Source organism: Arachis ipaensis, chromosome B9 (assembly GCF_059453495.1).
Source record: "Arachis ipaensis isolate K30076 ecotype BB chromosome B9, ASM5945349v1, whole genome shotgun sequence".
In the NCBI taxonomy this organism is placed as follows: Eukaryota; Viridiplantae; Streptophyta; class Magnoliopsida; order Fabales; family Fabaceae; genus Arachis; species Arachis ipaensis.
Window position 1 is genome coordinate 10,344,059 of NC_142444.1, and position 144,179 is coordinate 10,488,237.

Genomic DNA, 144,179 nt, shown 5'->3' on the forward strand with positions numbered 1-144,179 from the left:
CTGGACGCCAGCTACTCCCTTCTGAGCGTTGGACGCCAGGAATGGGGCTGGTGGTTGGTGTTAAACGCCAATTTTTGGCCTTCATTTTTAAAACAAAGTATAGACTATTGTATATTTCTAGAAAGCTCTGGATATTAGCTTTCCATAACCGTTGAGAGCGCACTATTTGGACTTCTGTAGCTCCAGAAATGCTCCTTCGAGTGCATGGAGGTCAGAATCTGACAACATCTGCAGTCCTTTCTCTGTTTCTGAATCAGACTTTGTCAAAACTCCTCAAATTCAGACAGAAAATACCTGAAATCATTATAAAATACAACAACTCAAAGTAGAATCCAAAAATATAAAATTTGCACCATGGTTGTCTTCATTGGAATTCTTGCCTTAAATTTTCTCAGAATGTGATCTTATTATTTCTTGACCAAACCTTATTGTCCCTAGAGCTGGAAGTGAGTCAAGCCAGCTCATGAGCCAGCTCGAGCTCGACTCGTTAATAGCTCGATAAGCTAAGCTCGTGAGCTCGTGAGCCAAGCTTGAGTCTGAAATTGAGCTCATAAATTAAATGAGGCAAACTTGAGCTTGGATAAGCTCAGCTCATTAGCTCGTGAGCTAGCTCGATTATATATATATATAACAATCTTAATTATTTAATATTTATATTTATTTTTTACATATAATTTTAATATAGGACATAAATAAAAAATTTATAATTTATTGATAGATAAACAATATATAAAATTGATCTTTTCAAATATTTTTAAAAATATATAGTTATAATTTATTGATATAAAATTATAGATTATGTATCTATGTTTTTCTTATTTGAGCCAGCTCGTGAGCTTTTGGTGAGCCGAGCTTGAGCTTAAGAAATAAGCTCGATTGTTAATGAGTCGAACCGTGAGCCAAGCTCAATTTTCGTGAGCCGAGCTTGAGCTTGGTCTAGCTCGACTCAGCTCGGCTCACTTCCAGCCCTAATTGTCCCCATATACCTTTATTTGCCTGCAAACCTAATTGCCTACCTGACCTCTTCCAAACATTATCTTTGATATTCTTGTACTTCTCTTCATGGACCTTATTTTCTTTAGTTTGAGTTTAAATTTATTTCAATATAACAATTTTTGAGGATGAAAATTTTTATAAGGTGGGTGGGATATAACACCCCGAATTTTTGAACATTAAATAATAAGTTAATTATGATTTATTTTTTTTAAAAGTAATTAAATTAAATTTTATGATATTTTAAATTTAAAATTTATTAAGATTTTTAAATAATTTTAATTATAATAAAATATTTCAAAAAATATAAACTATTATTATCATTATTATTGTTACCATCATTATCCTTATTACTATATTATCATTATCTTTGTTCCATTTAATTTATTTGGCCAAAGCCACTAAAAAAATGAAAGAAAAGAAACGAAAGATGTAGCTAGCTTATATACTAATGCATATATATATATATATATATATATAACATTCACTTATTAAATATATAAGCTTACTAATCATTCACCCTTATCACCACCGAAGTATATAGAACAAAAGAAAAAAGAAAGTTGATGGTTCTAGTTGAACTTAAGAAGGGGTTGAATTAAGTTAGCTTAAAATTTAAAGTTTCAAACTCTGTTTTATCAGTAGTTCGAGTTATAAGAGATTATTTGAAATTATCTCATACGCAATTACGCAGAACATAGAAAGAGAAGAGAAGAGGAGAAAGAGGCCATCATGTATCCTGATTCGGATTCTCAATGCCATGAATCCTACGTCTAGTCTCCACCACAAACCATGGTGGAATTTTCACTATAATTCTCAGGTTACATACACCAATACTATTGAATTACTCCCTAATTCAACTAGTATCTACCCCTAAGCTTTCTTCACCAAAGCTTAGCAACTCCAAAGTGCTGTCCCAACTTGAAAGGAAAATCTAAACAGATTCAATCTCACCAAGTGCTAACCCAACTTGGCAAGGAGAACTAATCCTATTTCATAAATCCAAATTACATCAGAAATCAGTGGCTATTTTGTATCACTCTTGCCTTTTCTCTCTTGGCTTTTGAACCTCACATAATTGCCTTTTCAAAACAGAAAATAACGCAAGATAGCCATAACACAAAGATCAAAATTAAGCTTGAGTAGAAGAAAAAGATTCTAGCTCAATGTATGAGATGGTGCTCTGTATGTGTGCTTTCTTTTTCTTAACTTGAAATGGTGGGATGAGGCTTGTTATATATCTTCAACTTGGCTTCATTGTAGCTTCATCTTTTTGCTTGTCCTTGCTGCCCGTTGGGGCTGGCACAGCTAGCAAGCTGTCGTTCTTCATCATGCTCCACTACCCTTGCTGCTGGAGGAGCTCGTCCACCACCTCTGTGGTCCTTTTCCTTGCTTTCTTCCTTGGCATGCTCTTCTTTTGCATTCTGCTCCATTTTTTTGCTGCTGCTGCTGCTGCTGCTGTGTGCTCTTTACTCGTTTGTGTTTTGCTCAACCACGATCCTAGTATTGCTCAGCTGATGTCCTTGGGTTAGTGGTTGTCCTAGTGTCCTTTCTTACTTTTACAGAGCCACACATGTCCTTGCATGATACAGCTGTCCTCCTTTAGCATTTAGCAAAACATATAACCATTTTATTTCTGAACGTTGCTATGAGGATGAGCTTTGGCTCTTTTTCATTGTTGAAGCACTTGCTGGACTTGGACTGAAGCAATATAAACTTGGACATATGGACCTGCATCACTAAACCACACATTAAACAATATTGGGCTTTCAACCCAAATGAATATTTGTCATCATAAATTTACCCAAAATCAAACTAGGCTCAACAATCTTCCCCTTGATGACAAACATGATAAAATAGGGAAATTAAAAACTAACTTGAATGAGTTAAGAACACTTTCCTTTGATGACCTTTGGATTGTGAGTTGCTCCCCCTCACTGCTAGCATTACTCCCCCTTGATCATGGGTTACATCTTTACCTGGACAAAACTTAAAAACAGTCAAGACCAATATTTTCAAACAATATATCACAGTAATGAAAGAACAGAGCAATTAACACTAAGCACAACACAGGATAAAATATAGCACCACAAATCATTGTTCTTAACTATTACTATTAACCCCTAAGCTAAAGCCAACATTCCTTTTCTTTTCTCCCCCTTTTGTCATCAAGGGAAGAAAGGAAAAAAATCTGCACAAAATTTGTTAGTGGCTAGTGCATATAGTGTAAGTAGCAGAGTAGGTAAGGTCTTTACAGTCATCCGAAATAAATAAACAAGTTCAAAAGTAAACTAAGTCATAAGCACAGATGAGATAAAATGAGCTAGGCATCAGAGTTGGATTTATCAGAGGTTCCATCGTCCTCTCCCTCATTGTCAGATGTTGTGAGGCCAACCTCGACATCCTCCACAAAGTCCCTCAGAATGCGAATCCTTCCTTTGGTTTTCTTGAGAGCATTTTCCTCCAAAACTTGGTTCCTTTTGCGCTCAGCACCATGATGGAGAAAAAGGTCTGTCAGATTGATGAATTTTTCAAGCACATTCTTTAGAATGCGGGTCATGACCTTGATCGTAGTGGAGGTGGAAGGGGGATCAGAGGATTCTCATCAACAGAGGGAACATCAGTGCTGTCATCAGTTCGGCGACGCCTGGGAGCTATTTTCTTTACTACACCACCCCCTTTGATATATGAGTTACAATCTTTTGCAATTTCAGCCCCAAAATCAACATTGTAATATTAAAATTTTTTTGTAAGAATCATGCCATAGGGTAATGCATTTTTGGTACTGACACAAGCATACATATGTCTTACAAGAAAGTAAGCAAAAGAAATGGGGATTTTTGAAAGCAGTGTATACAAAACCAGTGTGTCACAAAATGAGACACGTTGAAAAGAGCCGCTCTGAGGTAAGATGATGTGATTTACAATCCGATGCAACTGGGCACGGACTGGACCAAGAGATTTATGAGTAGGAGTGTTACCTTCAAGGAGAGGGATATTGATGCAGACAGTGCTTTGGGCCTCAAAGTAAGAGACATTCAGCGTTTCGTCCCACTTACCAGAGGTGTAGACATCAGGTCCTCGGTCCTGGTAATCTAGGGCTTTGCCTAGGTGATATTTTTCAAGAATGATCACTTTGCCTTTAACAAAAGAAGCGATTCTTCCTTCTTTGTAGGACATGTTGCTATAGAAATGTTTTACCAAATTAGGGTAAATTTTCTCTTTGATGGACAGTATGAGTGTCCAACCTTAACATGCAAATAATGGGGTAAAGTTCAGGCCTTTCCTACGGAGTTTCTCTAGGTTGACAAGCTTAGAGGGACAGAGAGTACGCTTGTAAACATCTTTGCAGAAAAACAAGTAGTTCATGAGAGATTGAAAACGGCGACGATCATAAGACTCTTTAGGAAAATCAGCATAAAAGGACTTGTAAGTAATAGGATTGGAGAGTCTAGGTTCAGCAATAGGACGAAGATAAAAGTCAATGACTGTACCGTGAGTATGGCGAGTCTGAGTGGGGGAATGCTCTTCGTCTTCGTGAAGAGGCCTATTTCCTCTGGAAGAACTGGGTTTGGATGAACTAGGCTGAAAGGTGTTTGGCGGAGGAGGAGGAGAAGGGCGAGGAGCAACGCCAGGGCGGCGAGCAGTGGTCTTAGTGCGGGCCATGTCAGGAGAAGGGTTTGGTGGTGATGGAGGTGAAGAATGAGTAGGTGATTGTGAGGAGAAGAGTGTGTGTGATCAGAACGATGGTGGCCACTATGTGATCCTCTGCAAACTGCTCTTTTCTTTCGTGCCATTTTATAGAGAACTGGTTTGAAGAAGATAAAAGAGTGGAGAGAGTAGTGTGAAAGGATGCATGTAGTAGAAAGTTAATATAGGCTTAAATAATTGTAAAGGTTTCACCTTGAAAAGATGAAAATCCAAACTTTGAAAACGTTTTGAAAGTTACAGCTGTAACCTTCGTACGTTTGAAATAAGGGTGAAAAGCAAGCAAAGGTGGAAGTTAATAAAAGGATGCAAATGAAGTGAAGCCCAATTAAACAAAGTGCAAATGCCAAAAAAATTGAGACTGACAAAAAATTGAAGTTTAAGTAAAAAAAAATTTGAAAGCCCACTTTTAGTCATAAAAAAATTGAAAACGCCTCGAAGTTTTTAATAAGGGAAAGCCCATGGTTCCAGAGACTGCTTCAGCACTTGATGCCCATCATTCATTATGGTCAAAATTGAATCTAGTAGCTTCATAGTGACTTAATGAAGTTTACTCTTCATTTGCCAAAAAAAAAATCACCGCGATTTATGAGACAAAACACAAAAGATCTCATTATCAGAATCATTAAGAAAATAAAGATGAAGCAAAACAGGGTTTTTGGAAATGTTAATAGCACTCATGTTGTCACAAAATAATAGAATATTAGAGAGATTTAGTTTATAGTCATCTAGTTGAGTTTTCAACCATAATAATTGAGAACAACAGGAGGAGGCTGCAAGATACTCAGCTTCGGCTGTTGAAAGTGCCACTGTAGCCTGCTTCTTGCTAGACCAAACAATGAGAGATTTTCCAAGAAAATAGCACATGCCACTTGTGCTTCGTCTATCAATCCTGTTCCCAGCAAAATTTGCATCACAGAAACCCACTAATTGAAATGAATCAGTCTTAGGAAACCATAAACCATAATCAGTGGTACCAAGCACATATCGGATGATCCTCTTGACAGCTGAGAGATGGGACTCCTTAGGTTTTGATTGAAACCTTGAGCAAACTCCAACACTTTGGATGATATCAGGCCTTGAGGAGATTAGATACATCAAAAATCCAATCATCCCTCTATAGCGTGTCTCATCAACATCTCTACCATGTTCATCCTTATCAAGCTTGATATTAGGATGCATGGGGGTTCCCATTGGCTTAGCATAGTCCAGCCCAAATTTCTTGACAAGTTTCTTAGCATATTTTTCTTGATGGATGAATATGCCTTCAGCAGTTTATTTTATTTGCAAGCCTAGAAAGAAGTTGAGCTCTCCCATCATGCTCATATCAAATTCATTGGTCATAAGCTTAGCAAAATCTGCACACAAATTCTCATTAGCCGAACCAAATATAATATCATCAACATAAACTTGCACAAGAATAAAATGATCATGATAATTCCTAATAAATAAAGTGGTGTCAGTGGCTCCTCTTTGAAAATTGTTTTTCAATAAAAATGAGATAAGCCTCTCATACCAAGCTCTAGGAGCTTGTCTCAAACCATATAAGGCCTTAGCTAGTTTGAAAACATGGTTAAGAAAATATTTGTTTTCAAACCCAGATGCTTGAGCCACATAAACCTCTCTATCTATTATGCCATTGAGAAAAGCACACTTTACGTCCATTTGGAATAGCTTGAAGCCACAATGAGCTGCATAAGCAAGTAGCAATCTGATGGCTTCCATTCTAGCTACAGGCGCAAAGGATTCATCGAAGTCAATCCCTTCCTCTTGATCATATCCTTGAACAACCAATCTAGCTTTGTTTCGGACTATGGATCCATCTTCACCCAGTTTGTTTCTGAAAATCCATTTAGTGCCAGTAACTTTCTTTCTATTTGGGTAAGGCACCAATGACCAGACCTGATTTTTCTCAAATTGCTGCAGTTCCTCCTTCATAGCTAACACCCAAGATGGATCAGCAAGAGCTTTTTGGATGTTTTGAGGTTTAATCTTTGATAAAAGAGCGAAGTTGTTGGATTCAGTTCTTTTCAAAGTTGACCTTGTTGAAATACTTTTGGAGGGATCACCAATTATGAATTTCTCAGGATAATTTTTCAGAAACTTTCATTCCCTGGGCCTTCTGATTTGTGTTGAAGATCCAGGTTCCTCTTGATCAACAATAGCCTCTGCATCAGTGTTTTCAGCTGCGACAGGAGATAATTCCAAATTGTCTCCTGCAGAATTGAAATTTTCACAGCTAACAGGTGTAACTTCATGAGAACTTGGATTTTGTGGAACTGGTTCAGTGTTCTGTGGTAATTCAGCTTCAAAACCTGGACTATCATCCACGCAAACACTGAGAACATTGTTAGATTCACAGAAAGTGACATGCATAGTTTTCTCAACAGTTTTGGAGTTTTTGTTATAGACTCTATAGGCCTTGCTATTTGTAGAATAACCTAGAAAAATGCCTTCATGTATTTTAGGATCAAATTTTCCTAAGTTTTCTTTGATATTCAGAATGAAACACTTGCAGCCAAACACATAAAAATAACTAAGATTGGGAGGATGCCCTTTCCAAAGTTCATATGGGGTTTTCTTCAAAAACTTCCTAATGATGGTTCTATTTAAAACATAGCAAGCTGTATTCACAGCTTCAGCCCATAAGAACTTGGGGATTTTATATTCACATAACATAGCTCTAGCCATTTCTTGTAAACTTCTATTTCTTCTCTCAACAACACCATTTTGTTGAGGTGTTCTTGGACAAGAGAAGTTATGTGATATGCTTTGTTCATCACAAAAAGATTCAAAGTATTGATTTTCAAATTCTTTACCATGATCACTTCTAATTGAAACAATTTTTGAACCTTTTTCATTTTGAATCTTTTTGCTGAATTTCTCAAAAATAGAAAAAGCCTCATATTTATGAGCAAGAAAGAACACCCAGCCAAATCTAGTATAGTCATCCACAATTACCATGCCATAACTTTTTCCTCCAAGACTTTGAGTTCTAGTTGGACCAAACAGATCAAGATGCAACAACTCCAATGGTTTCTTAGTAGAGATATCTTCCTTGGATTTGAAAGAGGTTTTAATTTGTTTTCCCATTTGACAAGCATCACAAATGATGTCCTTATCAAATTTTATATTAGGAATACCTCTAACTAAGCATCTCTTTACAAGCTTAGAGATTTAGAACATGCTTGCATGTCCTAACCTCTTATGCCACATCCATTTTTCAGATTCCATTGAAGAGAAACAAGTTACATTTTGAACTTTTAGATCATCTAGAATGATACTATATACATTGTCACTTCTTTTGGCAACAAATAAAACAGCCCCTGTTTTCTCATTTATGACTCTACAATCAGATTTTCTAAAGGTTACAGCATATCCAAGATCACACAATTGACTTATGCTCAATAGATTATGCTTTAACCCATCAACTAAAAAGACACTATCAATGCAAGTTGAAAAATCCTTGCCAACCTTACCAATGGCAATTATTTTACCTTTACCATTATCTCCAAAAGTGACAAATCCTCCATTATACTTGTTGAGTTTAATGAAGAAAATATCCCTTCCGGTCATATACCTTGAACATCCACTATCAAGATACCACATGTCCATTTTCTTCTTGGATGCAAGGCAAACCTGCATGTTCTCCAACTAACCTTATGTATCCAAATCCATTTGGATCCTTTGATGTGAAATCTTCTTGGTTGTCCAAGAGCATTAAAATCATGAACAACTTTATATAATTTATTATCATTACCAAAAGACTTAAGAAAGATGAAACATTGAGGAGGATCATGACCATTTCTATTGCACTTGTAGCATTGATTCTTGCTTACTAATTTTTGAGGATTGATGAATCCTTTTGGTTTGAAAAGCTTGGAAGAGGAGGCTTCAGATTTTTAAAGTTTTGTTTGAAGACAGCCTTATTTTCCTCTATGAATCCAAGTCCAGATTTTTCAGACCCAAACCTTTGACTAGCAAGTAGTTTGTTCAGATTTTGAGACCCTTGAACAAACTTTGCTAAGTCTTCATTCAAATTTTTTATTTGTTCATTCAGCTTTTTATTTTCAGAAATCAAATCAGTGGAAGCGGTAACTTCATGCTTGAGTTTGAATTTTTCTAATTCAGCTCACAAGGCAATGTTTTCTTCTTTTAAAAACTTTTTATTACCAGTTTCATTTACCTTAACCTTTTTCAAAAGAAGATCATTTTCTGTCCTCAAAGCCTCAATTTCTTTCTTACATTTTGCATACTTATCCAGGAGTTTCTTAGAGTTCACAGAAATATCTTTGATAATATAGTGCAATTCATCAATAGATAAGTCAGAAGGATCTACCTCTTCTTCATCATTATGATCTGCTATCAGACATAGTTGAGCTTCTTGGTCTGAGCTCTCTGAGCTGGTGTCATTCTCTAAGTCCTCCCATGTTGCCATCATCACCTTCTTTTTGTCTTTCTTGGATTTTTCGGCTTTCTTAAGTTGAGGACAATTTGACTTGAAGTGACCAGGTTCCTTGCAGTGATGGCATGTGAACTTGACTTGATCTTTTTTGACGTCTTTGGATGAAGAGCTTCCTTTGCCTTTGCTTTTGTATCTCAGTAGTCTTCTCATTTTTCTTGCAAAGAGCACCATTTCTTCATCTGAGAAACTGTCAACATATTCTTCTCCTTGGGCTGTCATTCTTGATTTTAGTGCTATACTTTTCTTTTTGTCATCTTTGTCTTGAGACATATGAGTGGTTTCATAGGCCAGCAGCTTGCCTCTCAGCTCATCATAGGTGATTTTGATCAAATCATTCCTTTTAGAGATGGCTGTGCTTTTTACTTCCCATTTCTTAGTAAGACTTCTCAGAATCTTTCTTACTAGAGTTTCTTCAGAGTAGTTCCTTCCCATGGTGTCCAGATTGTTGATGATTATTGAGAACCTTTCGAACATTTGATCGATGCTCTCATCCTCCTTCATACTGAACATTTCATACTCCTTTATCAGCATGTCAATTCTGGTTTCCCTCACTTGCTTAGTGCCTTCATGATTGAGTTTGAGCTTGTCCCATATTTCTTTAGCCGTTTTGCACCTTGACACCTTTCTGAACTCTTCAAAACTGATTGCGCAGTGCATCAGGTTGATTGTCTTGGCATTGAGTTCAACCTTCTTCTTTTCTTCATCTGTCCATTCATTGTCTTCCTTTGCCACAACTTCTCTATCAGCATTCTGTTTAGTGGGGACGTCTGGTCCGTTGAGAATGATCTTCTAGATATTGTAGTCGATTGGCTGCATGAAGATTCTCATTCTTTCTTTCCAGTAAGAGTAGTTGCTGCCATTGAAGTAGCGAGGTCTATTATTAAACTGCCCTTCAGTGAGAGTGAACGCCACGATGTTGGGACTCATGTTGTTGGCCATGGATCTTTGCTCCAAGCTGTGAAGCTTGACTCCTTGAGACCTTGCTCTTGATACCAATTGATGGTTCTAGTTGAACTTGAGAAGGGAGGTTGAATCAAGTTAGCTTAAAACTTAAAGTTTCAAACTCTGTTTTATCAGTAGCTCAAGTTGCAGGAGATTATTTGAAATTATCTCATACGCAGAACATAGAAAGAGCAGAGAAGAGGAGAAAGAAGCCAGCATGTATCCTGATTCAGATTCTCAGTGCCATGAATCCTACGTCCAGTCTCCACCACAAACCATGGTAGAATTTTCACTATAATTCTCAGGTTACATACACCAATACTATTGAATTACTCCCTAATTCAACTAGTATCTACCCCTAAGCTTTTTTCACCAAAGCTTAGCAACCCCAAAGTGCTGTCCCAATTTGGAAGGGGAATCTAAACAGATTCAATCTCACCAAGTGCTAACCCAACTTGGCAAGGGGAACTAATCCTAGTTCATAAATCCAAATTACATCAGAAATCAGTGACTAATTTGCATCACTCTTGCCTTTTCTCTCTTGGCTTTTGAACCTCACATAATTGCCTTTTCAAAACAGAAAATAATGCAAGACATCCATAACACAAAGATCAGAATTAAGCTTGAGTAGAAGAAAAAGATTCCAGCTCAATGTATGAGATGGTGCTCTGTATGTGTGCTTTCTTTTTCTTAACTTGAAATGGTGGAGTGAAGCTTGTTATATATCTTCAACTTGGCTTTATTGTAGCTTCATTCTTTTGCTTGTCCTTGCTGCCCGTTGGGGCTGGCACAACTAGCAAGCTGTCCTTCTTCATCATGCTCCACTATCCTTGCTGCTGGAGGAGCTCGTCCACCACCTCTGTGGTCCTTTTCTTTGCTTTCTTCTTTGGCATGATCTTCTTTTGCATTCTGCTCTATTTCCTTGCTGCTGCTGCTGCTGTGTGCTCTTTGCTCATTTGTGTTTTGCTCAACTACGATCCTAGTATTGCTCAGCTGATGTCCTTGGGTTAGTGGTTGTCCTAGTGTCCTTTCTTGCTTTTACAGAGCCACACCTGTCCTTGTATGATACAGCTGTCCTCCTTTAGCATTTAGCAAAACATATAACCATTTTATTTCTGAACGTTGCTATGAGGATGAGCTTTGGCTCTTTTTCATTGCTGAAGCGCTTGCTGGACTTGGACTGAAGCAATATAAACTTGGACATATGGGCCTGCATCACTAAACCACACATTAAACAATATTGGGCTTTTAACCCAAATGAATGTTTGTCATCATAAATTTACCCAAAATTAAACTAGGCTTAACAAAAGTGTTAACATAGCTTGCATGTATTCATATATATACATATATACATGACAACTATCCTTCTATTTATTAATTACCATTACCATCCTTAGTTCATTTGGTTTCTTTCATCACCGAAACAAAAATCAAGGAATAAGGGAAAGAAAGAGTGACCGAGCGAGGATGAGGGAGAGAAACCGTAGAACCTCCGAGCTTCCGATTCTGATTTTTTGCGATCTATAACTCCAATAAAAAAAATCTAATCCGGTAAAAGTGTTCGTATATATCTTCCTTCTCTACACGTTGACGTTATTTTTGTCTGGTAGAAGTTGACAGTGACGTAGCTCCTCTTCTCCTTGAGTTTGGCCCATCGGAGTTCTAGGAGGCACAGATGATTTCTGACGTTTTCCTCTTCAGTAGCTCGGTCAGAAAGTTTCTCCAAAATCTTCGTTGATTTTGATTTCGTACGGAGGTAAGGGGTTCGTTTTTAAAATTATAAGTTTTTAATTCATGAATGCTCAAAAGCTTAAAGAATAATTGCAAATAATTTATGACTGTCTGGACTGATTGAATGACGAATTTGTGTTGGATTTTTTATTGCGGAAATAATTGAATTCGATGAATATGTGTTTGGTTTTCTGAATGTTTGAGAATTGTCGAAAATATGGCTGTGAATAAATTATGTGTATGCTTTAGTAAAACGATGTATGAATTGAGTACTGGTTTGGATTGAGATAAGTTAAGGAATGATGGAAGTGAGGGAGCCGTGAGGGTGGTGAAGTCTATTTTTAAGAAGAGATTCTGTCCGAATTCTTGTAAAAATATATGAAAAAGTGATTTTATTTTGGAAACCTGATTTATAAGCTTATCTTGAGAAATAACTCTATGTTAGAAAAATATTTAGTTTACATATTTACTCATAATTGAGAAAAGAGTTTTCGTATTAAAAATTTAATTTATTAGAAGTGATATTTGAGAATTGAAAATGGATTTATAATATTAAATTTGATTTATTTGAATTATTAAGAAGAATTTTAGAGAACTGAAGATGGTTTAGTAGGGACCTTGAAGGGTGGTAAACCCGGATTTTAGAGAAAGTGCTGCAGAAATTTTTATAAAACTCCGAAGCTTTTTTAAAGCATTATTTAAAAGAAAATTTGATTTAAAAATCGTATTAATTGAGTTCGGTTTATTAAGAAGGTGACTTTTATCTTGAATAAAAGTTAAAGAAGTTTGGGTATTTGAAAATTAAAGGTTTTAATGCTAAGACAGAAGGTATACCTATGAGGTGATGTAGAGGTAAGAGTGATTGATTATTTGGTGATGCGGAGGTATGTGTAATTAAGCGGTGATGCGGAGATATGTTTAATAATGTAGGTGATGCAGTGGTGTGTGTATGTAATTGGTGATGTGGAGGCATAATAAAGAGAAAGAAAATGAGAAGGCATGTATGAAAGAGATAACTGAAACGGATAGTGAATCATAAAAAGTGTATGTCGAATGGGCCTTGTGCCAAATTGCTAATGCGAAAGTGCCCGCCTAACTGATAGCCTGAGGTTGCTAATGCGAGAATATTCGCCTAACTGATAGCCTGTTTCTTACCGTGATGCCAAGATATCCTAACTGACATGGGTTCGCCTATGATGATAATTGTGCCTGACTAACACGGTAAAGAAACCATATTCGGGGTTCGCCCCGAATAACGTCGGGTTGCGGGTAGACAACCAACACTTGAGCTCATGGCCTGCTTAGGACAGACATGCATCATATTGTTTACGTATTTGCATTTGGTTATGTTTTGCTTGTTGTATTTTCTCTGTGATTATGCTAGTTGTCTTATTTTGCCTTGTTTGTGTGTTCAATTGGATCTCTGGTACTATTAGTTTATGTTTTAAAGTATTTAAGAATTATTGTTGTAAATGAGTTTTGTTTTAAGTTCAGAAATTTTAATGAAAGCAATTAATTGTCTAAAGTAAAATTAAAAAGTATTTTCAAAGGGTTGATAAAAGAATAGTTCTACTGACTAAAGTCAATTATTCGCATTTCCTTTATTACTTTTACCGCATTCACTTTTCCTACTGAGAACATGCAAGGACGACGTTCTCACCCCCTACAGATTTCCCTTTCAGCAACAGGTTCAGGAAATTTTGGCGCGGAGCCGTGACTGAACATCGGATCTATATGTAAATATGTATCCTTATTTTCTGTAGTTGGTTTAGCCTTACACTTTCCCCTCTCCATTTATTGTCTTTGATTTTTAGAGGGGTAGGACTTGTATTTGAGAATCTTGGAATAAGTCTATGTATATATTGCTAGGTGAGTATATATATTTTTGTGATTAAGAGTTTTAAAGTAAAGACCTTTCGTTTTCTTTATTAAAATTCCGATTCGTATTCGTGAAGGCTCAATATTAAATAAAGACAGTATAAAATAAAAAAAGGTTAGAGGTAAGTAACGTCTAAACTTTTAGTACGATCATGAGATGCTAAAATCTAGGGTATTACAATCCTGGTCGTGAACTGTGCCATGAACTTCCTGAAGATATCGTCAAAGCTGGTGATCAATCCATTCGGGAGAGCGTTGAACTATTTGATTTCCAGGCTGGCTAGGGTCACCGAGAAAGCCCTGCACTGAACCACATCGGCGGCTCCTTCTGGGTTCATCCTAGCCTTGAAGGCCGTTAGGTGTTCTTGGGGGGTCTTTGGTGCCGTCATACTTCAAATCGATTAGTTTGTCAAAACCTTTATGTAACTTAGCCTTTAGGATCCTCTCTGTGAATGGAGTGGCTCCCATTATTACGTGCTCACTCCTTGTTCGTTTGGAATCTCAATGGTGCCTTCTGTCTTCGCCGTCGTGTTAGCACTCTGGTTCCTGGGAAACACTGCGATTTCGACATTTTTCACGACGCCGGTCGGACGATCTTTCAATCCCGATTTCTCATCGTGATCGGCTCTTGGAGGTTACTTGACTTGTGTGTTCCGGGTGGTATCGCTCTTTGGGAGCGACCCAGCCTTCAAGAGTTTGCACTCTTTGGTAGAGCTCTTGGATTATCTAGATTGGTTTCTCTCCTACCCCATTAAGCGTTTGGGCCTTATTAAGGTGGTGGTCGTCCTCTTTTGGTAGTCGCCTATCGGGGGTTGACTGGCGGTGCACGGTGCTGGTAATCCTCCCGAGGGTCGTGGGGCGTTGCTTTGCGGCTCAGGCGTTGGGTTGTTTGGGTCTGACTCACTGTGGTGGCTTGAGGATTGCTCCTCAAAATCATCTGCCATGCTGCCAAGACTTGGCGAATCTCCATAGATGGCGGTAATGTACTAGACATCACTAATACGAGTTGAGATGGGGAAGAGATTGGCCGGCTTTGGCGATGACGGTTCGAATCTCTTGGAGCGGCGGGGATGGTACCTGCAAAGACACTCCGATGCCCAAATTAAAATGGATCTAAGAGGTACAAGTGATGGTTAGGAATGTGTGTAACGTATCTGGGGTAGCCTTTGACTCCCTTATATAGTTTGTGTTGTTATCTTATCTTATTGGTTTAAGATGAGGAAGATATTTAAATTTGAGTGTTCGTTAGGAGTTTTCGACTACCAGGCCGATTTGGCGGCCCAACCTGGATAATCGGGTTCGTATCCACTTCGATTTAGGACAGAAGGATCGAGTTTGGAATAGCTTTCAATTGTGCAAACAACATTATTGGTATGATTATTCGAAGGAAAAAGGAGCAAAGAAAGTTAGAAAGAAATTTAAGGGTTTTGATTAGGAGTGGCAAACGGGCCGAAATCTATCGGATTGACTTGCGTAACTTGTTAAAAAAGGCCAGTCAGATTAGAAATTTGAGACCACTATAATAAAAAAGTCCGCCTAACCCACGCTGTCTAATCTACGGATTTTGGCAGATTTCGGTGAGATGGGGCAGGCTTGTAGCTTTAAGATGATAATTGAATTTGGAATGTTACTTTTGTATTTGTATTTAAAATGTTTGTTCATTTTATTTTAAGTTATAATTTGGACTATGTTTGATTGATTAGTGATTTAGATCATGTTTAATTATACATTTTGGACAATTTTTTTTTTATTTTAGACAATATTAGTTTATTATTTTATTTCAAAAAATTTGGTTAATAATTATGTTTATTAAATATTTAGAATTATAAAATATTTATAAATTTAAAAATTTTAATTTTTTTTAATATTTATAAATTTATTGAAATATTTATAAAATTAATATTTAATAACTTAATATTTCTTTAAGAAAAGAGATCATTAACGGGTTTAATCTGTCAACTCACCAATTTACTATTAAGTAGAACAGGGTAAAAATTTAAAACTATTTTAATAAGCAAAATAGGACGGACTCACAGCCAAATAGCAGAGTTTTAGCAAAACGTAGCCCTCCTGTCACCCCTGATCTGGTTGAGGCCTATGGGGTGTACAAGTCTATAAAATAATAAGTGGTAGAGCACAAAAAAAAGGCTAGTTTTTTTTTATATCCATTAAATATATGTGTAATATATTGTTATTGAAAAATTTAGTGTTTTTTTTTATATGGTATTTTATTCAAATTGGATGGTCCGATTTATTTAAAAAAAAAATTACAAATCGAAAGATCCGATTTATATTTTTTATTTTTTTATTTTTTAAAATAAAAATCAGAAGGTCCGATTTTAACATAAATTTTTTTTATTTTTAAAATCACAAATCGAATTATCTGATTTGTGATTGTTAGTTTAAAAAATAAAACAAATCAAAGACACCAAATTGTTTAAATCATATCAGCGTAAAATTCATCTCTTCTCACATCATTATAAAATACACTCCTCTCTCACTTGAAAAAAAAAAAGCGCATAAAATTGCTTCCATGTCAAAGAATGTCTGACAATTTGAAGAAAGAAAAAAACACAGGCTTTCAAATCCCTGCCAAATCATATTCCAATACATACACATGTGTCCACTTTAAGTGATATGTTGCTTTAATTTTATCAATTAGATGCCCAGCATAATAATTTAGTAATAAGAAAACAAAACTCTAGGTGTTTTTCTTTTTAGGTTGAAATATATATTTAGATATTATAAATTAATATAACAATTAAAGTACGTTTGTCTCATATTGATTTTTAATATAATTTTATATTAAATTAATTCTGCCATTATATATTAGCTCATAAATAGTGTTAGTTCATCATTTAACTAACGATTTAATCAATTGATTCTCAATTATTCTCTACTTTCACTTATTAAGTCTGTCAATACTACTCTATATCCAAATTTTTAGAGATCTCACTAAAAAATGAATTGTGAACTGAAATTATGATTTTTGAAATTTTGGAAGGAATAAATTTGTGTTATTGGGGAGTAATAAAAGTATGTGTTATTAATAAATAAAGATTTATATTATTGATGACTTAACAAAGATATAGCTAGGGCGAAAACTTGTATGCCTATTTTTATTTTTTATTTTATTTGTGTTATTAACACAGAAATTATTTTTAATATGAAAATAGAGATAATATTTTATTGAATATTGACATTTGAAATATATTATAATATTGTAAAAATCATTCAACACATCATCTACGTACTGCAACACACTCCCACGTATTGACTTCTCTCTTACAAAATCCACTCATCTATAATTACACTAAATAATCTCATTTTAAAAAAAAACACCAATATTTTTTCTATATAAAAAAAAATCAGCCTTACAAACACTGTGATACAAATAAATGTTGAAGAAATATTTTACTAATATTCAAATATCATAGGAATACCACATGCTTTCTGTTAGCCTATCCTATCCTTCCATTGTTCTCCACTTTGGTCTCACTTTTTCTTTCTCTTGAAAAGGCCCTTCCAACCCCCTCCACAATATATACCTCATCAGATACCTTGTCTGCACCTGAGATTTAGTTCAAGTGATAAAATTATATATTTTTTAATATGCTGTATTCGGATATAAATTTTAGTGATTGTATTAAGTATTGAATACAAATTTTTTAGTATTGTGTAGATGAAAGTATAATATAGATGTATTATAATATTGTAATATTTAAGATTAAAAGTTGTTCAATCTATTTGACAAAAAATATATATTCTTTCAATATTTTTTGAAAAAATATACAAAAATACATATAAAAAAATGTAGAATAGACAAAAATTTATACAAAAGATTATAAATATTAAAATACACTCAAAAAATTATTTTTAATGAACAAAAATATCGTACCGTTTGTAAATTTATAAAACCTAAAATGTATTTTTGTATTTTGAAATTAATCTATCTTTCAAGTATACTTTCATATTTATAAACTTTAATATATATTTTTATCTATATCAAACTCTTTCATATATACTTTTGTTCATTTTCTCTATTTTTGTACCTTAATGTTAATTCCCTCTTACTCTAACTTTTTAATTTGTGCTCTGACTTATTCTCTTGACTAATAGAAATTACCATTGCTCAAAGGAGCTATCCATAAAGTGAACATGTATATTTATATAAAGAGTTAATAGTCAAAATCGTTCCTGAAAGATACCCAATTTTCATTTTTGTTCCCAAAAGATAAATTTAATCAAAATCGTCCTCAAAAGATTTAAAATTAATCACGTTAGTCCCTCCGTCTATTCTAGCACTAACAATATTAACTTTGCTGACGTGGCACGTTAGTTTTTTTTTTTTGTCTTTTTGGTCATCCAAAAAACAGAAACAAAACACTAATTACCCAGAGCCCGACCCACTCATACCCGCTCCGAAAATTCCTCCTCAACCCATCTGAAATTCTGAGTAGCTTCGACCCTCCATTCCCGTCCCGCTGCAACACAACCCCCGCAATGGTGGTTCTTCAAGCTTCACGCTACGCACCGTCTCCAGTAACCACCACCGTCGTCGCCGGATGTTGCAGAGATACCATGCCTTGCCTAAATTTCAACCTCCGCCACTTATCAAGCGTCTTAGAGCCCCCGCTCCACAGCTGCTGCCAACGCCGCCGCATCAATAGTATAGTGCTCGCTTTCCACCCCCAATCCAATTCGGTGCATGTCAAAATAAACAAAGGAATCAACATAGCACCATCACAATCTCAAAGATGCAAAATAATTAACCAAGAGAAAATGTTCAATTTTAATGTTTAAGCAAAGATAAGACCTCGTTCTATGAACAAAACCAAGCATGCAAAAATGCAACCCAAAGATAAACCAGAAAATTACTAGAATCAAAAACACAAAAACAAAAGCGCATGATCAGTGTACCATGAATGATCACACCACCACACCTGATATGCCCCAAAAAAGGCACAATTTTTGGACACAACAGCTTCAAAAAAATGAAAATTTCACACGATATAAAATAGTAGTAATAAAAGGGAGCTACAACGATGAAACATACCAGTGTGGTGAAGGAGTGAGATATAAGCTTAAGCACCAAGAATATTTGTTAAATAACCCTAACGAAAGCGACAGAGAGAAGAAAAATTGTTTTCACAGAGACGACCTCCAAAATCCAAACTCCAAAGTAAGTCAGATCTCTCTCCAAATGTGAAAGACTTAATCCAAACCGATAATAGAGAGAGGCAGCAGCTGTGGAGCAGGGGCTCTAAGACGCTTGATAGGTGACGGAGGTTGTGTTGCAGCGAGACGGAAATGGAGACTTGAAGCAACTCAGACGGTTGAGGAAGGATTTTAGGAGTGGGTACGAGTGGGTCGGGTTATGGGCTATTTTTGTTTTTTGGGGCTTAACAGCCCATGATAAAAAAAAAAAAACTAACGTGCCACATCAGCAAAGTTAACGTCGTTAGTGACAGAATAGACGGAGGGACTAACGTGATTAATTTTAAATTTTTTAAGGACGATTTTGATTAAATTTATTTTTCGGAGACGAAAATGGAGATCGGAATATTTTTCAGGAACGATTTTGACTATTAACTCTTTATATAAAAGATATCTTTGTCAACCTTAGATTTTTTATACTAAAAAAATAATGCAATTAGTTTATATGTATGTACGCACAGGTACCTCAATTCTTGGGATATTTGAAGAGATATTCAAATAGTTAAATATAGATACTTCAATTTGATACTTCACAAGATATAAAAGGGAAAATAAAAAGAAAAATATCTCAAATTAGTCTGTAATAATTTTTTTTAAAAAAATTTTTTAATTAAAAATTATATATCAATTTGATCTCTGATTTTTTAGAATATTAGATTAATTGTTTTTTATAATAAAATAAAACAACAAATTAGTTCCTAATAATACCTTTAACAAGTGATAAATTAGTCTTCTATTAGTTTTTCAAGTAGTCATTTTCTCTCAAATGTCACTCTTTTAGGTGTCTTCTTTTTTTTCTTTCTCTTCAATTTTTTTTAATTGAAAAATTGAATTTTGCTCCAAAGACAGAGAACATAAAAGAAAATTGGGAAGCAAGAAACATAGCCGCAAAGGAGATGAAGATCCATTATCTAAATAGTGATATGAAATTTGTGGACTATAGTTGCCTTCAACCTTCACCATCTCTTTTGTCAATGCTGATAGAGATTAATAAGAATACTTTAACCCAAAGGAATGTATCATATGAGGAATCTTACGTTTATGACGTAATTGGTCGGTTCGATCCAAACACTTTCTTTTTCTTCTTTTATTTGTTTTCTCCATTATAATACCTTCTCTATTTATTTTGAATATAAATCTTAAATCATAAATTATTTAAAACTAAACACGTTCACATTCTCATTTCATTTTTTTCCTTTTTTTCTTTTCCTTCTAAATAAACATTTAAATAATGATGAATTTTATGATGTAGAAAAAAAGATTCTTCTACATATGTATGTTTGTATTGTTAAAAAGGTAGTGTGACAAGTGTTTAGAAAAAAAGTAATTGAAGAGACAAAATTTGACATGTTGTAAACAAAATATAGTGTATTTTGTCTTATGTAACATGTAAATAATGCATTGATTAAATAGGCTAATTATATTATGTTAATTAATTATTAAAGATAATATTGGGTCTTGTATGATTTTTTTATCTTTGAACTTTTTTAATGTATATTTTCTCTCCAAAAATATTTACTTTACACACAAAAATTTATTAATATTTATTTATTTTAATATATACCTTTTTTCTTTTTTGATAACTTAGATATATTCAGTTTCACAAATATAAAAATGTATCTACATATTTTAACCAACAAAAAAACATATAACTTTACGTATTTACATACATTTAAATTAACGGTATATATATATATATATATATATATATATATATATATATATATATATATGTCAATCTTACTCTGGATACATATAGATATTTATAAAAAAATATTATTCAAACACAACATATTCTTAACATCTTATAAAAATATTTTGTTATTAATTATTTATATATTTAAATTTTTTTAATTAATAAAACAAAAATTTTATTTAATTGTTTAAAAAATATTGATGTTAAAACAGCATTTGTAATACTGCCATTTTTATGGTGTAGAAAGAGAGAATATATATTTTGAGAGAGTTGATTTTTTTTAAGAATGAAAATTGTAATAAGAAACTCTACTTTTTGTTATAAAGGGAAATTAAAAATAAATTTAATTTTAATGCAGTGTTAGTATAAAATAATTTTATATTTACATCTAATGACGTAACACTACAATAACAAAAATAATTATTTTTTATATTGACGGTGTGAATTATCATCCAAAAGATCAAATATAATTACACGACTGTGTAAAACATATTTTACATTGTCAACACATCAAAATTAAACTCACTAAAAATATGTGTACCCAAAATTTGTATAACACCAGACGTATAGAAAAACATGGTAGACATAAAAAAATATAAGAAAACATAGTTATTTTTTGGTATTATGTAGACGCTATCTTGTTATTTTGTTTGTATTAAAATATCTATTTAAAGTTATTTATAAAAAATAATTAAAAGAAAATTTCAAATACTAAAAAAAAATCTTTTAATAATTAATATTTCAAAAAAAAATTGTCTAAAAAAATTAAATACTTTAAGTTATTATTATTAGAACATTTTAAATGCAACCTATTATTTATAATTAAATTATTAATTTTTTACAATGAATAAACTATGTTATTGAGTGAATATTTAATATTTATTATTTTATTAAACGAAAAAAGTATGTCTGAACAGATTTAATAAAATTATATGATTAATTTCTCTTTGAGACGATAGAAATGTGTTAAAGAAAGATGATAATTTTTCTAATATATATTATACATTCATTAATTTAATTTAAAATAAATATTAATAAATTTTTGTGTATAAAAATTAATTTTTCAGATGATATTTATTATGTAAATAAAAATAATTAATTGAATTTTTATTTTTAAGTAACATGAGTTGAAAGAAAAATTATTAATTTAGATTTCTTTTTATATTAACTTTAGCTTAGATTTATTGGTTCAAAAATTTTCTTTTCAGTTGTTACTGTGATTTGGGAGGAGAGAGTGTACATTCAAAAAGTCTAAAAAAAAATCATACAAGATCCAATATTATCTTTAATAATTAATTAACATAAATATAATTAGTCTATTTAATCAATACATCATTTACATGTTACATAAGACAAAATACACTACATTTTACTTGCAACATGTCAAATCTTGTCTCTTCAATTACTCTCTTTCTAAACACTTGTCACACTATCCTTTTGAGTTTTGACAACACAAACATACACATATAGAAGAATCTTTCTTTCTATATCATAAAATTCACCTTAAATAATAGGTATAAATTTGTTTAAGTGTCAAAAGTTTGAATTTTGTCTCATGTATGTAAATTTAATGGCTAACGACCAAAATGAATTTTTGATCTACAACAAATTAGTTTTTGAACTATCAAATTTAAAAAATACTGTGAAAAAAATAACTATAAAAAAATATGGATCAAGATCTTTTAAAATAAATAAATTGATAAAGTTGTAAAATAAAAAACTAATCACTTTTAAATTAATATAATAAGATACACATTTCATAAGAATTATAAATCCAATAATAAATAACTTTTTCTTTATCATTTTATTAACTTTCTCGTTTTATAATATCTAAATTTAAAAAATAGTTCTCCTTAATAAGTGATCATGCTAGGATTCAGGGTTTTAATTTAATTATTGGATTTTACACGTACTCAATCCTTGCTGAGAGATAAGTTTTAGTGGGTAGACTAAAACCTGATAAGTTTATGTATTTTTAAAACAGAGATGTGTAACTATATAACCAAGTTGACTCAAGCCCAAATAAATTTATCCGCTTCCAACGTCACTAAAATAAACGTGACTTTCACGTGCTTCATTATATAAAAACATTCCTTCTTCTTCAAAACGCACGAAATCTATCCTTCTCTTCGAATCTCTCTCAAAATCACTCAAATTTCAGTCACGTTCCCTGCGAAAACTACTACTGCAGAAGAATAGCGAGAAGATTTGGCAACGAACAACCACAAACGAATGAAAACAGCAACAAAGACTACCGAAGGTATGAGAAAATTACTGTTCACTTGAAATCTTGCAATGTCACGTTTCTTCTAGTTGCATTTTAGGTTTACTGAATTGATTTGCTTCGTTTAGAAGATCGAACTATTGTGAATACATTTTTACAGTATAACTAGGGTTTGGAACGAAATTTGTTGTTATTTGCAATCAGTTCAGTGGATAGTGTAATTAGGGATTTGAAATTGGTTGTTATTATGTTCAGTACTTCTTTTACATGGAGAAATATTATTCTTGTTGATTGAAAGTTGATCACCATTTATTCACCACATGTACATTGTTTGGTTCGGTGGCCTTTGAGATTTGGGTTCACCAAGTGATTGTTGTTCAGTTCGGTGGCCTCTTTTTACTATATTCAGTGTTTAAGATTATTGTGGTAGCATACAACAATCATTTCTAGCTCTTTCATTATTTATCATGTTTGATTTTGTGCAAGAATGAGTTTTTTCGTGGCCTGTGACATTTTAATTGACTTGATTAAGATATACATGCTTGTGCTTATCGGTGTGGATAGTTTAACTAGGACTTTGAAATTGGTTGTTATTATGTTCAGTACTTCTTTTGCATAGAGAAATACTATTCTTGATGATTGAAAGTTGATAACGATTTATTCACCAAATGAATGTTGTTCGGTTCGGTTGCCTCCTTTTACTTTGTTCAGGGTTTAAGATTATTGTGATACTATTATTGGTGTATTGAGTGAAGTATTGACCAATTTTTTTATTACAGCAAAACAGAAACAAAACAATGGTGACAAAGACAATAGCAACAGTGTTCAAGAATATGAATCAGGAAAAGAAAGATATAGTTGAAGAAATGGGATTTGGTTCCCTGGCACATGTCCCGGAAATGAACGTCTCTCACGCCCTCTTAAGAGAATTGATTGATTGCTATGATGAGTATCATGGATGCTTGAAAACTCTCCATGAAAAAATATACATAACACCTGTCAAGGTAGCAGCTGCGCTGGGCATAAACCATGGCGGTAATACACTTTCTACTTCTTGCTTATTTTTTGTTCATTGTTCCCTATAATTTCGATTCATTGCTTTCTTTAATTTCGGTTCATTGCTACCTTTAATTTCGGTTCATTGGTATATAAAAAATTAAACTAAACCTTTTTGGCTCATTTGTTGCTATTAAAATATTGTAGGGAATCGTTTTCCTAAAAAGGTTGACTATCGCAAACTGAATGAGGAAGACAAGGCAATATTTGAAGGCCTTAAATGTGTTACGTTGGCCGACTTTGACAAAGTCTGTCCTAAATATGAGTGTTAAAGGGGAGGAGAACCGGCAAAAATTCCGCAGGACTTTTGTCGTCTTCGTACAGAAGTGCTTATTGCTGCGGACGACGGTAAGCATGGTCTTTCGGTTCATTGCTACCTTTAATTTCGGATCATTGGTATATAAAAAATTAAACTAAACTTTTTTGGCTCATTTGTTGCTATTAAAATATTGTAGGGAATCGTTTTCCTAAAAAGGTTGACTATCGCAAACTGAATGAGGAAGACAAGGCAATATTTGAAGGCCTCAAATGTGTTATGTTGGCAACTTTGACAAAGTCTGTCCTAAATATGAGTGTTGAAGGGGAGGAGAACCGGCAAAAATTCCGTAGGACTTTTGTCGTCTTCGTACAGAAGTGCTTATTGCTGCGGGCGACGGTAAGCATGGCCTCCGCGATCCATAAGCCGCCTATCTTTTGTGTGGACAACGCCCGACAGTGGGATTGGGCAAATTATGTGCTTAGCTTCTTGTGGAATGGAATCGAAAACAAGAGAAAGGGGAAGAAACAGTCTGTTGAGGGCTGTGTTTTTGTTTTGATGCTGATATACTTCCACGAAACCAAGTTCCCTCGCTTGGATGGACTTGATGCTCCCCCGGCACCGTGGGTGGCCTATTGGACAGAGAAGATGATGCTCGACCAAATTTTTGAGGAAGCAACGGACACAATGGTAATGTGTTGATTTGAATCATTGTGCATACAAAAATATTTTTCTTGATAATTGAATGTTTATCACGTATTATTCATCACATGAATTGCGTTCGGTTCAATGTTTGTGGTCATTTTGATTCACCTGATTGTTTTTGTATTTTCTCGTTTCAGATGCTTCTAAAATACTCTGCTAACTAAATAAGTTTGTGTTTTAGGGACTTCTGTATAGAAAGCAAATAAAGGACGAAAAAACAAAAAGAAAGAAGGTGCAAAACAAAACAACTTTTCTGAAGGAGAAAGAAAAAAGAAAAAGAGAGAAAGAAGAAAAGAAAGTTGTTGTTGTGGATTCTTCTTCGGAAGAAGAATCTTTTTCGGAATCCAAATCAGAATCCGAATTCGACAATATAACGCTGGTAGAAAGAACAAGACAAAAGAGGCTCCTGAAAAAAGAAAAAATTGTTCCGACGGATTCAGAAACATCAAGTGAATCTCAAAACCAGTGCAATTTGACTGGTTCTAATTAACAATATTTTGTTTAACTTGTTTAAAAAAGCAGACACTACTTCTTTTGAAGGAATAAGTACTTTTTTCATCCCCAAGGTCCGAGGTCAAAATCAAAATTGTCCCCGACCTTTTTTTCTTATTAAAATCATCCTCAACGTTACAAAACGTTATAAAATCGTCATTTTCTACTTCAAATTTATTTTTTTACCAAATTACCCTTATTAAATAATAAAAATAATTAAAAAATTAAAACAAAACCTAACACCCCCACCCCTCACCCCCTCAGTGTAACCCCCCACCCCTCTCACCTCCTCACCCCCTTCTTCATCACCACTAACCCAGTAATCCCCAATTCCCTTCTTCATCACCAAACCTCTTACCCCCTTCTTCATTACCAAGCCTCTTTCTCTCTCCCTCCCTCCCCAAGACTCTTACTCTCCCTTATCATTTACCCCTAACCACAAAATAAATAAAAAATTCAGCAACAACATCAATCACAAAATAATTACAAAATTAGCAACAATCCATCATTAATTATGTATATGTTCTTCAAAAATTAAAAAAAGAAAAAAAAATAGGAAGAACGAAGAACAGAGAAAGAGAAAGAAGCCTTGGCCAATCTTCTTTTACTCTTCACCATCACCTCTTTCCCTTCGCACCTCCTCACTCTCCCTTTCCTCACCACTGCCACCATAGCCAAATCATCATCATGCAATTACTATAATTAGAAGCAATTACTAATTTACTATAATTAGAATCAGTATCACCAATAATAAATTAACAACAACAATTGTGAAGGGTGAATCAACAATGGTAAAGCAACAACAAAAACAAAAATAGAAGCAGAAGTAGAAGCAGAAGGCAAAAAGCAAAAGCAGAAAAGCAGAGGCAGCGGCAGAAGGTCAGGAGGGTCGGGAGCTGGACCGCAGCGGCAATGCCTCCATGCAAGCTTGCGATGGCCGGTGGCGGTGGGTTGGACGCAGGGGCAGCGGCGGGTGCACCTCCGAGGCAGCCCAAACGACAGCATGAGGGGGTGGAGGTTACGGTGAGGGGGTGAGGGGTGATGGAGTGGCGTGAGGGGGTGGGAGTTACGGTGAGGGGGTGAGGGGGTGAGGGAGTGGGAACTGATGATGATGATGATGATGGGATGGGATGGGATTTGTGGTGGAGAGTCAGAGAGTAGGAGGAAGGAAAATTGGGGGTGGGTTTGGGGTGGGGGGGAGAGACGAAGAGATGCTGGGTGTGGGTGGGGTGGGGTTTTATTTTTTTAATATTATTTTTATTAATAGTTAAGGGTAATTTGATCCAAAAAAAATAGAAAATGACGATTTTATAACGTTTTGTAACGTTGAGGATGATTTTAATAACAAAAAAGATTAAGGACGAAATTGATTTTAACCCCAGACCTTGGGGACGAAAAAAGTACTTATCCCTCTTTTGAATGTATATATGTCAACATTAATGTAAATTTTAATATTAATGTATAGATCTAATGTTAATGTATATACTGATTCAAGATGGATTACTCCTTGTCTTGTTATAAACCTGTTGGAACTGCCTGGTTGCTGTTTTGTTGCAGGTTCATAGTGAATGAAATCAGGGTGTTTACTAAAAAATTATGAACCCCAAAAACACAATGAATCGAAATTAATACACCTGGTGAACCGAAAAAGTGCATATCTCAACATAACATAAAGTTAATTTTAAAAGAATCATACTATCAGAACCCTGAACCTTAAAACAAGAACCCTGAACACTGAATCCTGAACCCATAAACCCTAAATCCTTAAAACCCTAAAACCTAAACCCTACACCCTAAAACCTAAACCCTAAATCCTGAACCCGAACCCTGAACTCTGAACCCGAACCCTGAACACTGAACCCTGAACCCTGAATGCTAAACCCTGAACCCTACCGTAAACCCTAAACCTCTAAAACCCTGAACCTTGAACCCTAAACCCTAGATCTCTAAACCCTCAACCATGAAAACGGTGAACCAAAATTAATACACGGGGCGAACCAAAAGTTTGAAACACACTGAACCCCTGTACACTGAACTCTGAACCCATAAACCCTAAACCCTAAAACCCTAAACCCTGAAATCCTAAACCCTAAATCTTAAATCCTAAACCCTGAACTCTGAACTTTGAACCAAGAACCAAAAAACAAATTCTAATTATTCAACTTAGAAATTGATACACTAGACGAATTGAAAAACTGCATATATCAATATAGAATTTCACAAAAAAAGTGACTATTCATTAAAGACTATCAACATTCAGAAATTAAACCTGCTATAACCATGGTGAACCAAAATTTGCTCATGGGTGAACAAAAATTTATATTAATAAAAACTAAAACTTGTACAATCCTCTCTTGGATAATTCATATCTGGTGTATTGTAAAGAGTGGAGCTTGACTGAATCGATGATCCGGAGTCTAAAAGGTTCAACTACAAAAGACATAATTGTGTATTAGCAAAATGAACATTTGAAATTTTAACTAATCAAAAGCAAGTCAATTTTACCTCGGTTGGAGCTGTCTTTTTCTTTTTCTTCATGGCATTTGAGATCTTTTTTTCATGTTTGATCCAAGTCTGTTCTTGGGCCGGCCTCTTGTTTTGATACGTGGTGGGCTTTGAAGGTCATTCACATTGCTTAATGTCGCTTCTTCGTGGGTTAACAACCTTTTTCCTTTGCTTCTCCCTTGATATTCTTCCATCTCGGCCATGACCTTGTCAAATGCTCGGTGCAAAATTCCGGTCAACTCTTTAGACTCAGATGCAAATTCACATATATTGTGTGGCCGAAACACTAATTCGTCAAATCTCTTACTTCTTGGCTCCAGTAGAGGTTCATCTTGGCTGCTCTTGATGTGTGTATGCCTCCTCTTTATATTCTTGCTCCAGCGTTCTAATATGTATTTCGGTGCCATGTTATCCACTCGCTCAAAGCTTAAAACGCTTAGCAAATGGCGGCACAATATGCCCCTAGACTCAAACAGCAAGCAATCACACTTTACATCTCGTGATACTACGTCATAGGTGACGACAAACTTGTTGAATGTGGAGTTGAAAACCTGCTCTATGACTTCATATGTTGTGAAACCTAGGGTGGAATGCATTGATCTTGTGATACAATTCACTTTACCTCTGAATTGAGCTTGAACTTCCTTGAACTTCTCATGGGTATATACACGCTGAAACTATGCCTCTATTGCTGATTTTGTTGCGCACAGTATCACGGTGTGAAAATCTGCAGCATCAAATTCTCTCTCTGCTTGCTCTCTGCTTGCTAGGCAATTGTCATATTGCTTCACAAATTGTCTCAATGAGCTATTCCGTGTGATGAACTTGTTAAAAAATGAATGCATACTCTCGCTCCTTTGCGTGCTTCTCATCCCGGTCCAAAAGTGGTGATCCAAGTAAACCGGAATTCATATATGACGATCCTCGTACAGCTCTGCATACCAAACCGAAACTATAAGGTATGGTAAACCAAAAACAGTGCATGCTTTTGAGAAAAAAAGATATGAGCATAAAAATAATTCAAATTGAAATCTCAATTACCTAAAAGCCACTTGTTGCCTCCGAGACCATACTTTGTGAGGAAATCGTTCCAGTTTCTGTCAAATGCGTCTTTTGTGTACGAGTTCCAAACAACATGGCTCATCTCTTGTTCAATATCAATGTGTCCCTTGTAGCCATTTAGTTTGCTTGTGATCTTCTTCATGATGTGTCAGATAGACCAGTGATGAATTGTTGTTGGCATGCACAGCTCAATTGTCCTTTGAAGCGATGCACATTGATCGGTAAGAATACCTTTTGGTGCCTTCCCTCCCATGCAACGTAGCCAATACTAAAATTTCCATTTGAATGATTGGATGTCCTCATTTTTCATCAGCACGCATCCAAGAAGTGTTGACTGGCCGTGGTGATTCACGCCAACAAAAGAACCTAAAACCAAATTGTACCTGCATAAATAACAAACACAAGGTGGTGAACTGAAATATATACACTCACTAAACACCCAAAATATGTTTGAAAGAAATGAATACCTATTTGTGTTATAGGTAGTGTCAAATGAAATCACGTCTCCGAAATAATCAAATGCAGCCCTGCTTTTTACATCAGCCCAGAATGCATGTTTAATGCAGTGATCGCCTTTAAGGTTGAGCTAAAAAAAGTTCTAACTAGGTACTTCCCAAATTTTTTGGCATCGTCTTCTTCGAAAATATTCCGTACTTCCCTTGTGATGTACTTTCTGATGTCTTTTTCTATAAAACCTAGTTCACGGTGGCTGCCAGCTGCTGCCACAAATGATTGGTAAGTTTTGCTCGGCCTGATTCCGACTTCCTCGTGGGTTTCAATGGTGCGACGCACGGATATGCTAAGCTCCCTGTGTTGTTTGAGCATCTCGGCCTGGTCTACACAACAAGGATGTGAGTGATTCAAAATAACTTTGGAAATTGTCCAAAGACCAACATCCTTCGTTATGTGTATGTAAATTCTAGCTGGACAATTTAACCCAGCTGAAGGATTTGTTTTCAAGGTTGGAAATATCTTTGATTTCTACCTCCCCTCTCTGGAGCATACAATTAGTTGATTCTTAATCTTGTCTCCATCCCGAGTCGTGTTTCTTATTTTGGTAGAAAAACCAGCAAGTTTGGAATAATGTTTGTAAAGCTTTCCAACTTCTTTCTAGTATCTTGAAAATCATTCCCACCTTTGGGACAAATTTTTCATCCACAACACAGCTGATCTGCATGGTGAACCGAAATCTTAATTACGGTGAAACAATTATATGGTGCTTAGGGAACAAAACAGAATATATTCGTCTAATTTTTTTAGACTTCTTTTGCTTACCGAATCGAACACATGCACATGGTGAATCAACTCTTTAGTACTTACCGAACCGAAAAGTTACTCACAATTACTCACAATTAGTCACAGTTACATATTATCAATTCAATTCAATTCAATTCAGATATAGATCACATCAGTCTATTCAATTCACTTCAAATAAAATTAGTAATTTCATTCTATTAAATTATATTCAAAATTCAATAGTCCAAACCTCATCAAATTGATACGTTTCAGAAGAATTATCCAAATCGCACTCATTCAACTTATTTGAAATTGATTCATTCATTGTTCCAATTCAAAAGTGCAGATTGAAGAAGAAAACGAAGAAGAAGATGAACGACGAAGGTAATTACGTTGAAGTCAATCCAAATCGATAATGGAGAGAAGAAAAATGCAAATAAAGGAGAGCAACGAATTTAATTAGGTTGAAGAAGAAAAAGGCAAAAAAGGTTGACATTGTATGAAAAGGTTTACGTTGAGAAATGTTGATCATGCAAAAGGTTGACATTGTATGAAAAGGTTTACGTTGAAAAAGGTTGATCACGCAAAATAAGGATTAGGTTATATACGTTATATGAGGCGCGTGTACACAAACGAGTGTGTGGGGCGTGGAGTGGAAGGGACTTGGATAACATCTATGTAATTTTTACATGGATGTAGAACTTTTTCGTTTTTAAAATGGAGCTACTAAATCGTTGCAAGTAAAAGTTTTTTTTATGCAAAAGTATGAATACTTATTAGAATGACAACTTTTAAATTGTGTTAGTCTTGTGATTAGCTCACTAGTCTGTTTAATCAAGTATCGAGGGTTTAAATTTTTTTGTGTGCATGTAACGAACCTTTAAATAAAGCTCTAATTTGCAATAAATTAGGGTGTGTTTGTGAAACACGTTGGAGAGGATAAAAGTGCGTTTCAGTGCTTTGAACACTATTTTTTGATGTTTGGCAACTTTTCTTCTCTGAACGCCAACGTGATTTTGCATCCCAAAAGCTCGTTCACTAGAAGCAACAAATTATAGCTTCTGCGTTTACTCAACACAAGTTTAGGTTGTTGCTAGTTATTATTAATTTTTTCATAATTTTTTTAAATAAATACTGAGAATATTAAAATAATTATTCTAATTTTTGTGCACTGTTTACTATTTTAATTTTTTATAATATGTATTATTGTTCCTATTAAAAATGATAAATTAAATAAAAAATTAATTATAAATAATAATAAAAATATAACTTGTAAAAATTAGAACCTAAAATAATAATAAAAATAAAATTATTAAGAGTATTTAAAAAGAATACTAAAATATGTTATTTTATATATTATTTTTAATTTAATAAATAAATATTAATTTTTAATATAAGAAAATATTTAAAAAGTTGTCAATTTTTATATGTTATTTTAAATTTCATAAATAAATATTAATTTTTATTATAATAATAAAAAATTATAATATACTAAAATAGAATATTATAAAAAATACTATATAAAAAATATTAAAAAATATAAAAAAATTAAATATACTTAAAAAAATAATATTATAATTTAATATTATATTTTTTTAGTAATTAATTAATTATTTATCTAGAAGTGATTTTGACTAATATTATTCAAACATAAATTATGTTGGCACAAACTCACTTCTACCCAAAATCAATTCTACAAAATTACTTTCATTTAAACTCCAGTTTGTCCAACGTGAATTCAAACATACACTTAGTCATTGACTTATCAAATTAAAAAATACTGTTAAAAAAAATTAATGACTCCTAAATAACTTACAAAAATTCATGATCAAACTTTATTCATATTTATAATAAAATTAGATTTACCTTTATAATCAAAATGCAGTAATGATATTTTTAATGTTCATAAAAAGTTAGATTATTTTGTTGCAAAAATTTGATTATTCTATTGCAACAAATGTGATTATTCCGGTGTAAAAATTAATGTATTTTTAATATTTATTTAAATTAAAAACCCCTTAATTGTTCAAGGTATTATTCCAACCATTTTTAATATTCATATGTAACTAGGAACATGACATCTTAGGAATAATGGACCCATTCGCTTGACTCATGTATTCAAAGAAAGCAACCGCAGATAAAGTAGTAAACTATGTCCACTACCACTACCAGTTACTTAGATTTTAGTCTTTGAATCTCTTTCTACTTTGATTTCTTTGTAATTTCATATTCATATATTATAAGGATAGCCCTTTTACCAGACTATCTGTTTGTTTACCTTTTTATGTTTATAATTATTTCTACTTAAAAAATTCAAGAAAAGAGAAATACAATTTAAACCAATTTTCTAAGAGAAACTTTTGTATGGTCTAAAAAAGTATTTAATACAATGTTCTAGGATCATCCATAAATATATATAATTTTATTTATAATATTTGTGAATTAATATTAAATTTAAAATATAAATTTATATAAAATTGTGTTCGATTTTAAGAATAAGATAAGACAAGATACAAAAGACATAAATACAAAAATTAATATTTTTATATTTTATTTGATAATAAATTATAAAAGTTAATTTATTCTTATTTTTTGTACAAAAATTTATAAAAAAATATAATTATAAAAAATTAATAAAAATAATAAAAAATAAAATATATTTTTTGTTAATATTTTTTTATTTTTTTAATTAAAAATAACATAAAATATATTTAATATTTTTAAATATAATATTTTTATTTATATTTTATCTATTAAATATAATTTTATATTCTCTATTTTAATGTTAAACGAACCAGCTTAAGTAACTTTACAATATACGTTAAATTTGTTTCTACTCCTTAAACCATATGAAAATTCTAAAAGTTCTCGTCATTTTCCAATACAGTAAATTGTAAAAGGAAGAAAGGAGGCAATAATAAATATTAAAGGACTATATTTTTCTGAATTCCATGCAGTAATTATGGCTCCCCCAATAAAATTTTCTAAAGTCTTCCAAAATCTCATGATGGCGGAGAGAAACATTGGATATTTGATTGGTCCTCTTGTCTCTATAAAGCTTTTTCTTTTTCTCTCTTTTCAAATTCTTTTGATATGTTTCACACTACACTACAACCATCAACCATTGTGGGTTTTTAAAAAGATTTCAATGGAACTTTTTCTTCACCAAACTTTTTTCGCTAGACCTTCTACATCATTAACTCATATATTATGTTATTCCATTTGTCTTATTCTGGCATTACTGCCTTATTAATAAATAAGTTGTAAGGTTAATTATATCCTCACAAATTTTATCATTTTAGTAACAAAATTATTATTTATCTAAAAATTTAAATTAATAAAAAATTACATTAATAATTATATTTTTAATATGTTTTTGTACTGAGCTCTATTTAAGGTCGCTGGCCAATGAATTGCTACGGAATTCGAACCCCAACACTTACTTAATCGATCTAGTGAACTAACCACTAGACTAATCCAATTTAGTTTCGAACTAAGTTTTTAATTTTGACCTTTTCAGTAATATTTTATTTTGACATTTTTGTCCACATTAAATGCATTCAACCCCCTTCCCCAAAAATCCAAATATCTAGGCCCAAATCCGAAACATTATCTGTAGTATAAGATAATGTGAAAACAGTTTGGGCCATGAAATGAATTTATTTCTCAGGAGTGAGAACTGGTGATTGGAAATTAGAATTGTTCCTGACCCCAAAAAAAAAAAAATAAACAAATTGGAATGGTTTAATTAAATATAAAGGGTTTACATAATTCGTACGGTAAAGATACAGGTTAAAGCTACAAATTAATTTTTTTATTAAAATATAAAAAAATAAATTTTTAATAAATTTATCTTGTATTTATTTAAAAAATATTTAAAAATTTCCATTTGTAATATTATTAGTATGTGTCTTTAAGATATATATTAGTTAAATTCTAAATATAAAATATAAATACTAATTGAATAAAGTTAAAAAAGCTTAACTTTAAAAAAAAAAAAGACTATACACTCATTTCATTTTCAAAAAAATTTATTACGTTAAAATTTTTAAATTTTACAAAACAAAAAATATAAATTTTTATTTTAATCAAATTTATTATTTTTATTTAGATAAATAAATTTTAAAAAATATAAAAAAATTATATATTTTATTTTTAATAAATTTTTTTTGGACCAAATCGTCTTATCAAAAATTTATTATACCTATTTGGATATGATAAATTTTAATATGATTATACTATAATAATTATAGTAACTATATAAATATGATTAAAATTAAATTTATATTTTTTTAATATTATAATAATATTTCTTTTAAATAATGCTTTTTAAAAATATTATTTAATAATAAAAAACGTTATTTTAATTTTAGTCACATTTTTTTAAAATATTATAATCATAAATTTATTTATAATAGTCAACAAAAACAAACTTACCTGGAAACTTGCAGAAGAGCGGCGCTTGGGGAGCTCCACTTTGACGGTTTCGCTCTTTCTCTCTACAAAACACGGACCCTCTCTCTTTCTCTTTCTCATTCTCAGATTCTCTCTCTAAAATCGGGTCAGCCTCCCCTAATCTTTCCTTTTTTTTATTTATTTTTGGACTTAATTCTTTCTTCTTCTTTTTTTTCATTTTAATTTTGATTTCAGTGAACCTCCTAACTATTCCGACGAGGTCGCCGGTTCTACCACCGCCGCCGCGGCGTTATGCACCGACGGCCCTGCCTTGCAATCTGGCTTACTTTCATCTCGGAAAATCTTGATCTCGCATAACTGTCGACATTGCCGAATATTTTGGTGCACGTGATCTGTTTGATAAATTGCTTCTAGTTTTGAATGAGAAATATTGCACATGACCTGTTTGATAAATTGCTTCTACTTTTGAATATAAAATATTGCACATGATCCATTTGATAAATTGCTCTTGTTTTTGAATGAGAAATATTGCACATGATCTGTTTGATAAATTCCGAAGCTCCTTTGGAAGTTAATTATCTCAATGTCTGAAAAAAGGGATAGGAATTGTTTTAAAATTTGTTTGGCTGTTGATTGAAGAGACTACGATGCCCTGCATTGCCATTGATTTGTCATTGCAGTGAGGATTTTAGGTTTCCTTTGTAGGAGACTTCATTATCCAAGAGACTAGGATGAATTGCCGTTGATAAATAATTGCAGTGAGAATTTTCAGTTTCCTTTGAAATGTGTATCTTATGAAGTTTATAACCATCCTATTTTTGACACCACTGAAAGCTTTTAGCAAGGAAATGATTATGGAATTCCCTGACCTCTGGTTTTGGATGGGGCTTAGTCTAGAATTTTGTTTCATACCTTTTGAGCATGGTGTTTTGAACTGCTCTTTCTTGTGATGTGGTACGATTATATCGTTATTCCTTTAAATTTAACCCCACACTCTATTATTTATTTAAGCTTGGTTAGTGAAGGAGGGAATATGCATTCCCTATACATTAGGGAGTAGAGACAATCACTCGATAGAGAACGCCATATGGCTTGTTTTATTTTACACTTACATTGATTGGATTTCCTGGTATTCATGAAATAAGTTTTTTATCTGTCCTTTTGTAATGAGAAATTTCTTGACATATTTGATATTTGCCATACCTGTTAGTATGTTATAAATGGTGTCATTAATGCCATCCATAATTCCATACACTGGTAATTAATCTCTGGTCAAGGAATTTATAGTTCTCAAATTTAGAGCAATTCACTTGTACTTTTAGCACCTGTGATTATTCCATGCCGACAGAGCCTGTTACAGGAACCATTATTGTGCTCAAACTTTAGATGACTACTTCATTAGATTACTAGCCAAGTTTAAAATTTCAACTCAATGATAAAGCACCAACCCTTCCCTTTAACCCTATGAACATTTTAAATTTTTCTCATGCTTTAATAAGTTGGATTTTAATCGATGCTTTCAAGGATAGAAACACATACTTGCAAACTTGATAAATATAAGCTTCATAGTACCAACTTCCATTGCCACCTACAGGACAAGAGTGAGAGAGTATTGGATAATTGCTAAATAAACTTCCATATCACCCCAGTGTTTGCCAATACTTAGCTTCTCCAACCCTTTAGACACTCTAGTCAAGTAAGCCATCATGAAGTCATATTTAAACCCTTAAACTGAGTTGTTTGAAATCACTTCTAGTTAAGTTGTAGTCTAGCATTCAAGCTATTGTCTTCCTTTTGTATAAGAATCTGAAGAGGTCCAAAATTCTATAGATTTTGTATGCTTTTGATTACACAATTAATTCTATAAGAAAGAATGAAGTGGTTTTTGTTTCAAATTGCTTTGATTGATAAGCAAATTCGGCACAAAATGGTGGAGGTATCTGATAAGGATGTTATGGGGGAAGATTCATTTGAAGAGGATGTTTTCATGAAAGGTCAACCATACCGGGATGTTTTTGAAGAGCAACATTTGTAGGGGTGTAAGCAGTTTCGAATAACCTAATCAAAATCAAATCGATCCGATTTAATCGCTTACTGGTAATCAAGTTTTACCCTATGAGTTTGGATCGGATGACGGGTTCGGTCGCGGAACCTAAAACGAATTGAGGCCTGATTGGTATACCTATATTATTAACTTGTCGGGTTAGGGGATACCATTTGGGTAAACAAAAAAAAAAATCGTTACGGAATTACATTTTAGATAGATTAGTCTCTAAAGAAAAAGAAAAAAGATACTAATAAAGTTATTTAAGATAATGAACCTAAATAAGTTAGTTCAAATTAAGATTTTCTGTCATAATCATAGGGGCTAATTTAAACGTAGGGTATTCACATTTATTATTTTAGAAGATTTTATTAGTATTTTTGTTCTTTAGAACGAAGTGTAAATTTTGAAGAGTTTATTTGTCATTTTACTCTTAAAAGAATATATATAGCAACTTTTAGTGAAAAACCCTAATCTTAGCATTAGTAGGCCACCCACACGATGAAGCCCTGGGAAGAGGAGTAATTGGAACAGAGCATATGGTGATATGGGGCACAAACAATGGGTAGAGAGGATGGGGTTTCAAATGTTTATGATGATGGTGCATTATTTAAATTTTTTTTTCACGTTCCCTACTCTTCATTATTTTATAAGAATTTTCAATTTTTTAAAAAAATACTTTCTTTTATCCTTTTGCCCTATTGTTTTATAATCACTCACATCAAAATAATTTTGAAGAAACAAAAATTCATAATAGTATTACGTACTTGCCCTGAACATATAATTCATTTTATTTCATAATAAATTAATAATCAAAGCTTGAGCTTTATTATTTTACAAGAATACATTTAGTATTTAATTTTAATACAATATAAAAAGTTTTATATGTATCCAATTTTATATTGACATCTCAATAAGAATAATAACTTTTTAAATATACTGCATAAATGTTCATTCATAAAAAAGGTTTAATAATCATTGAGTACAAAAATTTATATTGTTAGTGTATTAATATTGAATATATAAATTAATAATAATAATTTTATATATTATTATATCTGTATAAAAGGAAAATTTATGCAAATATTTAATTATATATTATGAATTTTATTAATTAAATCATTGATTCGTATTATGTTATTTTCATGGTTAATAATCGAATTAATCCTGAAAGATGGAGCGTTTTCTAAATTTATCTCTGAAAAATTTTATTAATTAAACTGGTCTTATTACGAATTAATCATATTTATTCTTTAGTTATTCTAATAATAATTTTCATCAACAATTAATAATATGAAATATTAACTTATATCATATATGACACCTAACATGTTCAATTAGATTTTAAACAAATATGTTTATAAAAACCTATTAATTTAGTCACTAAGTCATATTGAGAAGATGATTTTATATAATTAAAAAATAGACTAAATTAATAAATTTTAATAAAAAAATTAATTATTATTAATTATTAAAAGAAATTATTAATAAAATAATTAAAAAACAAATATAATTAACAAATTTAAAAAACATCTCATATTTTAAAAATTAATTTTACTATTAAGTATTAACCTTAATTTTTATTTTACATCTTTAGGAGCGGGATAATAAATGTTTAAGAAGAGGGGGGAAAAGGACAAAAGAACCCGAAAAGAGGAGAAAAAGGATTCCTTAATTGTGAGTTTGTGACCGCAGGGGCGAATATTCGCATTGTGAAATTAGGGTTAGGGTTCATTGTATATCTCTGGCCTTATATAAATACTCATTTTTCCTCAAACACTCGTTCCATCTTATATCATACACTCTCTCACAGTCACTAGTGAAAGCATCTCAAAGAGAGAGAAAGAGAAAGCATCATGGCAGAACAAACCTTTATCATGATTAAGCCCGATGGTGTTCAAAGAGGCTTGGTATGTTTCTTTCCTTCATATTCCTCTTTTTAGTTTATTCTGTTATTCCTGCAACTTGAACTTTGCTTGTGGTGAATTATGATTTAAGTGTAAACTTCTATGCAAATTTTAAATGAATATTCCTTGTTGGTTTTTGTAAGTTTGTCTTTTTCAAATTATTAGGTTGATAAAGGTAGCTATTTTGTAAAATAGGTCAATGATGCTCTTTTTCCCCTTATAATATTTGAAAGAAAATTACTTTCTGTTTCAGGTTGGAGAGATTATTAGCAGATTTGAGAAGAAGGGATTTTACTTGAAAGGTAATTTCTTTTGTTTTTGTTACTACTTACTTAACATACGTGCTAAAAATTTAGCTTAGAAACTCCACAAATTTTTAGCCTTATTGAAAATTGAAATATTATATTTAAATACTTCCCCAAATGACGTGATGAATTTTGGTTCAACAGTGTGTGACTGAGTTTGCATGTAACTTATGCTAGTGATGAAGATTAGTAGGCACAATAGTTATCACTTTTTAAATTGGGAATTGAGGTTGACGAGTGTTTCTTTGACTTGGGCTCAGGTTTAAAGCTCATCACCGTCGACCGCCCTTTTGCCGAGAGGCACTATGCTGACTTGTCTGCAAAGCCTTTCTTTAATGGATTGGTCGAATACATTATCTCTGGTCCTGTTGTTGCCATGGTCTGGGAGGGCAAAGGTGTTGTCGCAACTGGCCGAAAGTTGATTGGAGCAACAAACCCCTTGGCATCTGAGCCTGGAACTATCCGTGGTGACTTTGCCATTGACATCGGAAGGTAACTATTTACTTAACTCATCTCTATCTAACTGCATAGTTTCGTATGTGCTTTCCATAGAGCTTGATCGTAGGTCTGTTAAGTAAATTTCAGGTTGACATAGTAAAATAGTTAATGTATAATCTTTTTGAAATAATTTTTCAAATTAATCATAAAATCAGGTGCACTTAAGTTAAAGGTTGTAGTGGTCTATGCCTGTGGATCCTTTCTAATTGGACTATTGGACCATGTCAGTTGTAGAATTTTAACATTGATAAGGTGGTCCTTAGAATTGGTCCCAAGAGACGATGGTGAAGATTCACCTGTGACATGATCAAGTGTTTTTTCCAATTAAGATTGTCTATCTTCAACGTATTACAACAAAGTAATCAAACTAAGTCTGGTGGTGAATTAGTATCTTAAAGCTAAACCCAAAGTTTGACTCTACCGGTAAAATTTTTAGTAAACTTAAGAGTTCGATAACCTTGACTAGTAAGGCTGTGGCACTCTACATTATATAAATGAATTTGATCAATGTTCCTATTTTAATTATGTACATAAGTGGTTATTGTAAGGTTTGAACACTTGTTTTAAAGTTGAAGTTTATGGCATCTAATGTTAACATTGTGTGCAGGAATGTGATCCACGGAAGTGACTCTGTTGAGAGTGCCACCAAGGAAATCGCATTGTGGTTCCCTGAGGGCCCTGCTAACTGGCAAAGCAGCCTCCACTCTTGGATCTATGAGTAAATTTATAAAATATCTGGTTGATCATAAAAGTTGTTCCTTAATTTGATCCCAGAGTTGCTACTGGTTCTGTTTATTATCCCATTGTTGGGACTTTGTTTATTATGGTACTGGTTTGTTTGTCAAGCCATAGTTGTGTCATTTCTGTTATATTATAGTCTGAAAAAAAATCAAGCATCAAACTAGTTTACTTTTTCTTCCTGTGGATTATTGTAGTGCTTGAGTTATGAGCTGTTTATTATGAGGTTGCATCTTCCATATTTATTTCCGATTTTTCCACCTTTAACTCGAATTTTATCCTGATTTTTTTTGTCATGGAATTTTATCTTGTTTAGTAGTTACTACAACTTCTAAATATTAGTTAACACATGAATTCTCAATGTTTCCTTATTTGATGATGAGAAACGATGAGTTCTCCTTTTGGCGTTTCAATAAATCTTGTTAAATCTCTCTCTCGTGTACAAAAAATTGTCATTGTAAGAGGAATTTTGTTATGTCGGAAAATTTCCAGGTTTATCATTTCTAGGGCAATTTACCAATTTAAATAAATAGGTAATTTAAATAAATAGGTAACCAATATTACCAGAGTACACATTATGCAAACTGGATATTGAAATGCATTTTTTCCTTAAACTATGTAAACTGCGACCGGGGTATTGCGGTTCACAATATGAACGTAATTCGCTACAGGGGTGTCGCGGATTACGTTGGCGATGAACCATCACATAAACCGCTACAGGGATGTCGCGGTTTATGTGTGTTTGTGATACGTGCATAAACCGCTATAGGGGTGTAGCGGTTTATGCTTTAGTGTGGAATTAGGTTATTTTTCATGGAGGATGAGTTTTTGGATGAAAGTTTAACTTCTGTAAAGCGTAACATAGGCCACTGCTTTGATTTAATTGAAATTAGTCTGTTGTACTCGTAGAATTATCAAGAAAATTAGAACCCAGAGAGAATCACTGGTACATAGAGAATCGATAAGCAAATACAACTTCACTTAACAGTAAACACGACTAAAACAAAAGAACACAAAGAGAGAAAAATGCAACTTAATCCTGACGACCTAAAGACAACTATGCCTCGGCACTGGGGCGGATCCTCGCTGAGGGCAAGTCTTGCGAGTGTGTCCTATCTGTCTGCATAGTCCACATCGCTTCGGTCGACCAGTATTGGCCTCATCCATGGTGTTGCGGATTCTTGTTGACCTCGGTCGCCTTTCTCTGGCACGTCTCATGTTAGGATCAGGGATGATAGTAGGACCGGCGTATGGTGGCCAGAGACCATCTGGAATAGGGGGCAAAAATCCCATCCGGTGTACGCTGAACACCTTACTCATGGTATAAACCTCATGGAACTACGTAGCCCAGTCTAATCGGGACTGAGCACAGCATGTAATCGCATGGCAGCAAGGGTAGTGGAGAGCTTGAATGTACCTGCAGTCACGAGTGCGATCTCTAAGGGAAACCCGATACATCCCGAGCGAGAAGTTACTGATAAGAGTCGTCTCAGCCACGGTATACTCAGATTGATGTCTGTCGAACAGAATAACCGTGAACACCTCGCATCTTTCAGGTTGCGCTCTATCGCCTTGACCAGGACCTGGCAAAACCATTGGCCTGATCCCAACTGCGCCTCTGCTGTCTGCCCTCGGACGACAAAAAGTTCTACTAACCTCCCATATGTGGATTTCACAAGTGCAGTTACCGGAAGATTCCATGTTCCCTTCAGTACAGAGTTAACACACTCGGATATGTTCGTCGTCATGTGGCCGAACCGTCTGCCTTCATCCTAGTGTTGGGTCCATTTATCGTACTCCAGCTGGTTGGCCCAATCACACATGGCCGGATTCTCAGTCCTCATAATATCAAACCAATAGTCAAACTCGGCCTCAGTCTTCGCATACGTAGCATTCATGAGCATCCGTCTCGTATCCTGACCCTTGAAACTCAGAGCAAAATTGGCTGTAACGTGTCGAATGCAATACGCTCGATATGCATGAGGCGGTTTCTAATATAAAAATATTTTGATGCACCACAATATAAAAATTTTTATATAGTTATATAATTATAATTATTTTTTATAATTATTTATATAATTAATATAAAAATAATTATTTTTGTTTATATAATATTATGTAATTAAATATAAATATAAAATTATTTTGTATTAATAATATATTAAAATTAAATTTTTCTGTTTTAAATAATTAATTTTCAGGGTAATTTACACATATAAAATGATTGAAGAGAATCTTTACGCAAATACAACATTTGCAATTTCTAGACGCAAATGCAACAAAAGCAACTATATATAATCTGCTACACCCTGTAGCGGAACTCATTTGCACGTAATTCGCTACAGGGTATCGCGGATTACGTTGAGGGCTGAGTTACTCATAAACCGCTACACCCTGTAGCGGTTTATGACCAAATGGCGTTTGTGCATAATCCGCTACACCATGTAGCGGATTATGAGTATAGTGGTGTTTATATGTTAGGGTTTAAAACCCATGATGCAAAATGCACGAATTGATACAAAATATAATCGTCATTCGCAGTAAGTCGTACAAAAATAATACAGGTATAACTACATAACTAATACAGATATAACTGTCACAAGTCGTTAACCCTAACAGAAAATAAATAAGTCATAATTCATACATGGATAACTGTCGGAAATAAGAGAATCGGATGCTACTGCTGGTCACCGTCAACATCATGGTCGCCTCCGAATGGACCAAGTAGGTGCGAACCTATGCCACATCGAGTCGGACGCCTAACCCTAGCCGCTCGCCGATCTCCCGGCGGAGCCTCCTGTGCCCCAACTCCAAATGCAGATGGTGGCGTCCCCCCCATCTCGAACCAAGTGTCGTACGGGCTGCTGCGGGCTCATTCAAGTCGACCGGGAGCTGGGTCTCAGGAACCTGGGACGACACATCCGCTGGCTGTGGCCTATACTCTGTAGGGTTTGAAGGGCCGCCTGGAATCGGGCTCTGGTACTGATGAACGTCGTCATCCCGTATGATCTCAGCAAAATCCGCATAGAACTGGGGTCCACCCAACTGATCGTCCAAATCCATGGTGAAAAAAGTGGTAGCAAGATCGACTAACAGCTGTGTGCTACACCCATGTAGTACCTGAGAGTTAGATACGTGGGTAAAAGGTGTACCACCCATACTAGCCTTCGCGGTGCCACCAACATGAGTGTCTGTAGGGTGCCAACGGGACGATCCTGCCTCATCATCATGGTGGACGGGAGGTGCTCATCCACCACGAGCAGCCCGTCGTCTAGCAGAAGATCGACGAAGGCGATGATCTGCCTGGCCTCCGTCATCACCACCAACCTGCTCCTCCTGCATCATGTCGTCTAGCCAGCGCCACTCGCGATCAATGGCACGTGTACCGATGCGTCGTCTCCGCTCCACACGTCTATTATCCGGCATATCGGACGCTGGAACTCTAGCCGGCGCCTGCGACGACCCTCTGAGTATAGCATCGTCCGGAACCTGGGTCGGCCTGGGGTCGGCGAAAGCAATCCCTGGTGACAGAATCCTATGTGCAACACGGTGCCACCAGTCCAAGTACTCAGCGGATGGACCAGGATCAGGAACTCTCTGGACACTCAACACAGAACGAACTCGCTCGTCCCAATGCTGATGCCATGTCCTATAGTAAGTGGGAAACCATCTATCTCCACCCCTGCCGTCCTTACGATGAAGATACTCTATGTTGAGCGCTGGCTCAGGCAAATGCTGTACACCCCTAGCTGTGGGAAGACCCTGTCTACCTGATGCCACTCAATCACTGCAAAGTATATCAGGCTGGTGACAGCCTGCCATAACCGGCTGTGCTCCTCAGTCAGTATCTCCGGATGGATGACTGCCAGTACGTCCAGCGAACCATAAGGCTCCCACACAATCTGATAGACAGGAGGCAAGGTCAGCATTGTACCAATGTATACATATAAGTGTGAAAAACAATTAAAAGAACGACAAAAAAAAAACAAAATACTTACATCTCGATGAGTCAGTCGATCCAATGCCAGACGATACTGTATAATCCGCCGTTCCTTTCCATCAGAAGAGGGAAAATATGTGGCTCATCTGAGTTGCAGAAATAGCACGTAAGTATGTAATTTCAAATATAGAACGTAATGAACTTGAAAGAAAGAATGAATTAAACTATACTTAGATGCCAATGGAAAAGAGAAAGCATCAAAACCCGGCGGCCTCAGCGTGGGGAACCGCCAAAAGATCCATGACTGTAGCAACTGTAGGCGTCCAGCCAAGTTGGTGACGTTTCTGTTCGCCACCCTGCACATGCATCGGTACAGCCACGCCAATGCAGCGGCGCCCCAGCTATAGCTGCCCATGTCGTCAAGTCTCGCCACAAAAGCAACCAGCGAAGGTGGACCCGACTAGCACTCTTGTCCATGAACAGCTGTGTCGACAGAAGCATCATAATATACGCGCGTGCATATATGCGCACGGTCTCCTCCGAAGTCCGCTGGTAACACCTTGAACCGCTCATGAAACAATGTGAAGTGGACTGTGTATAACTTTCTCTTATCTGGTGGCGGAAGCTCACCAAATAACTCCTCAAACCACTCTCATGCCAGTCTGGCCCCCTCGATGTGCATGTGAAAGTCTGTCATGCACCTGGAAACAGCCTGGCCATCCACGGGCAGCCCGAGCTGGTATGCCACGTCCTGGAGCGTGATAGTACACTCTCCGAATGGCATATGGAAAGTGTTGGTCTCAGGCCGCCACCTCTCGATAAATGCGCTGACCAGAGGTTCATCCAACCAGAACCAATGCGCGTTCAGCCTAGCCAGGTGGTACAACCCAGCCCTCTCTAAGTAAGGTATGATCCTATCATGTAACGGCATATTCTATTGCCTATGGACATTATACACACATCGGGTTGGCTGCATTTTCAGAAATAAAGAACACCCCCTTAATTTCTAACAATAACATCACCAAACTATAGCTTATGTTTCTAGTCTTAAGCTACTTGGGTTTTGAAATTACTAATTTACCTCTCTACCTTGACTATTAAATGTTAAATGTCAAAGTTTAAATTTCAAATTTTCATTTTCAAACCAAAACCTAAACTAAGTCTCTATCTATCTAATTAATGAATTACTTCCTTAATATTGAATAAAATATACATTTATCAAAATAGTGTTTGGAAATACAGACACTTACCTCTTCATCGATGGTTCCGGCTACGTGAGCAACACCGTCGAGCCGGTACAACCGCCGTTCATCCTCCATTCTTCCAAACTACTCAAGAATTCGAATTTTCTCTCCCTTCTCTCTACTTTCTCTCTCTAACTTTCCTTCCAAAATACCTCAAATGATTTCCGCTACAGCCTCACGCGGTATATATAGACACCACTATACTCATAATCCGCTACAGGGTATAGCGGATTATGCACAAATGCCATTTGGTCATAAATCTACAGGGTGTAGCGGTTTATGAGTAACTCAGCCCTCAACGTAATCCGCGATACCCTGTAGCGGATTACGTGCAAATGAGTTCCGCTACAGGGTGTAGCAGATTATATATAGTTGCTTTTGTTGCATTTGCGTCTGCAAATTGCCAATGTTGTATTTGCGTAAAGGCAAGGTTGTCAAACTCGCGAGTCTAAGTAAACTCATGGAGCTGACCTAGACTCGACTCGCGAGTTAACTCGTAGACTCGTATGGGTTCACCTATTATGAAGTATATATATATACAAATAGTAGGAGAAGTAGTCGAACTCATGAACGGTGATAGCACGATGGAGTTGCGGATAGTGGAGATGTGAAGAAATACAAAGCAGAGGGTAACATAGGTAAAATTCACAAAGACAATGGCGCAAATCAGAGCAGAGATAGCAGACGCAGGTGAACAACGGCAGCTCGACGAGGAACGGCGACTGCGGCAGAACATGGAAAAAGTGAGACTTGAGAGAAACGACGCAGATGAGTGAGTTTTGAGTGAGTTTTCTTTCATTCTTTGGGAGTGTTATCGTAACCCTAATAAAAAAAGTGTTTTTTTTTTTGTTTCAAAATGACGCTTTTTTTTAGCAAAAAATGAAGAAAAACACAAACTCGCTAACTCGGTCCTAGACTCACGAGTTTGTCCGAGTTTGACCGAGTCTAGCCGAGTTTACTCACGATAGAGTCTATGCCTGAGTCAACTCGATTCCATATCTAAACTCGTAAACTCGTACGAGTTTACGAGTTAACTCGAGAGTTTGACAATAATGCGTAAATATTTTCTTCAATCATTTTATACGTGTAAATTGCCCTAATTTTCATGTCATTTGATATGATAAAGTAAAATGTTAAATTCTATACAAATAACAAAATAATGGGTAGAAAAATATTTTTTTTTATGATATCTTTTTGTTTGATAATTAAGAACTAATTTGTTATAAAATTAAATTTTATTTAAGATTTTATTATTGGCTGAAGGCCAATAAATTATTACATGTTTAAAACAGAATTAAAACTGCCAAATTTATTTAAACTGTCTAATGAACTAAATAATATTATATTCAAGAATTTGGATCCTCTAAAGTTTGAATTTTATTTTAGAAAATAAAGTATGATCTTTTTCCCTTAAATAATTTTTCTTTCATATTTATTCTTGGTCTCCATCTATGAAATAAATAATAAAAGATGACACTTTACACTCTAAAGTAAAATTTAAACTTTAGAATATCCAAATCCTATATTCTATGCCAATTCACAAAAATAAAAAAAGTTATAAGAAAGCAGCAGCACACATATTCGGTATTCCATTCCATTGTTGCTGCATTTTACTACCTCAGCTCCTCCGAACTTATTCATTGATTCTCACCTCTGGAGGCAACAGAAAGAAACATGCAATCCCCATCTCTCTATCTCACAAACACCTTCACTCACACTAACAATTACAATCATCACCTTGGCTTCAACCACTCCCTTTCTTCATCCCACAACTCCTTCTGCCCCACCTTCCCCAAATCATCACCATGCTCCAAAAGGGGCATCATAGCCCAATCCCAAAAGCCCCATAACAACAAGGGTGTCCCCAAAGAGGGTGGTGTTAGGGTAAGGCCATTTCTTCATCAAATTGTTATATTTCCTACTTAGTATCATATTCAATACTCGTATTCTTATTGGTGCTGCAACATATAGGTGAGGGGCAACAAGGAGAACGTGTGGAGTGTTGATAATGAACTTGCAAAGGTGGCTACTGAGAGAGAAAAAGGTAATAGTAGAGGAAGGAGGAACAGAGGGAGGAGAATGGTGAAGAGAAAGAGGCACAAGGGTGGAAGGGTCATTGTTACCGGTGCTATGTTGGTGGAGGTTGAGACTGTTCTTCAGACTCAGGTGTGCCCTCCATTGGGTCTCTTTCAAAATTGTAACTTTGATGCAAAGATGTTATCTTTTGAATATAGACATGGTTTATGATAAGATGCTGCGTGTTCTCCTCAACTGGGTCTCTTTCAAAATTGGAACTTTGATGAAGAAATGTTATCTTTTAGGATAAATGTTGTCTGATTTATGTATGTTGCTGAAAGCTTTGTTTGTGGGATAAGGCTTGGTTTGTTATTGTTGATGCAAGGTTATTATCTTTTTGCTTTGGCCAAAGAAGGGAATCAATATAAGGGTAATTTAGCTTCAGTACAGCGTTGTGGATGAAAATGGAATTTACTGTGAATTTTTGTTATGCTGAGTTTCTGTATAAGAATAATGGGATTAGTTGAACCAAGTAAGTTATTGCATATGATTACAAGTATATGCTTCTGCCTGCTAAGTGCTAAGTGCATTTACTGGTTTAGAGTGGCTGATATTCTTCCTTTGAATATCAATGGGGGATGGATTATTCAATTTTCTCTTTGTTATTCATATATTTTGTTCTATTTTGAATGTTTGATTGGAGAGGATGACCACATGGTATGAAGTTATTAGTGATGATTAGAAATTCAACCTTTTGTGGGGGTGGGTGACCAAATAAAGTTATGTCTCTTCCGAGTGAATCAATTGTAATATATTTTCTGTCATGAATGGCACTGATGATCAAATGTGCTTAAGCTAATATCATTGATGATGATATTATTAACGATTAGATTTGGGTTTGTAATTAACACTTCTTTGGTGCTCTAGAAGGAGAGTGTATGCATTGTACAATGTATTTAGGCTTTGCTTTTTGCAGAAATTGGGGTTTTCAAGCTTGAAAGTAAGGGATGCAAAAAGCTTATTCAATTTTTTCCTTTTAAATTGCTGAAAGATGCGACACAAAAACAAAAAGAGATAATTCAATCTTTTCTTTATGTGGATAAGTTCAAGTCTCAAATTCTTGAATATTGGTTGGACATTTTTTTGAAATCAGTTCTCTTCCATCTTATTGTAACTTTCTGTTACTCACTTTATATCTAGATGTTATTGATATCTCTGTTTAAACTTTGCACATTTTTTCTAGCTCAAGTTCTATTAAGATCATATTAACTTTGAACATTCTTTCAGGAACCAGTAATAAAACCGATTTGGAACACATTTGCTAGCAGTCTCAGCGGAATTTGGAAGGGTGTAGGTGCCGTGTTTTCTCCCATCACTGCTGAAATGGAGCCTATTGAAATAGGTAACAAGAATGAAAATCTATATGACTGCTATACTCTTTCCCATATAGAGGCTATGCCATCACCTTCTGGCGAACATACATCTCAAATCCAGAGAAAGGTTAATTGGGTGACTTTGAATCCTTACGGTGAAATACCACAGCAACTTGAAGGCAATACTGAAGCTAAAGAAGGATTGGATGCTGGTAACGTGCAAACAATTAGGAAGCATAGTGTTGGTGGAAATTCAAAAAATCATATTTTGCCTGCATTTGAGTCCTTTGACTTTGAACGAAGTGATGTGATGGAAGAAGATGTCATGGGCTCTGAACCTGGCCTTGTTTACTTTGAAGTAAGATTTCTCCCTTTAGTATCTGATGATTACTTTTAAGGTTTACTGGCAGAGATGCGATAATTTGTTGCAAGTGTTCATCGTCATAAGGATGACCCGTAAAAGTAAGTTATGTAGTAAATAACAGGGAGTATTTCTGTCAAACCCCCTCTGCCCTTGTGGTTGCTGCTGCTATCTTTCTATTTCGCCAAAAAGACACGGAGAAGGTTAACAAGTAACAACCCCCTATTTGCACACACTACTACTCACTACTAATTGTGATTTGAAAATTGCAGGATGGATCTTATTCTAGGGGACCTGTAGATATCCCGGTGGGCGAAGATGATGCGACAAAGTACTATCTGACACCGACTTTCAAGTTTGAACAAGTAAGCTTGGCATGCACATTGGAGAATATCATATTTATATAACGTATTCTGGTGTTCGTACACGGATCATCCATTTATGGTTTTTATTCGAGTTTACAAAGTGCATGTTAATGTTATTGCTGGCAGTTGTGATAACTTGTGAGTTTGATATTCAGCACTGGTTGTTTTAACTGTAAGGTTCTTATATATAATATATGGCTGGTGTTAGTGATAGAAACCTAAAACTATTAAACCAGTATTCCTTTGATCATGGATTTTATGAAAAGAAGTTGATATATGCCCAGTTAATATTTTACCAGTTAGAGTTAAGATATTTTCATTTATGTTCTTTTTCAGTGCTTGGTTAAAGGCTGCCATAAAAGGATCCGTATCGTCCATACTATAGAATTCAACAATGGCGGTTCGGACATACAGATAATGAGAGTTGCTGTGTATGAAGAGGAATGGGTCAGTCCTGCTTCTATCAAACACCACAGGTATATTTTTTTCTTACATTTGTGATTACGAAGCATTGCTTCTCGAATGAACTAAATTACTATCACAACATAGATAACTTTGGGACAAAAATACCCTTGTCCCGAAAGAGTTGCTATGTTGGACACATCCACCCAAGCGTGAGTAACTAAAGTTCGACATTTAAGTGGATGTATCTAACAGTGCTAGTCTTTTGAGTATGTCGGTAAGAATTTTAGTTCTTTTGTGGGTAATTTTTGTCTTTTCGGTCCTGGAAGAATAAATATTTTTGGTTTCCCATGCATTTATTGTATTGGATGTTTAAAAAATTTACCAACAATGAAAACGTTAACTAATGTTCTAAGAGGTAAGAGCACTTATTAGCTCCCTATAGTAAAAAAGATAAGAAATGCAACTTGGCATGGATCTCCATCGGATGCATGTTTTTAATGTCAAGTTGCTGTTTGAAACAGTGATATGGAGTTTGATGTGGAGCCGTTTTCTCAAAGAAAGCGAACCAAGCCATCGGAGCTGATGGGGTCATGGAAAGTGTTTGAGGTTAGTGCCACTCCAGTGTACGGCGAGGAAACTGAGGTTGAAGAAAGAAATGGCTTCCCATATGTGTACCTTTGTACCGAAACCTTAAAGAAGCGGAGCCTCCCCGAGAGCAACTACTTTGGCGAGGAGGAGCAGATTGACATGCAAGATGTTACCATGCTATGGCTTCCTGGGGGTGTAACTTGCTACGTCGACATTGACAAGGATGGGATTCTTTGCATCGGAGTTGGTTGGTACTCCGACGAAGGAATCAACCTTGTGATGGAAAGAGACTATGGCCTGGATGGAAAACTCAAAGAGGTGAGATGGAAATCGGAGGTAAAAAGAAGATGGACTAATCCACCACGCCATGAGTAAGTCGCGCCTCATCCGTAATGGACAGAAGGACCACTACTTCGCCTTAGACCACCGTGCGAACATAGCAGTATCTAGCCGGGACTAGCAACAGGTTTTAACCAAGGATTAGAGGCTTTGTAAATTGGCTAGTATGAGAAATACTAACATCCAAAGCTATATCAAATTTACTTGTAATAATGTTCAAAATAGCATGCATGTATCATCTTTCAGTTAGTCATGTAATAGTAGTTAATAGAGCTAATAATGGGTAATAAATAAACAATTTTTAAATTTTACTGAATTTAAAAAAATTGGTAAAACTGAATATTCTTCAAATAACTCAAAAATTTTATACATAATTTATTTCCTTTTTTTATACAATTTTTCTTGATTTCTTTCTTTTTTTCCATTCAATCATCCAACTGATAGGGTTATTTCATAAATTTTTTTTCCATGAAATTACAATAATACAATTGTTGAATGAAAAAAATGATGCGTCTCGGTGTAAATTGGAAAAAGAAAATATAGAGCTTGCATGAAAAATTATAGCAAGTTTGAACCAATGCTAAGGAGAAACATTGTTTCAGTAAGACTGTCTATTGTAAAAAGGTTTTAGAAAGAATTTTACATAAAATAAGAAAATTACAACAAAAAATGTGGATACACTAGATTCTTACATTTATCTTCCCCTCAAGTTAACATGAACTCAATTGTCCCTTAGTTAGTCATATATACATTTCTGAGGTATACAAGAAGAAAAGAGGTCAAAGAAATATTGTAACTAATTATAACACTGGTTGCTACCAAAAAGAATACTCAGTTTTATGAAACTGATCTCATAATGAGCTTGAAGCTGCAGTATCTGAGCTGATACCTCTTCTTATCATCCTTCCCTTTCTCATAGTCTCATTGCATGAAGCAAAGAACTCATGCCTTAAAGCTTCTTCAACACCGACCCTATTTCTTGGATTCACTGTCAGACACTTATCTATTAGATCAAACAATGATTTGGGGATTTCTAACTCGGGTCTCCTTGTGTTGACCTTGCACCACTTTTCTATGTCCCATGCTTGCAAGTACCGTTCATCTAGTAACTCCTGAAATCCAAGGAACATTAACAAAGATTACTTATAGACAGTAGACAAATATTAACTAAACATATTGTATTCATTTTTTCTTCTGTTTCTCTGAAAATTAAGAGATGTGTTTGTTATACTTTGCAAGTGACTAGAGCTATAAGCAGCCACCCGACATCTCTAAACATTATCCAAATGGCAATACAATTAAATCATCCCTATGCATGTCTGCGACGCAATGGCGTCTTTGGATCTACGTAGTGTTAGGCCTACAACAGCCGACGTAAGACTTTCTTGTATCCCAATCCATAGATACTACATGATGACGTCTTCAGATCCATATAGTTGACCCTAGCTACTGCCTTTATTTTTTTAATGGTAATATGAACTAGTGCTTGAATTCTAAAGAGAAAGTATTTCATTGATAATTATTTTATTCCTTATACTAATTAGAAAAGAAATTGAAAATTTTAATTTCTGTACGGATTCTTTGCAGCTTATACGCAGAATTTTTCAAATAAGAATTACCATTGGAAAAGATATTTCACGGTCATGTAGCTTTGCAACTTCCCAAAGCTCTTCACTGCCCCGTAACTTAGCAATGTCTTTTATATTCCTGCAACAACAATTTGATCAGCAGAGAGATAAAGACAGATCAAACATCCAAATGAATTTTGCAGCTGATATTTACTGTTCTGGATCGCCAGTGAAAGGAGTCTTCCCAATCACCATGTAAAGCAAAGTAACTCCAGCTGACCAAATATCAACCTTTGGTCCCTGAAACTGAGACTTAAGCAAAACCTGCAGAAACATCTTGAATTAGAAATACCGAGACAAAACCAGCCATTACTTAAAGAACACTAAAATTGCATTTAAAAATTAACAACTTTAAGGGGGTTTCCATATCCTTTTTAAGTCTATCAGTGAGAGAGATATAAGTGAATACTGAATAGAAATAGAAATGACAGCAAGACCTTACCTCAGGAGCACGGAATCCCTTAGTACCGACACATGAACCTTCTCTTTTGAGTTTTCCATCTCCTGGAAATTGAGGGAAATAATTAGTTGGTACATAGAAGGCAGTAATACCATTTCTCAGAAGTTGATATAAGAATCACACCTTTGCTTCTCAATAACCCAGCGGCAACAGATGAATGTAAAGGCATCGGTGTAAGATAAACCATCTTGCCATCTACCTTGCCTGAAGGGGCAGTTACTCTTTTCCTTTGGGAAGAAGGACCTTTAATGGAGCTATTGCTTGCAGATTGCACAGAATTATGCAGAAAACTGATAAGCCCTTTTCTTCCTTGGGTAGGCAGGGGCTCCCTGAGCCTTTCTGCAGAAGCAGTCCGAGTGCTTGTAACATCTTTTGCCGAGGTTATACCCGAGCCCTCTGTTCCTTGTGCTCTAAGTAAATTTCCACCGGTCTTACCAACACAGTTTTTCGGAGAACCAGCATAAGCTTTCTGCTTTGCATGCCTATTAATAAGTTCAGAATTTTTCTTATAATCTGCCAATTCCCTTTTGTTGAATGTCATGGACTTCCTTCCTCCATTGTTCTTTTCATGGGCCAATGGGCGGGAGCCAGATGGTACAGGCACATTGTTTGATGTATCGAGGCCTAGTTTTGATTTACCTGATCATATGTCATAATTGGTCTTTAAAATTAGCAAAAGTAACCAAGAAATAACTGAAGCAAACAAATATGCTTTAGGGAGGACATGCTTAGCATATTTATACATATCACCAAGCAGCCAAACTGGAATCTAATTGTGTTAGGACAACTTAAAATCGATTTTAAAACAGTCATGGATTCAGTCAGTTCTCCCATTTGTCTAAAGAATAAGAGTTAAGTGAATGGCAAGCTTACTTCCACTGTTGTACTTCTGCTTTAAATCCTGAAAAAAAAAACGAACAAAAAATAATCAGATTATATTTAGAAAATGATTGCACCTAAATCACATATAAGAAACAGAGTAGCAAGAGAGGCAACCTCACCATGGCAAGGTTGAAATCAATGAGGTAGCCCTTGCTTAGCTTTCGAGAAAAGAGGAAGTTTCCAGGTTTAACATCTCGATGAACAACTCCCTACATTTAGAATTTTAAATTTAAGAATAATTTCATATACTATCCTTCATCCATATGAGACTCTGAAATTAAAAGGGGAAGAAGTCACCTCTTTGTGTAAGCAAGCAAGGGCTCTGAACAAGCAATATGCATACCACTGAAGCTGAACTATATCAATTTCTCTTTTCAAAACCTACATATGAGAAGGGAAACTTAATTAAATCCATCAAACACAAATCCTAAAGTTACTAGGAATATTCTAATAAGTCATAATCAAATCAATTTGAAATCAATAGAATATAATTCATCTGCAGCATGTTTCCAAAACCAAAGATAAGAAGGGAAAAACTAGCTTTGCTAAAATTGAAGCCCAAAGAAGGTTAGGAGTCTTTTCATGAGCTAACCAACTTAAAATTGAGAAGGTTTACCAGAAAATTCATGTCCTGAGCTAAATTCACTTAATATGAATGTTTAAAAGATATGAGACGTTCAACTAACCTCGGGTCTGTCATGCTCAACATGTTCTAAAACAAAGCAGTCACTGCTGCCACTTTTGAAAGAACCTTCAAACTTTATTATGAAGCTTTTACCCCTGTATGATGAAAATAGAAAATGAAAAAAGCAGCTTGGATTGCAGCTTAAATATAACACAGTATCATGTCGTATACTTACCCAAAACGCTCAAGCATAATTCGCTCATTATTTATATGGTTTTTATGAGCATTATCATGTGGACCTGTAAAACCACATGCATTATAGCATCAATTTCTTAAGAACCATTATGCAGTGCATAGTAATAACAAAAATGTGCATTGAAACAATTCTTTCCATTTTCCATTAAAAATTGGAAATTGAATGGAATATGTATGAACTAGATTTCATGAAGAAAAAAAAAAATAGCCACACTTTCAGCTACTATTATGCAAGAAACAGATAACTTTTCCTTTATCATTTTTCTATAAGAACAATCATAATTACAGATGCACATTGCACATCACATAATTAGTGTGGAACACGTGCTATTTACATTTTATTGCAAGTTTTTTTCCATCAGTCTTTCTGCGGGCGCGGTAAACAGTGCCATAACCACCTGGATGGGAAAAAGAAGAAATTTCAATGCAATTCTGATATGGGTTTGAATCATCAGTAAATAAATGCAGGAGAGGCTGATGACTGGTACCTGAACCTTCTTCTTCCTCTATTGTAAAGGCTTCAAAAGATGGATGTGCTTTTTTCTCCACCTGATTTAACAAGATAACCACAACGAGTCATGCCAACATATATACTATACATCTTAAGCAACTAGTCAAAAATACTAAAAGAGCACATCCTAAAACAGGCATGTAACTATAAAAGGACAAGATATTCAAAGCTATAGGAGGTAAGGAGATTACCTTAGGAGTAACGGAGATAGTTTCTACTAGGTTCTCCTTGTGGTTTTGCTTTCGCTTGGGCTTCTGAAGCCATTTCTGAGTCTGATCATTTCTACATTGATCAACATCTTCTGGAGTTTTATTAGATATGTTACAGGCTAGTGACTCTGTGAGGACTGGTAACTTTGGTTGCAAATCATTCCTCTGTCCTTCCTTTGATATGGAAGGAGATTTTAGAAGCTGCTTTGGAGTTGAAGTCCCCATGTTTCTCACTGTACACTTTTTGTTGTCCAAATTTAACAAAGATACATGGTTTTCTGGTTCCACACCATTTTTTAGTTCTTCTGCAACAAGTGCAATATGGCCCCTCTCAAATACATCTTCCTTTTCTTTCTCCATGCCAAAACCAATCACCCCTTTCTTTGGATCAATTTCCACTTGCAAGCCTTCATCTTCATTCTTCGATTCACTTATTGGATCTTTGCTTGTATTAGTTTTACAAATATTATCTGCAGTACCAATATTATTTTGCTCAACCAATTCACTCCCTAGTGCGTCAAAGTTGTCCATTTTCTTTCCCAATTCAATGTTACCAACAAGGGTCTCATTGCAAAGTAAGGTATCTTGGAAACCAAATTCAATGTTACCAACAAGGGTCTCATTGCAAAGTAAGGTATCTTGGAAACCAGTTGACTGAGCATGGTTGACAGAGAGATTAGATTGCATGAATGAATCTGTACCTGTTTCCTTCTTACAAGTTAACTCACTTCCAGTTATGAACAAACTATCACTAGCTTTAGTTACAGGACCAGAAACCTCTCCCCGGAATGTGATTGTGCTGGTATTATTACCAGTCACGACAAAATTTGGTGCTGGACAATCAAAACACTCCCCATTTTCAATGATGCGCAAAGGGATAATAGCACTCTCAATATCCATATTTGCTGATTCAAATTTCAGTGCAGGGAAGTTGTTTCTCGTCATAATCTTTGCATCAGGCGCATAACTCTGCATGTAAAAGTAAACTCCCAAAGCTTGTCATTATATTCAGCACAGAATACAATGACAGATAAATAAAAGATCTTACAGATCTAATGCTCATATAATAATTACTTCAATCTAATGGCTGTTGTATTTCTTTTTTTTTTTTCTTTCCCTTTCTATCTAACATTAAAGTTAAAAAAAAATATATTGCAAATAAAGTGCAGAGCTAAACTTGGCAATTAGCTATAGTACTATACCATCAAGTATATATGTATAGTATTTTTAACTTCCGTTCAAATTGCAACAGAACAATAACAAACCAAAGGCTAATAAGCTCCAGATTCAATTAATGAAATCTTTTTTTTAATAACTAATTAGTATCCAAAACAGAAAAAGCTCAAGACCAAACGATGAATCTAATAGTGAAGCTATCCTGGCTTTTGCTCAGTATTCTTTTATCATTTCTGACTATCATTATTCTCTTCTCATATCTTTCAGAAGCAACAAGCTACTACCCTTAACAAAATCTACAAACTCCTTATGATTTTATAATATATTACCACCAAACAAAATCATATGCCATTATATGTGTGATTTTGAACCTAGTAGTTGATAAAGTCAAGAACTTGCGTACATAAGTAAAACACATAATTAAATTACGAAAGTTTTTACATACATCAAAATTAATTCCGAAAACCAACAATTTCAAACAATAAACTAAAAATCCACAAAGCAAAAAAGCGAATACCTCCAAAGATACTTCTAGAACCCCATCGCCAACTGTTAATCTCCTCTGATCTCTTTCAACCACTACCATCAAAATCAAAAGCAGTCATCAACACACACATCAGAACAAATTGAAACAACACTAATTCGAAATAATTATAACAATTAAATAAAAAATCTCATACCTCCGGCAGAAGTGAAAGACAACCTCCTCTTAGCAGCAGGAAACTTAACCATGTCAGTAGCCACCTTCCGTTTCTTGGACCAGCCGGAACATTCTGGAATGTTCCGAAACAGAAAACGGCGGTCAATGGAAACAGTTACGAACCTTCCAATGGCGCTAACGGCGTCGGCAGAAGGAGTAACGAGTCCATTAGCATTGAGTAAGATCGGGGAGCGAGGAAGTGAAGTCACGTGCCTGACGAAGTCGGGGCACGTGGGGAAGAGCTTGCAGTAGGAGGCGAGAAGTTGAGGGTGGACGGGGTGGCCGATTTGAAGAAGAAGGGAAAAGAGATGCCATGATTTCTCGGTGAGAATGGGATCGGGTTCTGATGTGAGCATGGTGGATTGTTGATTCGGATCTGTTTCGTGTAGCGTCTGCGAGGTGAAGTCGAGAGAGAGAGAGAGAAAGAGGCGCGGGAAATGAAAATGAAAATGAAGAAGAGAATAGAGGAGTTTGTTTTTGGAGGGGTTTTGAGTTTTTGGGTGAAAACACAGAGATTTTCCCGCTTGTTCCTTTTTTTTTTCATAATAAAATTTTTCCTTCTTGTTGGGCTTTTTTTTTTCTACTTAAACAAAAAAAGTCTGGTTTTTTCTAGTGGCTTTACTAAACGGGCCCTTACTAAACCTCTAATTTGATTATTAACAATTTTCAGTTTTTCACCCTGAGTAATTGCCTTTTTCTTTTTGTTTATTATAATTATAATCACTAGTCATGTAAATTGTGGAGCTAATTTGTCTCACTTAAAAGTTTTTTTTTTTTAACGATTATTACAATACCTTACATAATTATAGATATAGATAATTTTATGATATGTGTAACTAAGAACAATTTTAATGGAGTATTTTTAGAATTCTAAATCTGTTTTGTATAATTGTATATGAAGTGAAATGCTTTCAAATTTTATTTTATATTAGAAATTATTAATAAAAAAATGAGGTCTCATTTTAAAGACTATTTTATTTTTGTGGATAATTTTGAGTTTTGAATTAATTAAAAAATAAGTTTGTTAAAAAAAAGCACTATCCTAATTTTTAGAATTTCAAAAATTAGAAATAAAAAAATTAATTTGAGTTGGCTTATTGTAGTTGGGTCCTTATCTTTTTTCTTAATTAAATATTAAATTATCACTTTGTACTAAAAATAATTGATAAAATGAGATCGGTCTTATTTTAGAGAGACTATTTTATTTTTATGGATAATTAATTAAAATTTACCATATTGTATAAAATTTAAATTAACATAAAACTAAATATTTGGATGATAAATCTCACAATTAGTCTCAAATTAATATTTATAATATATAATTTCACAAATATTGATGTAATCAGTTTATAAGACGTAAAATAAAATTGAACTAAAACTCAAGATTGTAGATGCTTTAAAAACAGAAATGTTTCGTAACAAAAAAATAAATTAAAAAATAGCTAAAATTACTAAATTAGTCTTATTTAATATTTATTAATTCAAGTAACAATTAATGAATACAAATAAAACAAAAATGCTGACTTTTTTTTTGTTTATCTAGTATCATCGCTCTAAAAAAATTGTCATGTGTCTCATTAACTACAATTATTTTGTTTTAAAATTAAAAGGCCTACCATTAAATCAAAAGTACCAATATTTGTATATAAATAAAGGCACCATCACATATTAAAATTTCTCACTTACTAAATTTTGTCGTTTAAAGTGTTCAAATGTTAGTATTGTAATCAAGTTTGTTCACTAGTCATATATATGTCCTTGAGGCTATACCATATGCCAACGAGAAATATATCAGCTATTAAGGAAGGAAGCAATGCACTTAGGCACTTTACTTAGCAGGACAAAAATCTGTTGAAAACTTGAAATGATGAGTAGAAGTGTAGAACCAAGGCTGAGCCTGAAGAATTGCATAAAAAGACTCATAGATATTACTTAATCTAGTTCCTGCATCTGTGGATCTCTATCATAAGGGAACTAAGAGAATGTTAATTAGGAAGAAATAGTGGACAAAACACGAGTAACACAACATTGCTGTATGTCAGGGAGCTATGTGGGTAGTGTTTTCTTTTTCTTTATATTATTACATCCTCACCATATGTCCTACATCGCTGAGACGAAATAGCAAAGAGGTAAGGCGTTAGCATAAAAGAAAAAATTGTTGATGTTTTAAAGCATACCTTTCTCGGCCTTTTGGCTAAGATCAAGTGTAGTATCTGTTCTTATCAGTTTAATATCTGATATGTGGGCCATTGGCTCACACGATATTAAATTTATTTTTTGAGGGTGATGGGCCATTACAGTAGCTTGCTACTGGGCCTGTCAAGCGTCGCCCAAGCCTTACACTGCTGCATGGGCCTGGCGCACCCTACAAATTCAGTTCAAAATGTTCTCCGGTTTTTTGTCTAAGCATGTTTTTTGTCTACATTTGATAACACTATAAAAATATATGAAATTTTAACAATAGAAGAATACTAATCGATTGTTATTATTTGAGGATAAAAAATCCTAATAAGCCAAGGCAAGAAATGTGTAACGTAAATATGCCAAATTGAAAATCGTTTCAGCAATAAGTTAAACGCTATTTTTATGTAATTAGAACCATGGTGGTTTGAATTAGGTGGAGAGGAACTTTGAGTGTAATTCGAACTAATATGGTTCAAATTATTACCTAAATTTTCTTCATAAATCGAACCAGGTAGGTTCGAACCTTGGGTGCACATAGTTCGATCCAGAGAGGTTCGAATTATAGAGAGAGTCCGGCCTCAGTAATTCGAACTGGGCTGGTTCGAATTACACAAACCATAATTCGAACCGGGTTGGTTCGAATTAGTGGGAGAGAGACCTCTATATAACCGTTCTAAGCGTGAGTTGGTCTCATTAGATGGAGTAAGATGGCTAGTGAGGAGAGTTTTGTTGTTCTGGTTCACCGAGGATCCATTAAGAGGAAAACTCGTTCCGGAGTGAAGTTCACAGATAAGGATCCTCTCTGTATTGTCGTGAATCCAACGACAAGCTATGATGACCTTGTTAGATCTGTGCTGATGAAACTTGGCTTGGAAGGTGCGAAGCGGGTTAAGAAGTTTTTCTATCGCATTCCAGTCACGATCCTGCACGATACGGTGAAGTATGATTGTCTCACGATTGGTAGTGATGAGGACCTACAAGTCATGTTTCTTTGTCGGAGGCAGTTTCCGGAGGTGAGGACACCAGAATTGCTGGCAAAGCTTATTGATGTGGTATCCAGCTCAGGGGGTTCGAACCGGAATACAACCAATGTAGCCACGGCAGCTGGTTCCAGTTCCAGGGCTGCCGTGGCTTCTTCCTCCGTCCCAGTGTACGAGCCAGCGGTCCAACTTGTCGCCTCCCCGTCTTTTGCTGTTGATCTGAATGACGGCGTAGGCGACGAGGTAGGATCCTTTGATATTCTGCCGAACGCTTTAGAGGGCGTTCCACCGGTTGGCGTCGGAGACGGAGTCTTGGGTGATGCAGATGAGGACGACGTCGAGCCGGATACGATTGAGGATGACAGCGGCGACGAGGTTGGAGCGACTGGTCCTGCATTGGCGGGCGGTGGTTCTAGCTCTGGCACACAGCAGTATCCACCACATTTTTCCTCGTTGGACCTGGACGCCATGAGGCTTGAGGGGGTTTTAGGGCACGCTGTTGGATTCGGAGCTAGAGATGCGGAAGGGACTGCTGGTCTGACAGAGTTCCAGGTTGGTCAGCAATTCCAGGATAAAGACGAGGCCCTGTTAAGTGTGAAGCGTTACAGCATCCGGCGAGGGGTACAGTACAAGGTGCTGGAGTCCGATCACCGCCGGTATGTGGGCAAGTGTTCCGAGTTTGGGAATGGGTGCACATGGTTGATTCGACTGAGTCTCCGGAAGCGCAAGGGCATTTGGGAGGTCAAACGGTACAACGGACCTCACACTTGCCTGGCCACATCCATCTCGAGTGACCACAGGAGTTTGGATTATCATGTGATTTCGGCGTTCATTATGCCAATGGTTAGGGCTGACGCATCCGTGAGCATAAAGGTGCTCCTAAACGCCACGGCAGCGCACTTTGGTTTTAGGCCGACTTACAGGAGGGTATGGATGGCAAAGCAGAAGGCTATTGCCCTCATCTACGGTGACTGGGATGAGTCATACAACGACATACCTAGGTGGGTGTTGGGTGTCCAGCTGACGATGCCTGGAAGTGTTGCGGTCCTCAGGACGAGCCCGGTTCGAGTTGGAGGACAGGTGGATGAGTCTCAAGCGTATTTCCACAGACTTTTCTGGACTTTCCCTCCGTGCATCAAGGCATTCCGTCATTGCAAGTCGCTAGTCAGCATTGACGGCACACATCTGTATGGGAAGTATGGGGGAACGTTGCTCATCGCGATTGCACAGGACGAGAACTCCAACATTCTACCTGTCGCATTCGCACTAGTAGAGGGTGAGAATGCAGAGTCCTGGACATTCTTTCTCTCGCACCTTCGACAGCACGTGACCCCGCAGCCCGGTCTGCTGGTTATATTGGACAGGCACAACGGCATCAAGGCTGCGCTTGAGGCCCCTGACGGAGTTTGGTTACCGCCATCTGCGTACCGTGCATTCTGCATACGACACGTAGCGGCTAATTTTGCCCTTACCTTCAAGGGCAAAGACGCTAGGAGGCTTCTAGTGAATGCGGCGTATGCGAAGACCGAGGTTGAATTTGATTACTGGTTTGATATTCTGCGGTCTGAAGACCCGGCGATGTGTGAGTGGGCGAACCGGATTGATTACTCCTTGTGGACTCAACATCGTGATGAGGGGCGGAGATTCGGTCACATGACGACGAACATCTCCGAGTGTGTGAACTCAATCCTCAAGGGGGTCAGAAATCTCCCTGTAGCATCCCTAGTGAAGGCAACATATTGTAGGCTTGCGGAACTCTTTGTTCGCAAGGGGAGAGAGGCTGAGGCCCAAATGGGAACCGGACAACAATTCAGTCAGCATTTGGTGAAGTGTATTGAGGCCAACTTGAAGACGGCCAGGTGCTTCACGGTGACGTTGTATGACCGGGATAACTCCGAGTTCACCGTAGCAGAGACCACTCCGACTGGTTCTTTCTCCTTGGGTGCCTACAGAGTATCACTTGCCTCGCGGACATGTGACTGCGGGTACTTCCAGGCGCTTCATTTCCCGTGTCAGCACGCACTTGCATGCTGTGCCTACTCACGGGTCACCTGGACCTCTTACGTTCACAGCGTCTATCAGATTAGCTCGGTGTTCAGTGTGTATCGGATGGGATTCACACCTCCGATCCCGGAGGGCTTCTGGCCACCTTACGACGGGCCCACGGTGATTCCGGACCCTGACAAGAGGCGTGCGAGAGAGGGTCGTCCTAGATCCACAAGGATACGGACGAATATGGACGAGGCAGATCCGAATCGGCCAAAGAGGTGCGGCCTATGTCGCCAACCCGGACACACACGACGTTGTTGCTCACAGGTTGGAGGATCGTCTCAGACAGGGCGCCATTAGTGGGCATGTTGTTAGTGTTAGTATTATTTACATTTTAGTTTTCCTGTTAGATGCAATGTTTGAGCACGTATGTAACTATTTGATCTATATACATTGTACTTTGATTGTTGCGAGTAGTAATGAATATGTTGTCTTTCATTATGAATACTGCTACAAGTTCCGTCGATGCAAATTTTAATAAGTAAAGGTAAACACTAAACTGTTTCATGATTCAATGATTATAAATAGTCAATGTCCCACAACACAAATAACAAATAACATAGGTAAACAGACTACAACATAACAAGAAAAGTACATATCACTATCATACATGATTGAACCATAGGGAACAAAATACATGAAACGTGAATCATCTAAACAGATGCGATTCAGTACCACAGCGACGGGCTACCCGTGCCCTCTGACCTCGCCGGATAAACGGCTCCTCATCCTCGATGTCATCCCCATCCTCCTGCGGGGAAGGCTGTGCAGGTGGCGCAACATGCAGGGGTGCCGCAGCCAGCCCTGCGACAGACTCTGATGCAGCGGTGAAGGCGGATGGAGGGGTACCTCTGAGACAGAACTGGTGACCACCGGATGACTATGGAGGCTCGTTCAGATCAACATCTAATGGGGCTTGTGTGCCTGAGGTCTGACCACCACTGCGGGGAGTGACGTCCCCCTGCATGATGGCGGTGATCTCCTCTAGGAAGCGTGGACTCCCGAAGTCCCCAACAAGCGTGTCTGACCCAATAAAGTCTGACCACTGTGATCCTGGGATAACCCAAGGTGTACCCCCCTGCTCAGGCTGGTCATCGGCTGGCACACCAACGAAGTAATGTCCAAGAGGGCCCGATCTAAGTCCAGCGTCACCCGTGTCAGCCCCGTCACCCATCCCTGTACCATACCACTCACCCCCATGACCGCCATCGTGTGTACTAGTACCCGCAGCTGCAACAGCCCCTGAACCACCCCCGCCAACGTGCCCATGCTAATCCTCGTCGTCGTCCCCACGGTCAGCACGCCCCCTCGCCCTACCTCCCTGGACTCGTCGTCCGCCTCTAACGGGACCGGCGTCGTGATCATCGTCCATAGCATGATCAGGCCACCTAAACTCACGCTGGCTCCGCCGTGTCCCCACACCCATCCTCCTCTCAACCCTACGCCTGTCCGGCACGTCCTCAGGACGATCCATGTCAGGAACTCGCCCCGGACCCCGCTGTGACGCCTCAACTGGAACCGAAACTGCTCTTGGATCCCCCAGCTGCGTGTCCGGAGATAAGAACCTCTTCCCATGCTGACTCCACCACTCAAGGAACTCATGCGACGGTCCGGGGTTGGCAACAACGTCGAACCTCAGCACACTCTCCTGACGAGAGTCCCAGTAGAGATGCCACTTTTGCAAATAAGACGGGAACCACCGATCGCCACCTCTCCCGTCCTTGGACATCAGAAAGTCGATGTTCAATGCGGGAAGCGGAGGGGGCTGTACCCCTCCAAACTGCGGAAGAACACGATCTATCTTATGCCACTCTATGACAACAAAGTAGATCAGCGCGGTCACAGAGCGCCACAACGCTATATGCCGAGGCTCCAAAACCTCTGGATGCAGAACCTAAAGTACGTCGGGGCTACTGTACGGTATCCATATAAACTGCACAACACAAGGAACCCACCCTTGTCAGGGCAACTGTTGGAACCAACTCGAAAAGCTTGCTTATAAAAGGACACTTGTTAACTAGCATATTCACCTCCCTGTCCTGTAACCGGTCTATCCTGAGCCTCCACATCGCCACTCTAGGACCCTTCTCGCTCCCGGAAGGGTTGTAACCTGACCATCTGCAACATACACATGTGTTACATCAACTGAAATATGTGTTTAGAGTATGCAATAGACTATTAATGAAATGCAGTGTTGTGTGTAAAATTGAAATAGAGAAGGCCGCTTCTAGTACCTCGAGACCAACGGCCAACGTCTCATATCCTGTAGGCCTAAACCGAGGAAAGCGCCAAAAGATCCAAGACTGAAGTAGCTGAAGCGGGCCCGCTAACTTGACGACATGTCTGTTCGCCACTCGGCACATGCACCGGTACAACCAAGCCAGTGCTGCAGAACCCCAGCTGTAGGTACCCAGCTCCTCCAGCCTCGCTACGTACGGAAGCCATTTGATGTGAATCCGGTTCCCGGACTTGTCCGCAAACAGCTGCGTGCCCAACAACATCATGATGTACGCACGGGCATATCGGCGCACAGTCTCCTCATCTGCATCCTCAGGGCACTCACCAAAAGTCTCCTGAAACCAGCTGCAGTTCACTGCGTACTTCTGAACCTGACTAGGAGGAGGTATAACTCCGAGCAACTCCTGGAACCAGACCCAGGCTGGACGGCCACCCTCGATGTATATATGGAACTCTGACAGGCACCCGCTCACGTAACGGCCGTCTACTGGCAAACCCAGCTGGTATGCCACGTCCTGGAGTGTGATCGTGCACTCTCCGAACGGCATATGAAACGTGTGCGTCTCGGGACGCCATCGCTCCACGAATGCACTGACAAGGGCCTCGTCTAGCCGGAACCATCGGTCGTTCAACCTTGCAAGATGGTATAGACCTGCCATCTGCAAGTACGGAACGTATCTGTCATCAAGTCGCATGCCCTGCTGCCGCCGCATGCTCCTAATGCATCGCTGGGGCTGCGCATGAAATGAAAAAAAAAAGGGATGAAGAGAAAAAAAAATAGTCTTAACTTATATGGTTTAGTACTCACTACGTACCCTGTGATATACTGAAAAAAAAGTATACTTTAAAAGGGATGAAGAGAAAAAAAATAGTCTTAACTTATATGGTTTAGTACTCACTACGTACTCTGTGATATACTGTACTGTACTCTAACTTTTAACAAACAGAGAATTTATTATTATAATGTATGCATTATAATAAACTTTTAATTTTTTTATTTTTATTATTAAAAATAAAAATAAATAAATTTATTAATAAAAATATTAAATAAAAGATATATTGATATTTTTAAATTTAAACCATATAATTTGAACCGATAATTTGATTCAATACAGTTCAATAAATAAAAAATAATTAAAATCAAACCAAAAGAATTTAAGAATTGGGACACTTATTTCAATTAGGCGGCCGAAGACATAAGGATGTCTCTATTTAACTAGCGGGCAAACCCTAAACCATTCACCTCTCTTTTTTTTGTCAAGGGTGTCTTTATTTAACTGGCGGATGAATCCTAAACACTTCCGTCCTTCACCTTGTCTTTATTTAACGGGCGTAAAAACTCTAAACCCTTCACCTCCCTTCTTTTTTTTTTCTCTTTATTTAAATGGCGGGCAAACCCTAAAACCTTCACCTCCCCTTCTTGGTTTTTGTCACTTCTTCGTTTAATTTATTATTATAATGCATACATTATTATAAATTAAATTTTTTTATAATGTATGCATATAATGAATTTTCTATTTATATTTGTTAAAAATTGAGACCGAATTACAAGTCAAAGTACAATATATCACAGAGTACGTAGTGAGTACTAAATCATATAAATTAAAACTATTTTTTTCTCTTCATCCCTTCTAAGGTATACTGATATTAATAAAAATAAAAATAAATAAATTTATTAATAAAAATATTAAATAAAAGATGTATTGATATTTTTAAATTTAAACCATATAATTTGAACCGATAATTTGATTGAATACAGTTCAATAAATAAAAAATAATTAAAATCAAACCAAAAGAATTTAAGAATTGGGACACTTATTTCAATTAGGTGGCAGAAGACGTAAGGATGTCTCTATTTAACTAGCGGGCAAACCCTAAACCATTCACCTCTCTTTTTTGTCTTTTTTTTTTTGTCAAGGGTGTCTTTATTTAACTGGCGGATAAATCCTAAACACTTCCGTCCTTCACCTTGTCTTTATTTAACGGGCGGAAAAACTCTAAACCCTTCACCTCCCTTCTTTTTTTGTCTTTATTTAAATGGCGGGCAAACCCTAAAACCTTCACCTCCCCTTCTTGGTTTTTGTCACTTCTTCGTTTAATTTATTATTATAATGCATACATTATTATAAATTAAATTTTTTTATAATGTATGCATATAATGAATTCTCTATTTATATTTGTTAAAAATTGAGACCGAATTACAAGTCAGAGTACAATATATCACAAAGTACGTAGTGAGTACTAAATCATATAAATTAAAACTATTTTTTTCTCTTCATCCCTTCTAAGGTATACTGATATTAATAAAAATAAAAATAAATAAATTTATTAATAAAAATATTAAATAAAAGATGTATTGATATTTTTAAATTTAAACCATATAATTTGAACCGATAATTTGATTCAATACAGTTCAATAAATAAAAAATAATTAAAATCAAACCAAAAGAATTTAAGAATTGGGACACTTATTTCAATTAGGTGGCGGAAGACATAAGGATGTCTCTATTTAACTTGCGGGCAAACCCTAAACCATTCACCTCTCTTTTTTTTTTTGTCAAGGGTGTCTTTATTTAACTGGCGGATAAATCCTAAACACTTCCGTCCTTCACCTTGTCTTTATTTAACGGGCGGAAAAACTCTAAACCCTTCACCTCCCTTCTTTTTTTGTCTTTATTTAAATGGCGGGCAAACCCTAAAACCTTCACCTCCTCTTCTTCGTTTTTGTCACTTCTTCGTTTAATTTATTATTATAATGCATACATTATTATAAATTAAATTTTTTTTATAATGTATGCATATAATGAATTCTCTATTTATATTTGTTAAAAATTGAGACCGAATTGCAAGTCAGAGTACAATATATCACAGAGTACGTATTGAGTACTAAATCATATAAATTAAAACTATTTTTTTCTCTTCATCCCTTCTAAGATATACTGATATTAATAAAAATAAAAATAAATAAATTTATTAATAAAAATATTAAATAAAAGATATATTGATATTTTTAAATTTAAACCATATAATTTGAACCGATAATTTGATTCTATACAATTCAATAAATAAAAAATAATTAAAACCAAACCAAAAGAATTTAAGAATTGGGACACTTATTTCAATTAGGTGGCGGAAGACATAAGAATGTCTCTATTTAACTGGCGGCCAAACCCTAAACCATTCACCTCTCGTTTTTTGTCAAGGGTGTCTTTATTTAACTGGCGGGTAAATCCTAAACCTTTCCGTCCTTCACCTTGTCTTTATTTAACGGGCGGGAAAATTCTAAACCCTTCACCTCCCTTCTTCTTTTTTGTCTTTATTTAAATGGCGGGCAAACCCTAAAACCTTCACCTCCCCTTCTTCGTTTTTGTCACTTCTTCGTTTAATTTATTATTATAATGCATATATTATAATAAATTAAATTTTTTTATAATATATGCATATAATAAATTTTCTATTTATATTTGTTGAAAATTGAGACCGAATTGCAAGTCAGAGTACAGTATATCACATCACAGAGTACGTAGTGAGTACTAAATCATATAAATTAAGACTATTTTTTTTTTTCTTCATCCCTTCTAAGGTATACTTTTTTTTCCTTAAAAATCGCTTCATTCTTAATTTTTGTATGTAAACCATATGAATGCAAAAAAATATATATATATTTCATTTACTCTCAATCTTTCTTTGACTGTGTCTTAATCCAGTATAAATAAACATCTTTTGTACTATTACAAATTGTTAAAAAAGTTATAACCACTTTTCTTATAGTTATCATAAAAATGAAAGAATTTTTGGCATGGTTAATTATGAGTCATTTTTTCTTGCAATTTTATAGAGAAAAAAATAAAAGTAATCCATCATTAATTTTTTTTTTTGTGACAATACATCATTAATTTAATAAATGAAAAAAGATACAAAGAGATAAAAAAAATTAATAAAAGTAGACAAATAGCTGAAAAAAGAGAATGGAATAAGAAAGAAGACGAAGTGATTGGAAGTGCGAAATAGGAATAAGAAAACATAAATCGTGGTAGCCAGGAGGAATTTATATTCAGAGCTTTTTCTTCATAAACTGTGGTGATCAAGCACGGTTTATGGCTGAAAACCGTCCAAAACTCTCACAGTTTATGAACAAATCCGAAACCGTTGATAGCTCCCACGGTTTACATAATAAACAAAACAGGACACTCACGTAAAGAAATTCTATTTGTTGCAATCGGGTAAAGATTTTTCTCATTTAATTTATTTAAATATATTGCCCAAATAGTAATGCAGAAGCCAGAGAGAGTTTTGAGCCTGAGTTCCCGCAGTTCAATTGCTTTACCATTTTTAATTGGAATCCAATGGAATGAAACATAAACTTTACCATTTGGTTGATTCCAGTATTTCATTAAAACATGAGTAATATGAACTACCGAGTATATTAGGTGGGCAATGTAATCATAAATGCTATACATATGTTCCAATTTCCTTCAACGACTTTCATTTTTCTATGTAACATGTAGCTGGAATTATTTCCTTATGCTGAAAAATTATTCAATGGATTCAACTTGGTTTACATAAAGTATACTTATCCGTCAATTATATAAGCGTATGGTATGTAACTATGTATCAAATGTGTAATTTCATCACAAATCTTACAATGACAACAACATATACAACCTCACAAACAAAAGGCGTAGTCATAAGTTTAATTTAGAGGTTAATTTTGACGTACTAACAGTGTAAAATATTTTACACAGTCATACAATTACATTTGTTCTTTTGGATGATCATTCACGCAATCAATATAAAATGTAACTATTTTTACTAATGTAGCGTTACGAAATTAAATGCATGTATAAAATTATTTTACACTGACAATGCAACAAAATTAAATTCTTAATTTATAAACCAAAACGAGAGAAGGAAAAAGAAAACCTTTTTTAAAGCATTGTTAGTAAAGAACTAAAGTAAACTCTCCAACTACTACAATAAAAAAAGTTTGTTAAGTCCAAATTACCCTCATTGTAGTCTTTTCTATTTGGACCCTTTTCCATATTTTATTGTAACAGTTGATTGTAGGATTATTTTTAGTTGTTTAAAGAACAATTCCGTGTAAAAGTTTTAATTTCGTCGCTAATTTTGTTTTTTCAGTAGATAAACAAAGTCATAAATAGACATCCAAACAAACATAAGTTATAATTTTTTTTTTATGAATTTTAGTTTTAGAAGCAACAAAATGGTAAGGGAAAAGAAAGTAAAATTTGTAACATTAGCCAGTAGAGGTGTTTGCGACGCGATTTGGATCAATTTTGAGTAAAAAACTCATCCGATCCAAACACTAATTTTACTTGCAGTGCAATTTAGATTGGATGACTTTTAAAAAAAAAAATCCGATCCGATCCGATCCAATTTCAAGCAGTTTGAATTGGATTGGATTTACAGTTTTGTAAATTAAAAAAATTAAATACATATAACAAGTCTTACGTCAAATTTTAAATAAATAACAATGATATAACAAGTCTTAACAATATCTTAAAAAGTCAACGACAACATAACAATAGAATTAAAATGATAGGTTAGTTAATGTAAATAAATAAATAAATAATATTTTGAACATAAAATATTTATTAAATAATAATAATACATGAATAATATAAAAATGTATAACAAATTGAACATGTTATAAGTATAATTGTAAATATAATAATAAAATAATAATATTATAACACATTGTGCAGTTTAGATTGGATTGGACCGGTTATGAAAGGTAGATCCGAAATCCGATCCAATCCAGCGGTTTACAACAAATAAAATTCAATCAAATCCGAATTAGTACGGTTTTAATCGATTTTCGGTTTAAATTGAATTAGATGAACGATTTAATTTAGATTGGTTTAGATTTGAACACCCCTATTAAGCACCCCTATTAAGCAGTACACACCACTTCTAGAGTATTTTGTTAGAGCCTAATTATAAATTTTTTTTCCACTTAAAACAGATTTTATAAAATATAATAAGACATGTGATACCTATCTAGAGTAAAAGTCATAATAGTTTTAAAAGACTTCTCTTAGACATTAAAAAATTGAAGATTATGCCTCAACTTCATTGATCTTTTCTTACTTATTTTTTGTAGGAGGATCACTTATCCTCCCTTCTTGTGACATTTTTTTCTCCTTCTATATATATATCAAAAACTAAGTTAAAAAAGAAAAAAGAAACAATTCCCAACGTTATATTATACCAAGATAAAGAAAAAGAACAATGACTCTGCACGAAAAAGCAATCCACTCAACTTTTTGGTACATCCACTCAAATCAGAAAGTTCCAATAACTGTCACATGTTAAACTGTAATTGGTTGTTGTTACACAAGTACAACTACCCCAAGAGGTTGAACAGATAACATTGAAAACATCTTATATAGGTTTAATCTTGAAGTGAAGGGAAATAAGAGAGAACACAAAGCATTTCAAATCCTGCAAATGCATGAAAATATGATCAGAATAAACGCAAGTCAGGTGTTGTTTACAGCAAGTAAAACTAAATAATTGCATTCCAAGGAGAACCCACTAATGAATGATTATGTAAATTAACTTTTACGATCCATTATCACGCTATCTGTCATGTTTAGAAGTTAGGTACTCATTCGGATTTAGCTTTGATTACGTACTAATCATATTCAAAACTAGTCTGGAGTCCTAATTCAACCATATAAGATGTCATTTTACTTATTGAGCTCTCATTCATGAAAATTCCTAATGTAAAAGTCTACAAAAACGTCAATGATAACACTATGTATGACTTTTAAATAGACACAAACCTATTGCACAAAATAGCCCAAAGCATGCTTCAACCAATGACATGAAATAAACTTTGCACAACGAGTCAATAAAAAACACTCTAATTCATGAACAAAAGATAACAATTGTTACTCTACTTCTCACTCAAGCGAACTTCTCTAATATAATCACCAGGGTCAGAATAATTCTTAATAACTTCCAACTAAATCTACATTTGACCTTAACTCAACATTTAGCTCCGTTTGGCCTATATGACAGTAGAAGAACAAAATCCTCAGTCGATTTGATTATTGATTTCCTTTATTTACCTATGGTAAAAGAGAAAAATTGCATGAAATATCTGTGTAATGCTCTAGGATCTATGACAAATGTGAACGCTCCTGTGGGAGAGTTAGAGCTCCTCAAGTCTCTACACGTTTTCTCAAGCGACAACACAAGGATCCACCTTGCTTCAGATCTTTTATTCCATAACCTCCCCTTGTTACCACCGTTCCTCCCCAAAAATAACTAACTTCCTTCAAATAGTGGCTGCATTATTAGTTACAGCAGTTCAAATATGGAGCCCAATTCCCCTCCCTCCTGTTAATTCTTACATACACTTCTCCTACAAATGGTTACTTAACATATTTTCCTTCAACTCAAACATGAGATCATATGATCTTCTCTCTGCATCATATGTCAAAAACTAATGCTTATTATTCCATGCATAATGAATATCTTAATTTCACAAGAAATATGAAAGGAATTTTCTACTAGCTGTCAAGCATTCTCTTCATCTAGTTGATTGAGTTGAATAAATGTATATATTTCAAGGTAAGAAATTCACAATATTGAAACATATAGTAAAATGTCAATGAAGAAGGTGCACAACAGAGAACATGGAAGAGAAGTACTGGATAGGAAATCAGCTGTTAACTAATTCTGTTAAAAATTGTAATGACACGAACAGAATGAGAGGAGAGGAAAATAGGAGATTGGCCAAAGCTTGGAGACGGATTTCAAAGTCAGAAAGGAAGTTAGGTCATGAAAGAAGGCAAAACTCTCAAAAGTTCCTTTAATATGACTCTGAGTTAAACATGTATAAAAGAAAGAAACATGAAAGTAAAATCAATGAGAATAAAGTGGACAGGAATGAAGTTGTGAAGAGTTTGGACGGTGCTATATAGACTACTGCAACTTTTTTTGGCATCATAAAGACACAAGATGAGTTGTTTGCCAAAGAGTTGCCCAAAAATATCTAATTGGGCATTAAGGATTATTGTTTTTTAGAAGAGAGAACACAAAAAGGAGCTAAGACAAGAAGGTGCTTATAGAGTTAAAATCTTTTCTTCAGTGATAGTAACAGCAAAAAAACTGGAAATCAAGTCAGATCATCTAGCACAGGAGCGATATAAAATTGATATAATGATCATATGATATGCTTTTAGTTCATCTACTTCCAGATATAGCATTTGACCAAAGCAAAAAGCATACGAAACACCATTTAAGCGGTGATGAAAGTTAGTTAGAAAATTTCTACCAGAAGCATCTCCATAGAGAAGTTGGTGTGTGTGTGTGTGTGTGTGTGTATAAGTGAATATAGTAAGAATGAAATAGAATAAATGTTCACTTTTTCCAGGAGGAGAAAACAAAAACAAAGTTTTGCACTTTACTATATACAAACAACTGGTGCAAGGATTATTTCTCAGTATAAATATTTGCAGCAACCAAAGGTGAAAAAAGGGGACATATGCACCATACAAAATTACCTAGACAGGATCTGACAAAATAAATCCATCAAAAGCAACTATCAATCAGCTTACCTGAACAAGGTAGTAAAAGATGCGAAGACCTTCTGGATCTGCACTACTCTGAACATCCACCAGAGACCCAATCTTGGAGGTTGTGAAGGAGATGTGCTCGTTTCCCATCACAATCTCAAGCTCCTGCCTGCCAACACGGTCAGGTTCCGGCCAGTTGTTATCATCTTCCTTCATGATCTGAACAAGACCAACTCATCAGAAAGCAGAACAAAGCAAAAACAAAAACCCTCAAAAGACTTTTGAGAAGGAATGGGTTAAAATACTCAAAATAGGCATCGCTCAAGTGACGGGTTATGAACTAACAAGGCACCACAGAATCAAATTAGAAAATCTACATGATAGTTATTGCAGCATAGTGTGTCATGGCTATGTTTCCATTGTTATCCAAGCACAGCTTGGTTCAAAATGAAATAAGAGGAGTTTAGCAGTCTGTTAGATGTATGCATCTAGAGGAAGAACATGCAAAAAATAATAATGCCCAAACATCTTTACTTGAGAGACAATCCTTTTCCTAACCTATGGCACAATCTTAAACTATTACATAAAATCATGAATAGTAAAAGAAGCTTGCAAGTTTTCATAAAGATGAACGGTTTATGGGTGTAAACTTGTAGTGAGAACATATTCTGGGTGCTGCTGCTCCACGTGATGCAATCTTCTTATAAGTACCATATCAGGACTGTTCAAAAGGTTTCTGGTGCCGGCAATTCGGCAAAAATAACACTATATTCTATCATAAGATCAACAAAACGGCAAACACTACAAATATACAGCAATTTCTTAATTCAGCTCATCATTATCAACATGCTTAAACGAATTGTACCATAGATGTCGAACACAAGAAGATTCCAATTTAAATGGTACACAGCACAACATCTTTGCTTAAGATTCAAGGGCAGATGAAGAAACTAAACATTGTCGGTTCATTGTCACCGATGCCATACAGTTGAAAAGAATGAGAGCATTACGAGAACAAGTTAACCCATTATGACAACTAACACAGAAGATAACAAGTGCAAGCATAAAAAAGAACAAATAAAAAAAACACAATCTCTTTCCGGATCAAAAGGAGAATTTGAAACTTGAAAGTAACAAACTCATTACAAAACAAGTGGCACCTCACCAATCACAATCCAAACGAGCTAGACACGAATTTTGCACAAAATGAACAATCTTATCAGCATTCCTTTATTGGACAAGTTCATCTCTTCCCATGCCAAAAAACCACATATATTACAGGTTTTCTACGGTAAGCCTAATTTATCCCCATCATTTTCTGAATGGTAATAGAAATTGTTTTTTTCAGGACCTAAGAAACTATGCTCTCCCATGTTTTTTAATTATTAACAATATTAGAGATTTACTGAAAAACAAAAAAGCACAGTAAGTAAACCCCCAAATTCTACTAAAATCCACGGATTTAAACTTCGATTGCGCTGCGCAAAACAGCAGCAACCGATGCAGTGGGCACCGCAACAGAAATCGATCTAAAACCTGACTCTAAGAATCTAAACCCTCAGAAATTCAAATTCTGACAATAGCCTCTCTCAATTTTTTTTACTATTCTAAATAATTTTTTGGTTGTACTTCGCAAATCTGAGGCGGCAATACCGAAATGCGCTTCTCACTCAAACAAAACAAATAAATAAATAAATTGAAGATTATAACCCTAAAAGTTAAAGAAAAGGAAGAAAAGAGCGTGTGAGTTAGTGTCGTTTACCTCGCTGTCGGAGATGATACGACGGCACTCGCGGAGAACGGCAGGGGTGAGGTAAACCTCCTTGCGGATGATGGTGTCGTTTTTGTAGTTGGAGTTGTTGGCGTATCGGAGCTTGCCATCTGGCCTGAACTCGAACTCCAAGAACTCGTGACCGAACTTCCCTTTGTGTCCCACGTAATATCGAAGGTAGAACTCTCCGTTCTCCTCTTCGCTCGTCATTTCTCTGCTTTTCTCTTCTCTTTTGGGTTTCGCTTTCTCTCTGCACAACGACGCAGAGAAAAAGAAAGCCAAAGAAGCAGTGGTAATTTGGTAAATATGCGTTGAGGTGTGTAAATCCCTAAATGGGCTGAAAGCCCAATATCCATCTGAACCAAGGATGCCAACAATAATTATCAAGCCCAATTAATAAAAAATGAAACAGCCCATAGGAATTAAGTAAATATCATTTTTGATCCGCCAGATTCATCACTATTTTTTTAAAGGACAAAGCATTCCCTGGGAAAAAAAAAAAAAAGGACAAAATATTTTTCATCTAAAAATTCTTAACTGATCTCCAATTATTTAGATAACTGGTGTAAGCGCCTCTTACACTGAGGCATGTTAATGTGTCGAGGATTATTTAGACTAGTAATAAGAGTCTCTTAGACTAATTAATTGAATACTTAAAGAATGATTGGAGATTTTTAAATTGTAAAAAAGTGACTAGTAAATAGTAATAGAAGTTGGTTAGATTACTTATTTCGATAATTAGAGATCGATTAAAAAATTTTAAATTCTAAAATAGTGTTTGATCATCTCAACAAATCGTCAGGAATCGAAAATAATATTTATTTTAATATTTTTTTAAAAAATTTCATATAAATTATCATATTACTTTGATTTCAAGAATTAATATGATATTAAAATATAAAATAATTTTTAATAAAATTTAACAAAAATAATTTTTTTATAATAGTTTCTTTTGTTATGATAATAAAAAAGGTAATTTAAGAGTAACTAGCTCAAATTAAATTGTACTTGTTCAAATTAATTTTAATAAAAGAGTAAAAAATTTAAAAATTTTACTCATAATTCATTAAAAAAACATCTACAAATTTAACTACTAATATTATTTAAAAAATAATTAAAAAATAAGATTTTAATACAAATATTTCAATTTAATCACAAAATATATATATTATTATTAGTGAATAATTATTATACTTTAAAAAAAATAAAATTATTACTCATTGATTTTATTATTTTTAATATTAAAAATAGTTAACTTTAAATTTAATTCATTTTGTAAAATTTTTATAATAAAAATTATCATACATATTTTCATTTAAAAAATAAAAAAACTTTATATATTTTTGCATATGATCCTGTGCATGCATATGTTAATTCTGAATTAAATATTGAGTTCAATAATGTTTATTTTTATCTTTCATAACATTATTTTTAAATAGAAAATACTATTTGTCTTTTAAATTTTTAATTTTTAGTCAATTTTTTATTTTTTCTCTTTTCTAAAGATTGAATAATAGATAATTTTTAAAAGATATTTAATTATAATTTAGATTTTTTTTTATTCTTTTTGCTCGTTTGGGCGCCATTATTTTGATAAAAAAAATATTTTTTCAATGAAAAAATATATTTTCTTATTTTTTATTGTGTTTGAAAAATTTCTAATAGTAAAAATAAAAACACTAGAAAGATAAAAAAAAATTATCTTTTTTAAAAAGCTGTAATTTATATTTTTTTTTAAATATTTTTTATATAATAAATAAATAAAAAAGTACTTTTATATTGTTATACCCAAACATAATTGATAAATAAAAAGATTTTTTTACATAAGATATTCAAACATAAAATTACTTTTATTTTTTCATAAAATCTTTTAAAAAAAAATATCTAACAAAAAAATATCTTTTTTTAAAAGCTCACCCAAACATAACCTTTGTCACAGGGTTAAGATATCTTATCTTATTAGTCTATTAAGCCGGCTCTCCTTTTCCGTATAAATTATAACTAAGTAGGGCACTAAGTAACTAATATTCACAGTCTATGTATTGTATCCGGTCTCTCCCCCTTGACTCATCACTCATAAACCGTCGTGACTCTTTCCAGCTTTCCGGCGCCACTCCCTAATCCGCCGCAACACCACTCTGTCACATTTTTTTTTTCTCACTCTTTCAAGTGACTGTTAATTGTCGTTTCTGATTTTGAATCATAAATCATAAACCTTAAACTCTAAATACAAGTGATGGCTGCACTCTCTGCGTCGCAGCCATGAGCTTGCTATTGTATGTAGCGGTTGCATCATTGTGCTGTGTGTGTGGCTATCAATAATTCAATATATCAACGAGTTGTTTCGACCTTGCAAGCCCATACATCGTACACTGCTTTCTCGTGGTTGATGATGTTGCAGTTTATTATTCTTTTTCTTTGTTATGTTAATTTCATGTATTTTCTTTATTTTTTTTCGTCCCACTTGTGGAATTTTGTTGTGTTACTTTTTATTCTTTTCTTTCTTGACTCTGTCTTTGGGTTAACTCGCTACTGCTCCACATTTCTATTTTATATACTCAACTAGTTTTGAATTGTATATAATATAATTTGAGTTTTTTAAACTGAGTTTCTTGTTATTATTATTATTATTATTATTATTGATTTGTATGCATGACTAATAACAATTACCTCGATCCATGAGGTTGCAATGATCTAGGGCCTCTTAAAAATTGGTGTACTTTTTTGTTTTTTTTTTTTGTCTTAAGATTTGGTGTATTTGATTCTATGGTTTTGGATTTAGAGGAGTGTTAGGGGCAGCAAATTTTGTGATTTGTAACTATCAATTAGTCATTATTAGTATTTTTAATAATGTAAGATTTCATTCTTGTGCGATTACTCATTTTTCTTTTGCTAGTTAAGTAATTTTAATAAAAGTTCTGACTCCTAAACTTTCTATTGGATTTAACTATTTAAGTGACAAATTCTTTTTATTTGTTTTATATTTGAGTTAATAGTAATTTTTTTACTAAAAATATTAGATTTCATAATATTTTTCTTTCATTAAAATCACTTCCTATTCCAATTATTAGAGCATTGTTTGAGGCTCTTCCAAATTCTGTCTCTCTACTGTCACAAGTACATCATGAATTTTTCCAAATTCCTATTCCAATATATTAATCACATAATATTTCACATTATTTATACAAATTTTTTATTTATAAATAAAATAAACATAATATTTATGGATATAGACATACTTAAAAAAAAAATAGATTTTTTACTGATTATACATATTTTGTTCACACATAAAATGAAATAGTTATGAACGTATCTCATTTGCACTGTTAATAAAATAAGACCGTATTTTACCATACGATTTAGATCGATATAGATAATAAAAATCGATATAATTTATTACTATTTTTTTTGTGACTTATAATTTATTACTATTTGAATTATATTAGTTTAATTTTTAATATATAATTTAATCTAATATAAAAAAAAAGTTGCAATTTATATAGTTTCAATTTGAATTTATTTTTTAAATCAATGTAATGCAATACTAATCAATAAAATTTAAATTAAAATCACACAAATAAGCGGACATAAACAAGATCAAAATAACCTTACATCATTTAAAACCACACCTTCCTTTCTATTAACACCACAATCTCTCTCAAAAAATTTTAAATTCATTCCCATAAAAATTCACTACTTAATTTTTGTATTCATTTTAGACACATAAAATACACTAATTTAATATTTTTAGATATAATATTTATATTTATATTTCATCTGTGAAATATAATTTTATGTCTTTATATTTCTGTCACAGTATTCTATATCTGTAAATAAACATGACCTAAATTACAACATTAACGTTTGATATCATTTTTAAGATTAACTTATAACTCTCTAAAAAGTTATTTAAAATACTTATAGAAAAGTTAACAACAACAACAACAACAACAACAACAATAATAATAATAATATTGTTCAATAAAGTTATTAGAAATTATTCTATAAAAAACTCAAAGTTTAAATCATTTAATATTTTTATATTTAATATAACTTAACTTGGTGTGATAGCTATGAATGAAGTATAATCAACGTTATTATTTTTCTATTTTCATTTGAATCTCAATTTGATCACCAAATTATCAATTAACTCATCAAAAAGCTATCGAGATTTTTACTTCATAATTAGACTAACTTAACATACACATCTATGTAGCATATACATATTATTTTTCTTTGATTTATAATGTGCACAAAAATCATGTTAACAAAAAAAAAGTGCGTCAAATTTGCATTTTTTGTAGTGAATTACGACGAAAAATGGACCGGAGACTATTATATCTGACAGAGAAAAATATATATTGGGAATTAATCTGTGTATTAATTTTTTTTTTTGGAATTAAAATGTCCGCTTTTAAAATCTTTAAGGATTGATTTGGATAATTATTCTACTAGAAAATAGACTAGAGACGATTTGTCTGTCGGAATAAAATTTTGAGAATATTTTTTTATATTAATTTTTCTTAAAAACTCAAATATCCGCTTTTAAAATTTTTAGAGATTGGTTTAGATAAAATTTAAAATGCAGTATCTCTCGTTCTTTTTGTTAAAATTTAAAATTTAGTAACTACTAACGCTCGTTATCTTTTTGTTAAAATTTAAAATTTAAATATATGTATAAAAATTAGAAATATTATTTAAATTCATGTATAAAAATTTAGATGAATTATTTAAATTAAACTGATATGATCTAAATCATAATAAATTATATCAATATTTATTTTTAAATTGATCCAAACTATATTGTAAAATACAATTTTATTTCATTGACAGTAAAAAAAATTATAAATATATCTTGTTTTCATTATTAATAAGATACGTTTAAAAAAATTCTAAATTTATTTTGTGAGCAAACGAGATACATGTTTAAAATTTTTATACTATCTTATTGACAAAAAAAATAAGATATATTTATAATTATCTTATTTTTAATATTAACGAGATAAGTAAAAATTATTTGGGTATCTTTATATCTATAAATATTTTATTTTATTTTATTTATTTATAAAAAAAATCCTCATTTATACTAGTGTATTTATAGATACTACTGATTCATTTTATTATTTATTAAATATATGTAGAAATAATAAAAATATAATTTTAGTTGAGATAGCAATTAGTTTATGATTTAATTAAGAGATTTTTAGATTCACATCTTAAAATAATAAAAAAATAATATTTTATATAATAAAAGATATTTTAACAAAGAAAATTACATACCAATTCTTCACCTTCTTCTTATATCTTTATTACATAGAGCATTAATCATTATCATTATACTATTTTACAACATGTAACATTTTATCATAAAAAATATTGATTTAGTGTATTCTGATAGGATTAATCTTAGCATACAAGCGATTAACATTTACAAGTGTTACAAGTTTCGAAATTTACTAAATCCTAAACGCGCTCCAATTTTTACGTACAACTCACGCATTATATAACAGAACATTATATCAATCAAAATCAATTAACGCGCGAATAATATAATTTCTAATTTTCAAAAGATTTCGTTACCTTCTTCGAATCTCTTGCCAAGTTTTTCGTTCTCCTTCTTGCGTTCTTCCCTTGTATTTTCGATCGTTCTTACTTCTGCGTTTATCACTGCTTTGTTCGTCATCATTCACCTCAATTTCTCTCACTGTAACTCTAGCTTCGTTTTATTTCGATTTTCTGGTTTCTGAAATCAAAATCTGAACGAACCTTGAAGATAATGGATGATTCAACCTCAGATTGTCAGCTCGATCAGGGCAAAGTGGATTTTGAATTTGAATCGAACGAAGTTCCTGAGGTTTGATTTAGATTCAGCTAATTAATATTAATATGAATTTGATGCAGTTATTCGTCTATGATTGTCTAGCTGAATAATTCGTGAACATAGACTGTGAAATTAATGCGCGAACATAATCTGTGGATTGAATCTAATGTATTAGTTTTGATTAATTATCTGCAATTTATAGCAGACGCTCGGGTGTAGATCAGAACTTTTTGGGTGTATTTTTAGGAAAGTTTGGGTGTATTTTAGGGGGGAGTTTGGGTGTATTTACAGTTTATGATTTTTCTTGTTATTTTAGTTGATTTGTTGTCGTAACGGGTGTAGATCAGGAGTCCTTGGGGTGTATTTTACTTTGATTGTTATTTTTTTATGAGGTGCAGAAATTATATAGTATTTTCTTGTTTTTAAACATGTTGTATTTCTGCAGCCCCTCTCTGTTATTGATGAGCAGCTTGTTTCCAAGGTTGGAATGACCTTTAAAACCCTTGAAGATACTGCAAAATTTTACAAGGACTATGCCAAAGCTACAGGTTTTTCTACAAGAGTTCGGAGCACAAATAAAAAGGGAAACGAAATTAAGAATCAATTGATCACATGTAGCAAAGAGGAAAAATGGAAATCTAAAATATCTTCGACTGAGAAGACAAATCCCACAGCTGGTTTAAATTGTCCTGCAAGAATTTATATACACACATTGAAAGATGTTGGTGCTTGGATCATTTCAAAGGTCGTGCTGCATTCACACCCTTGCTGTCCAACTCAAGCAGAGATGCTCAAACAGCACAGGGAACTAAGCATGTCCGTTCGTCGTACAATAGAGAATAACGAGGAAGCCGGTATCAGACCAAGCAAAACATTCCAATCATTCGTTGCGGCAGCTGGGGGTCACCGCGAGTTAAATTTTATTGAAAAGGATGTGAGGAATTACATCATGAGAGAAGTGCGAAATGTTTCAGAACAAGAAGATGCAAAGGAATTCGGGAAATATTTATTGAGAATGAAAGAGAAGAATCATAATTTCTTTTTCGAGCTCGAAATCGAGGACGATCAATCGATTAAGCTTGCTTTTTGGGCCAATGCAAGGAGCAGAGCTGCCTTTGAGTATTTCGGAGATGTTATTTCATTTGACACCACATACAATACAAACAGGTAATATGCTGTTCTTGTTTATGCTGCTAAATTAATTTTGTTCTATGAATCTGCTGCAGAGGTGTATATTGGATCTTCCTTGGGTGTATAAATTCATTATATGGATGTACGTAATGATTTTCATTCTACAATGTCGTAATTTGTTTCAGGTATAATTTGGTTTGTGGTTCTTTCGTCGGGGTGAATCACCACGGTCAGTCAATACTTCTTGGATGCGCTTTGATGACAAACGAAGAAATTGAGTCGTTCAAATGGTTATTTCAATGTTGGCTTCGTTGCATGTGAGAAAATGCTCCGAAAGGGTTTCTCACCGATCAATGCACGTCAATGAAAAGGGCTATAGAGGCTTGTATGCCAACAACAATTCACTGTTAGTGTATTTGGCACATCACGAAGAAGATCCCAAGCAAATTAAATGGGTACAAGGGACATGCTGAAATTGAACAAGAATTGAGCCAAGTTGTTTGGAACTCTCATAGTAAAGATTCATTTGATAGGAATTGGAATGATTTTCTGCGGAATTTTGGTCTTCTGGACAACAAGTGGCTTTCAGGTAATGTTGTTTAAAATCTGCAGCAGAGGTGTAAATTGCATGTTTTTTCGGGTGAATTTATAGTCCGTTTTTGGGTGTATTCTACAGATCTCTATGAAGACCGTCATATATGGGTTCCAATCTATTTGGATCACCACTTCTGGGCAGGGATGAAAAGCACACAAAGGAGTGAAAGCATGCATTCATTTTTTAACAAGTTTATTACCCGGAACAGCTCGCTTATTCAATTTGTCAAACAATACGATAATTGCCTTGGAAGCAGGGAACAAGCAGAGAGAGAATCAGATGCTGCAGATTTTCATATGGTCATACCGTGTGCAACCAAATCCTCCATTGAAGCTCAGTTTCAAGATGTGTACACTCATCAAAAGTTTAGGGAAGTCCAAGCACAATTTAGAGAAAAGGCGAATTGCATCACTAGATTAACAAATTTCGCTCTAGGCTATTCAGTATACGAAGTTGGAGAACAAGTTTCCAGCTCAATATTCAACAAGTTTGTGGTTACTTACGACTCAGTAGCAGCCGAGGTAAAATGTTAATGCTTATTATTTGAGGCAAGAGGGACATTGTGCCGTCACGCACTAAGCGTGTTAAGCTTTGAACGAGTAAGCCAAGTGTTATCGAGATATATACTGGAATGATGGAGCAAGAAGGTAAAGAGGCGACACACACACACATCAAGAGCAGCCACGACGAGCCATTGTTGGAGTCAAGAAGCAAGAGGTTTGACGAATTGGTTTTTCGTTCGCAAAATATTTGCGAATTTACATCAGAATCGAAGGAGCTGACTGCAATTCTGCACCGTGCGTACGATAACGTCATAGTTGAGATGGAATCATTGAAAGCCAAAAGGAAGGGGACATCTTCTTTATCTCACAAAGACGCCAACTTGGAATCCGTTAACGAGCTTCAAAGCCCTCCAAGGATTCGAACAAGAGGACATCCAAAAAATAGGCTAGGTTTAAAGTTGGACAAACAGATTGCAAATGCCTCAAAGAAGAAGAAAACGAAAGCTTTAAACGAGGTAAAAGTGATGTTCTTTAAATATGTGGTGATTGAGTTTAATTTTCTCGCTAATAGTTTAGCTAATATGTGAGTTTATTATATTTAGTTAAAACTCTTTGATGCTGCATCAGTGGTGCATCCAAATTCCAGCCAGTATCAAGGACGTGTTATGAATTATCAGTTCAGGAAACCAGCAGCAGCAGATAACTTTTTGGGTGTATAGTTACAGAATATGGGTAAAGCACTGTTTTTTGGGTGTATTTCTGAATTTTCTTATATATATATATATATATATATATGTGTGTGTGTTATGAATTATCAGTTCAGGAAACCAGCAGCAGCAGATAACTTTTTGGGTGTATAGTTACAGAATATGGGTAAAGCACTGTTTTTTGGGTGTATTTCTGAATTTTATATATATATATATATATATATATATATATATATATATATATATATATATATATATATATCACAATCTGCTGTTTATGTTAAAAAATATTGTTTGTTTTTTTTTACTACGATTTAGGGTTTTAGGGTTTAGGATTTTAGGGTTTTAGGATTTTAGGGTTTAGGGTTAGGGTTTTAGGGTTTAGGGTTTAGGGATAAAGCATTAGTGGATAGAAGTCTGGTGTATATTTAACTTTCCTTGGGTGTAAAATGAGATCTTATGGGTGTAAAAATCAATGATTTGGGTGTATAGTAGGTTGGTTGGTTTAGGGTTTAGGTTTTAAGAGTTTTAGGTTTTAGGGTTTAGGGTTTATGGTTTTAAGGTTTAGGGTTTAGAGTTTTAGGTTTTAGGGTTTTAGGGGTTAGGGTTTAGGGTTTTAGGGTTTAGGATTTAGGGTTTTAGGGATAAAGCATCAGGGGATAGATGTTTGGGTGTATATTCAACTTTTTTTCGAGTGTAAAATGTCAGGTTATGGGTGTATATTTGGTTTGATATTTTCCTTCATATTATAATACCTATAATTCAGACATTTTGAATACAGTAGAGAGAGTTTTACTCATAATTGGCAAATTTTTACATCATCTGTTCAATTTCTTACAAGACTATATAACAGTTACATTAATCAGTATCAATATCATTAGAATCTATCTGACAATATGGACTCAATAATAATGAGGATGGCTTGGACAGTCTTATTGCATTACTTCCCCTAATGGCTTCAGCTTTGTCTTTATTCATTTCATGTAATAGAATCCGGGAAGCATATTCTACTCTAAAGTGGTCCACCTCGTCCTATAGTTAAAAAGAATATTCTGTTTAATCAACCATGTTAATTGAGTAAAGTAATACAGAGTTTTTTAGTTTTAAACACATTTACATGGGTCCAATTGTCCCACTCATACTTCAACCTTTTAATGTTTTCGGGCTGAATTATCTCAAGCCACTTCATACGTAAATAGCACAGTCATAGCTGAAAACCAAGAAAATAAATTACAAATTACATATAGGAAAGTTTAATTTTCAAAGTGAAAGATTTATATCTTGTCTTTTGGCCTGAGATGTTAATATATGACGGTTCAATTTCCTTGTCATTGTCCCTTCTCTTCAGAGGTGCCCCCAGCATATACTCTAATTCGTGAAATTACATATCCCTTAAAATACAAAATAAATCAGTAATACATGAATAAATTTAATAAAGAAATAACCCAAAGGAGCACAAACTTACACCTTATATTGAACAGAAATACACCCAAGTATTAAAATATAGAACACAGAACCAACTTACAATGAATGTATTTAGGGTCGTTCTCTCATCGGACGGAGATGTCGTGTGATATGGGTCGAGTATATAAAATTTCTACTTTCTTGTATCAGCCAACCATAACCACCAATGTTGTGAATGGCAAACAGGTACAAAAATATGAAGTATGTTCAAATTGAACACTGTTTTAATTTATTTGGCACATAAGTAAAGAATGGTAATAAGAAGTTTTAGAAATGAAAACTTACATAACGATGCAATGCTAATTTTTTTAAGGTCCAAGAAGGGTATAAACATTGGGTAGTCTTCCATCCTGAATGGCTTATTGGTTTTAGGCCGTAAGAATACCCTTTCTGGATGATTTGCAATGGCCATGTTCTGCAAAAATTGTAAACCACCAAATGAATACTAAAAATACACCCAAATGAATGCAGAAAATACACCCAAATGAATAAACAACTTACACCCAATTGAACATAGAAAATACACTCAAATGAACACATAAAATACACCCAATTTAAGACATAAATACACCCGAAGGAATGCAGAAAATACACCCAAAATTCGTTGAAGCAACCCTTACCACAATATCAGGGAGAGACAGTATACTTCTTCTTGAAACCTTTTAATCTTTTCCTGGTTTAGGATGAGGCACATGGCAGAGAAAATCTAGAAAAAGATGCCGAAATCAATTTACATCAATCAGCATTGCAGTTAATTTTGGTGATAAAAACATTAATGTTATTGTAATATTACCTCAATTTCTATATGCGTTTCAGCTGCGAGTGATGCAAGGTGGACTTTTGACAAAATATATCTATCTTGGGCTTGGAGTGTGCACACGGTGTCAAACTCATTAGTTAGTCCATTTCCGTATGTCTTCACTCGTATGGCCCAGATGTAGCATTTCTCTTTCATGTCAGCCATATTTTCATTCATCCTCGCAGGAGTTTCAAACTTCTCGAAACTCTCTCCGCCACTCTCCTTTCGAATCTGTGGACTTTTTCCTTTTGTTGTCACCCCACCACTTGCAATTTTTTCTACCAGATCCCCTAATTGTTCTAGCAGTTTTGGGGTTTCAGGAGTTTTTGCCCTCTCTCCATCTTGCGTTGCCGCCCCCTCCTGCGTTGCTGCGTCTTCTTGGCTTGAATCAGTCAAGCCAAGGCTAAATGATGGCATCGGACCTTATTTAGGAACGTACAATGCTGTCTGTGCCATCATCATCAGCGCAGCAACGTCTTCTGGGGCTAGATTACTGCGTGATCATGTATAACGTATTATAAGAATAAAAATATATGAATGATAACGAAACATTGATTTTACTCTGATGAACTTACATTTTAGATGGAGCTGGTGGAAGCGTGGGTGTGCTTTCTTCAGGTTTTTCGGGTGGTTTTGGAGTGCTGCAGGGTTACATAAAATTAATCATGTTATAAAAAAACTAGTCAGGGATTAGTCATGAAAATATATACCCCAACAAAGATCATATACACCCCCCAACAGGGACAATATACACCCAAACTGTAACCAAATACACCCCAAGACTATTCCTTACCTTTTTGTAGTTCCTTCAGGGGTTGGTTCAATTTCTGGCACAGGGGTTGGTTCATTTTCTGTCATAGATATTTGTTCAATTTCTGACACAGTAGTTGTTTGGGACAGTGGTAGACAAACTTGAATCAAAACTCTAAACAACAAGAAAAATAAAAGGTTAACAAACCCCCCAAAAATAAAATGGTTATAAGGTTGAAATTTTCTTGAAAAACTCACATTGAAAGCGCTTCGGTTTGCGACTGTGTCTCTACCCGCACAACCATCATGTTCTCTTCAGCTGGCTCACTGGCTGATTCTACAACCAGACTCAACCTAAAATACACCCTAAGAAAGTCAAAAATACACCCGAAGGATTCAAAAGAAAGACAAGCTTTGTTTTTTGAGAACTTACATACTTCTAGTTTTTGCTTTTTTTTTCCTGCCTTTTTTTTTCTCGAATAAAACACTAAAGGGCTTTTTTTCTAAAAAAAAAAATACATACAGAATTAGAAGTAGAAGGTAATAAAAGAAAAAGCAACAGTTATTTGAAAGAGAAATTACATGCTCTCCGCCGGTTTGTTTACGCTACTTTGATCTGTGTGTCCTTGAGACGAAGGATCATTACTTCCTAAGTTTACGTCTGATATTCTAAACATAATAGAGTACATATTATTCACAAAAAATACCATACTGTTAAATCAGGATAACAAGATTTTATCAAATAAATCTTCTTACGTTTCAGATGAGACATAGTGAGCTTCCGTCGATCGCATGTCAGCTTCCTTCTCCCTGGCAAACAAGAAACAATTACTAGCAAAGAGAACACCTTAAAATCTGAAATATACACCCCAACAAGACATACCCCTGTGCAGTAGATTTTTCATTCTTTTTCCTTAAGAATTCATCTAATTCTTCAGTTCCAATTTCAGATCTGACAGTACATGCATAAAAGAACATGTTAACAAATATAATTTTGATGATTGACGGTAATATAGCTTACAAAGTTCTGTACCCATGATAGGATTTAGCTTGCTCAGGAGATGAATCCTCAACAATGACCTTTTTCTTTTTGTATTGTGTCCTGGGGGAAAAAATAAGTATGAATCAGAAATATAAAATTAAATTGATCATAAAATACTACCCAAAGAAGTGCTTACTTTTGTGGTGTTCTCTGAGTCTTTTTCATTGTTTTTTGCCTCTCTACTAGTGATGATTCTTCGCTTCTAAAAGTTAATAAGAGACGCTCTGTTAATACATGAAATCTTGATAATAAACCCAAAGGAAAACAGTAATAATTTCAGACATTACTCATCATTTGATTCAGATTCTGAATCAGAATCCTCCTGAATCTTCTTTCTTTTTTTGGACTCCATTCTAGAAGGCAAACAATCATTATTTAAAAACATACTAAAAGGGACAAAATACACCCAAATGAATGCACAAAATACACCTAACTGGATAAACAAAATACATCCAAGTATGTTATTTACTTTTTGACTTTTCGGGTGGGTTGTTTCCTTGTTGAATCCTCTGAGTCTTCTTCAGTCTCAGATTCAGAGGTAGAATGGACTTCACTTTCAGTTGTTTCAGTCTCAGATGATGATGATGAACTTGCCTTCCTTTTTTTGTTTTTTTGGTTTTTTGTTTTTTTTTCTTTATTTCTTTCATTTTCTCCTTTGTTTCGGCCATCTTTACAATTCCCTGAAACATTAGAAATGTTAGTTAACAGCATTCAGGTAAATAAAATACACCCAAGATATTTTGTTCACTTACCATATGTTCCTCCATTTCTGCCCTCATTCTTTCAACTAACTGCTCTCTAGTCCAGTTGGCAATCCAGGGTTCTGGAAGTCTTTCTTCCCCCTTCTTGTCTTTATGTTTTGATAGATTGAAGTAAACTATCATCAGGACAAACAGGTAGCCGTCAATTGCCTTTTTCTTTTTCAGATTGTAATCTGTTATTCCCTTGATGATAAAATTCAGAACATGTGCTCCCCAGTTCCCCTTTATTATTGTGTCCATCTTGAAAATTGGTACCAGGTGCACATGGGAGATTTTGTTTATTGTGGTTGGTAACAGGAACACCATCTGTATATAGAGGATGAAAATCTTCTTGAACATGAGGCGATCCTGTTCATTATCAACACCAATAGCCATCATCTCATCTGTTAGATTTTTGAGGGTCTTCCCCTGTAATCTTCTAAAAATTTGTTTGTTGTCTTCAAAAAGATCCTTATAATTGACTTTTTGAGGCAGTAGATCTCATACAAAAAGGGAAACAACATTGTATGAAAATCACTTGAAATACACCCAAGCATCACTTGAAATACACCTCAATATGGCTCATATACACCTATGTTTGTTACGAGTTACCTGACGCGTTGATGCCAAGCGCAGCCCCTATTATTCTTGGTCTTACTTTAAATGAACCGTAGCCGATTTCGAGTGTGTTTTTCCCTAATTTAAAGAAGGTAGCCAACTCCTTTAATATTTTGTGATGCACCCTTAGCAGCGGGATGTGCATCAGGCCACCAAACCTCAAATCCCTAACAGTTGCTTTCTTCTCGTCTCTCATATTTCTGAATTTCTCACTCAACAGATGGGTTGTACACTTTAGGTCCTTGGTTTGCTGTAAACAAAGCAAAATTAGAGTTAGATATATTTCTATTATGAAAAACTGATTTGATCCAAGACATATATTTGTTCTTACATTTTTTGCAGCTTGGTTTTTGCCTTCCATTTTTACTGCAATGAAAAAGAGATGCTGTCAATATATAAAAAATACACCTATGTGTCAGTCAGATACACCCATAGATCATCCACATACACCCAACCCGATTTCATAAGTATTTAATGAGATCAGTTCAAAATGATATTCAATTCACTCAAACATGGATAAGTATACAAGCTCAAGCAATATTACAATGTCAAGCAATATACACCCAAGGACAAGTAATATTAGAACAGTTGCAACAGTTGAGTATATTAAATTATATGAGTTCAGAAATATATACTGAACAAATTACGCGATATACACCTAACAATCAACCATATACACCCAACACATTACGCCATATACACCCAACAATCAACCATATACACCCATATAAATTACGCCATATACACCCAACAAATTAAGCAATATACAACGAAAAATCAATTACGAAAAAAACTAGAACAAGAAGAATAGTAAAACCTAGAACCACTTAGAAGAACAGTAAAACCTAGAGGAACTTAGAAGAAGAGTAAAACCTAGAATAAGAAGAACAGTAAAAACAGTAATATGAGATTTAGAACAAGAAGATCAGTAAAACCTAGAAGAACATAGAAGAACAGTAAAACCTAGTTCTTCGATTTCGAAATCAGAAATAGAAATGTGGAAAATCTATAAGATGAGTCATACAGTAACGTACCTTGAATAATATTTCTTCGTTTATTCTGGAGATTGTTGATGGAGAGTTCTATCTTTTGTTGATGGTTTCTGCTAATCTTCGCGACGAGTTCGAACGTCTCTTTAGTTTGGAATGTTCCTCGAAACTTGACGGTTTGTGTTTTCTTCGAAGGAGAAGAGGAAGAGTGCGTCATAACAAGCGCTTTTTGCGAAGCGTAACCGTTGAGTGAGGCGCGTGGGATTGACGCTCCATTCAAAGGGAGTGAGTGCATGTGGATTATTTCTGGGCTGGGCCAACTTGTAATGCTTGTAAGCCTTATTTGCTTGTATGTGTAGCAGGCCCCATTCTGATATTAGTATCATAGTTATCAAAATCAAACTGAACGAGTCGGTTCGACCAAAAAACTGATAAACTGGAATTAATACCGGTCCGGTTCAAGTTTAGGACCGCCTAAGGCAAAAAGCTGGCACGAACCGCTTAGGTCGCAGTTGAAGAGAAACCTACCATGGTGCTCCATATGCTCGATATGGCCAACATGGGGTTGGAACTCCTTCGCTCTAGAATGCAACAAGGATGATTCTACCGCCTAGTTGCGGTGCTTCTTACTAATTTATGTACAAATTATAATACATATAGCAATCTTTTATTTTATTTATATTCAACATATTTTAATTATAAAGTCACTTATTTTTAAATCAATTATATTTTATTTAACTATAAATTTTATTAAATATATACAAATTAAAAAGATAAATACAAAAATTTTATTAATCATAATTTATTTTTTCTTTTCATGATTATATGATATATATCTATTAATATCTTTTTTTTAATAAATTATATAATAATGGGTGTAAAGACTCACATGCAGTTATTTTCATATAAAGTTCATAGTTGAAAATTGTCTAACGGTTCTTAAATATCAACTTCACATAAAAACAACTATATGTAAATTTTTACCTATAATAACATAATAATAAAATAAATATAAACTAATTAATAAAGTATTAAAATTTGAAAATGATAATTATTTTTACAAAGACAAAATAAAAGTACTTATAATAAAAAATAATTAAATTTTATATATTTATTTAATTATACTAGGTTAACCGGTTCGACCAATAACTCACCGGTTGAACCAATAACTCAGTGACCTAGTAATCTGATCGGTTCGATCACCGGTTCGATTCTAATAACTATTATCAGTATGCTTGTCTCTCTCTTCTCTATTTATTTTACAAAAATATTTTTTTTTATAATTATATAAAAATTAGCATTTAATGAATAATTATAGTAATTGTTACTTATTCTAATTGTCAATTATACATAGTTAACATTTATATGATATTTACATTGTGTTAAACAAATGTAGAATGGAGAAGACGACATATGTCCAATTCTGCTCAATGTCCGGTTTGCAATGCAGCAGATGAAGATATTCTCCACATGCTTAGAGATTGTCCGTTTGCCAAAGCGGTTTGGAACTTCTTCAAGGCTCACGACATTATTACAGATTTCTTCAACATGACTATTAGAGATTGGCTCTTTGCCAATTTATCTAATGAAACTGATTGGTCATATATTTTTGGAGTGGCAAGCTCATGTCTTTGGTTCTTCCGTAATAAATATATTTTTGAAGGTAAGAGGATGCACCCAACAGCAGCTTTTGAAGCTATCAAATCCCGTGGAAAAGAGATGTTGAGCGTTATGAGGAAAAGCTCCCAATTGAAAAGGAGTCATACTTTAGCTAGAAGCATGATAAAATGGTATCCCCCTGTAGAGAATTGCATGAAGTTGAACATGGATGGATCATTTTTCAAGCGAGAAAACAATGCAGCTTGTGGAGGAGTGTTTCGTAACCATCTTGGCAGATTTGTTGTTGGCTTCTCTTGCAATTTAGGTAGCTGCTCCTTCACATAAGCTGAGCTCTGGAGCATTGTAAAGGGTCTGCACATTGCGGTAGCAAATAAATTCTCTCGTGTTCTCATTGCTTGAGTCTGATTCGGCCATGGCTATTAATTTTATAAGAGAATGTTGTACTAATTCTCATCCTTGCAAACCTCTCCTTGATGATATAAGCTTGTTAAGTAGCCGCATTCATAAGGTTGAATGGAAGCATACCCTGAGAGAAGCGAATACTGTAGCTGACACTCTTGCCAAAAAAGGACAGCATCTTCCTCTTGGTCTTCATCTATTTGATACTCCGCCTCCTGACATTAGGAATTCTCTTTGGTTAGATAGTTATGGTTCTCTAAGAGCGAGAGGCTCTTGTTAGTTTCTATTTCTTTTCTGTTTTTTTGGGGTCTTTGACCTCCCTTTTCCACAAAAAAAAAATATATATGCTGACGTAGCAGATTTTGATATCAGTATGATTGACTCTCTTTATTTCTTATTTAATTATGAAAAGTATCAATTTCAAATAATTATATTTATTAGTATTTAATAATTAATTATAATAAAATTTATCAATAATTATAATATTTTATATTATATCTTTTTAGTAATTATAATAATTCTTTCATATATCTCTGCATCGAGAATGGCTCTTGCTCACTCGCTGAGCAAGGGATTCCAAAATGGGAATGTCTTTCATCTCTGCCTCAGTGAGCGGTGGCTGGACAAGATCGTAGTGAAATCGCAGTTTTTCTAGCAACACTTTAGAGGGATTTAAGAGTGAGCTATGCCATAGAGGAAGTCTTTCAATCATGATAGGCTCAGTCATCGATTGAGTCGAGCTAGGGTTCGAATCTTCCGACCACACGCCCTAGCATAGCCTTTCCCGTAGGAACATCCACAATGGATCCAGTGCGTTTGACAAGATCTCCTTCTAGAGTATCATATATAAAGTGTTATATTTTCTCTTCATGAGTGTAAATTCCATAGGCATAATTTTTTGTTTTGTTTTTTAATTTTTTTTAACTATTTTATTTTCATACAACAATAATGCATTTTTTGTTTTTTTTTTTAATTTATCGAAATTGATCATTTTTTATTATTGAAAATCCTGTGATTAGTTTTTTTCAATGTTCTGAAAACCGGACCGGACCGGCCGGTTCAACCGGTTTAACCGCAAACCGGCACTGCAAGCGGTCCGGTCCTTATCTGAAAACCGCAGAGGGAAGAACCGTTCAAGAACCGGCGAACCGGTCAAAAACCGGCCGGTTGGACCGAACCGGTGACCGGCCGGTTATGCATCTTTCACTAAACGACGCCGTTTTGCGTTTTAAAAAAAAAATAAAAAAAACAAACCCGACCCGACCCGCCCGTGAAGCACCCCCCCTTTCTTCCCCCGAGCCCCGACCCCATTCATTCATCAATCATCATCTCCAATGGAGAAGAAGAACCCTAGCGGCGCTGCCTGAAGCCCTGTCGCCATCCCTCGCCGCCGTGGTGTCGCCATCCTCAGCTCCAGCAACCCTCCAATCTCCGGCGTCTCCTGGTTCCTGCTCATCTTCATCTTCTCGTCGCCTGGTGCCCTCAATTTCGATCGTCCTCATCTTCTCAAGTCTCTCATCGGCGGTCCTCAACGGTCAACACCGGTAGCCCTCCATCGACCCCAGGTGAGTGAACTTAGACCTCTGCTCATGTTCTCTTTCTCTCTGTCCTCAATGTGAACTGAACTTAGACCTCGGCTTAATTTTCTGATTTCAATTTCTGATTTCAATTCCTGTGAACTTGCTCTTTGTCAACTGTGCATTTTCTGTGAACTGAACTGAACTGAACTGCATTTTGCCATTTTCTGCACTATTTTGTGAACTGAACTGTGCATTTTCTGCTCTGTCTTGTAGCTTAATTCCTCTTTGTTGCACAATTTCTATTTGTTGGTCAATTTGTGTTTGGTCCTCTGCTCTATTTTCTGCTCTATTTTGTGAACTGAACTGTGCAGCTCAAGTTGTGTTCGGTGGACTTGCTCTTTCAATTTTCTGATTTCAATTTCTGATTTCAATTCCTGTGAACTTGCTCTTTGTCAACTGTGCATTTTCTGTGAACTGAACTGAACTGAACTGCATTGTGTTGTGTTGTTTAAATTTCATACATGTTTTATTAATTTCAGTTATGAACTGAACTGAACTGAATTGCATTGTGTTGTGTTATGGACTGAACTGAACTGCATTGTGTTGTGTTGTGGACTGAACTGAACTGCATTGTGTTGTGTTGTGGACTGAACTGAACTGCATTGTGTTATGTTGTCAATTTCTGATTTCATTTTCTGTGAACTGAACTGAACTGAACTGCATTTTCTGTATTGTGTTGTGTTGTTTAATTTCATACATGTTTTATTAATTTCACTTATGAACTGAACTGAACTGAACTGAACTGCATTGTGTTGTGTTGTGGACTGAACTGAACTGCATTGTGTTGTGTTGTCAATTTCTGATTTCAATTTCTGTGAACTGAACTGAACTGAACTGCATTTTCTGTATTGTGTTGTGTTGTTTAATTTCATACATGTTTTATTAATTTCACTTATGAACTGAACTGAACTGAACTGAACTGCATTGTGTTGTGTTGTGAACTGAACTGAACTGCATTGTGTTGTGTTGTCAATTTCTGATTTCAATTTCTGATTTCATTTTCTGTGAACTGAACTGAACTGAACTGCATTTTCTGTATTGTGTTGTGTTGTTTAATTTCATACATGTTTTATTAATTTCAGTTATGGAAGATAGTATTAATCAAGAAGCAACTGCTGATAACAATGCTTCTGTGAATAATAACATGTCTGCCGATACTCCTATTCTGAATGATGAGGCTAATCCTAATTCCCGTAGTGCTAACGATAGTCATTCACAAGGTTCTTCTAACCTTAGGGGAAAAACAGATTTAGCTTGGAAATATGTTGCTCTACAACACGTGAATGGAAAACCACAATATCAATGTTTATTTTGTCTACAAGTTTTCAATGGAGGTGGAATTCACAGGATGAAGAAACATCTAGCAAAGATTACTGGAGACGTGAAAAAATGTCCTAAAGTTCCATATGATGTGGAAAAACAGATGGAAAGTTTGTTGAAAGATATTCAGGCCAGCAAAAAGAAAAGAAAAGTAAGTTTTGGTGAAGAGGGTGGTGATGAGGTAGAGGATGCAATTGATGAGGCAATAGCTCAAGAAGAACAGGAACAGCAGCGTACCTCGAGTCAGCAAGGAGTTGGAGGCGATCCAAAGAAAAAAGCCAAAGTCATTCCTCCTATGTTTGCACCAAGAACAACTCCAGGAGCTCAACCAAGTATTAAAAGTGTTATGCAAAACAAAGAGGCGGTACACGAGGTTGATAAACGATTTGCTCGGTGGCTTTTGGATTGTAAAATTCCATTTAATGCTGTGATGTCGCCATATTTCCAAGATATGTTAGATGGTGTTGCTGGTATTGGACCTGGTTACAAGGGGCCTTCTTATGATAAGTTAAGGGTTCATTTGTTGGCTGATCTTAAAAGAGAAAGTCAACTGCTAGTTGATAGTTATAGGAGTGCATGGAAGGAAACTGGATGTACCCTCATGGCTGATGGTTGGACAGATCAAAGACAAAGAACATTAATCAATTTCTTGGTGTATTGTTCTAAAGGTTTGTGCTTTCTGAAATCAGTAGATGCTTCCAGTATGGTAAAAAATGCTTCACACTTGTGTACTTTGTTTTCTGAGGTGATTGAATGGATTGGCCCAAATAATATTGTGCATGTTGTGACTGACAATGCAGCCAATTATGTTGCTGCTGGTAGGCTTATCAATAGAAAATATGATAATATCTATTGGTCACCATGTGCTGCTCATTGCCTTAATCTTATTTTAAAAGATATAAGCAGCATGGCGCATATTTCTAACCTTGCAACTCGTGCTTCAAAGATCACAGTATTTGTGTACAATCATACGGTTTTCTTATCTTGGCTAAGAGAAAGACCTAAGTGGAGAGAAATTGTACGTCCTGGTGCAACCCGGTTTGCAACTGTGTTTATTACATTGAAGAGCATCTTTGACCGTAAAAAGGAGTTGCAACAATTGGTTGTAGATTCAATTTTCACTGATCACAAATTAGGAAGGAGTGCTACTGGTAGAGCTGTGAGTGCTATTATTCTGGATGCAAAATTTTGGGACGATTGCTTTACTGTATGTAAACTTGTGAGCCCTCTGATTTACTTGCTGAGGGTTGTTGATGCTGATGACCCCCCATCTTTGGGGTATGTTTATGAAGGAATGCTAAGGGCAGAAGATGCAATTAAGGAGATGTTTAGGCAATCCAAGACTGCATATCAGCCGTACACAGATATTATCAACTCAAGATGGGACAAGCATTTGAAGAAAGATCTTCATGCGGCAGCTTACTTCCTGAATCCTAAATTCTTTTTTAATGAAAATTATAAAGAAGCACCTGATGTTATGCGAGGTTTGCTTGATCTTGTTACCTTGTATTGCAAGTGTAACAATTTGGATTCAGTTCAGGCAATGAAAGAAATACATTTATATAGAGATCGGAAGGAAAGTTTTGATAGACAAGAAGTTATTCCAGCTGCATCTGAACTTAAGCCTGGTAAGAATATGGTTGAATATTTGTTTTAACTTGTTTTATGCTCCTATGTTCTTAATTAATATCTTATAATATGTTATGGTTTTATAATTGGTAGATGAATGGTGGAGGTTATTCGGAGGCTCTGCTCCATGTCTACAAAAGATAGCTGTTCGCATTCTTAGCCAAGCATCTGCTTCTTCTGGGTGTGAGAGAAATTGGAGCCTTTTTGACCAGATTCATACAAAAAGAAGAAATAGATTGGAGCATGATAGACTGAATGACATTGTTTATGTTACCTATAATTTGCGTCTTAAATCCAGGTAATATATGTTTCATGAAATACTATATTGTTTCATTTGTAATCTTTATCATAATAAATTTGTAAATTATTAAATCTCCATATATTGTATTTAACTTTTTAGGAAGGAAAAAGAAAAAAGAAAGCAAAAGACACAACATGATCCAATTGATTATGAAAGTATCAGTCAAGTTGACTTCTGGGTGACTGAAGAGGTTGTAGAGAAAGAGCCTGATCTTCCTAGTAATGTGGATGACTTATTGCGTGAGTATAGTATATTTAGTTTCTAATGATTTATTAGAATCTTGTTAGTTTATAATATAATGATAACATTTCTATTTTATTAGGTGAAATTGATGCTGATTTATATCAAAGTGGCGGTGGTAGTAGTGGTCTTTATGCTGCATCTCTTTCTTCTGCTAATCAGGGTGGGAATGAAGGTGAAGATCATCCCACCGAAGCAGATTTGCAACAAGTTCTTGCGGATTTTGATAATTGATAAACCATGATGTTGGGATTTAATATTTACATATGCTTTTATTACTATTTAACTTTTGAGTTTGGATTTTGATAAGATCATATGTATTTGGTTGATGATATTTTATGTAGTGTTTTTAATTTCGAAGATATTTTAAGATTTGTATCAGACTATAATTATATTTTAGGATGTGTATTTATAATTTATTTATTATTCTACTCTAAAACGGTTTTTTCGGTTGAACCATCGGTTGAACCGGTTAGACCAGTAAACCAGTGAACCAGTGACTAGAGCGGTTTGATGACCGGTCCGGTTTTCTGAACCTTGGTTTTTTTAGGTAGTTATTTTAAGATTTTATTTTCTAATATATTAGGTATGATTTAGTTTGATGTTTTTTATTATATTATTAATTAATAATTTTTTTTATAATCTTAAAAGTACTATACTTATAGAAAGAACATGGATATTGATATATAATTATAAAAAGATAATATTTATATATTACTAAAGTTAAAATCTGTGTATTATCTTTGTAAATCAATTAATGGTAGCAATTTATATGATTATATTATTAGGAAAAAGATAATATTCTAATTTACTATTAATAAAACTTAATGTAAATTATATAAATTACACTATAGTTGTACAAAATTATTTGTTTTTAAATTAGAGAATCAAATTATTATGTTATTAATTAATAATTTATTTTCTAATTTTAAAATTATTATAATTAAATGTCTAGACTCTAACTAAATGATAAAATATTAGTCTATTAAACATTATTTTCCAATTGAATTTTGAAAATAAAATAATATTTTAAATTTTTTGTTGTTGAAAATTCTATAATTAGTTTGTTTAAAGTAGTTATTTTGAAATTTTATTTTTTGATATATTGGATATAATTTTATTTTGATACTCTTTATTATATTATTAATTAATATTTTTTCCTTAATCTTAATAGTATTCTACTTATGGAAGGAACGTATATATTAATATATGATTATGAAATTTTTTTTTTATATATTATTAAAGTTTAGAATGTGTGTAATAATAATGCTTTAACTCAATTAATGGTAGGAGTGTATTTGATTATATTATTAGAAGAAATATAATATTCTAACTTATTATTAATTATAATGAATATAAATTATACTGCATTCATACATAATTATTTGTTATTAAATTAGAAAATTAAATTATTATATCATTCATTAATATTTTTTTTTCTAATCTTAAAAGCATTATAACTAATTGTGTAGACTCACCTTAAAGGGATAAATACGTTGATCTCATTATTTGTTTATTTTTTATAATTATTATGATATTTGTTTCTTGATATATTGGGTATGATTTTATTTTGATACTCTTTATTTTTTTTCTATTTATGTATGAGTATTCTGAGAGCATACAACTATATAACTAAAAATATATATTTTTCAATATATCAAAAAAAGAATATTTTTAATAATATTAAATTTTTTTAAATTTTTTTTATACAAAATCGTAAATAAAATATTTTTTCATTATGCAAATAATGAAAGAAAATAAGATAAAATTATCATTAAATAAAATATATATTAATTAAATTATTATAATCTAAGATAAATTTTTATAACACATATACTTAAAAATTAAAAAGTTATATATTAAAAATATGGAAAAGTCAGCAATTTTTGTGTTTTCTGACCAGCACTTAATCATTAAAATAAAAATGAGTAATCTCCCACCATTAGATGTAATCTCACACCATTAAAAAGACTATTAATGACTAATTGATAGTTACAAAACACCAAAATAACTGCCCTAACATTCATCTAAAAATATTTCACTAGCACTGCCTCTTCCCAAGACATAAATCCATCCCAAATCAGTACAGAACCCGGGTTTAAGAAACATTGAGCGCAAGTTTCATGCCAAGTTGGCAGTGACGAGGTGTTGGGCACAAGAAGAAGTAGCTCCCTGGCTTTGAAAGTGTGATCTTGTTGTTACCGCCTTTGTAGTTTTTTATTGAGTGGTTTGAATTGCAGTTAATGTAGTCGCTTTTGCTCACTTCGTCCACTTGGTGGAGACTTGCCTCATACTTGAACGCTGAATTATTAGTTATTAACAAACAAAAAATATATAAATTAATATGTATATATACAAATATATAATAACTAATTATATATATATATAATATTTTTATTTAAATATTACAAGCATTTATATATACAACAAGATGATCGTGAGATTATATGATATGATTAAATAATTATAAAAATACTTTTTGCATAAAAGGCATATCAAAATCAAAGTAATAATACTGTACAACTACCTCAATTCAAAGTATTTTTGCTTTTTAAAATTATAGTTCTTTGATTATTATTTTAGAAGAGAAAAATAAGGCTAAGCATGTATTTATTGGAACGTTTGATTTACGGACATCAAACTTAATCTAACAGTAGTTAAAAAAAGAAAAGTCTAGAGAGCCAGCAATTTTTGTGTTTTGTGACCAGCATTTAATCATCAAAAGAAAAGTGAATGATCTCCCACCATTAGAAGTAATCTCACACTATTAAAAAGACTATTGATGACTAATTGATGGTTCCAAAATACAAAAGTTGCTGCCCCTAACACTCCTCATTAAAAAAAACCTTGGAGATTAAAATAAGTACCGCACAAAAATCAAATAAGAAAACGATGAAATATAGAAGAGAGAAGACTCACTTAGAGTATCATTAACTTTGAATTTAAAATTTTCGGCCCAGATGCCATAATCAGGTCCAATGACCCATCCAGAAGGACCTCCAACAACGTAATCTGTTGCAAAAACAGTTGGAAAAGCCAACAACAAAATCAAGAATGAGGCAGCAACTAATGCTACAGCTTTAGCCATGTTTCTATGAAGAAAATGTGCTCTCTCACAATAATAATCAAAAAAATTCTTCAAAGGAATTTATAGCATGAGAAGCTTTGCAAGCTATGCTACTACTAATAAATACTTATTAAAAATATATATAGAAGAGTGTTAGGGGCAGTAAGTTTTGTGATTTGTAGTCATCAATTAGTTATTATTGGTGATTTCAATAGTGTGAGATTTCATTCAAGAGTGTGAGATTACTCACTTTGCTTTTGTTGATTAAATGTTGGCCAAATTTTAATAAAACTGTTGGTCCCCTAGACTTTTATATATATATATATATAAGAGCAAATTATTTTAAGGAAAAAGTTTGGTAACAAAATATTTTGAGTGATAATTAGCGAAAACTTTCTATAATTTACTTCATTTATATAATTTAATAATAGTTTTATTTTTTATCTCACTCCCCTATCAATCCACTTATCATATTCTTATCTGTCCCACTTATTAATGACATTAATTATAATATCATATTTCTTATTATTAAGCATTCTTATAATTAATACTTAATATTTCTTTTTATAATTTGATTTTTATATTTAAGGATACAATAAAAACTCATAATAATTATAAAGAACGGTAATGATAATTTGTATTAAATGAATTAATTGTAATTAATTTTTTGTTTTTATTAAGTCATTTATCATCATTTAATGGAGATACAAAATCTGAAAGCTACCCTAATATGATTTTATTTCCGTTAATTCAATTATTTTCATTCAAAATTCTCAACTCTAATACAATTGTAAACACAATTAGAATAGGCCAAAGAATTTTACAAGTCATCTCTATCATTACAAATAGTATGGGATTTGAATTTGACCTTAATACGGTACCTATGGTAGAAGGTGCTGAAAAATTTGAACAGACGGACTCACTCGACGAAGTTGTTGTCAGTCAACTAATTTTCAAGAATATAGAAAACCACACTAACTTTGATGAGGTATGGTAATAAACTGATTTAATTTTTTTGTGTGTGTTTTTATGTGTATTTATAATTATATTGTACTAACTAAGTTCATACACATAACATTCATACGTTCATATACATAACATCCATAATTACATACAACTAACATCTAAAAGTTAAATTCATGTTTATTAGGTATTACATCCACACACATATCATTTTTTAGTTATTGCATACGTAACTATAAAGTTAACACAGATGTTTTTAAATTTTATCATAATTGAATTTAAAAAATGTCAAATTCTTAAATTAATTTATTTGATTGATAAATTTATCCATAACATCTATAAATTCATATACATAATATCTATAATTTTATATTAATAACATTCATAATTTTGTACTCATAATATTCATAATTTTATACATATGATGTCTATAATTAATAAATTTTTATTGTATTCTTCAAATTATCTCATATGTGCATTAATATGTCATGATTTTAATTATTTTAATATTTTTATTTAATATTCATATGTATGCTTATTTATTGATATTAATATGACGAGTTAATAATTATTTTTAAAAATTTATTTTTTAAGTTTTTTATATTTTATATTTTATATTTTATTTTTTATTTTTTAATAGTCTATATATAAAATATAAGTTGTATAATAAAAATTGTTAAAAATTTTTAATTTAACTTCCATAATTTTTGAAGAGAATTATTGTATTCTAATGGATAATAATATGATTGAGAGATGTTAGGAATTTAATTTGAGAGAAACTGAAATTAATTTTAGAAAGAACATTAATAACTCCAAATATACAGTAAAATAGTAAGTAATAAAAAGAATAAATAACAAAAAAAGTATATATCACTTACTTATAAAAAAATACAAATTTTAACATAACATTTTTATATTATAATTATTTTTTAAATACCTAATATCACTCTTATTTTAATAGCCAACCTTAACTAAGGTCATTTAATGTGATTAATGGTAGTCATATATTGACCAGCCAATATATGACTGGCATATGACAAAATAAGTAAAGAGATTTTTTTTTTTCTACATACTAATAAATGCTAATGAAATGTTAGGATTTTTTTCATTATAAAATAAAAAATATTTATTTTTAAAAACAAATTAAACTAACTTTGTATTTCCATTTTTGTTTTATTTTATGGATTTTTATAGAATTTGCCCACGGTAAACTTCTAAAAATTATACAAAATTTATTTAAGAAAGAGGTGAACTTGTGTATACTTCATAAAATTCGTCTAAATTAAACGCGAATTTTCATACATCGTAACTTTTTTTTGTTATATTGGTATTTATTCTTTCATTTTACCCCATAATTAAATATTTATTATAAATAAAAATATTAATAAATACAATAAAATATTATTTATTAAAACGTTTTATAGTATTCATTAATATTTTTTGTTATATTCATTAACATCTTTATAATATAATAATTATTTTTTGTAAATTTAATTAATATTAGTGTATCAATATTCGTTAACATACACTACAAGAAATGCGTTGAATATTATCAATTTTACGGTCAGACGTTATCGATAGATTTAGCAGCAATTTTTTTGACGATTATGAGTGAAAATTCATCCCTTGAATAAGTTACCATTGAATTTAAAATTCCGTCGTTAAATTCGACAGTAAATATAGGCACAAAAATTAATTTTATTAGTGCCAAATTTACCGTCGAAAAATTCCGACGGTAACACGATTTAGTGAAATGTGTCGTTTAGGTAATGACGAACACCTTACCATCGAATTTTTTCGCTGATAAATTCGACAATAAATTTAGAATAAAATTCAAATGCGAAACCCTTCTCCCTCACTTCTGTAAACTTTCTATCTCTCTCTCTCTCTCTCTTCTCTTCTCTCTTATCTCTCTCTTTCTGGTCCATTAAAAAAGGTTGTTCCGCTACCACATGTAGCTGTTGTCACCGCCGATAAGCCATTGTCGTCGCATATCAGCACATCGTCATTATTGCTGTTCGAGCCTCTATCATGCCGCTGCTGTTGGTGTCCTTTGTCGTCAATCGGAGGTCATCGCCTTGTCACTATCACTGTGGCTGAGGTCCAGTGCGCCAAGGTAAAGTTGTTGTCCCTTTTTTTTTTGTTTGTTATATTACTAAACCCTAACTCCACCACTGTAGGTTTCACTGTTGCCTCCTGTCACCGCCACGCTTCCACCATTCTGCGGCCATAATAACATCCCAACTTTTTGAATCATATTCATTATTTAATTAAAATTGTAATGATTTAAAATTTAAATTCATAATAAAAAATTTAAAAATAATACATTTGAAAAACTAACATATCTAATTTAAAATTTGAAAATACGAAAATACTAGTTTTAGTGAATTTCTAATCGACAATAAATCACCTTTAAAGATATAGTCATAACTAATTCCATGCTTATTAAATTTTAATGATCTTTAGTTACACGAAAGGATAAGAAAACTATCTTTATTCTTTAAGTTTCATGCAAAATTAAATTCAAATTAAATTAGGTAGATAAATCTGTTATAAGTTCACAGTAGAAAATCGTACCCTAACCAACCAGCCTGATATACTAACAGTATTTTGTGAATATCTAAAGTTGGGGTTATTTGATTGACTTTATTAAAACCTCATTTTAAAGATAACTCAATTATCTATAAATTTGTCTCTAATAGCTATTTTTAAATTCTAAACGTATAAAATATTATAGGGCTCACAAGCTGATAATTCAGATTGAAGATTTTAGCTAAACGTGAGTTAAATTCTCCTAACATAATTTATACATACCTAAGAGTTATTTGAGTTATTTATTTCTCATTCTATTCCTTTTTTATACAAAATGTTCTAGGTAATCTATCTTCTCTATCTTCTATTATCTCTATAAATTATCATTCATATATCTTCTCCACTTCATTATAAGAAAAACCATTATCTCTTTTTACTTCCTTACTCTCACTCTAAATCTTCTGCCAAACTATTCACAAATTCCACTCTTATATTGTTCAAGAAGATATTGTCTCTAAATTATGCAAATTACGAAATATGAAAATTTTTTTCTTATCTAGTCAAAGATACATACCTATATAAAAAATATATATAAAATTTAGTCATTGAACAAGTCTCTCTTTACTAATAAATAGTGTCTATTTGCATTGGAATATATATAAGAACTTCATTGAAGGTAGGAGTTTTATATTATTTTCTTATATGTCATGTCTTAAATATTTTTTAATATAGATGTTAGTATTTCATATCATGATATAATATTTTTTTATTTTGTACACATTATACATTATAATAATCATTTTATGTGCATTAAAGAACGAAGAGAATGATCTTTTGATAAAGGAAGTTAACTTCCAAAGACAAGATAATTGAGATGACCCTTCAGTAAGAGACGGTGATCGAATCGATATGATCTTTCGATAAGGGAAGGTGATCGGCAAACTTTTGGGATAAGAACTTTTAACAAGGGGAGAGGACTCCCATCAATTTTATATAATAATATCTCTTTATTGCGTACACACTAAGCATTACAATAACTGTAACACCCTACCACACAGAACTTTACGTTTAAGTTGTAAAATAGAGGTGGTATGGTATTATGACCTCTAAAATAGAATGTGTACGTATAATAGCAGAAGAATTATAATATGCTAGGAGCCTTGAAGAATAGAAGAAACAAAAATCGCGAATATAACAGCGCAACGCTCAAGAAACGAGTTAACTTGCGTGATAAGAAAGCTACAACTATTAAATGTAAAGTAACCCAAAACTGGAACAGATAGTCAAATATACAAAATAACGAGCTCTTTCCTTGTTCAAGCAATTCTCATACTCCCAACATATTCACATGCACACTAACATCAACAAATCCTATTTCCTCAATACCATATCCACCATAAAAATCATACTTCACACCCACAATTATCACATATACACAAGCCAAAACCACCAACAACAACAGCATATACACAAGCCAAGTCCTACAATCAAACCACAATTCATGGATTACACATTTGTGTCCTCAACTCATTGATTAACATTTCATTAATCCTTCAACTAATCAATACCACATCAATCCACATTTTGTAACAAGGCACTAAACCATAATATACACATATATTCCAACTTATCCGACGGTCATCTAGCCTAAGTTTTCACAGAATATTATATATTAAATACAAAAAACCTGAACCATACCTTAGCCGATTTTCACATAACGACCAAAGCAATTTATTCAAAATCAAGGCAGCCCTCAAAATTCAACAAACTCTAAGCTCAGCTTCCTCCAAGTTCCAATATTCACAATTCCAAGCTCCAATTATTTATTTTCAACCTAAGATACATTTATAACACATATATATCCAATTTAATACTCAAAGCTCAAATTCAATGAAATTAAAATAGAATTATCGTATCCTCACCCTACCCAAGCTTCACATAAGCAAAAGTGAACGTTTTTCTCAAGCTAATTAGATCCTAAAACATCAAAAATAAAAGAAATTCAACATTCATACTCAAAATTCGAAAATTGGGGGAAGAGGAGGTTAAGAGTGATTAAACATGTTACCAGTGAAATTGTTTCAGTAGAAACGTAAAGCTCTACACGGTGAACGCGTGGCCGCAAACGGTGCGGCGATCGGAGCTCGGACGGAGAAGTTACGGGAGTTGGAAATTCATGTAAGGGTTACAGGAGTGTTTCTCGTTTTTCTTCTCCCTGGAAGCTGAAGGCTTCGTTGCTGCTGTAATGAGGGAGAAGACAAAGCTGGGTTCGTTTAATAGGTCGGTCCGGTTAGACCAACGGCCCGGTTTGGGCTCGGTTCAACCGGTTCGGTCCGTTCGATCCAATCTTAGACCGTTTTTTTTTTAAATTAGTGTCAAAATTCTCATTTCGATGAGCTCTATCCTAATTTGATATAATATTCGCATTTCTAATATTCCTTATTAAAAACTAATTTTTGACTAATTATCTACTAATTTATCGGGGTTTACATCATATCCACCTAACAAAGAATTTTTCCCTCAAAATTCAAATTCAGTTACCTGAAAAGAGATGTGGGTAGTCCCTTCGCATATCTGATTCGAGTTTCCAAGTATGTTCCTTGATACCAGTTCGACTCCAAGCTACTTTTACCAATGATACTTCTTTCCGTGTAATCGTTTAACACTAGTGTCATCAATTCTCACCGAAATTACTGGAAGTGTTAGATCTTCTCTTACTTGGATTGGTTCCGGTTCCAGAACATGACTTTCATCAGGAGTATACTTCTGAAGCTGTGACACATGAAACACGTCGTGCAAATTCGAAAGATACAGTGGTAAGGCAATTCTATAAGCCACTGGCCCAATTCTTTTCAGGATCTCGAACGGTCCAATATAACGGGGATTCAGTTTCTTAGTCTTAATAGCTCTTCCCACTCTAGTGGTTGGTGTAACCTTCAGAAAGACATGCTCCCCTTCTTCAAATTCCAAAGGCTTTCATCTTTGATTAGCATAGCTCTTCTGACGGCTTTGGGCTATAAGCATTTGACTACGAATCTTCTTTATCTGTTCAGTAGTTTCAGGTATCATCTCAGGCCCTAACAAACTTCTTTCTCCAGTTTCATACCAACATAGTGGAGACTGGCATTTTCTGCCATACAGAGCTTCATATGGAGCCATTCCGATGCTCGCATGGTAACTGTTATTATAAGCAAGTTCTACTAATGACATATACCGATCACAGCTCGCCGGCTGGTCCAAAACACAAGCCCTAAGCATATCCTCCAAGGTCTGAATAATTCTCTCTGATTGACCATCTGTCTGAGGGTGATACGCAGTACTCAAACTTAATTGAGTCCCAAATGCACGTTGAAAAGCTCACCAGAACCTTGATGTAAAACGAGGATCCCTGTCAGATATAATGGTAGAAGGCATGCCATGTAACCTGACAATCTCTTTGATATACATTCGAGCTAGTTCTTCCATTGTGCAACTTATTCGGATAGGGAGAAAGTGAGCTGATTTTGTCAGTCGATCTACAACCATCCAAATAGCGTCACAACCAGACCGGGTTTTAGGAAAACCTATTACAAAATCCATTGCGATACTCTCCCATTTCCATTGTGGAATCTCTAAAGGCTGAAGGGTTCCTGATGGTCTCTAATACTCAATCTTAACCTTCTGACACGTTAAACATTTAGATACATGCAATGCCACATCATTCTTCATTCTTGGCCACCAGAACATCGCTTTCAGATCCTGGTACATTTTGGTGCTTCCTGGATGAATTGAAAATCTGCTCTTATGAGCTTCCTTCAAGATACTCTGTCACAGGTCTCCAACATCTGGCACTACAATCTGGTTATTGAACCTCCACAAACCATCATGTCCTTCTGACACTTTTCACTGTTTTTCCTGTTCAATTGCCAGTAATACCTTATGTAATGCTTTATTATCTTGATGAGCCTTCAGAAGTTCTGGTTTAAAATCACTTGGAATCTACAACTGACTCAGACATAGAATTCCAGATTCTTCTCTAACCCCTAAATTCAAACCTTGAAATGCCTTTAGTAACTCTTCTTCCCGTAGCATCATCCAAGCTGCATATAAAGACTTCCGACTCAAGGCGTCCGCCACAACGTTCACTTTTCCTGGATGATAATTCAATTCAAAATCATAATCTTTCAGAAGCTCTATCCATCTCTTCTGACACATATTCAACTCCTTCTGCTAAAAAAGATACTTCAAACTCTTATGGTTTGAGAAAACGTGGAACTTGACACCAAAGAGATAGTGTCTCCAAATATTTAGAGTAAACACAACAGCAGCAAGTTCCAAATCATGTGTCGGGTAGTTCATCTCATGCGGCCTTAACTGCCGTGAGGCGTATGCTACAACATTTCGATGCTGCATCAGAACGCACCCCAAACTCTTCAGTGATGCATCACAATACACTTCAAATGGTTCACTTGGTTCAGGCAATACCAACACGGGTGCAGTAGTCAACCTGTGCTTCAATGCTTGAAAACTCTCCTCACACTCTGGAGTCCAGACAAAAGGCGTATCCTTCCTAGTCAATATAGTTAAAGGTAAAGCAAGCTGTAAAAATCCCTTAATGAATCTGCGATAATATCCCGCCAAACCTAGAAAACTCCTGATCTCTGTCACTGAAATTGGTCGCTCCCAATTCACTACTGCTTCCACGTTAGCAGGATCCAACACTATTCTCTGCTTACTCACCACGTGACTAAGAAACTTCACCTCACTCTTCCAAAATTTGCATTTAGATAACTTAGCATATAACTTCATGTCTCTCAGAATTTACAATACAGTTCGCAAGTGATCAGCATGCTCCTCTTCAGTCTTAGAATAAACAAGAATATCATCAATGAAGACAATAACAAACTTGTCCAAATACGGCCAAAAAACTCTGTTCATATAATCCATGAATACTGCTGGAGAATTAGTTAATCCGAAAGACAATACCGTATACTCATAATGACCATAACGTGTCCTGAAAGTAGTTTTCGGAATATCTTCATCTCTAACTCTTATCTAATGATACCCGGATCGCAGATCAATCTTAGAAAACATACCTGCACCTTGTAACTGATCCATTAGGTTGTCGATTCTATGCAGCAGATATTTATTCTTCACAGTGATCTTATTCAATTGCCGATAATCGACACACAAGCGCATACTCCCATCCTTCTTCTTTACCAGTAACACTGGCGCTCCCCACGGAGAAACACTTGGTCGAATAAAATGCTTACCAAACAGATCTTCCAGCTGAGCCTTCAGTTCAGCCATTTCTAAAGGTGACATCCTGTAAGGAGTAATCGAAATTGGACCGGCTCCAGGCACTAATTCAATTACAAACTCAACCTCTCGGTTAGGTAGAAATTCATTAATATCATCCGGAAACACATCTGGAAACTCATATACAACCGGAATCTGCTCTAAATTCTGATCATCATCTGATACTCCCACAGTTAATAATATAATACCCTGACATTCAGTTCCAGAACAGTTTACTATCATAGAGTTTAAATAATAACTATTCACCAGAAGCCCCTATAACTTCCTGTCTCTCAGAATTTGCAATACGGTTCGCAAGTGATCAGCATGCTCCTCTTCAGTCTTAGAATAAACAAGAATATCATCAATGAAGACAATAACAAACTTGTCCAAATACGGCCGAAAAATTCTGTTCATATAATCCATGAATACTGCTGGAGCATTAGTTAATCCGAAAGATATTACTGTATACTCATAATGACTATAACGTGTCCTGAAAGCAATTTTCGGAATATTTTCATCTCTAACCCTTATCTGATGATACCCAGATCGCAGATCAATCTTAGAAAATACACCTGCACCTTGTAACTGATCCATTAGGTCGTCGATTCTAGGCAGCGAATATTTATTATTCACAGTGATCTTATTCAATTGCCGATAATCGACATACAATCGCATACTCCCATCCTTCTTCTTTACCAGTAACACTGGCGCTCCCCACGAAGAAACACTTAGTTGAATAAAATACTTACCCAACAGATCTTTCAGCTGGGACTTCAGTTCAGCCATTTCTAAAGGTGACATCCTGTAAGGAGTAATCGAAATTGGACCGGCTCCAGGCACTAATTCAATTGCAAACTCAACCTCTCGATTAGGTGAAAATTTATTAATATCATCTAGAAACACATATGGAAACTCACATACAACCGAAATCTGCTCTAAATTCTTATCATCACCTGATACTCCTGCAGTTAATAACATAATACCCTGACATTTAGTTCCAGAACAGTTTACTATTATAGAGTTCAAATAATAACTATTCACCACAACTGGCGCTTCTGATCCTTCCGGCATAAACTGTACTGATTTCTCAGAACAATCAAGCAAAATATGATTCTTGGATAACCAATCTAATCCCAAGATGAGATCAAGACCAGTCATCGGCAAACAAATAAAATCATGCACAAATTCACGTTGTTGCACTCGAAAGGGAACTTGTGGACATCCTATCCTAGTCACCATAGTTTCATGAGTAGCATTATACACTTTCAAATCATAACCTAATACCACCATTCTCAATCCTATCTCATTAGCATTTTCAAATGCAATAAATGAATGAGTTGCTCCTGAATCAAATAAAGCATTTAAGATTTTACCAGCCATTTCACAATTACCTCTAATCAGTGTCTCAGATCCCTCAGCACCTATTGTAGAAGTGGTATACACTCTTCCTGGTTGCTGTACCCTACCAGTCTCATACTTCTTCTTCTTCGAACAATTACTGGCCATATGCCCGGGTTGTCCACAGAAATAGCATACCCCAAGTCCTAACCTGCACAGAACACCAGGATGATACTTTCCACACCTCTGGTAGTTCAGATCCTGCTGTGGTTGCTTTCCAACCCTTCTTCCCTGATTAACATTAGTATTCGGCCTTCTGTAATTACTCTGGCCCTGAGTCTGCTGCGGAACAAAGCCTCCACGCTTGAAATTCTTACCTCTCAGAGCAAAGTTTCTCCCTGAAGGCCTCTGAAAAGGCACCCTCAAACTTCCTTTCTCTATCGCCGCCTTCCTCACACAATCTTCAGCCACCCTACTCTTATTCACCAATTCAGAAAATACTCTGATCTCCATTAGGGCAACGAAGCTCAGAATATTTCTCCTAAGACCTCCCTCATATTTAATACACTTTCATTCGGCAAAATCTTCAGGCACACCTTGACAGATACGAGAAAAGTGACATAACTCCTCAAATTTGCTAGTATAGTCAGCAATAATCATCTGTCCCTACTTTAACTGCATTAATTCAAGTTCCTTAGCATTTTTGGCTGAATTAGAAAAGTATTTCTTATAGAATTCTGTCCGGAAAATCTCCCAAGGAATCGCAGCACCATCAGGTTGCAGGATACGCCGTGTTCCCTGCCACGAATACCGAGCCTCACCTTGCAACTGATAAGTTCAAAATTCAACCCATTGCTCTTCAGGAACCTGTTGGGCCTGTAATGCTCGTTCCATAGCCTGAATCCAATTATCTGCATCAGTGGAATTTGAGGTTTCCCTAAAATTCGGAGGGTGAACTTTCAGAAATGTAGCAAGTGTCATAGGACCGTCCTCATCATTATTGTTCCCATGATTACCCTTATTTATCTGATTACCCAGTGCCTTGGCTGTCGCCTGCATAGCTGCAGCCATATTTCCTAGAGCAGCCATAAAGTATACTGGATCATTTGCTGCTGGGCCAGGAGTAACGGTGCCTATCCTACCTCTACCTCGCCCGCGACTATGCCCGCGAGTTGACATCTGGTCCCTATACACACCAAACAAGTGATATTAAGTTGATCAGCGTCAATATCGTAGGTCTAATGCTTTAAGTTTCAAATGCATGCTCACAAATGTTTATGCCATATATATCAGTCAGATATCCTAATAGCACATAAACACATATACAGAGAATGCACAGAAGCACAATCAGTCCGTGTTTCAGGCTCTATAGGAACGAACTGGTCTGATACCATAATGTAACACCCTACCACACAGAGCTTTACACTTAAGTCATAAAACAGAGGTGGTGTGCTATTATGACCTCTAAAATGGAATGTGTACGTATAATAGCAGAAGAATTATAATATGCTAGGAGCCTTGAAGAATAGAGGAAACAAAAATCGCGAATATAAAAGCACAACGCTCAAGAAACGAGTTAACTTGTGTGATAAGAAAGCTACAACTATTAAATGTAAAGTAACCCAAAACTGGAACAGATAGTCAAATATACAAAATAACGAGCTCTTTCCTTGTTCAAGCAATTCTCATACTCCCAACATATTCACCTGCACACTAACATCAACAAATCCTATTTCCTCAATACCATATCTACCATAAAAATCATACTTCACACCCACAATTATCACATATACACAAGCCAAAACCACCAACAACAATAGCATATACACAAGCCAAGTCCTACAATCGAACCACAATTCATGGATTACACATTTGTGTCCTCAACTCATTGATTAACATTTCATTAATCCTTCAACTAATCAATACCACATCAATCCACATTTTGTAACAAGGCACTAAACCATAATATACACATATATTCCAACTTATCCGACGGTCATCTAGCCTAAATTTTCACAGAATATTATATATTAAATACAAGAAACCTGAACCATACCTTGGCCGATTTCCACGTAACGACCAAAGCAATTTATTCAAAATCAAGGCAGCCCTCAAAATTCAACAAACTCTAAGCTCAGCTTCCTCCAAGTTCCAATATTCACAATTCCAAGCTCCAATTATTTATTTTCAACCTAAGATACATTTATAACACATATATATCTAATTTAATACTCAAAGCTCAAATTCAATGAAATTAAAATAGAATTATCATATCCTCACCTTACCCAAGCTTCACATAAGCAAAAGTGAACGTTTTCCTCAAGCTAATTGGATCCTAAAACATCAGAAATAAAAGAAATTCAACATTCCTACTCAAAATTCGAAAATTGGGAGAAGAGGAGGCTGAGAGTGATTAAACAAGTTATCAATAAAATTGTTCCGGTAGAAACATAGAGCTCGACGCGGTAAACGCGTGGCCACAAATCGTGCGGCGATCGGAACTCGAACGGAGAAGTTACGGGAGTTGGAAATTCACATAAGGGTTACGGGAGTGTTTCTCGTTTTTCTTCTTCGTGGAAGCTGAAGGCTTCATTGCTGATGTAATGAGGGAGAAGACAAAGCTGGGTTCATTTAATAGGTCGGTCGGTTGGACCGACGGTCCGGTTTGGGCCCGATTTAACCAGTTCGACCCGTTCGGTCCAATCTTAGATCGTTTGCTTTGAAATTAGTATCAAAATTCTCGTTTCGATGAGCTCTATCCTAATTTGATATAATATTCGCATTTCTAATCTTCCTTATTAAAGACTAATTTATTGACTAATTTATCTACTAATTTATCGGAGTTTACAATAACCATCTTATGTGCATTAAAGAATTGAGAGAATGATCCTTCGATAAGGGAATATGACCCTAAAGACAAAATATCGAAATGATTTTTTGGTAAGGGATAAGGTGATCGACAAACTTATGTCTCTTTTTTTTTTTGTCATGACTTCCTTCTTGTGTATGTCTAAATAACCTTGATTGTAAATTGAACCGATGGTATGATCCTTCGATAAGGGAATGTGACCTACAAAGATAATATATTGATATGATCCTTTGGTAAGGGAAGGTGATCGCCAAAACTTTTGGAATAAGAACTTTCGGTAAGGGAAGGAGACTCCTACCTCCTTTTTATAGCGGTTTAAATTCAATACCTTTTCATGCAAAAATTACAAAAAAAAAATAAAAAATACAAAAAAAAGTGTAATTATGATTGTTCTTCTTTTATCCTTTTTTGTTTGATTTATGATTATATTTATTATTCTTATTTCATTCAAAGAATAAAAGATATTAAAGAGTAGTTATTTTATTATGCTCATTAATATTTTTTATAATATAATAAATATTTAAATATGATATAAAATAAAAAAAATAAAAATAAATATAATGAAAAAGAGGAATAAAAAATGTTAAGAATATAATGTAAAAAATTTTATAGTATATAACAATAGTCATAACACACATATAAAATAAGAAAAATTTATTATAGATATTCAATAGAAATAGATGATACTTTTATTTTTTAAAAAAATATTATTTTATTATTTATAATGTGTGTTTAATTATTTTTAGGTGAATAAATCTAATAAAATTTGAGGTATCAAACGAATTTCAGCCATTTATTATTTATAACGTGTATTTAATTTGATGTTGTGCTAGACAAAATTCGAACTTCTAACACTTTATTAAACGGACTAATAAGTTAACTATTAGACCAATTCAATAATTGATAACTTTGAGAATTTAATTGTGATGGTGAGAATGTAACTTTAAAACCAAAAAAACCTTTTTAAGTGTGGATGGGTACCTTCAAAAAAAAAAAATATTAGAAGGAAAAAAATAAAACAATCTAGTATTTGGAAATGAAATAATTTTAAATGTTCCAGGTCAAAAGAAAAAATTAAATGTTATGAATTTTGAACAAAATTGTTATTATTTATATATATATATATATATAATGTATTTTTTTATATTTTAATTAAATTAAATTGATGGTTAAGTGATAGTTAAAAATAATAAATTTTATATAATATTTTTTTAAAATAAAACATGTACAAAACGATACTCGAACTTCCGACACTTATTTTAACGAACTAGTAAACTAATTATTAGATCAACCTAATTTAGTTATCTCAACTATATAGTCTAACTAATTCTTTTTATATATATATAAAAAAATCTTATTTGATTATTTTTGTCATTTTTTAATTATGTCTTATGCTTGTGTTTTCCTATAAGGATAGTTGGAAAAATTATTGTATCAAAATGCCTCATGTTGTTAACTTTTTCAATTTTCACCCAACTATACTTATTCAAATGTTTATACCAATGGTTTATTCTCACTATATATGTTAACTAGTGTGTTCCAAACTTATGTGCGGAGATTAATAATTTACATAATAATTTTGTATACATACTTTTATAAATTAAAATTATATATATATATATATATATATATATATATATATATATATATATATATATAAATTTAGAATTCATTATTAAAAATTTAAAATCTCGACTTCAAGATTAATTTGTTTTTTATTTTTAAATCATGACTTATTTGTGATATTTATCTTTAAAGATAATCTATTTTTATTTCTAATAAGTTCTATTTTAAAGTAAAATTATTTAATTTAAAAAATATTTGATTACTTGTTTGAATAAAATCGTAATTCTTAGTTGGTGGATTTGGAAAGGAAAAAATAAACTACAATCAATTATGGGTTAAGTACTGAAATCGTCTCTAAGGTAAGAGGCGAAAATCAAATTCGTCCCCGACCTTTTTTGTTATTAAAATCATCCTCAATGTTACAAAACGTTATAAAATCGTCATTTTTATCAATTTTATTTTTTTTATTACCAAATTACCCTTTATTAAAAAATTATAAAATAAAATAAAAAAAAAAAAGAAAAGAAAGGCTGAAAGGGAGAAAGAGAATCGGGAAAAGGGGAAGGGGGGCGAGAAACAGAGGGGAGTGGGGGAAAAAGGAAGAGGAGAAGGGGAAGGGGGGACGGCGCCGGCGAAAGGGGAAAGGGGAAAGGACGCGGGGTGGGGTGGGGGGAAGGGGAAAGGACGCGGGGTGGGGGTGGGGGAAGGGGTGTGGGGGAGGAGGAGTGTGAAGGGGAAAGGGGGGAGGGGATCGCCGCCGTTGGAGGAGCCGCGTGTTGTCGCCGCCATCGCGCCAGTCACCGTCGCACCTTCGTCGCCGCCATCGCGCCAGTCACCGCCGCGCCTTCGTCGTTGCCATCGCACCAGTCACCGCCGCGCCTACGTCGCCGTTCCTCGCCGCCTCCGCCTCCGCCATCTTTTCTCCTTGCCGCCGCCACCGGTCTTCATTACCGCCGCCGCTCTTCGCTGTCGCCGCCGCCGCTCTGCTCCTCGGGGAAAGGGGGAAGGGAACGCGAAGGGAGAAGAGGGGGGAGGGGGTTTGGGGAAGAAGAGGGGGAAGGGGAAGACTCCTCGCCGCCGCCACCGGTCTTCACGGACGCCGCCGATCTTCGCTGCTGCCGCCACCGCTGCATCGCCGCCCTGCCGCCTGTGATCCGCCACTGTTCTTCTTCTTCTTCTTCTTCTCCTCCTCCTCCTGTGAATTGGATTTTTGTTGTAGAATTTCTGAATTTTTTGTGAATTGTTGCTGAGTTTTGATTATTGTTTATTGCTTAGTTTTGCTGAGTTTTTATTATTGTTGTTGCTGAATCTGTTATTGCTGAGTTTTGCTGAGTTTTGTTGAGTTTTGATTACTGTTGTTGCTGAGTTTTGAGTTCTGATTTTCTGAGTTATGTTGTTGCTGTTACTTGATGTTTTTGGTGTTGGTGTTGGTTGGTGTTTGTGTTTGTGGTGGTGGTGGTAATGGTGGTGGCAGTGGAAGTGGTGGGGTGAGAAAGGTGAAGAGAAGAATGATGATGATGAGGGTATTTTGGTCCAAGAATTTGGAAAAAGATGATTTTAAAACGTTTTTGAACGTTGAGGATGATTTTAATAATGAAAAAAGGTCGGGGACGAATTTGATTTTCGCCCCTTACCTTAAGGACGATTTCAGTACTTAACCCTATAATTAATGTATGCCTTAAATGAATATCAACACTATTAGAATTTATAGGGTCGGATAAATGAATATAATATATAACTATAATTATAACAATAATTATACATAAAAACATAAAATTTGTTGTTAAATTAAACCACCAATTCTTCGTTAAGAAGCTAAGTCCTCAACTTTTAATTTTAAAACTTATCTTCAATCTCCAAATATTTTTTACTTTCGGGTTCGAATACGTGAATAATAAATTAGTTTAAGAAAATTATTTATTCTATTATATAAAAATCGGATGTCTGCACTTAATGATGGAGTTGACGTGGCATGCTCTGGAGAGTGTTTTTCGATTTAATTATTTTAACTCATTCAATACAATTTATTACCATGACTTAATTATATCAGCTAATTGATTTGATTAGATATTTAAATATTAATATAATTTATTATAATATATATTACTTAATTAATTTTACTACATTAATTATAATTTGTTATATTAGTTAATTAATTTATTTATTTATAAAGTCTGAAATAAAATAAATAATTTATTGTTTATTCTAATTGAATTTATTAAATTTAATTATATATTATATACGAATTAATGATAATTTGTAAATCAATTTATATTATATATGTATTAATAAAATATTATATATGTCTTAATGTGTTAATTAAATATTATATACGCACAGAAAAATAAATACAAAGATGATTTATATAATATTAATAATATTATATTAGCACGGTGATTTTTTTTTTTTGATATCATATAGTATTAATAATGATAATATTATTATATAGTATTATATAAACTTTCTAATATTAGTATAGAAAATTGGAAAATTATTCCTTATGACAATCATTCTTAGTAGAATAGTGTGTCCTTTATATAGTATTGATAATTGTTGCTTAATTTAAAGTAATTGTATATTAGTATCTTAAATTTATTTTCAATAATGACCTAAATAGATAAATCTAATTGAATTGAATGATTATATAAAATATTTTATATTATTAATATACTAAAATTAAATTTATTTTTTGGTACATAATTTTATAGGTAAATTTTATACAAGATTAAGTAATTTTTTATTTTTTTATTTGTTTTATCTATGTTACTTTATTTAATTTTAAGTAGCGTCATATTTACAATTACCGCCAATATGATATTCTATAAAATATGAAAATCAATTTTTTTATAATTTAAATATCAATGTTTGAATAGAAGAACTTAACAGACTCACAATGAGAGAGAGAGAGGGAAATTTACCTAGAGAAAAGAAACTCGGCATGAGAATGGTGGCGACGGGCTCAACAACGACGGTAACGGGATGAGTAGCGATGATGACATAAGCTGTGAACAGTGACGGACCCAAAAAAATTTAGTAATGGGGACAAAAATATAATAAAATTTAGGTAAAGATATTTTTTTTTGCTTCCCACGGTATTCAACAAGTTAAGGACTAACCCGTCATGAATTTGAATTCCATTTAAGAATCTACAATTGGCCGGCAACGAATTACTATACATACGAGACAGAATTCGAACCCTCAATACTTATTTAAGCGGACGACTAAGTTGATCACTTGATCAATCTAAATTAGTTTAGATATATTCAAAATTTAAAATTAGAACTATCTAATACATATTAATAAGAACTAGAAATATACACACAATTATTATTATAATATTTAAAATAATAAAAATATAATTTCATACACATAGTATAACTAATTTTTAACCAAAATAATTACAGTATATTACAATTGTCAAATCTACTTATTATAATTTTTATAGTATAAATAAATTTTTTAACCAAAATAATTACAGTATATTAATACGTAGATAATATATTTTTTATCTTAAACAATTTTTAAAAAATCACTGATAATTTAAGTTGTATTTAATTAGAAAACTAAGTTTTAATTTAATTATTAATTAATTAACTAATATAATATAATTAATTATCACTAATTTTTTAGTGTATTTATTTATTTTTCATACTAAATCAAATTTAACAATATAATTATTATGTGTTAAGTTTAACAAAATATTTTTTAACATAAAATACAAAAAAACTATTTATATTTTATTCTGAGACAAATATAATATGATAAGTGGTATATATGTATATAAGTATTAATTTTTTTTTTCAAAAAAATTTGTAGAGGCAAATGCCCCCTCTATATTAAACGTGGGTTCGTCTCTGGCGAAGATGGGAGTTGTGAATAGGTAAGCGGTGATGGACTCAGCAACAACATGACAGGAGCTATGCGATTTTTTTGTGAAGAAGTCGAGAAGAAGAAGATTTTAGGTGAGGATGATTGAGTTTATCTTGCATGACTATAGAGTATAGACTGAAGCTATGAATCATGTGTGATGTGAGGCAAATCCTAATTACTAAAAAGTGTTTATATGTATATATTCGGGGCGGGTATACCCTAAACCCGACGATACCTGTCTTAAACAAAATCTGTCCCGACTCGAGTCAGGTTATTACCCCTTTTCATCCGGGTATAGACGGGTCGGGTACCTGCGTATTCGAAAACTCCTGCCAAGTCTAACCACGTATTGATACTTCTTTTATTAAGGGTTTATCGCTAGCCAATGGATTACTATATACACAAGGCGAGATTCTAACTCCTAATAATTGTTTAAGCAGACGAGTGAGATGATCACTTAACAAACTCAAATTGATTAAGATAAATACTAATTATTTTTAATATTTTAATATTAAAAATTTTAAAAATTTGATTTTAATTATAACTTTATAAAATATTTATAATAATAATTATTATATATATTATTTAATTTTTTAATAAAATTTTTAATATAATTTTATGTATTATCCCGTACAAGGTACGAGAACATACACTAATTTTTGTTTAAATAGCATAAAACAAAATTACTTTTAGATATGTAATTATTAAAAAGAAACTAAATAATAATAATAATAATAATAATAATATACCATAAAAAAAAATTGAGTTATAACTTATGAACTTTTTCACTTGATAAACGGTCAATTTAAAAAAAAAAAATTACGAAGATAGTGTAGGAGATGTATTTGTAACATCAAAAAAAAAAAAAAAATCAAATTTAAGATAGCCACCAAAAAAAAGAAAATCAAATTTAAGATAACATGGAAGATTTGGTTAAAACTGCAATCGTCAGAATCATTATATTGTGCTTTTAGCAACGATAAAATAATATAGAATGTATGTTAATGGGTCTGAGAGTGAAAGATTAAGATTGGAGAAGAAAAGAAGATCAGAAGAACGGTGCAGCAATGACAAAAATTATTATCTTAAATTAGAAATTTCAAAAAAGATAAAATTATTATTGTCTATTTAAGATTATTGTGTATTTTTTAAATATTATATCTATTTTATTAATTAAACTCTCTTAATGTCAATGATCTTTGGCACTAATTTTTTTCAATCTTTTGTTTGTATGACGTGCCTTGCCATGCATTAGAACTGGCGCAATATCTTTAAATTTTGAAAGTATAATGTTTTAATTTTGGTTTAATTACTTTGCCAATCTTATAGTTTTATTAAATTTTTAATTAAGTTTTTATATTTTTTTACCTTTTAATTCTATTCTTACACTATTTTTAATTTTATAATGATGTGATTTCTATTTTATTATATAAAAATCAGTTTTCTACATTTAATGATAGAACTGACGTGGCATACTTTTGAGAGTGTTTTCGATTTATTTCTTTTAATTTTGTAAAGCAAATTAATTATAACTAATACATAATATCAATTAATTAATTTGATTAGACATTTAAATCTCACAATTTATTATAATTTATATATATTAATTATTTGATTTGATTTGATTGGAGTAAATATCAAATTATTTTAGTAAATAATAAATATGATAACGAAATACATAAATTAATTTAATTAGTTTATTTTTTTCAATGTCATCTATTTATACGAGATCATAATGTGTTTTTTACTCATTCGTTTTCTCTTCTCTCTCTTCTTTCTTTCTCTCTTCCTCTCTCTTGTGTTTAGTGTAACAACCACCCCTTCTAGAAACAAAATTAAATTCGAATCAGTTAGGAGATAAGCTTAGAATTTTAAAATTTTGGATAGGAACCTAGTAACCACCCTCAATTTGAAATTTAAAATATCTCAACCACCCCATCCCCGAATTAATATAAATAGGGGAGCACCCATAGGTAGAAAATCACTCCTCTCAAATACTAATCCTCTCCCTTCTCTCTCTACAAAAAAATAATATTCTGTGGGCAAATACAAGAGACAAGCTCGAAGAAGCGTTAGGAAAAAAGAGTAGGAAATTATGTTTTTTTAATGCTTGGCATGTGTTATGTTCCATTTTTTTTATTTTATTTTCTTCCATTCACGAATGTTATCATGGCATTAATTATTTCTCACTCATCCTTTATTCATGTTGATCATGTCTGTCCACCATATCATTCATGTTTTCTTGAATCATTAGTATATGTCTCCTTATGAGGTTCATTGAATTATTTACTATACTCATTTTGCGCTCTTTCGTATGATTATATTGTTAATATTCCCTTATGCCGAGAGTACATGCCTCCTTATAATGTCTTGTTCAACACACCATATTCTATTATATGCATATGTGTGATCTCTTACAGTATTATATTATTATTTATAATATTTTATTCAAATATTTAATATATCCTATTCTATTAAGTGCATCTATGTGACCTGTTATAATTACTCCTTTAAAGTCAAGAGTACATGCTTTCTTAAATATTTTATTCAAATATTTAATATATCATATTCTATTAAGTGCATCTATGTGACCTGTTATAATGTTATTATTACTCCTTTAAAGTTAAGAGTACATGCTTTCTTAAATATTTTATTCAAATATTTAATATATCCTATTCTATTATGTGCATCTACGTGATCTCTTATATCATTATTTCCTTTAAAGTTAAGAGTACATGTAATATTTTATTTTAGTTAAATATTTAATATACCCTATTCTTATTATGTACACTTATATGATCGTTTGCACCATTATATTATTCCTTTAAGATCGAGAATACATAACTTCTTTAATATTTTATGCAGTTATTTAAAATGCCCCACTTTGATATGACCTCTTTCAATCTATGCTATTATATTACCAAGATCTTTTAATTAGAAAATCCATACATATGCTAGAGTCTCATGATTTTCATACATCCATTTATCATCATAATTGTCCCTTTTCTTGCATGATCTCTTTTTATATGATTTTTCTCTCGTGTATGTTTAAACAACCTAATTGTAAATTGAACTGAGAGAATGATCCTTCGGTAAGGGAAAGTGACCCCCAAAGACAAGATATCGAGATGATCCCTCGGTAAGGGAGGGTGATCGATCGAGATGATCCTTCGGTAAGGGAAGGTGATCGCCAAAATGTTTGGGATAAGAACCTTCGGTAAGGGAAGGGGACTCCCACATTTTATACCGGTTTGAGCTCAATACCCTCCATAAAAGTTATAAATTAAGAGAGGAGAAGGCATGAATGAAAGTTTGATTTCTATGTTTTTCTTTTAGATTTAATTATGATTATGTTGATGTTACTTAAGATGTTATCCTTCTATTTTTCTATATGCTTTCCTTTTTTTGCACACATGTTTTACAAGAAAGATGCATATTACATGCCATGTTACACGCTCTTTTTTTAAATCCCGCACGTGGGCTGGAGATGGATATGGAGGTGTTACATAACACTCCTACTAAGACGTTAGGTTCTCACTCCCTTTCTTTTCCCATACTGTCTCCAGAGGAACATGGCACAGCAGATAGAGACGACGCAGTGCCCCCGAGGGTAACTTCTGAGTATGACCCTTCGAAGCACGGGTGGATAGTTGCGACCACTACTACCGTGCTCCAAACTATCTACTTAGGTCGAGAACTCGTGGAAGAAGAACCCCAGCTGCCCGTCGTAACCTTCCTAGATAGGAACGCTTCAACATCTAGGAAGCGGTCACCTAAGGTGGTACACCTCGAGTCCGACTCCGAGACCGAGGAAGAGGAATCCGACAACCCTGGCCAGAAGGAAGACACCATAGAGGAGGATCCAGAGGAAGGGTTCGGATTCCTCCTCCTCGGTCTCGGAGTCGGACTCGAGGTGTACCACCTTAGGTGACCGCTTCCTAGATGTTGAAGCGTTCCTATCTAGGAAGGTTACGACGGGCAGTTGGGGTTCTTCTTCCACGAGTTCTCGACCTAAGTAGATAGTTTGGAGCACGGTAATAGTGATCGCAACTACCCACGCGTGCTTCGATGGGTCATACTCAGAAGTTACCCTCGGGGACACTGCGTCGTCTCTATCCGCTGTGCCATGTTCCTCTGGAGACAGTATGGGAAAAGAAAGGGAGTGAGAACCTAACGTCTCAGTAGGAGTGCTACGTAAAACCTCCATATCCATCTCCAGCCCACGTGCGGGATTTAAAAAAAGAGCGTGTAACATGGCATGTAATATGCATCTTTCTTGTAAAACATGTGTGCAAAAAAAGGAAAGCATATAGGAAAAGAGAAGGATAACATCTTAAGTAACATCAACATAATCATAATTAAATCTAAAAGAAAAACATAGAAATCAAACTTTCATTCATGCCTTTTCCTCTTTTAATTTATAACTTTTATGGAGGGTATTGAGCTCAAACCGGTATAAAATGTGGGAGTCCCTTCCCTTATCGAAGGTTCTTATCCCAAACATTTTGGCGATCACCTTCCCTTACCGAAGGATAATCTCGATCGATCACCCTCCCTTACCGAGGGATCATCTCGATATCTTGTCTTTGGGAGTCACCTTCCCTTACCGAAGGATCATTCCCTCAGTTCAATTTACAATTAGGTTGTTTAAACACACACGAGAGAAAAATCATATAAGAAGAGATCATGCAAGAAAAGGGACAATTATGATGATAAAGGGATGTATGAAAATCATGAGACTCTAGCATATGTATGGATTTTCCAATTAAAAGATCTTGGTAATATAATAGCATGGATTGAAAGAGGTCATATCAAAGTGCAGATAATAGGGCATTTTAAATAACTGCATAAAATATTAAAGAAGTTATGTATTCTCGATCCTAAAGGAATAATATAATGGTGCAAACGATCATATAAGTGTACATAATAAGAATAGGGTATATTAAATATTTGACTAAAATAAAATATTACATGTACTCATAACCTTAAAGGAATAATGATATAAGAGATCACGTAGATGCACATAATAGAATAGGATATATTAAATATTTGAATAAAATATTTAAGAAAGCATGTACTCTTGACTTTAAAGGAGTAATAATAACATTATAACAGGTCACATAGATGCACTTAATAGAATAGGATATATTAAATATTTGAATAAAATATTTAAGAAACCATGTACTGTTGACTTTAAAGGAGTAATCATAATAAGTCACATAGATGCACTTAATAGAATAGGATATATTAAATATTTGAATAAAATATTATAAATAATAATATAATACTGTAAGAGATCACACATATGCATATAATAGAATATGGTGTGTTGAACAAGACATTATAAGGAGGCATGTACTCTCGGCCTAAGGGAATATTAACAATATAATCATATGAAAGAGCGCAAAATGAGTATAGTAAATAATTCAATGAACCTCATAAGGAGACATATACTAATGATTCAAGAAGACATGAATGACATGGTGGACAGACATGATCAACATGAATAAAGGATGAGTGAGAAATAATTAATGCCATGATAACATTTGTGAATGGAAGAAAATAAAATAAAAAAATAGAACATAACACATGCCAAGCATTAAAAAAACATATTTTCCTACTCTTTTTCCTAACGCTTCTTCGAGCTTGTCTCTTGTGTTTGCCCACAGAATATTATTTCTTTGTAGAGAAAGAAGGGAGAGGATTAGTATTTGAGAGGAGTGATTTTCTACCTATGGGTGCTCCCCTATTTATATACATTTGGGGATGGGGTGGTTGAGATATTTTAAATTTCAAACTGAGGGTGGTTACTAGGTTCCTATCCAAAATTTCAAAATTCTAAACTTATCTCCTAATTGATTTTCAAACTTCGAATTTAATTTTGTTTCTAGAAGGGGTGGTTGTTACATTATCACCCCCGTAAGAAAAGAATTTGTCCCCAAATTCCATGTCTGAACTTGGTCGATAAGGGTCGTTTAAATAACTTAGGGGTCTTATTGAAATTTCCTACTGTTGGGGAGAAAAGGAGATCCTCACCACGATTGTTACCTGTAAACAAGTTCGGAAACTTCTGTCTCATGTCTACCTCTTTTTGCCATGTGTAGTCTCTGGAATTGCCGCTACCCCATGCCACTTTTACCAGTTGTATCGTCTTGCTCCTTAGTTGCTTCATGCTTCTGTCTACAACCTCTATGGCTGGTAGTTCAAAAGTCAGGTCGTCTTTGAGTGTTACATCCTCTTGCTGCAACACATGGCTTGGATCGTGCTAGTATTTTCGGAGTTGGGACACATGGAACACGTTGTGTAGCCTTGATAGATTTGGTGGTAGGGCAAGCTGGTATGCCGACTTTCTTATACGTCGGAGGATTTGGAATGGACCCAGGTACCGGGGGCTTAGTTTTCGTACTTTAAGAGCCCTCCCTACCCCGGTGGTGGGGGTGATTTTTAGGAATACGTGATCGCCTTCCTGAAATTCGAGGGGTTTTCTTCGTTGATCTGCATAACTCTTTTGTCGACTTTGGGCGGTGCGCATTCTTTCTCTTATCCTCTTGATATCTTCTGTGGTCTGTCTTACTAACTCCGGTCCTAAGTAGCCTTTCTCTTCTGGTCCGTACCAGCATAAAGGAGATTAGCATCTTCGCCCGTACAGTGCCTCATATGGTGCCATCCCGATGCTACCATGGTAACTGTTGTTATAAGCAAACTCGATCAGTGGTAGGTGACTCTCCCACTTTCCTGGTCTGTCTAGGACACAAGCTCGTAACATGTCTTCCAACGTCTGGATGGTCCTCTCCGTTTGTCCATTTGTTTGCGGGTGGTATGACGTGCTTAGGCACAATTTTGTCCCGAATGCCTTCTGCAATGCGTTCCAAAACCTCGAGGTGAATCTTGGGTCTCTGTCCGAGACTATGGTTGTTGGTACCCCATGTAACCTCACGATCTCTCTAATATATAGCATGGCTAGTCTTTCCAATGAGTCGGTCGTCTTAACTGGTAGAAAATGGGCAGTCTTTGTAAGCCGGTCCACGATGACCCATATAACGTCACGCGTTGCTTGAGTACGAGGTAGTCCCATGACGAAATCCATCGATATGTCCTGCCATTTCCACTCCGGGATGCCAAGGGGTTGCAATACCCCTGATGGTTTCTGATGTTCGATTTTTACCTTTTGACAAACCAGACATTTGTTCACGACCATAGCTAAATCTTTTTTCATCCCTGGCCACCAGAACATCTTCTTCAAATCATGGTACATCTTCGTCATGCCAGGATGAATGGTAAAATCTCTTTTGTGGGCTTCTTCCGCAATCTTGCTTTGAAGATCGCCTTCCTTTGGGACACAGATTCGACCTTGGTATCTCCATACCTTGTCCTCTCCTTCGGTGAAGCCCTTCAATTTTCCTTCTTTGACAAGGCGCAGGGTTTCTTGAAAGTCGGGGTCGGAACTCTGCGCCTTAGTTATTTGTTCTTTGAATTGACTTGCCACTATTAGGTGGTTCAGACGTATGCTTTTTGGAGCGAGGGTGACTTGTAAGTTCATGTCTCTGAAATTTTTTATCAACTCTGCCTCTTTTATCATCAGCCATGATGCCTTGAGTACCTTCCGACTCAGAGCGTCAGCCACCAAGTTAGCCTTTTCTGGGTGGTAATTTAGAACAAAGTCGTAGTCTTTAAGAAACTCCATCCACTTCCTTTGTCGCATGTTGAGTTCCTTCTGGTCGAACAGGTACTTTAAGCTCTTATGATCGGAGAATACTTGAAAACCAACTCCATACAAATGATGCCTCCATGTCTTCAGCGCAAATACTATCGCGGCTAGTTCAAGGTCGTGAGTTGGATAGTTGGCTTCGTGGGTCTTTAGTTGTCTTGACGCATACGCTACTACCTTTTTGCATTGCATTAGTACGCAACCCAATCCTTGTCCTGAGGCGTCGCAGTAAACTTCGAAGGCCATGTCGGGGTTAGGTAAGGTTAGAACTGGGGCGGATGTCAAGCGACACTTTAACTCTTGGAAGCTTCTTTCGCAGTCTGGCGTCCAAGTAAACAGGGTATCCTTCCTGGTTAAACGAGTTAATGGCAGGGCTAGTTGGGAAAACCCTCTTATGAACCTTCTATAGTAGCGCGCCAATCCTAAAAAACTCCTTATTTCTGTTACTGACGTCGGCCTTTCCCAGTTTAGTACAGAGTCTATCTTACTGGGATCTACTGATATTCCGTTGCCGGAGACCATATGTCCAAGAAATTGTACCTCCTTCATCCAAAACTCACACTTGGATAGTTTCGCGTACAATTTTTTCTCTCGAAGGGTCCTCAGTATTACACGCAAGTGCTCCCTGTGTTCTTCTTCTGTCTTGGAGAAAATCAAAATATCATCTATGAATACCACCACGAAACTGTCGAGGTAAGGTCGAAAAATTCTATTCATGTAGTCCATAAAGACGGCGGGGGCATTGGTCAACCCAGAAGACATTACTGTGAACTCGTAGTGTCCATATCTCGTTCGAAATGCTGTCTTTGGAATGTCTTCCTCTCTTACACTTATCTGATGATACCCTGATCTCAGGTCGATCTTTGAGAACACTGTTGCACCTTGTAGTTGGTCCATCAAGTCATCTATTCTTGGGAGGGTATACTTGTTCTTCACCGTGATTTTGTTGAGTTGCCTATAGTCCACGCAGAGACGCATGCTGCCGTCCTTTTTCTTCACAAACAATACTGGAGCTCCCCAAGGAGAGACGCTTGGTCTGATGAATCCTTTTTGCAGCAGCTCCTCTAGTTGGTTCTTCAGTTCAGTGAGCTCCAATGAAGCCATCCGGTAAGGGGCTATGGAGATTGGCCCTGTCTCAGGCATTAATTCTATGGAGAACTCAACCTCTCGTGTTGGGGGAAACGAGGGTAAAGGTACAATTTTTATAATTTATTTAATTTTTATTTCTTTTATCTCTACTTATACATTTTATTTTTTTATATTTTTAAAAAATTTTTATCTATTTTAGTTGCTCATTATTAGGTGTATATTTTTTCCTTCTAACTTTTGATTAACAAAAGAGATGTGTCTTTTTAACCGTATTTTTAAATAATCTCACTATAATTTTATTTTGTAATATTCTCTTTTATCATGTATACTTTATGTGTTTAAGGAGTTGACTTAAAATTATAATATGATATATAAAATTATAGTATAATCTACAGTATGCTAAAATATTAGGGCATTATCGTATAGATATTTTTATATTTATCCATTAAATTGTTAATATAAAATATTAGGACTAATTTAGTGCACGATATTTAATTTTAAAGACTAAAATGAATTACTTGATACAAAGTTAGGAATTAATTTGATATATAGATAGATAAATAATATTAACAATTAATGAATGCTAAATAATTTACTAATATATTAATTTTTTTTATATTTTATCAGTTTTTATTTAAACGTACATATACATGAATCTAATATAATTTATTACATTCATATTACACACAATTTACATAAATTATTGACATAGAATATATACATAAATTATTATTTATATTTACCTCTTCTTCTAAAAATTAGCTACATATACATGCATGTTAATTACGAAAAAAAAAATAATCTTTTTGATCATCTATTGAAAGCTCCTAATTAATTAAAGCTTTTACTATAAAAATTACAATAATTTTAATTAATTTCATCTGTCGTATGTATACGATGCTATAGATGTTATCCTTTGATTTCTTTCCCTACATAATGTGTAAAGCTCCATAGATCTAGCGAGAATCTCCTTTGAATTTGTAGGTGAGAATGCACCATATTTCTATACTTTATTTACGTTACTATAACATATGAAAGGTTGTATTTAGGAGAGAGGCTAAAATTAAAAAAAATAAATTTAAATTAAATTTTTATATTATGTTTAAAACAAAATATACAAAATTCAGTTATAATTTAGTATATTCTTTTAGAATTTGTCTTATTTAACATTTATTTCTATAAGAATTATTTTTTGAAATAATATAATTTATAAGATTTATTTTTTTACTATTTATTTCAAAAAAATCTTAATTACTTAACAATTTTTTTTAAATTCAATATATATATGCAATTTTACCCTTTTTTTTTTGATAAAATTCTATTTGTGATGCTAATTCTTCTAATAATATAAATGTGGATAATTATATTTTTATTTTTTGATATAATCGATATATTATTAATAATGAATAGTAATTAACCCCTCATATTTTTAATCAAAGCATTTTAACGATAGTTTCTATTTATTAATATTAATAATTGATTGTTTCTTTAAAATAAAATGTATTATAATTTTAGGTTATTTCATAATTAACAATAATGCTTGATTATTTCTTTAAAAATAAATTACATTATGATTTTAGGTTATATCACAACACATAATTAATGTTCATAATACTAAATTACTCTAAATTTTTTATTTTCTATGGTTAGTAGTTAATCCCAAATTGAAAAGATTAGGTTGAATTGTTGAATAGTCCAAGTATAATTGAGGTAATTAATTTAGTTTATTTGTTTATTAATGTATGTGATCAAAAGCATGAATGATAAATAAGACAAGAAAATAATTAAAAAAATAAAATATTAGTAATTACTTAAAATAAATAAAAAAATAAGTTATGGGGTATTATTTTACTTAAATTATTAATAATTAAAAGAATAGAAGGTCGATAATTATTTTAAATAGACAATAAAGTTAGTTTTATGGTATTAATTTTTTTGAATTGTTAATAAAATTTGATAATTTTTAGATTTATATCTATTTAGTTTATGTATTTTATTTTATTTTACTTTAACAGAAAATTAAAATGTATCTTTTTAATTATTTTTTTAGAAAGCATAATAAAATGAGTTATATCAATTATAATTAATTATCTATAATTAAATTAATTTATTGTGTTAATTTGTAAGATGAATGACACATAATAAATGGTGTGAAATTAATTATAATAAATTAATAATTAATAAATAAAAAAAACTAAAAAGACTTTTTTTATTATTATTTTTTGATAACTACATATTTTTATTCGTTCACTTTTTTTTATCTCTTCCTTTCACATTTGTTTCTTTTAATTTATTGAACCAAATCAAGTATACTAATTAAGTATTTTTTTAATGAATTTTGCTAATTGTGCCCTTAAAGCATAGACTAGAAACATTATAAAAAAATATTTTATAAAAATTATATAAAAATAAATATTTTTAAAATATATCCTTATAAAATAAATATAAATTATATAATTTTATTTGATTCATTAAATTACATCAATCATAATTAATTTAATATTTAATTTAATTAGAATAGATAATAAATTATTTAAAATTTTATTTGAATCATTAAACTACATAAATATTAAATAATTTAATAAATATTATATAAGGCAATGAAATAAATAAATTTATTTAATTTTATTATTATTATTATTATTATTATTATTATTATTATTATTATTATTCTTATTATTATTATTATTATTATTATAAAATAAAACGAGTATTAATTAATTCATACTTAAATAAATTATTTAAACTGGTCACATATATTTTTTAATTGCTCTCTTATTAGTACGGTCCAATAAATAAAACGGATATTAATCATTGTAGTGAATGAATATTTATTATTTTTAAATGAATTCATTTAATTCATTTAAAAATATTAAAAGATTTCAATTATATATGCTACGATTTTATTTTGTTATTAATGTATATATACTTCTATATTATATATTCTATGATTCCTATATTCTCAGATAATATTTTCAAATTTTCTTTAGTTTAATTTATTATTTCTAGTCATCAAAATTTATTGTATTTAATCATTATTTTTTGTCATCAATTCAATTTCTTAAATTTTATAACTCAACATATTTTAATTATATATAATTAGAATGTGCCTTCTATCCCTTTTCCTCTCTATTTTGTGTTTCGGATGTAATGTTTGTAATTTCTTTATTTTTGTTTTTTCTATCTTAATTTTGCTAATTTTTTTTTATAATTTTGTTTTATATCAATTATTTTTTTTATGTATTTTGATTAATAGAATTATTTTATTTAAAAGTATTTTAATTTTTTTTATAATATTTTTATAAAAGTTGATTAATAGATTCTTCTTCAAAATTTTTTCTTAAAATTTGTTTAATGCGATGGTATTTTAATTTTTTTCTTTTATCTTTTATATTCATTGATTATATTAATCTTCTATTACAATACATTTTTTATTTATTTCACACATTATTTATTTTACCTTTTTTTACTTTTTTTAATTGTTCTCTTTATTTTATATTTTATTTTTACTCTTCATATATAAATTTATTATAATTCATCACATTCACATGCACGCTTTTTTTTTTAATTTAAGTGATTTTTTTAGGTTATATTTTACTATTGATACTATATATTGTTTAGTGTGTTTGTTTCTAATTTTTAAGTTATCTGTAAATATATTTATAAAAATATGATTTTATTTTATCCAATATTTACTACTGTGTTTAGTAGATAAATAACAAAATTTTCATTTATTGTTATATTAATTGAGTTTAAAGATTTTATTTCTACTTTTATATATTTGTTTATATTGTATGATGGTTTGTATTTGTGTTGTACTAGAACAGAAACTTAGAGACTGAAACTCAATATCATGTTTGTTGGCCCAAAGATTGGTATTAAAATTTCAGTCTATGTTTCTAAAATTTTAGTATTTCAATACTTTCAAAAAGTGGGGACAGAGAACTGAAAATTTTTAGAATGAAAATTATCATTTAATAACATTTTATATCTAAAATATCTTCATTTCAATTAATTAATTCCAACTTTACTCTTTATGCAAATTAAATTAGAGTTCATTCTTATTTCAGTTTCTGTCTTTTACTTTACACCAAATACAATACTGAAACTTATTTCAATCTCTCAATCTCAGTCTTTTAGTCTCTATCTCTCTTCCAAACGCTACCTTAGCGACATCACAGTTCATACATTTTAATATTTGTGTAACAAATCTTATAAATTGCTTTTACAAGTTATAGTTTATTTTTGTTTTATTTAGATATTCAATTTTTAATAATAATTTTTATTTATTTATAAATATATTATTTCCTATTTTTATCTAAAAAAATTATAAGATAGTAAATATAAATTTTTTATTTTATTCTTAATATTTAGTTTTAGTTTTATTCTTGATATTTCAATATGTTTCAGTTATACTAATTATTTGATTTGACCAAAATAAATATTTAATTTAAAACTTTCACACACACACAATACTTTTTTTTCTTTTTTTTTTGTACTTTTATTATAATCTTTATAATTTCTTTATTTTGCCAAAATTTTATATGATTTTGTTTTATATATTTTTTTATGTATTTTGATTAATAATTTTTAAGGATGTTATTATTTTATTTATTAATATTTTAAATTTTCTATAATATTTTTTTAGAACTTTATTAATAAGTTCTTCTTTATAATATTTTTTTTTGAAATTTTTTAATAGGAACATATCTTAATTTTTGTCTTTCATATTTTATATTCATTGATTTTACTGAAACTTTTTTTGTATTGTTATATATATGAAAAATGCAACTCATTTAATGTTTAACCACTTATTTTCAATTATTATTATAAAAGGATACATATGATTTTATGAGAATGATATGGTTATCTAGGAATTTACTAAGTGGTTAGAGTAGTTTCACATCACGAACCAACAAATGCTAGCAATCGAAATGATAAAAAAGATCAGCCAAATGGATATTTATTGGACTACTTGTAATTTGGGACTAAATGAGAATCTATAAAATTTTTACGGGTAGAGACCTGTCCACGTGAAATAGACTGGGATGGGACATAGGTACTTTCTTCAAGGGACCCGTTATATATATATATATATATATATATATATATATATATATATATATATATATATATATATATATATATATATATATCTTAAATTTAGTAATTCTAATTTGTGTCTCTAATTTAAACTCTTTTTTTTCTTCTAGACTCATCCTTGGTCTTAATTTTGTATCTACTCTTTCTCTAACTCACTTTCTCTACCTCTTAAGTTCGTCATTTTGTCGCTCAGTCTCGCCCTAAAATATTATATTATATTAGAAAATATTTTTATATATTTTTTTGAAATATTATTTTTTATAATGAATATATTATGAGTTGTGTTGAATTATATTGAATTGATTATTTTATGATTATTATTTTATAATTTTTTTTGTTATTTTTTCAAAAATTTTCAAAGGATATCCATAGATAATCGTGGGTATCTATATTCGCTGAAGGGATAATTAAATAGGGGGACTTGCGACGAAGATGGAGAGAGGATAGGGGATATATATATTTTTTTAAACAGGAGTGAAGGACGGAAAAAGGGGTCCGCTGTGCCCACAGGAGCATCTATTACTATATCTAACTAACAAAGAAAATTCAATTTGAGCCGATTTGAGATATTACACATGAACTTTATCTGCATTGGGTTTTAAGACAACGTACCTAATTCGGATTTAGGATCCTAACAATAGGCCTAAGTTGATCTTACTCACTTGAGTTAATATTTTGGGTCATTGCTGTAATAAATACTATACTATTAAATATGATTATATTTGGTATATATAAAAGTTAGGTATACTTATAATAGATTTTTTAATCAAACTAAAAAAATTCTAATTATCCTTTTTTTAATTTTAAATATTATTTACTATCTTAATGAAAAAGTGAATAATAATAATTACTCACATAATTAAAATAGATCATCCTAATATATACATGACACTACATATATCAAAGATTATTATATGTGATAAATTATTTCTTTATTTTTCTAAAGATAATTTATATGTAAATCAACTAATTTTTATAACATACGATCTATTGCATAATTTTTTTGCTCTTAATATGGATAAATGATGAATTTAATATATAAAATATAATTTATATTATTTAACATACGAAATAAATAATTTAAGCCATTATTTAAGACAATAAATATAATAATACAAATACCTACATATTTATTAGTATTAAAAAATATACAAATAATATAAACATGATTTTTTTTTGTAGAAAAGCAATAATAAAGGTTATTAATTAAGTTAATTACATAATAACAAATTATAAATAATTTTTTAAATAATAATCAAAAATAAAATCACAATTTTCACATACTACAAAGTTTATAAAAAAAATTTAGACAATAAATCAATTCTTAATAAATTGTACATTAGCTCTGTTAAAAAAATTAAATTATATGTTAGATATATATATATATTATAATTAATTTTTAACTCAATTTTTGATAATTGAAATTTAAATGCTGAATATTTTACACCTAACACCCTAATTCTACTCTATCAAAAATGCTCAAAACTAAATATTTTAGATATACAGATTTTCTACATGCAGAGATAGGAAGCGTACTGTCGTGGGGCTGGAGAAGTATTCTTGAAGGGTGCAAGGTAATCGAGAAAGGCTTGTTATGGAAAATAGGCTCTGGCGTTAATGTTCGCATCTTCCATGACCCCTGGCTTCCACCACCAGTGCCCCTTAATGTCTCTCAAAATGCACTCACAATCCTGCCAAATCTGCAAGTGTATTACGTTAGTGCGTTACTAAATCCTGATAGAAGTTGGAATAGAAATCTGATTGAGTCGATTTTTTCAGTTGTTATATGCAATAAAATTTTTTCAATCAAACCAACAGAGGAGGAGGATGAAGTTAATTGGTGTTGGACAAAATCTGGTATATATGAAGTTGGGTCAGGATACAAAATTGCTTATGGATTCTTTCATTCTCCTACTTCATTGAGGCCCCAGAACATACACAACAGAGTCTGGAATAGCATTTGAGAGTTTAAATTACCACATAAAATTAAGATTTTTCTATAGAAAAGTCTTCATGAAAAGCTTCCGGTGTTGCAACAAGTTCACAGCCGGTTCGCATCCACTCCTGCCACTTGTCCAAGATGAATGTTGAAGGCTGAATCAATTTCTCATGCTTTGTTCCAATGCCCCTGTCTTCAATAATATGGAGTCTAAGCTTAATAACCCCTGACCTATGGATGAGAGAAGAAGAGACCTTTTTCAATTGGTGGCAACGAGTCTTATCCTGGGCAGCGGCTCAATTCGACGGTAGACAAAAGACCCTCCTCATAGCGGCGCTGTGTTGGAACACTTGAAAAGCGAGGAATCGGTGTGTTTTTGAGAAGGTAATAAGCCTGGCACCAGAGATAGTGAAAGAAGCCAGCAATTTAGTGCGTGAACTCGTGAGTCATACTGATAGATGCTGATAATTTTTTTTTTACTCTTACTTTACTCTTTTTTAAGCTCTTAGTCATTCAGTCACAGTTGGTAATAAATGGGAATACCCAATTCTTTTATACTTCCTTATGGAAACACTTTTATTTTATATTAATAAAATAACATTTATCTTTGGGAAAAAAAAACTAATTTTGTTTTTGCTATTAATTAAAATTTAAAAAATGTGAGTTATTAATCAATTTTGAATTCAAATTTAAATTTAAATTTGTGTAAGAAAATATTTTAAATTTTTTTCACTAACCAGAATTAATTTTAAAATAAATAATTATTTTATACATCATATTATAATATATTGTAATCATTCGTTTTTTTAATGATAATTATTGCCAAATAAAATGATATAAAAATAGAGAAAAATATATTTACCAATCTAGGAATAATAATTCATTTTTCAATAGAATAAATTATATATTGAATAACAAAAGTTATTATAGTTTTTTTTTACATAAACTAATACTCAACGACAGTGTTTTGGTAATATTATTAAAAAATATTAATAAATCTAATCGCTTTTGCAATGAAATAAGTTTATAAGTTGATAAGTTTAGAAGCTTGAAAGTCATGTCATAAAATATAAAATTTTAACCGGTAATAATGTTGACCATATTGTTTGACATCATTTGAATGAATATCATACTAATAAATAAAACTGTCACAGTTAAATTTTAACAAAGGCAAATCTCCATAAGTATGCTATCATCAATGAGAATTGTTATACTTTCAAGACAAATACTATTTTCTTTCACTGTGTTTTTTAATTCAGCAGGTCGAGAACTAATCTTTCACGGATTGAAGCTCCATTTATTAACGGTCTGCCGCTAGCCAATGAGTTGTTACGTACGCAAGATAGGATTCGAAAACTCTAATACTTTAGACAAGTGAGATGACCACTCAACCAATCCAAATCAGTTAAGACAAATACTAATAATTATTTTTAATATTTTTAACATTAAAATTAATTAAACTTTAATTTTAATTATAATTTTGTAAAATATTTATATTAATAATTATTATATATATTTTTTGTTTAATCTCTTTTAATAAAAAAATTTATATATTTTTATTAATTATCCCGTACAGTATACGGGAACATATACTAGTTTAGTATAAAAAATGATAGAGTTAACTGAATATTTTTTCGTAAATTGAAGGTATTTATAATTAAAAATCTAACTAGATCTTTGACTACATATATTTTGGGAGAAATATTTTGTTAATTTTAATATTTTTTATATGAAATAGATTTAATTATAAAATTAAAAATAGTATAAGTATCAAATTAAAAAAAAGTATAAAGACCTAATTAAAAATTTGATAAAACTATAATGACTTTTAATTTTAAAGATGCAATCTTTGAGTTCAACTTGGGTGACAAAAAAAAAAGAAATTAACTTATTTTGCAGAACCATGGGTTGAAAATGCACCAATTCTATTGCCCGAATACCACGAATATTGTATGATTATTGGTTTAAAAAGATTTTTTTTCTAATCCGATTTTTAACGCTAACAAATAGTTTTCAATCAAGTTATACTTGTTACTTATTACTTATGAAAAAAAAAATTGATTAAAGTGAATAATTTTTTGAATAAAGTATTATTTTTGTTCTTAATTAATATTTGAAATAAAATTTAAAAGTATCTTTAACGTTTAAATGATTTTATTTAAGTACTTAATATTTTAAAATTATTTTAATATTATTTTATTATTAATGATCTATTAATAGAGTTGACCATAGAACAACATTGAGACAGTTAAAAATAATAGAAACTTAAATAAGATAAAAATGTTAGGAACAAAAAGATATATTATTTTTAGAAAAATTACGAAATCAAATAAAATAAGAGTGAATTTTAATAGAATAAACTACAATAAAAAAAATACAACTATGCTAAGTATATACTAATATTAACCGCTAAAATTATCCACTAAATTAAAATAGAATATACATTAAAATATAAAATACATATGAAAAATGAGTTAAACTATAAATCTATTTATATATAAATTCATAATAACTAAATTTGATATGCAAATATCATTTTTATTTGTAATTTTTTTTTAAATTATGCATTAATTCTTCTTATATTTTCATTATATATATAGTACTAATTTGAATCAAAATGAAAGCCATCGTCAAGAACAAATTAATATAAATATAAGATAAAATTAAATAAAAGTACACACAAGAATCCAAAAAACCAAGAGAAGTGAATATACTTAAAAATTAAAACTAAAAAATATATATATATAATGAACATAATATATATAGTAGCACTGCCTCTTCCCCATAACACATGCAAATCCAAGAACAAAAGAAGAACCAACCAAATCCCCAGTAAATTGGGTATCATCACTAGAAACTAGGGATGACAACAATGAATATAGGTAAATATTCGCACTATATACCCTGTCATACTTTATTCTGTATTAACTTTTATATTATATATATATATATACCAGAACAGGTAAGAGTCGATTCATCAAGATTCTAACTCTGTTTCGTCTCGAACGAAATCTTGTCACATTCAAATACAAACAGTGACTGCAAGTTTCATGGCACGAGAGCAGTGATTACCGATTGGGCACAGGAAGAAGAAGCGCCCTGCCTTCGAAAGTGTGATCTTGGTGTTGCCATCTTTGTAACTTTGGATTGGTTTGCTTGAATTGCAGCTATTGAAGTCAATTTCGCTCACTTCGTCCAGTTGGTGGAAGCTTGGGGAATACTTGAATGCTTAATTAGTTATTTGCAAACAACAAATTTGGTCATTTTGTTCCAAGAGTTAGAAAGAATTGTAATATTTTGGTATATAGGTTGTTATGTCTAGCTCTAAGTATGTATCATAAATTCATAATATGAGCTAGTCATGTTATATATATACCAAAAATTAATATAATATATATTGAAATATAAATAGTATCAAACGATTAGTCTAACCTCTTTAAATTTGACTTGTTTAAGTTTGTAGGTTATACCTGTGAATCTGTTTATTTTTTGTTTGTTTATGAGTTTTAATTTTTAAGTTTAGATGTTTAGGACCATTCCTACAAGTTAAACAGGTTGATTCATTTATTTTTTTTTAAATGTATTAGATAAAAAAGAAAATCTAATTTTAGACAAAAAAAAATGTTTTGACAAAAAAATGCTACTTTTTTTTTTGTCAAAAACTTTATAGAAACAAAGTTCTTTTAGTGGTTCAGGTCGTATTTTTGGATTAGATTAGGGGGAATATTAAAAAAAAAATACTAATTTTTTTTAAATACAAAAAAGATTTAAACGGATTGTCTATTTAATCTGTAGTCTAATCCGTTTAACTTGTTATTTTTTTGTGCTAATCAGATTTAATTTGTTTAGTTCTAATAATTTTAAATTAGTCTAATTTTAAAAACAAAAATATACTTATTTAAATGGATAAATGGGCTAATTCTACTGCTCTAAACTATTTGGACAATCCTAATAAATATATATATACACCAAAAATTTATAGAATATATGAATAATACACGTGTATATGAAATATTTTTGTTAAATATTACAAGCGCATTTATACATAATATTTTTGCCTTTTAAAAATTATAGTTCTCTAATTATCTGTTTGCAAGAGAAAAATAAAGTTAAGCAAACATTTTTTGGAACATTTAATTTACAGACGTTAAACTTAACCTAACAGTGAAAAATGAAAATTTGGCTATCAAAATAAGAATCATAATGCAAACTTGATTGGATGTCATTCAATTGTTAGAAAATATTTTTTAATAAAAATAATATATTTTATTTTTTGGTGTGTTTGACAAAAATTTAATAATAAAGGTAAAAACATTAGATTTTTTTTAAAGTTATAATTTACATTTTTTAAAGATTTTTTTACTTAAAAAAATGTTCTTAACATAATAAATAAATAAAAAATATTTTTATATTATTGTATTTAAATATAATTATTAGATAAAAATATATTTTTATATTAGATATCTAATTATAAAATTATTTTTATTTTTTAAAAAAAATCTTTTAAAAAATCACTTGAAAAAAATAACCTTATCGTAAAAATTTATCCAAACAAATCCTAAAATAAAATTAAAGAAGTATAAAATGTAGAAGAAAGGAGACTCACTTAGAGTATCACCAACTTTGAATTCTTTCCCTGTAGCCCATTTGGTGTAATCAACTTCAAGGGTCCATCCGGAGGCATCTCCAACAGTGTAATCTGTTGCAAAAACAGTTGGAGAAGCCAACAACAAAATCAAGAATGAAGAAGCAACTAATGCTATAGCTTTATTCATGTTTTTATGAAGAAATTTTGTTCTCTCTCACAACAATAATCAAGAAAATTCTTCAAAGGAATATATATATATATATAGCAATGAGAAGCTTTGCAAGCTATGCTACTATTAAAGAATAATTATTAAAAAGAGATAAGTGTAAATCTATAATAGTGATTTGATTCTCATAATATCTTGACTAAATTCTTTAATTGGTTTGTTGATAAATAAAATATTTAATTGACTACATTTTCATTTATATATATGATTGATTCTATCCTTAAATATAAAATAGGAAATCAAATTGAATATTCGAAATGTAAACTCCGTAAAATTAGTAAATAATTAGTCAATAAATTGAATTTTAATTAGAAAAATTAAAAATGCAAAACTAATATCAAAATAGGATAGAGTTCGTCAAAACGAGAATTTTGATACCAATTTCAAAAAATTTGGCCCAAAATTGAGTTGAACGGGTCGAACCGGACGAACCGAGCCCAAAATGGGCCTAAAGCCCAATTCAGCCCAATAGCTTTTAAGGGACACAGCTTCCCTTTCTCATTTCCATTTCACGTTACAGAATTTGGGGAAGGGGAAGAACAATTCATACTTCCAAACCCTTGGTCAAAAATTCAATCCATCATAACTTCTTGCTCCGAGCTCCGATCGTCGCACCGTTTGCGGCCACGCGATCATGGCGTCGAGTTCTACATTTTTATCGGATCAATTTCACCAGTAAATTTTATTTTCATTCCAGAATCTCTATTCCCTTTCTATTCTTGGATTTGAAACTCTAACCCAATTTGGTATTCTAGGTTCGATCTAGCTTGCGGGGGTTGTTGGGTTTGCGTTGCTACGCGTATGGGTGAGGTAAGAATGTCTTAAACCTTAACTCAATTTTAATTTCATTAGGTAAAATCTGAATTTGGAGTATATATGTGTATTAGGTGTGAATTAAGTTTATATACATGCTTTGGAATTGAAAAGTGAACATTTGGAGGCTGTGATTGAAGCTTGGTTTGTGGCTGGTTTCGTTGAGCGTTGGGGGCTGTATTCTAGCTTGTGAGGCTGCCCTGGATTGAATAAAGTGATCGGCCAAGGTATGGTTTATGTTTCGCGCGTTTAACATTTAAGGTGTTGTGAAAACTTAGGCTAGAAGAACCATAGGATAAGTTGAATTGATTATGTGCATTAAATGATTAGCCTTGTGAAGTTGTTGGATAAAGTTATGGTTGAACTTGTATTGGAATTGAATGAGTAATAAAGGGTTGATTTATGTGTTGGAAGGATAACAAATGTGAAGTATTGATATATAATAATGAAAGGTTGTTTATATAAGTGATATATATTGATGTGTGTTTGTGAGTTGTTGAAGTAAAGAGTATGTATTCTTGTGATTGAGCTAGTATTGGGAGGTACGAGCAAGAGTTGTTATTGTTGAACATGTGTGTTTGAGATTATTAGTGAAGGATTGATATGTTAAAAAAAGCAGATTTTATGGGTAGGAAATGTGAGTTTGGCAAAAATAAGGTTTGGGGTATTTTTGGAAAAATGTGAATTTTGACAAACTTTGGCAGTCCATATCTTGCTCTATAAATTTTGAATAAAGATGAGGTTTGTTTTAAATTAACGAGGGTTTAACAGGCTTGAAATCGATATAAAGTTTGTGGAAAACTAAATTTTGTAGAGGAAGTTATGGACGACGGAAAATTGGTGCGAAAAACTGAATTTTTGTAACTTGCAGCAGAACCAGGTTTTCTGGTGTATGCCCACGCACAGGTATGTGCGCACGCACCCAACAAAGGCAAAATTCAACTTGTGCATACGCACACCTAGCATTTTTCATAAAGTGTGCGTACGCACACTTTTGTGCGCACGCACACGCTAGGATGAGCCTTCTGTTGGTGGCGCTAGCACAGCTGAGGCGTAGGCACACTAAGGGATGTGTGCACGCGCACGTATTTGTGCGTATGCACATATACTGCTTTCTTGTTGAGCTGTGCGCACGCACAGGTGTGTGTATACGCACACGCCCTGTTTTCTAGCACTTATGTTTTTCTGTTTTAAACATGATTATGAACCCTAAACCTCCTATTTTTGTCTTGTTAATCTTAGATCCTACTAGTAAGTTTGGTAGATAGCAGAAGTTAGGAATTTAAGGTAACTTGGAAGTGAAGAAAGAGGTAAATATGATGAAAAGTGTGAAAAGGGAAGTGGTTAATGAATGAAGTTAATATGCCATGGTTTTGATGAATGGTTATATAATGATTATAAATATGAAATGGCTTATGAATGATATCTGAGATACGAGTTTTTTTGGGTAACAGAACCGTGGCTCGCCACCACGTGTTCTAGGTTGAATCTCGATACTCTATTGACCTTACGTCGTAAGGGTGACCGGGCACGTATAAATTTTCGGGTATGGATAGCCCCCAGTGAGTGATTTGAATGTTATATGAATGTGAAATCTATGCATAGACTCATGGGAATGCGCAACGGGGGACAGTCTAAGGTTTTCGGACTTGTCGAGTTGGCTGGATAACCGACAGATGAGCCTCATCAGCCATAGGACAGGCATGCATCATGTGCATTTGTTTGTGTGATTGCTATGCGTTATTTGGGATTGCCTAATTGAACATATATGTCCTGTTACCTGCTATTCTTGCTATTTTCACTATCTACTTATTACTTGTGCGTGAATTTGTTTGGTTGCTTGTCTCTGCTGAATTTATAGAAGACGGAGGGACGGAGGAATGGTGAATTGGTTGAGTGTTAGGTGTTAGGTTTAAGGTAAGTGATTATTGTGTACTTAGAACACCTACCCTTATTTATGGTTTTTACTTAGAAATTAAGTTCTGTAATTGTGATAACGGAGTTCTAGGATTGCCTCTGGCCTTCCCAGGACCTTATTTATTATACGCGTGGCACCTTTACCATGCTAAGAACCTCCGGTTCTCCTCCCATACTCTGTTGTTGTTTTCAGATGCAGGTCGAGAGGCTCCTCGCTAGGCGTCTGGATTTCCTGAAGCGGAGTAGTCTGGGATATTTTGGGTTTTCTATTTATTTATATATGTATATATGTACTTAGCTTGCTCTCCAAGAAAGTTGTCTATTTTGTTCCTCTTAGAGGTTATAGGAGAGTTAAGATTTTGTTTCTGTATTTTTGGGCATTTTGTTTCTGACTATGCTTCTGGGCATACTCTAGGTGTCTATACATGCTATTTAGGGTATCTAACTGATATAATTGGCATGAATGCTCATGAGCATGCATTTGGAATTGTGAAATACTAGAATCGCGATATTGAGACTGATCACCTTGATATCACTTGTTTGGTGTGAACAGGAACCAAATGGCGTCTCGTGGGCGCGGTCGTGAGCATAATCGAGGTCGAGGACGGAGAACTAATGAGGTGGCCATACCGGTAGGTAGTTTGACCGATATCATGACCACAATAACGAGTGTTGTTGCTGCCATTGGAGTTGTTGCTGCTGCGACCATCCGAGTGATGGATGGGATGGAACCACAAGCTGGAACTGGCAATGATGGTGATAATGAATATGAAGGTGGACATAATGTTCTGAATACAGGGGTCCCAGTGGGTTATCCGGAGCAAGTTAACACGGGTCAGGAAACGGGAGAAAGCTCAAGGAGGACTGAGGTAGCAAGGAATCGACGGGAACCCTTCACAAAGAAAAAGGGACCTATTACACCTAAGAGCCAAAATTTCAAAAAGAAACGCCTTGTCGCTTCACATTCCCAGCGCCGGAACAATGACCGAAGGAACGATAACCGTTCGGATCCGAATTTAAAAGGGCAAACTAGTGCTCAACCGGATGACTTAAGGTGCTCAAGATGCAAGAAGCACCATCCAAGCAGACTGTGCAGAGCCGGATTAGGCGTATGTTACAAGTGCGGGAGACCAGGGCATATGTCTTGGAATTGTTCAAAGAGAATGCCGAAATGCAACTGAATCCGATTTTCAGACCCAAGGTAATTATGAACCAGCAGTTGAATTTTTAACTTCCTTGCATACCATTGATATGTAATATTCGTTCGTAACGCATGACAAGTTTCAGTAATCATGAGATCCAAGTCGATGAATAGTCAAAAACTATTGGTTGTTGAAACGGAGTGACACTTAGCTAACTTAGAGGAGTGGTTAGGCTTTTGAAGGTTAAGGATTAAGTGACATAGTGGAAGCAGGTCAGACCATATCTAAGGAATCAGGAGTGTTGAGGGTTACGCGGAGTGATTGTTTGGAATCCAGTGACGGTGAAACTTTGAGGAAGAGGAATAGAGAGAACACAACCTTTAGCTGTTAATTGTTAAGAGGCAAGTGAAGATAAAACCAAATCCCTATATGAGAGAGTTTCTAAGGCAATTCTTAAAGGTGTGTCAGAACTTCCATTTCAGAGAGAAAGCGAGTTTGCGATAGGCTTAGTACCGGAAGCCGGATTGACTTCAATCGCACCACAAGCAAAAACATTATTATAATCGGTAGAATTTAGGATAGAGTGGAAGGGAGTACTAGAAGAGGAAATCATCTAACTAACTATTTCTTTGTGGGAAGCGCCGGTTATGCCGGAGAAGAAGAAAGAGAACGGCAGGTAGCCTTATGCAGAGAGAGTGTACTAACGAACCTTCGCGACTCAATCTAATCCTTCTTTTGAAATCTACATTGACATTCTATCCGGAGTTCTTCCTAAATGGCTTGACTACCTTTCTAACTTTACTCCTTATGCGCATGAATTTTGTTTCTTCAGGATGACTCTGAGCTTGTCTTGGTATAAACGCGTAATCATTGAATCTTGTATGCTCGCTATGACTAGAGTTGCCTTATTCGCAAACCATGTTCTTCAGAATCAGCTGAGACTTCTTTGACTTTGTACGCTCTGTTTTTTCTACCAGAGGTCTTTAATTTGAACTCTTT

At 33.4% G+C, this 144,179-nt stretch overlaps 8 protein-coding genes, 1 long non-coding RNA gene, 1 other non-coding gene and 2 pseudogenes across 10 annotated transcripts; 7 read left to right on the top strand and 5 right to left on the bottom strand.

Annotated features, from left to right (window-relative positions):
- Positions 1–6,807: 6,807 nt before the first annotated feature.
- LOC148543705 (uncharacterized) lies at positions 6,808–14,106 on the bottom strand. The gene is made up of 4 exons (XM_088498671.1): positions 14,008–14,106; positions 8,888–9,955; positions 7,904–8,340; positions 6,808–7,039 (listed from the first exon to the last, which is right to left on the bottom strand). Exons 1-4 carry the CDS (start codon positions 14,104–14,106, stop codon positions 6,808–6,810), a joined length of 1,836 nt encoding a protein of 611 aa, XP_088354797.1.
- A 20,499-nt stretch (positions 14,107–34,605) lies between these two features.
- On the top strand, positions 34,606–36,683 carry LOC110266604 (uncharacterized). Its single transcript, XR_002354037.2, has 2 exons — positions 34,606–34,727; positions 34,817–36,683. It is a non-coding gene; the product is annotated as an uncharacterized LOC110266604 (long non-coding RNA).
- Positions 36,684–38,264: 1,581 nt separating this feature from the next.
- On the top strand, positions 38,265–40,296 carry NDPK1 (nucleoside diphosphate kinase). Its single transcript, XM_016320597.3, has 4 exons — positions 38,265–38,536; positions 38,787–38,835; positions 39,099–39,330; positions 39,944–40,296. Exons 1-4 carry the CDS (start codon positions 38,483–38,485, stop codon positions 40,056–40,058), a joined length of 450 nt encoding a protein of 149 aa, XP_016176083.1. The 5' UTR covers positions 38,265–38,482; the 3' UTR covers positions 40,059–40,296.
- A 2,543-nt stretch (positions 40,297–42,839) lies between these two features.
- LOC148543706 (uncharacterized) lies at positions 42,840–43,500 on the bottom strand (annotated as a pseudogene).
- Positions 43,501–46,781: 3,281 nt separating this feature from the next.
- Positions 46,782–51,090, top strand: LOC107618816 (dihydroorotate dehydrogenase (DUF3598)). Its single transcript, XM_088499884.1, has 6 exons — positions 46,782–47,142; positions 47,230–47,424; positions 48,562–49,005; positions 49,281–49,373; positions 49,710–49,849; positions 50,300–51,090. The coding sequence occupies exons 1-6, from the start codon at positions 46,933–46,935 to the stop codon at positions 50,739–50,741; spliced, it is 1,524 nt and encodes a 507-aa protein (XP_088356010.1). The 5' UTR covers positions 46,782–46,932; the 3' UTR covers positions 50,742–51,090.
- A 240-nt stretch (positions 51,091–51,330) lies between these two features.
- LOC107619516 (Protein kinase superfamily protein) lies at positions 51,331–57,580 on the bottom strand. Its single transcript, XM_016321812.3, has 15 exons — positions 57,132–57,580; positions 56,969–57,030; positions 55,258–56,244; positions 55,044–55,104; positions 54,891–54,953; positions 54,536–54,599; positions 54,362–54,455; positions 53,973–54,056; positions 53,795–53,884; positions 53,667–53,694; positions 52,917–53,432; positions 52,776–52,837; positions 52,488–52,597; positions 52,325–52,412; positions 51,331–51,817 (listed from the first exon to the last, which is right to left on the bottom strand). Exons 1-15 carry the CDS (start codon positions 57,505–57,507, stop codon positions 51,557–51,559), a joined length of 2,946 nt encoding a protein of 981 aa, XP_016177298.1. The 5' UTR covers positions 57,508–57,580; the 3' UTR covers positions 51,331–51,556.
- Positions 57,581–59,324: 1,744 nt separating this feature from the next.
- Positions 59,325–59,520, top strand: LOC148543707 (U2 spliceosomal RNA). The gene has a single exon (XR_015901044.1). It is a non-coding gene; the product is annotated as a U2 spliceosomal RNA (small nuclear RNA).
- Positions 59,521–70,861: 11,341 nt separating this feature from the next.
- Positions 70,862–75,210, bottom strand: MAGO (mago nashi family protein). Its single transcript, XM_016320511.3, has 3 exons — positions 74,914–75,210; positions 73,194–73,370; positions 70,862–71,067 (listed from the first exon to the last, which is right to left on the bottom strand). Exons 1-3 carry the CDS (start codon positions 75,130–75,132, stop codon positions 71,008–71,010), a joined length of 456 nt encoding a protein of 151 aa, XP_016175997.1. The 5' UTR covers positions 75,133–75,210; the 3' UTR covers positions 70,862–71,007.
- Positions 75,211–83,103: 7,893 nt separating this feature from the next.
- Positions 83,104–83,691, top strand: LOC148543708 (uncharacterized). The gene is made up of 2 exons (XM_088498430.1): positions 83,104–83,487; positions 83,575–83,691. Exons 1-2 carry the CDS (start codon positions 83,104–83,106, stop codon positions 83,689–83,691), a joined length of 501 nt encoding a protein of 166 aa, XP_088354556.1.
- Positions 83,692–94,764: 11,073 nt separating this feature from the next.
- Positions 94,765–97,569, top strand: LOC148543709 (uncharacterized). Its single transcript, XM_088500315.1, has 4 exons — positions 94,765–96,628; positions 96,723–96,927; positions 97,030–97,169; positions 97,253–97,569. The coding sequence occupies exons 1-4, from the start codon at positions 94,765–94,767 to the stop codon at positions 97,402–97,404; spliced, it is 2,361 nt and encodes a 786-aa protein (XP_088356441.1). The 3' UTR covers positions 97,405–97,569.
- Positions 97,570–99,110: 1,541 nt separating this feature from the next.
- Positions 99,111–100,317, bottom strand: LOC110266687 (uclacyanin-3-like). The gene is made up of 2 exons (XM_021111628.2): positions 100,090–100,317; positions 99,111–99,471 (listed from the first exon to the last, which is right to left on the bottom strand). The coding sequence occupies exons 1-2, from the start codon at positions 100,256–100,258 to the stop codon at positions 99,269–99,271; spliced, it is 372 nt and encodes a 123-aa protein (XP_020967287.1). The 5' UTR covers positions 100,259–100,317; the 3' UTR covers positions 99,111–99,268.
- A 42,281-nt stretch (positions 100,318–142,598) lies between these two features.
- LOC110266534 (uncharacterized) lies at positions 142,599–143,295 on the top strand (annotated as a pseudogene).
- The last annotated feature ends 884 nt before the right edge of the window (positions 143,296–144,179 follow it).

Coding starts and splice junctions, on each gene's coding strand:
- NDPK1 (XM_016320597.3), top strand. CDS start 38,483: ATGGCAGAACAAACCTTTATCATGATTAAGCCCGATGGTGTTCAAAGA. Junction 38,537..38,786: donor ATGGTGTTCAAAGAGGCTTG/GTATGTTTCTTT, acceptor TTTCTGTTTCAG/GTTGGAGAGATTATTAGCAG. Junction 38,836..39,098: donor GAAGGGATTTTACTTGAAAG/GTAATTTCTTTT, acceptor ACTTGGGCTCAG/GTTTAAAGCTCATCACCGTC.
- LOC148543708 (XM_088498430.1), top strand. CDS start 83,104: ATGGAGCAAGAAGGTAAAGAGGCGACACACACACACATCAAGAGCAGC. Junction 83,488..83,574: donor AAACGAAAGCTTTAAACGAG/GTAAAAGTGATG, acceptor TATTATATTTAG/TTAAAACTCTTTGATGCTGC.
- LOC107618816 (XM_088499884.1), top strand. CDS start 46,933: ATGCAATCCCCATCTCTCTATCTCACAAACACCTTCACTCACACTAAC. Junction 47,425..48,561: donor AGACTGTTCTTCAGACTCAG/GTGTGCCCTCCA, acceptor ACATTCTTTCAG/GAACCAGTAATAAAACCGAT. Junction 49,006..49,280: donor CTGGCCTTGTTTACTTTGAA/GTAAGATTTCTC, acceptor TGAAAATTGCAG/GATGGATCTTATTCTAGGGG.
- LOC110266687 (XM_021111628.2), bottom strand. CDS start 100,258: ATGGCTAAAGCTGTAGCATTAGTTGCTGCCTCATTCTTGATTTTGTTG. Junction 99,472..100,089: donor CAAAGTTAATGATACTCTAA/GTGAGTCTTCTC, acceptor CTAATAATTCAG/CGTTCAAGTATGAGGCAAGT.
- LOC148543709 (XM_088500315.1), top strand. CDS start 94,765: ATGGAAGATAGTATTAATCAAGAAGCAACTGCTGATAACAATGCTTCT. Junction 96,629..96,722: donor TGCATCTGAACTTAAGCCTG/GTAAGAATATGG, acceptor TATAATTGGTAG/ATGAATGGTGGAGGTTATTC. Junction 96,928..97,029: donor AATTTGCGTCTTAAATCCAG/GTAATATATGTT, acceptor TTAACTTTTTAG/GAAGGAAAAAGAAAAAAGAA.
- LOC107619516 (XM_016321812.3), bottom strand. CDS start 57,507: ATGCTCACATCAGAACCCGATCCCATTCTCACCGAGAAATCATGGCAT. Junction 55,105..55,257: donor CTATCTCCGTTACTCCTAAG/GTAATCTCCTTA, acceptor TTGTTAAATCAG/GTGGAGAAAAAAGCACATCC. Junction 54,057..54,361: donor TTGAGCATGACAGACCCGAG/GTTAGTTGAACG, acceptor TCTCATATGTAG/GTTTTGAAAAGAGAAATTGA.
- LOC148543705 (XM_088498671.1), bottom strand. CDS start 14,106: ATGACGGCACCAAAGACCCCCCAAGAACACCTAACGGCCTTCAAGGCT. Junction 9,956..14,007: donor TTCAGTGCAGGGCTTTCTCG/GTGACCCTAGCC, acceptor TACAATATCTAG/AAGATCATTCTCAACGGACC. Junction 8,341..8,887: donor TTCTTTTGAAAAAGGTTAAG/GTAAATGAAACT, acceptor GAGAACATGCAG/GTTTGCCTTGCATCCAAGAA.
- MAGO (XM_016320511.3), bottom strand. CDS start 75,132: ATGACGAGCGAAGAGGAGAACGGAGAGTTCTACCTTCGATATTACGTG. Junction 73,371..74,913: donor GTATCATCTCCGACAGCGAG/GTAAACGACACT, acceptor GGTCTTGTTCAG/ATCATGAAGGAAGATGATAA. Junction 71,068..73,193: donor TCTTTTACTACCTTGTTCAG/GTAAGCTGATTG, acceptor ATGCATTTGCAG/GATTTGAAATGCTTTGTGTT.